Source organism: Nicotiana sylvestris, chromosome 8, assembly GCF_000393655.2.
Source record: "Nicotiana sylvestris chromosome 8, ASM39365v2, whole genome shotgun sequence".
NCBI classification, from domain to species: Eukaryota; Viridiplantae; Streptophyta; class Magnoliopsida; order Solanales; family Solanaceae; genus Nicotiana; species Nicotiana sylvestris.
In genome coordinates, this window is record NC_091064.1 from 62130187 (window position 1) to 62274365 (window position 144179).

General features: G+C 40.5%; 1 protein-coding gene across 1 annotated transcript; it reads right to left on the reverse strand.

Moving 5' to 3' along the window:
• Positions 1 to 44632: 44632 nt before the first annotated feature.
• LOC138875121 (uncharacterized) lies at positions 44633 to 46042 on the reverse strand. Its single transcript, XM_070153943.1, has 2 exons — positions 45842 to 46042; positions 44633 to 44995 (listed from the first exon to the last, which is right to left on the reverse strand). The coding sequence occupies exons 1-2, from the start codon at positions 46040 to 46042 to the stop codon at positions 44633 to 44635; spliced, it is 564 nt and encodes a 187-aa protein (XP_070010044.1).
• Between the last annotated feature and the right edge of the window lie 98137 nt (positions 46043 to 144179).

The following is a 144179-nucleotide window of genomic DNA, read 5'->3' on the forward strand; positions in this document are numbered from 1 at the left end:
ACATGAGAGTGGAGGGAGGGGGGTTGACGTGGGAGAGGGGAGATGGGAGAGGGAAGGGATGTATTAGTTACATCCTAGTTTTAAGAATGCTCTCTTTATTAAGGTTTTATATATAAATAGTAAATATAGATAGAGAATATAATTTTTAAGGAATCTAAAGAAAAGAAAAGTAGTAAATAAGCTTCTATTATAGTATAACTAGGTAAATTTTCCAATTAATTCAAATAGTTTCCACCTAATCTCTTAAACTAAAAATAAGCTACGAATATACATTATATGTATAACTTATGTATACAGCAAAAAAAAGTAAACAGTTTGTGTATTGGAGCTCTGGACGGGGCATTTACATCAATACCAACTTTTTGGGTCACGTTTTAACTCGTGCCCGCTTTGTAAAAAAATTGCAAGCGTACCCACCTTTTCGCGTAACTTCAGCATACGGGGCTGAAGTAGCAAAACCAATCACGCAAAACTTCGACATTTTAGTAGACGGGCCTGAAGTAGCAAATGCAATATGCTGAAGTTTTTTTTGTCCTGGATAAGTTTTTTCAAAAACTTCAGCAGAAGATGCTGATGTTATTTAGTTCATTTGTAAAAACTTCAACACTAAATAAGCTGAAGTTTTTTTTATCCTGGATTCATTAGTTTTGTCATAAAGCTTTTTCAAAAATTTCAGCAGAAGATGCTGAAGTTATTTTGTTCATTTGTAAAAACTTTAGCACTAAATAAGCTGAAGTTTTTTATCCTGGATAAGCTTTTTCAAAAACTTCAGCAGAAGATGCTGAAGTTATTTAGTTCATTTTTAAAAACTTCAGCACTAAATAAGCTTAAGTTTTTTTTTGTCATGGATAAGTTTTTTCAAAAATTTCAGCAGAAGATGCTGAAGCTACTTAGTTAATTTGTAAAAACTTCAGCACTATATAAGCTGAAGTTTTTGAAATAGCTTAAATAGTTTTTTGACCCATACAATCACTATATTGGATCTTCCTTTTTTCCTTCTCTCTGAACGTTTTTATGGAGCAGATCAGTAATTACATTAGAAAAAGGTGCCTTCAGTGGAAATAAATCACATAATCATAAAGTTTAAGTGATATAAAGTGAAACTATTACTTTAACCCCACAAATCAATTCATTTGATTCAAAGAAAAAAAGATTACATCAAAATGCGAAAAAAATAAAAAGAAATCGTGCAACTTATGTTAGTTGATTCATTGTTATTGATAAGTCGTAATCAATTTATTGGGACTTAAATTTAGTTGTCCCAACTCCCAATGAAGACCAGATGTTAACCTGTGTTATCGTACTGAAAATATCTTAAGAAAACGAAGGAGGAGAAGAAATGTGGCGGAAGTTATTTAAAAAGTGGGTACAAGTTAAAACTTAAAAAAAAATAGGTATAGGTTAAATGGGGGCGATCAAATATGATGACCAAGCTAATTCACGAAGAATTAAGTTTGGACTGTGTTACAAGTCAATTTGGGCTAGTGGCTGACTGGCTGTATAATCGGCCCAACCTAGTTTTTGGACGGTTTAGGTGGGCCAAGTTTTCTTAGCCCAATTTTGCTTCCCATATCTGCCAATAAAAGGAAGCATACCTATTCAGTTTCTTTAGACCAGGGCAAAGCTGTAAAGGAAAATGCCCCTTAAGAAGTTTGATGAGCGCCATTTTGTCTCAAGAAAAGAAAATAGAGGAAACGAGGAATGGGTCAAAAGTTTTATGCAAATGTCTGGAACCTACCTACATCTATCAAGTGAAAGGCATTCGCATAAAACTACCGCACCCATTCCTTTGTTCCCCTTTGTTGTGATATGACAGCTTACCCGAATAAGAAATATTTTTCAATTATTGAAGAAGCAAAAATGTGAATATGTTGTGATCTTTAGTTGCAATTTTTATTTATTCAAAAAGAAAAAAAGGGCTTTTACATGTCTTAATTAGTATAACTTCTTAATTTCTCTAGATCTCTTTCGAGCTTCAGTTCTTTTCCAGAATCGTAATATTTGAACCGTGTGTTTTATTATTAGTTTTTATTTTTATTATTATTATTGTGCTGATAGAAAAATATATATGATCCTCAACTGTTATTTGTGACCCTACTGAACGTACTTTTGAATATGTGTTTGTGTGTTAAGAGAGTTGTGAATAGTATGATAACTAGACTTAGCATGTATGCTCTGTTTTAGACTGCATTTTTTTTAGCACTGATTGATATCTGAACAAGAAACAAGTATTGGAGTAATTCCTGTTAACGTCAATATTAGTTGTGGAAGTGCTCTATTGATTGATTAGTGCTGGCGTTTGTGAGACATTGCTGAAGTTCAGGAGATGTTCTATTGCTGCATACTACCGGTTTGATACAAGTACAACTTACTGCATTATGGATTCAATGAGATATGCATGTGGTGTTGTCTGTAAAGCTTATTTTAGAATTATTTTCTTTTGGGGGAAATCAAGTTGTGTGAGAAGTGGCAATGACCAGATGGTTTCTTAGTCTGAAAGTCCTTCGTTGTTAATAGTCTCTTTTTAAAAATTATTGTCATATACTTTTTGTTTATTCCAAATATAGCACATTTTATTATAAATATAGCATTATGAAAAAAGATTGCAATCCCTTAATTACCGCTATAATTGGAATCCCATTTAAAAGCCAAAATAGCAGTATCAAATATTTAAGGAACCGTTTCCATCTTCACTAAATACCAAAAATCTCAAAGAATCTTTCCTTAATTCCTTGCTTTATGTCATCTTCTTCTAAAAGGATTAATGCACTATTCTAGAATATACTTTTGTTCTTCAATGACACTGTAGACGATAAATTTGCGTCGAGAAAATAAAATCAGGACCGAAAAATATCGCAACAATCGTAGTATTTTATTTCAAATAATATGAGTGTACATGTCACGACCCAAAAACCGATCCGGTCGTGATGGCGCCTATCGTGAAACTAGGTCAACCGACACAACTCCCGAATCAACCATTATTCAATAAAAGTTATTTATATACCATTTATTAATCAATAATCTCATGATGTAAGTTTAAATGAATAGTGCGGAATAAATACACAAACCCGACATCGGCGTGTCACTATTCATGAGTATTTACTACAGTGTCTAACAGCACTAAGACAGATATGGTCGGAAAAATTACAAGAATACATTAAGGAAGAATACGGAGGGAGAAAGCAGGGTTGCGATCGTCAGGCAGCTGCCTTGCTAACTCCGATGAATCTGCCACCGAGCTCAGAAATACCTGAATTTGTACACAAGGTGCAGGGAGTAATATGAGTACGCCAACTCAGTAAGTAATAAAAATAAATAAAGATTGAGTAGTAAGAAATCACGTAAACCATGTCATAGCACCACGAGAGGTATTGCATATTTCCAAAACAAGATACAAATCAAATCATTTCGTTAAATTTCCAACTTCAGTAAACATCCTTTAGAAAATATCTTTCCAGCCTTTTCAATAGATGTTTAATGAAATATATATATAAGTGATGAAAATCATAGTCGGCCCCTCGACCAAAACATAATTCGTATACAACCCCTCGGGCAAACATAAATTCATAACCATCTCGTAGCTTAAAAATCTCAGTGGAAGTAAAAAAGCCAAATCAGTGACTAAATTCCGAACACCTTGTAAAACTTGAGTTTAAAGGTAAGTTGTTTAAAAATATTTGTTTAACATTTTCAATAGAGGCTCGGTCTAAAGGTGAGTGAAAGCAGTAATTAATCAACATATTCAATAGAAAATCTCTTTAAGGAGGAGTGAAACCAGTAAGTTCATAAACAGGCCCCTCGGGCAAAACATCACTCGTATGCATATATATATATATATATATATATATATATATATATATATATATATATGTATTATATATTTATGGATCGGGCTGCACGCCGCAGCGATATATGGATCGAGTTGCACGCCGCAACGGTTATTATATGGTACTTATTGAGCGTGAGTGCTGAGTGTGAGCACTGGCTGATGCGAGTTGAGTCATGAGTAACTGTATATGCCCCTCGGGCAAGCCTCTCAGTTACTCATGACTCAACTCGCATCAGCCAGTGCTCACACTCAACACTCACGCTCAATAAGTACCATATAATAATCGCTGCGGCGTGCAACCCGATCCATATATCGCTGCGGCGTGCAGCCCGATCCATAAATATATAATCCTCACAACCAGGCCCTCGTCCTCTCTCAGTCATTAACCTCACAATCAGACTCTCGGTCTATCTCAGCCATCAGCCTCACAAGTCACTCGGACTATCGATAAAATAGGCGTTCAGCTCAAATAGTAAGGCTGAGGTAGGAAATTACTAAAATACAGCATGACTGAGTACAATTATTAAGTCAAAACATTGAGAAAAAGTAGTAAAAGTCCCATAAGGGTCCAAAATAGTTGGCACGAGACCCAAACATGACATTCCGCCCAAAACATAGCAATACTTTCCAAAACACGATGATATCAAACATTTTTCAATCAAATACGCGACTTAACAGTCATACGAGACGGACTAAGTCACAATCCCCAACGGTGCACGACTCCATGCTCTTCATCTAGCGTGTGCGTCACTTCAAAGTAGCACAACGATGTGAAATACAGGGTTTCATACCCTCAGGACAGCATTTACAATCATTACTTACCTCAATCCGGTCCAAACTCTAGCCTGTGATGCCTTTATCCCTTTAATTGGCCTTCAATTGCTCCAGATCTAACCAAAATGATTCATACCATCAAAATATGCTAAGGGAATAAAGCCCACTCGAAAATAACCAATTTACATCGAAAATCCCGAAATTGGCAAAACCCGGCCCCCCGGGCCCACGTCTCGGAATCCGATAAAAATCACATCAATAGAATCCTTACACTCTCAAGAGTCTATACATACCAAAAATTATCAAAATCCGACATCAAATGCCTATTCAAATCCCCAAAAGAATTCTCAATCTTTTCTTCAATTTTTCCCCAATTTCCACTGTAATTTCTCAAATTAAATGATGAAATTCAAGACTAAATCATGGATTTAAACCAAATATGAGTGAAGAATACTTAACCTAATAGTTCCACTGAAAAATCTCCTCAAAGTTCACCTTCTCCCGAGCTCTCTAATGAAATTTCGAAATTATGGACCAAACCCTCGATTTTAAAAATATAAACGGACTGCCTAGGTATTCTTCATCGCAAACACAGCATCACCCTCGCACTCGCGAAGCTCAAAGCTTCACTGACCAAATTCTCTCCTTCACGAATGCGAGGGTCACACGCGAACGGGATGACCACACAGCTCAACCCTACGCGAACGCGAAACACCAATCGCGAATGCGTAATGTTAACTCACACACCTTCGCGAACGCGGGACCTACATCACGAACGCGAAGAACAACTTGACTGCCCTGCTTATTAACCCTTCGCGAACGTGAGAACCTCTCGCAAACGCGAAGAAGGATTGCTCTGCAACAAAATACCAGAAAATCAGCCAAGTCCAAAGTCCAAAAATTGATCCGTTAACCTCTCGAAACTTACCCGAGGCCCCCGGGACCTCAACCAAACATACCAACATATCCCATAACCTTATTCAAACTTGTTCCAACCTTTGAAACGCTCAAAACAACATCAAAACACCAAAATCACATCGGATTCAAGCCTAAGAATTTTAAAAACTTCCAAATTCCGCTTTCGATCAAAACGTCTATCAAACCTTATCCGAATGACCTGAAATTTTGCACATACGTCACAAATGACACAACGGACCTACTCCAACTTCTGGAATTCCATTCCGACCCCTATGTCAAAATCTCACCTATCAACCGGAAAACGCCAAAATTCCCATTTCGCCAATTCAAGCCTAAACCTTCCACGGACCTCCAAAATACATTCCGATCACGCTCCTAAGTCCCAAATCATCTAACGGAGCTAACAAAATCATGAAAATTCTAATCCGAGATCGTATACTATCAAGTTTGATCTTGGTAAAACCTTTCAAATTTTAAGCTTCAAATTAAGAACCGTTCTTCCAAATGTATTCCGATTACCCTGAAAACCAAAGCCGACGATTTACATAAGTCATAATACATCACACGGGGCTAGTCATGCCCAAGAACTGGCGAGCTAAGTGCAAAAGCTCAAAACAACCAGTCGGGTCGATACATCCTCCCCCACTTAAACATGCGTTCGTCCTCGAACGTGCCCAGAGTTGTTCCGAAAAACCATCAATCCCTGAGTAACCTTACCATGTACATACCCGGGGGTGATCCCACGTCACGCTATCTCATATAGGTCCGATAATACAATGTAGCTAAAATTTCACAATCCAACCTAGCTCGTAAACCTTAGAACCACATTTCCACTTCTGAAATCATCTACAAGATCAAAACCTCATATCTATACTCTGAATAAGCCCGAACAAGCTGTAACAAACCATACATGCAGCATCAGATGCAATTACATGATATACCACATAGTTCAAACTCTCGTAGCGATAACTTCTGATCACAACAGTTGCTTAGAACAACCGAATATCGATAATAAACCTCTTATCAAATAAAGCCCCATTCCAACACTTCCGTATACTGCCAATGATGAATGAAACACGTAGAAAGTCATAACCATTCCTCAGATCAACCATTCATGAAGCTCCCTCTCCTTTGGCAAGAACCATAGTAAATTTTTAAGCCGAGCATCGATATTACCCTTCCAACATGCTGAAATCGAATCCATTTGTATTCATTCTAGATCCCAACGGTCTCATCTAAACCAATACAACTACTCTGTGACATGACACATCAATACCACCTAAAGCCACAACTCGTGCAATCCGCACACTAATAAGCAACAATCCGAACGTACTCAAATCATGAAAAATGGCTCAAATAAGAGAGTTGTACCACAAGCTCACCATTACCACCACAACACAATGCTGATAACCCATCATACGTTGTAGAACCAAAACACACAAATCTAACCCGAAGGATCATACCTCGAGATAACTTTGCCGCAATGCGCAACCCTATCCAAACACTGGTTCGCATGAGATGCCTTAAATCACCATGCTCAAAATCATCAACCAAGCGCAATTTGATGCCTAGCACCCAAAAGTGAATCACCATAACCATAGAGAAGCAAATGACAAAATGCCATATCAGCCCGAAAGAACAAACCCAATGCACAACAAATCATACAATGCCCATTTACCCGTCTCGCTCAAATTTCGCTATAATGCTCAAATGGAATCGCACCATATGCGGATATAACCAACAAATCACAAATCCTCGTAACACAGAAAATTAACTCATAGATCACTCCAGAACACGGATATGCTCAACAACAATCAAATGGCACATCTCTCAACAATAATAGTTCGGAGTCAACAATCCCGACCCAGTGCAGAACACACATCCATGTTGGGCCTAGCAAAGAACTACACATCAACTCGGGTCACCCACAACAGATAAATAACTCTCCGAAGGTTCATAATGACTGAATCATAGCACATACTATCATCTGACTAGCTTACCCACATCTTTACAGTCCACAACCGCGAAGTAACCTGTTTATGAGAACTCCCAGTCTCCAAATCCATAAAGCACACGAATCACCATATCGGATCCCAACTCCGCCGCCCGAATATCTAACACATCCCTATTACTCGACCATCCCACGAGGGGTACTTTTAAAAATTCTTCTGTACCACTAAGAAAACCTTGAATATCAATAGTCGATCAGACAAGATAGTGCCGCAATACCAATAAAGCATCCATAACTCAAACACACCGCTCTTTTTGAAATGTATACCCTCATCAAGCCACACCAATCAGTGACCTCATTTATCTGGTCATCTAAAGCTGTCCATGTTGCCTAAGAATTTATGACATTCCTTTCAAAACTGAACTGTGGCCTTACACATGCAAATCTCAACCCCAAACAACATACCACATATACCATACCATCCTATGATAAATATGAAAACTTTATAATCCACTCCGAGCTACAATCAACTACGTACTCAGCTAGCCAAGAACTTTTCCATTTGATCCCATCTAGGAGAAAATCATTATACATCCTATGCTCCTCATGACAGTAGAAAATATACATCTCTAACCGTGGTAGAAACCATCAAGAACTCTCCGAATTCCATTTGCACAAGACCAAACTGTTAGAACTAAATTCCTCTAACTCAACCAGCTACGTAGGCCATTAAAACCTAAGAGCATTGCCATGAAACGCCTGTAGAAACCCAGTGCATCATAAGCACCTGAGAACCGATCATATCTGCTACCCTGCCGATCCAACCTACTACCAAGCTGTCCTAATTCTCTGAGTTCCTTCCGAATTACCTTCAATTTGATACGTTTCCTTGCTAGTACACCACTATCCTTAACTAAAACTTACCCCACGAGCTTTAGCTAAAAATCACATCTCCCTAAGGCTTATAAACCCTCACATTCCTCTAAAGCACCCCAAAAGAACCACAACCAAGATACCCGCTCTGAAAAGACCTTCTGCAAATCTAAAGTCATTACCTTCAACTTCCTAATACTGATGTGTAGAATCCATAAATGATATAGAAATACCATGAGTCTTGACACCCTCCAATGCAAACCTCAGTTTCTAGCCAAATATATAACCTGAAAATCCCCAATTATCACATGGAAAATCTTGAACCCATTAGAACCATCATCGAGAGTCATCCACTCTACTCAAGCCGTAATTAGACCAATCAAACGGACCGGACGACCTGTGCTCCCTTAGCACTCCAACACTGCAGAATGTAACCTCACCTTTATACAACGAAGCAACTTCTTGCTCTATGCACCGTACATCCTTTGCCAATAACAACTCAAGTCATTCTATGATTCTCATACACCCATAAAGCATAACATAACCTTTATTGAAATTTCCTTCACTCGAGCCATCCTCGGCCTCAACCTCCATAAGTCATAACTGATTCACCCATACTCCTCAAACGGGAACCAACATAACACATAATCGTGTAATCAATTAATCAATAGCAGAGTCCCCCACTTGGCTCAAAGCCATAAATCAAAACACACAATAACTCATAACGTATATACTCTATTACTTCCATATTACCATAGGGTTATTAAACTCGATCCTTCATAAGCTCGTGAAACATAGACCATCTAGTACTTTAAATCTTCTGCAAATCTCGATTCACCCTCATAACAGTCAAGCCCACTCTCTTAGGCAACCCAAATTCAAATTGCAACACATATATTTCACTGGTAACATAGATCTTCCAATGAACAACGTAAAGGATCACACAATCTTCAAAACAATCCGCAGGAGATAGCCCACCTGCCTCGCCTCAAACTAACATCTCCTTACACCCTTCCACCATCATAAACATTAAACAATCACTTAATCTTCCTGAGTCTAAACTAGTCTCACAATGTGAAATCCACTCCACTTCCCAACTAGGCAACATGAGAAGGTCCTTCAACACGCCCACAACTTGGGCTAAACAACAAATCACGATGGAAACCAAGCACCAGATAGTTCTCACTACTCCCAAGAAGACCCTTCTTGTCTCGTTCAAATCATATGCACATATCTCGTAGTCACATCATACTCATCACGTAGCTATCCAACCATCACTCCCACCAATAGGGACACTATTGGACATACAATACAAAAGCACGTGCTCACACCATCAACGCCTTAGTGCTCAAGCTATAACCAAAACTTGGCCTCAAGTCCTCCAAACTGGCCCAACATCAACACACAGAAATCATATCTCGCCCCTTGATCGGGGAATCACAAGCCTTCAATGCACAACTAATACGAGCGCTCATGCGTGCATACGAACGTGTGTAAAGAATTTTAAGAGTTACATTTCAAGTTGAATCAAGGACACATGACAAGAATTCAAGAATGTGAAGTTTTTCCTAAAGGTTCGGCAGCCTCCCGAGGATTAGTACAGACGTCTCCGTACCGATCCGCGAGACTCTACCATACCTGCTCATGACTCGTGAGACCTATGTAACCTAGGCTCTGATACCAACTTGTCATGACCCAAAAACTGACCCAGTCATGATGGCGCCTATCGTGAAACTAGACCAGCCGACATAACTCCCGAATCAACCATTTGTCACACCCCTTTTTACTAACCTCACTAACCCTCTTAAATTAATAAAAAGATTCGTGAAGCTCAAAAGAGTTTTCAATTAGAAAGTGACAGAAATTTGTGTTCAAAAGGATTAACTCAGAGTCGCCACCTGATATTTGTTTCGGTATGCCAGGTCACCATTTTAAAAATGATTTTCCTTTAAAAACACTTTAGACTCCAAAACTAAGTCCACACCAGAGATTCGGGTAAGAGGGTTCATTTGGCTCAGGGAGAAGGTGTTAGGCACTCCTCAAGTCCCGTAACTAGTACGGTTGTATACTTGATCTAGTCGGATTTTAAAATATTCAATTGAGGTAGAAAACACAGAAAAAGGAAAATAAACACACAAGAGGCTCGAGGTCATCCCTACCTAAATAAAAGAAAAAGAAAAATGAAAATAAAATAAAAATACTACAAGTTTTTACTTTTGGCCTCTATTTACAAATACTTCGGGGCATACCCCGGATAAAAATATACACAAATCCTTCGGGGCATCCCCGGATAATAAACTAAAAGAAACGACCTCTCGCCTCGATACTAAGAAAATCCTTAGGCTTGCCTACCCAAGTGTGGTCGACCTAAGCATGTTACTACCCCATATTCAATGCACAACCCGAATCAATCTACTTATATATATGTATAATTAATCCTTTTGTCATCTGAATGGTAACTGAATCATGGAACATTAAATAAAGCAATATGACAAGGACAAAACCAAAAGGCTCATTTCAGCCATTAAAACACCTGAATATAAGTTACATGAAAGAAGCACAAAATAATAAACAACAGAACAAATAAACACACACAAATACTACTAAGGCATCACAAACGGAAAAAAATGAAACGTTAACTCAAAAGTTTGAGAAAACAGAAACATGTAATTAAGCCAAAATAGTAAAAGAAAGGAGAGGAATATACCTCGTTAAATTTGAAATTTGATTGTGTCACAATCTTGAATTCGGGAATATGACGAATCGCGGACGGAAGCTCGAATCGTCACTGTAAATCTCATCTGGACTCGCACTCGGACAGAATGTTTATTCAAACTCGACTTAAATCTGTTCTCACACTCAAAGACCAAAAATCACAAAAAAAAAATGAAGCAACAAAAATGTTCTCCTCGGATATAACCAGCTCGCCGACGAGACAGAACCTGACGGGTGAGAGATGAGGAAACGAAGAGGAGGCGATTTTCTAAAGTTTGTGCTGGTTTTCTTAGAATAGGGGTCGCTGAATCATTTGGGCGCGAGGTGGAGAAACAACAATTGGTGGTTCTCTTTTGTGTGAGAGATGAAGGGTCGTTCGTCATTCCTGGGCATGTGGGTGACTAGTTCTGGGCGGAGGAAAGCAGGCGGCGCCGCTGGTCTAAGCGGCTATTGAGAGGCAGAGATGAGTGGCAGATGGTTTTTCTTGCAGTAGTCTTGAGAGGTGAAGAAGGTTGGGTGTAGGGTGAGAGTTATAAGGATGGGTAGTTTTTGTGTGTTCGCTGGCAGAGAGAATGGTACCCGAGTTCGGTCGCTGATGGTACGAGAGCTGGCCGACGATGGCTGAAAGGCTGGTGCTCGGCGGCTTTCTTGTGTAGGTTCAGATGGCTGCTCCTATGGTCTTAAGGTTGAAGAATGTTTTTTTAGTTTGTTGTGGGTTGAAGGAGATGAAGCCATGGCTGAAGGGTTTTTATGTTCTAGGGTTTTTCATGGGTTTAAGGATATTGGGCCTTAAAATTGGGCCATCTCTTGGACCTCTTGAATTAAGACCAAATAAAACTAACCTCAAATTTCATACTCTATCTTCTAAAAGTGATATAAAATTTATAATGTAAAATATAAAACCAATTCTAATTAATTAAAATAAATATTATGTTGTGAAACTATTTTAGTATTTTTTCAAGATTATATAAAAATAAAAATTCTAGTAAAATAGTATGACTACAAACACTAATGAAACTATTTTTTTATTTTTTGTGATAAAATAATGTAAAAAAGTAAAAATTAGTTGAAACAACTATATTAGACCTAAATTAAGTATTTATATGCTAAACTATGTAAAATCTTAGAGAGGGTCAAAAATCACATGTCTACAGCTGCCCCTCTTTGACTAAAAATACAAAATATTTTCATACAAAGAACGACTAGACAGGTTTTTTGACCCGACCCTTATTTAGAGAGGCAAAAACTAAAAGAAAAGAAAATGTGACCGAGCCCTGGTATCTGAGCTGCCTACATATCCTTGGCTATAAAGGAATCAGGCCACGTGTAGTTCGGAGTGGGAAGAGAGATGAAGTATCGAGGTGGAGAGTCGAGTGAAGTGCCGTCGAGGTTCTGGTCCGCGGTTCCTGCCATTACATCAAAAATAGAAGGAAATATTATGGCAAAAGTAAAAGAAAAATATAAGATCCTATCTACTTCTTGTCTTGAATCTTCCTTGAATCTCTACTTGAGCCTTCAACATGACACTGAAAAATGGGCCCTGTTCTTCAGGTGGGCTCCTAATGCTTCTTGAATTTGGAAATTAAAAGTTGATCCTGTTATTCAGGAGGGGCTCCTGACGCATCTTGAATTTGAGAATTGAAAGTAACTCTGAAATGAATTCCCTCGTTTTCCAGGTGGGCACCTGCCACTGATTTAAAACTGAAATGAATTCCCTCATTCTCCAGGTGGGCGCCTGCCAGTGACTTAAAACATGAAATGAATTCCCTCATTCTCCAGGTGGGTGCCTGCCAGTGACTTGAACTCGAAATAAATTCCCTCATTCTCTAGGTGGGTGCCTGCCAATGACTTCAACTCGAAATAAATTCCATCATTCTCCAGGTAGGCGCCTGCCAGTGACTTAAAACTTGAAGTGAATTCCCTCATTCTCCAGGTGGGCGCCTGCCAGTGACTTTAAACTTGAAGTGAATTCCCTCATTCTCCAGGTGGGTGCCTGCCAGTGACATAAAACTTAAAATGAATTCCCTCATTCTCTAGGTGGGCGCCTGCCACTAACTTGAAACTTTAGATGACTTCCCTTATTCTCCAGCTGGGCGCCTGTTGCTTACTTGAAAATCACAATAATTCTGAAATGGATTCCCTCGTTCTCCAGGTGGGCGTCTGTTGTTAAAACTTGAAACTTGATATGGATTCCCACATTCTACAGGTGGGCGCCTGCGACTGACTTGAAAGTTGATATGGGTTCCCTCGTTCTCCATGTGGGCATCTGCTACTGACTTAGAACTTAAAATAAATTCTGAAATGAATGCCCTCGTTATCCAGGTGGGTGCCTGATTGCTAGAAACTTGAATTGTATTCCCTCGTAACCAGGTGGGTGGTTGATTACCAAAAACTTGAATTGTATTCCATCGTTATCCTGGTGGGTGCCTGATTACCAAAAACTTGAATTATACTCCATCGTTATCCAGGTGGGCGCTTGATTTCCAAAACATGAATTGTATTCCCTTGTTATCCAGGTGGGCGCCTGATTGCCAGAAACTTGAATTGTATTCCCTCGTTATCCAGGTGGGTGCCTGATTACCAAAACTTGAATTATATTCCCTTGTTGTTCAGGTGGGTGCCTGATTACCAAAACTTGAATTGTATTCCCTCGTTATTTAGGTGCGTGCCTGATTGCCAGAAACTTGAACTGTATTCCCTCGTTATCCAGGTGGGTGCCTGATCACCAAAAACTTGAATTGTATTCCCTCGTTATCCAGGTGGTCGCCTGATTACCAAAAACTTGAATTGTATTCCCTCGTTATCCAGGTGGGCGCCTGATTACAAAAACTTGAATTGTATTCCCTCGTTATCCAGGTGGGCGCCTGATTTCCAAAAACTTGAACTGTATTCCCTCGTTATCTAGGTGGGTACCTGATTTCCAAAACTTAAATTGTATTCCCTTGTTATCTAGGTGGGCGCCTTCCATTACAACAAAACAAACAAAACAAAAGAAATTTTCTGCCCCAGTTTGGAATCTAGGCACATCTGTGAGTGTTAATCAAATTATGTTACCTAAAGAGCTCTAAGAATTTAAAAGCTAAATCCCATTATCCAGGAGGGACCTGAAAACTTCAAATTAAATCTCATATTAAGAGTGACAACTTTAAAGATAAGTTATATTTGCTACAGGTAGAACTTACGTTAAATCTTGTTATCTATGAAGGTTTTGAAATCTAACTAGATCCCATTATCTAAGAGGGTCCTGAGAACTTTTAAAATTAAATCCCATTATCCAGGAGGGTCCTGAAAACTTAAAACTAAATCTCATTATCCAGGAGGGTCCTGAAAACTTGAGAACTAAATCCCATTATCCAGGAGGGTCCTGAAAACTTGAAACTAAATTCCATTATCCAGGAGGGTCCTGAAAACATGAAACCTAACTCCCATTATCCAGGAGGGTCCTGAAAGCTGAGAATGAACTTACCTGAGCCATGCACTCTTCTTCGAGGATTCTGAACAGAAATTCTTGCCACTGAGCCATGCCTTCTTCATGGAAGGTTCCTTGTGGATTAACAAATTTTCTTGCCCCTGTTTTAGACAAATAAAATATTGTTAGTTTGAAAACGTGGTGGTTAGTTTGTGGTATCATTGCTGAGTGTCTGTTTCTGCACTTGCCAAGATAACTTTGATTTCAACTTGGACGACCTTGATTGTTATCGACTACCCATGTTTTTTCAACCCTTATCACAGAAAACACCTCTGCTCCATTCGACCCCAATATCCTCTATCTGTTGCATTTTGCTCATGAATTGACATTTACCGAACCCTTGCATTTTATAAATCCCAAAACATGTTGATTGTTACCAACTCAATGCGCATACCACTTTTCCCTAACTCATGCCACTTTGATGGGCTAGCCAAATTCGTTTTGTGCAATTGGAAAGCTAGTAGCAAATTTTGAAGTCATTTCTCACTTGTTCTGACCAAACAGACTCAAGAAGGGACTCAAACAAAACAAGAGGAACAAAATAAGGGACAAGGGAAAGAGATGATACCTAACAAGAAAATTACGAAGTAGAAACTTATCAGATGTGGATACCAACTCTAATGACCATGACATACACCTTTGGATTAAGTGGCCTAATCTCTCAAGTAAGTCTAATATTCAACTCTTGCTGTACCTCTTCGCTGTGAAACTAGGCTTCAACGCTTCAATTTTCCCATTTGATCCACAATCCTCAGTCGACTTGTAGTGCCCTGAAGGTTTTCACCATCAAGCCTCTCTCATTTTGCTCTTTTCTCAACTCACCATCGCCTTACGGTGCCCCTGAGGGTTTTCACCGATAAGACTCTCTCATTTAATCATTTTCTCTCATTGTGCTGAGAACACAGGTATTACCCATGATGCAGGAAGATCATACTTTCAGCCCACACATGATTTGGCATCCTCAAAGATTGTCGGAAGGTCTTTCTTTGGACCGTAATGTAGGCTTTTGGACAGAGTTAGAAAGAAAGGGTGGCATGAAGGCTCAAAATAATTTAAGATAAAACGGTTCAAAATTACAACTTTTGGAATCATGTCTTTTGGCAAAATTAAAACCTCTGCCCCAGTTTCTTGGAGTTTGGGGATTTCTTTTTTACTTTTTGCTTTGATGGGATTTCTAAGAAAAAAATGCCCCACTCTTGACTTTGGGGATTATGAAATATTTTATTTGGTGTGACCAAACCGTAAGTCTGCCTACGTATCTTGTGGTGACAAGAATTAGGTCAAACGTAGTTCAAAAGACAACTTAAACTTCAGGTTATCTCAGAATGCGTGAATCTTTACTTGTTTCCTCATACGCATCCTTTTATCATATTCAAAACTGTGCCATTGCTTCATGATTAGACTAACTTTCAAGATCATGCTAAGGATTATGCGTGCATTCCATGTCACTATAGTCGGCATGAAAAGAAATATAAAAGAAAAAAATGACCTAAACAAAAACTGACTAGAACTAACAGAAAATAGGAGATTGCATTAAATAGATGATGAAAAGGGTTTGAACAAGACAAGAAAAATAGACATGGGTTACAACCCTGGAACAATCCTAAATAACACTAGACAAGTTACTACAACTAAACAAACTAGACAAAATGAGAAGAAAAAGAGTTTGAGCCACAAGACAATGTCCGGAGTACAACCCCGAAATAACCTGGACAAACAGAAATGACAACAAAAGAAGCCACCAAAACTCCTCCCTGGGTAGCTAAGAAAGGATTGTCTTTCCAATTACCAAGCTCGACATCTTAGCCACTGGGTTGCATATCAAAATTACTAGGACCTTCACTAATTTCAATATCATTTACTTCAGTCAGCAAGTTCCCTAGAGGATTCTCATACTCCTTGTCACCATGCATCTCTCCCATAAAGTGTGCATTATCATGTGCAGGTAAATGATTCTACGTGATGTTCTGGGTGTCACTGTCTTGGACCACAATTATCCCTTCTTGAATCATTCTTTCTATCTCCCTTTTCAAAGCATGACAATCTTCAATGTTATGCCCTTGGACATTAGAGTGGTACATGAACCGTATAGTAGGATCAAAACCTTTTGCATATGGGTCCGGAGTATAGCTGATGAGTGGCTCAATCAGGCTAGACTGTTTTAACTTTTCAAACAAGCTTGTGTAGGATTCTCCGATTGGAGTGAAAGACTTTTCTCTTTGCTGCTGCCTCCTCATTTTGAACTCCGGCCTTGGTTGGAACCTCTTTCGAATAGGGTGTAATATGCTTGTAGAGGTGGGTAAGACATTTGTGGAGGCGGTGCAAGCCGTTGCGAGTTTTGTGAGTGTGGAGCATATGGCGGTGCATTGCGGATAGAGTACTGGAGAGGTGAGGTATGACTTTGGGGATTTTGTGGAGGAAAGTATCATTGGTGAGGATTATCTGGAGTACGAGGATATTTATGGGGTCGATATTGAGGCTGAAAGCGCTTAGTAGGAATGCCCACTGGATCATGTCTTTGGCGGGGCTTAGCAATATCTTTTCTATCAATTGGAGAACTGACCCGTGCAACTTGTTCGTTCCATCTGAACCAAAACTCCCTAAAACATTCCTTGGGTCTCTTTACTTGGGCATCGGGGACTTTGAACATAATCTCGCTAGAGGATCGAGGAAGAGTAGCTGGTGGAGGAGCTACAAAAATATGAGCAGATGTCGGAGCAGGGTATGAGGTTGTTTTGGCTGGTGGAGCATGGAAAATTTGGGAGGAAGTACCAGAGTAATTGTGGTAAGGGGTAAAGCCCGGGGCATGTTAAGGGAAAAGGTCAACGGTAGTAGGAAACTGTGCTTGTGATAGTGGTGGGATACTTGCAGGGTTTTCAGTGTAGTTAGTGGGGAATGAAGGTGGAGGATGCCCCCTGATCCAAGACTGATACATTTCTGCCATCTGTTGTTTCAACCTTTGGACCTCCTCTTTCAATTCAGACTCCGACTCCATAACCTCCCTCGACGGGTCAACAACTCCTGTGTTCAAGTCTTTACTAGCCATGGGTACCTTGCTCTTTGACCTTGTGTTGTATGGACGAATCGCCAAAGTGACACAAACTAACCACCCTCTATTATGATAACAATTAAAGTAACAAAGGGGAGAAAAAGAAAGCCAACATGTTAACGTTAGGGTATTTATCAGATAGAAATATTACATTGCGTGCAATACCCCTAGTCACAGTTAACGATTTTAAAATGGCTTCGAGGGTACGAAGGTCATATGGCATCATCCCAATTTCACTCTTCTTGCCCCATTTCCCTCTTCATTTTCCTTTCTAACACCTCTTGGCTAACTCATTTTCCTTCCCCTCTATTCTTTTTAATTGCCACTCTTTTCTTTCCTCTCATTTCTCACGTCCCGCAACTTCATTCTCTCCTTTTCTTCTTTTTTTTTTCCTTTTCTTTTTTTAATGATGATCGAACCCTATGTAGGTTGCCTGCATATTATGTCCCTCATGAATTAGATCAAGCGTAGTTCTGAAAAAATAATGGACAAAATAAACTAAGAAACAAATTTTTTTTTGGATTTTTCATTTATAAAGTTTTTTGGTTTTTCAAATACAGAACAAGAAGTACTATAACAAAAAACTCGACAATCTTAGCTAGACTGACAGACTCAATACTACTGTACAAGACTAAAAATTAAAAGACAACATAAGATAGACTAAAAAATAAAAAGTTTCCTCAAGCAGCTCGTGCATGCAATGGTCTTGACTAGAATGGTCCTGGGGTATTTGTCATGCTCAAACTCTAGCAAATTGATACATACCTAAATGAAAAAAATAAGATTAAATAGATTTAGTGACTCAAGGCACATGTGACGCCACGGCACCTTCTATTGGACACATGCAAGGCATGATTAAGACTATTTTTGCAAAATAACCTACGTGGCCAAGGGTGGTTATTAGTGTAAACTCAACAAAGGTGACCTCAAAGACATGGAAATACCTCACTAAGGCTTATAGGGATTAAACTCCCAGTAATCATGGCCCAAAATCAATTTGCAGAATGACCCATTTTGAAAAAAACGGCCGATATGGCCAGAAGTGGCCAAAGATGCAAACTCAAAAAGGACGAACCTTAAAGTAATATGACACCTAGTTGTGGACTCAAGATCCTAAGACATGAGTTATTGAACCACTTTTGCGAAAATGACGCCATTTTGCAAGAATGGCCGATGTGGCCGAAGGTGGCTACACATGCAAGATATGGCTAAGACCCCGCAAAACCAAGAAGCTAAGACACTAGGAAGACCGGACCCTATGTGGGTTGCCTACGTATCTCGTCCCGAAAGATGAGAATCAGGTATGCATAGTTCGGGAAGATCGGACATGGAAGAAAGCTTTAAAATGAAATGCAACTAGTTTGGAATTTTTTTTTGTTTTTTTGAAAAATGATGGAAAATGTAAAATCTTTTTGGATTTTCTTTTTCTCTTTTTTTTTTGATTTTTGGAAAAATAAGTAAGAAAAATGTGAGTAGGCCCTACTTGCTTCATTTTATATTTCACCCTCAAATATTCTTGGTCTGCCAAATGACCCTTTTACCCCTAAAGAGATGGAGCATGTAGCACATAGGGATGATTAAATGTCTTTTTGGGCCATAAGCCCATTTTGACATAGTTTGGATAGGCCTCCTACAACGGGACACGGTGCCTGGGACCGAACCCTGCTAGGTTTAAATGATATGATGCACATAAGTATGACCTAAAGGCTGACCTACAGTTTGGGTTCACTAGACAAGGCAATTCGGGGTGGCACGTGGTCGATGGCGGCTGCTCTAGCTGTCCGCCCACTCCACGCTCCCACGCCACTCCCCTAAAGACACGGGTGACTAACAAAAGGGCCGTGTACGCTCAAACGTACTCCGGAAGACTTGTTGCAGAAAGAAGACTCGAGGTTATGCAAATGATGACAATTTATAAAGCAGTAACACATATGGGAAAAACTGTAAACAAATAAGCAACTAGCAAATAAAACGACATAAACAAAAATGAAAATCAAATAAAACAAACAAAACACATAAAAACCTCAACCAAAAATCCTAAAAAGCCAACAAGATCAAGTACTAGCTCGAACCTGCAACTCCCCAGCAGAGTCACCAGAGATATCACACCCCTTATTTACAAACCTCACTAACCCTCTTAAATTAATAAAAAGATTTGTGAAGCTCAAAAGGGTTTTCAATTAGAAAGTGACAAAAATTTATGTTCAAAAGGATTAACTCAGAGTCGCCACCTGACATTTGTTTCGGCATGCTAGGTCACCGTTTTTAAAATGATTTTCCTTTAAAAACGCTTTAGACTCAAAAACTAAGTCCGCACCAGAGATTCGGGTAAGGGGTTCATTTGACTCAGGGAGAAGGTGTTAGGCACTCCCCAAGTCCCGTAACTAGTACGGTTGCATACTTTATCTAGTCGGATTTTAAAATATTCAATTGAGGTAGAAAACACAGAAAAAGGAAAATAATTACACAAGAGGCTCGAGGTCTTCCCTACCTAAATAAAAGAAAAAGAAAAATGAAAATAAAATAAAAATACTAAAAGTTTCTACTTTTGGCCTCTATTTACAAATACTTCGGGGCATACCCCGGATAAAAATATACACAAATCCTTCGGGGCATCCCCGGATAATAACCTAAAAGAAACGACCTCTCGCCTCGATACTAAAAAAATCCTAAGGCTTGCCTACCCAAGTGTGGTCGGCCTAAGCATGTTACTAGCGATTTCAAGCAAACAAGATAAAACTATTAACGTGCTGAATTTAATTTCTCATTCTATATGTCCAAAACCCCATATTCAATGCAGAACTCCAATCAATCTACTTATATATATATGTATAATTAATCCTTTTGTCATCTGAATGGTAACTGAATCGTGGAACATTAAATAAGCAATATGACAAGGACAAAACCAAAAGGCTCATTTCAGCCATTAAAACACCTGAATATAAGTTACATGAAAGAAGCACAAAACAATAAACAACAGAACAAATAAACACACACAAATACTACTAAGGCATCACAAACTTAAAAAAATGAAACGTTAACTCAAAAGTTTGAGAAAACAGAAACATATAATTAAGCCAAAATAGTAAAAGAAAGGAGAGGAATATACCTTGTTAAATCTGAAATTTGATTGTGTCACAATCTTGAATTCGGGAATATGACGAATCGCGGACGGAAGCTCGAATCGGCACTGTAAATCTCATATGGACTCGCACTCGGATAGAATGTTCATTCAAACTCGACTTAAATCTGTTCTCACACTCAAAGACCAAAAATCACAATAAAAAAAATGAAGCAACAGAAATGTTCTCGTCGGATATAACCAACTCGCCGACGAGACAAAACCTGACGGGTGAGAGATGAGGAAATGAAGAGGAGGCGATTTTCTAAAGTTTGTGCTGGTTTTCTTAGAATAGGGGTCGTTGAATCGTTTGGGCGCGAGGTGAAGAAACAACAACTGGTGGTTCTCTTTTGTGTGAGAGATGAGGGGTCGTTCGTCATTCCTAGGCATGTGGGTGACTGGTTCTGGGCGGAGGAAAGCAGGCGGCGCCACTGGTCTAAGCGGCTATTGAGAGGTAGAGATGGGTGGCAGATGATTTTTCTTGCAGCAGTCTTGAGAGGTGAAGAAGGTTGGGTGTAGGGTGAGAATTATAAGGATGGGTAGTTTTTGTGTGTTCGCTGGCAGAGAGAATGGTACCCGAGTTCTGTCGCTGATGGTACGAGGGCTAGCTGACGATGGCTTAAAGGCTGGTGCTCGGCGACTTTCTTGTGTAGGTTCAGATGGCTGCTCCTATGGTCTTAAGGTTGAAGAAGGTTTTTTTAGTCTGTTGTGGGTTGAAGGAGATGAAGCCATGGCTGAAGGGTTTTTAGGTTCTAGGGTTTTTCATGGGTTTAAGGATATTGGGCCTTAAAATTGGGCCATCTCTTGGACCTCTTGAATTAAGACCAAATAAAACTAACCTCAAATTTCATACACTATCTTCTAAAAGTGATATAAAATTTATAATGTAAAATATAAAACCAATTCTAATTAATTAAAATAAATATTATGTTGTGAAACTATTTTGGTATTTTTCAAGATTATGTAAAAATAAAAATTCTAGTAAAATAGTATGACTACAAACATTAATGAAATTATTTTTTTATTTTTTTGATAAAATAATATAAAAGAGTCAAAATTAGTTGAAATAACTATATTAGACCTAAACTAAGTATTTAAATGCTAAACTATGTAAAATCTTGGAGAGGGTCAAAAATCACATGTCTACACCATTATTCAATAAAAGTTGTTTATATACTATTTATTAATCAATAATCTCATGATGTAAGTTTAAATGAGTAGTGCGGAATAAATACACAAGCCCGACATCAGGCTGTCACTAGTCATGAGCATCTACTACACTGTCTAACAACATCAAGACCAATATGGTCGGAAAAATTTCAAGAATACATTAAGGAAGAATAAGGAGGGAGAAAAGCAGGGCTGCGATCGCCAGGCAGCTGTCTTGCTAACTCCGATGAACCTGCCACCGAGCTAGAAAATACCTGAATCTGCACAGAAAGTACAGAGAGTAATGTGAGTACGCCAACTCAGTAAGTAATAAAAGTAAATGAAGACTGGATAGTAAGAAATCACGTACACCACGTCATAGCACCACAGCGGGTACCGCATGTTTCCAAAACAGATACAAATCAAATCATTTCGTTAAATTTACAACTTCAGTAAACATCCTTTAGAAAATTTCTTTCCAAACTTTTCAATAGAGGTTTAATAAAATATATATATAAGTGATGAAAGTCATAGTCACCCCTTGGCCAAAACATAATTCGTATACAGTCCCTCGGGCAAATATAAATTCATAACCATCTCGTAGCTTAAAAATCTCAATGGAAGTAACAAAGCCAAATCAGTGACTAAATTCCGAACACCTTGTAAAACTTGAGTTGAAAGGTAAGTTGTTTAAAAATATTTGTTTAACATTTTTAATAGAGGCTCGGTCTAAAGGTGAGTGAAAGCAGTAATTAATCAACATATTCAATAGAAACTCTCTTTAAGGAGGAGTGAAACCAGTAAGTTCATAAACAGGCCCCCTCGGGCAAAACATCATTCGTATATATATATACCCTCGGCAAACTTCTCAGTCACTAATGACTCAGCTCGTATCAGTCAGCGCTCACACTCAGCACTCACGCTCAATAGGTACCATATAAGAACCGTTGCGACGTGTAGCCCGATCCATATATCGCTGCAGTGTGTAGCCCGATCCATATATATAGTCGACTATGCTCACTGGGGGTGTGCAGACTCCAGAGGGGCTCCTACAGCCCAACCGCTATATCGCTACAGCGTTCAGCCCGACCTAACATATCGCTGCGGCGTGCAACCCGATCCATATATCGCTGCGGTGTGCAGCCCGATCCATATATATATATATATATATATATATATATATATATATATATATATATATTACTGAGGCGTGCAACCCGATCCATAAATATATAATCCTCACAACCAGGCTCTCGGCCTCTCTCAGTCATTAACCTAACAATCAGACCCTCGGTCTATCTCAGCCATCAACCTCACAAGTCACTCGGACTATTGGTAAAACAGGGCGTTCATCTCAAATATCATTTATAGTGTAAAAATTGAGTAAATAAGGTTGTGTTAGCAAATTACTAAAATACAACATGATTGAGTTCAATTATTTAGTCAAAACAGTGAGAAAAAATAGTAAAAGTCCCATAAGGGTCCAAAATAGTTGGCACGAGACCCAAACATGGCATTCCGCTCAAAACATAGCAATACTTTCCAAAACACGATGATATCAAACAATTTTCAATCAAATACGCGACTTAACAGTCGTACGGGACAGACCAAGTCATAATCCCCAACGGTGCACGACTCCACGCTCGTCATCTAGCGTGTGCGTCACCTCAAAGTAGCACAACGATATGAAATCCGGGGTTTCGTACCCTCAAAACATCATTTAAAATCATTACTTACCTCAATTCGGTCCAAACTCTAGCCCGCAATGCCTTTGCCCCTCAAATTGGCCTCCAATTGCTCCAGATCTAACCAAAATCAGATTCATACCATCAAAATATGCCAAGGGAACAAATCCCACTCGAAAATAACCAATTTATATCGAAAATCCCGAAATTGGCCAAACCCGACCCTTGAGCCCACATCTTGGAATCCGATAAAAATTACATCAATAGAATTCTTATACTCTCACGAGTCTATACAGGCAAAAAATCATCAAAATCCTACATCAAATGTCCATTTAAATCTCCAAAAGAATTCTCAAAATTTTCTTCAATTTTTCCCAAATTTCCACTCTAATTTCTCAAATTAAATGATGAAATTCAAGACTAAATCATGGATTTAAACCAAATATGAGTGAAGAATACTTACCCCAATAGCTCCACTGAAAATCTCCTCAAAGTTCACATTCTCCCAAGCTCTCTAATGAAATTTCGAAATTATGGACCAAACCCTCGATTTTAAAAATATAAACTGACTGCCCAGGTATTCTTCATCGCGAATGCGGCATCACCCTCGCGTTCGCGAAGCTCAAAGCTTCACTGACCAAATTCTCTCCTTCGCGAATGTGAGGGTCACACACGAATGCAATGACCACATAGCCCGACCCTACGCGAACGCGGAACACCAGTCGCGAATGTGTAGCCTTAACTCACACACCTTCGCGAACGCGGGACCTACATCACGAATGCGAACAATAACTTGACTGCCCCTCTCATTAACCCTTCGCGAACGTGAAGAAGGATTTCTCTTCAACAAAATACCAGAAAATCTGCCAAGTCCAAAGTCCAAAAATTGATCCGTTAAACACCCGAAACTCACCCGAGACCCTTGAGACCTCAACTAAACATTCCAAAATATCCCATAACCTCATTCAAACTTGTTCCAACCTTTGGAATGCTCAAAATAATATCGAAACACCAAAATCACATCAGATTCAAGCCTAAGAATTACAAAAACTTTCAAATTTCTCTTTCGATCAAAAAATCTATCAAACCTCGTCCAAATGACTGAAGTTTTGCACACACGTCACAAATGACACAATGGAACTACTCCAACTTCCGGAATTCCATTTTGACCCCTATGTCAAAATCTCACCTATCAACCGGAAAACGCCAAAATCCCAATTTCGCCAATTCAGGCCTAAACCTTCCACGGACCTCCAAAATATATTCTGATCATGCTCCTAAGTCCCAAATCATCTAACGGAGCTAACCAAATCATAAAAATTCCAGTCCGAGGTCATATACTATCAACTCAAAACTTGGTCAAACCTTTCAAATGTTAAGCTTCAAACTGAGAACTATTCTTCCAAATTCATTCCGATTATCCTGAATACCAAAACCGGCGATTTACATAAGTCATAATGTATCACAAGGGGCTAGTTATGCCCGAGAACTGGCGAGCAAAGTGCAAAAGTTCAAAACGAATGGTCGGGTCGTTACAGTACAATCTCTATGATTCTTCTTATCCTACTTTTCTAATATAAATTCAATGGCTTTTGAGCTTGATCTTGAAATTAAATTTGATTTATCCATCGCGAACACTTTGATTGTTGCCACGAATCATATCACGAATAAGTAGCCTTGATCTTGAAGCCTTGTATATAATTTGACTTCGTTCTTGAGCTTAAACTTGATTTCTTGAACTTGAAGCTTGAAACTTGTAGAGAAATTTGCGGTGTTTGATCCACGAGCTTTCTCTTGCTTCTTGTTATAACTTCTGGTGTCTTTTCTGAGTTATGAAGACCTCTATTTATAGTTGTGGAAGGGAAGAGTTATGATAAGAACAAACTTTTTCCGACCACTCAAATTGAAGTGTGACATGACCACATTTGATTGGCTAGAACATGTCACTTGCACACGTGGCGCGGTTTCATCGGCCTTCTAATGTGACTTGACATGCCTTGTCATTTTAACACGTGGCACGATCCTATTGGCTCTTCCGTTTGACTTGGCGTGCCACATCATTGACACTTGGCACCAAACTGGGTCTCTCGGAAGATGACTTCTTGGGCCTAATGAAGTGGGCTCATTATTTATAGCCCAATTAAATGGGCTAGCCCAGTAGATTTGGACTTATTTATTTAACACATATGTGTCTGACTAATATAATTAATCTAACTATATTAGCCCATAATATTTATTTGGACTAATATACCTTGAATTTAAAGTACAGTCCAAATAATTTTATGAATTTAAATCCAATAAAATTTAAATACCTATAAATGCCCCTACTTCAAAACTTGTTAAACTATCAACTTGTCAATGTTGAAAGACGAGGCTTGAAGTATCCATACTTACACGCTTGTGCAAATTGCAAGTTGCTTATCATATAGATGAAAGCTATCAATTCTCAAGCTTTCCATAATTTTCAAACTTATTTTATTTAAGTATTATGCAATTGCAAAGTTGGATAAACTTTCCAACTTGGTTAGTGCAGGATCCCACATGTCCATGTAAAATACAAAATCAATTGTGAATGTTACAATGAAAATAAAGACAATGCACTAAAGACGATGCACTTCATCTTCTTCAATGTCCTAATTCTCATGTGAAATATCAATAAAGTGATGCAAGCATACACCATCATTGTCTCCAATAAGGAAACACATAAACAATTTGCTGCACTTAACATATAGAGAAGAAACGCTTGGATATTCTTTCCAGTGATCACATTGAATTGAATCCTAATTGCTATTAACATCTTCATCCGAGATGTATTTTGAGACGTGTCTGTCATTCTTAGACTAGCATCGTCAAATTCCAAACCCAATATACACAGCTGGCATTTTCCTAGTTTGAGTAGGAATCAAATTATAGCATCCCAATTTGTGATGTAAACTAGTTGTTAGCCGCCTTTCTGTTGATCCCACACCGGAACTAAATTTTCAGCGTAGTTTTAAATCCTCTATATAAGGCTACATGCTCTTCCTTCATTGTACACCCATTTACAGTGTTTGTAAGTCATAAGAAGTACAATGGCAAGGTAACTTATTTTTTCCTTCCCTTTTGCGTTTTCTTTGCCTGCTTTTTTTTTTGTTCCCTTTTTCTGGTAGGTCAAGAAGAGAAAAGTCATTGAGTGCTAAGTTGACGGGCAATTCTATGACTTTTCATATAAGGATAAATTTATCACGGTATACAGATGATTAGATCTGCAACAACATATAGAAGGTCAAATTTCTTGCAATATATAGACGGACAAATCAACATCAACATATAGACGGATAAATCTGTACCAACATATAGACAGACAAATCCTCATCACCATATAGACGGATAAATCCACATCAACATATAGATGGACAAATCCTCATCAATATATAGACGGGTAGATCTATATCAACATATAGATGGACAAATCCCCATCACCATATAGACGGACAAATCCACATCAGCATATAGACGGACAAATTCTCATCACCATATAGACGAATAAATCCGTACCAACATATAGACGGACAAATCCATAACAACATATAGAAGATTAAACCCCACGACGACATATAGGAGAAAGAGGAAAAATACAAATCGCATATAGAAACTTGCCTAAAGCACAAAGGACTAGAATCTTCTCCTTTTATCAATTGTCGTTGGCTTAATATTTACTAATCTCCCTTTTATTCTTATGCAATTTTGAAAAGATGGTTCACTTCAGAGACTACACATCTCCATCCTCCAAGCGCAAGTATCTCATAATCGATGCCAAGAATGGAGCAGCTATAACCAAGCTGTTGACTTATCCTCCACTAGTTGGTCGATATGCAAATTCGTGGCCACTTCTGCAGAATTCCCTCCATATGGTAGATTGGACTTCAGAGCACAACCTAAAGACAACCAAAATATGGTCCCTTCAGACTCCTTACCAGCAAAAACTCAATATTGCGAGTACCCTTCCTTGCCTATGACGACGTATAATTTAAAGGGAGATGCGTTAGGGAGATACTTTAAGAATTGAAGGTGAATATCATCATATCCTGGGATATTGAGAATGGGTTGAGGACATACTTGGTAGAAGTCAACGGGCTTTGGAGACAGCAAGAATTTATGATGTCGTCTATGCTTCTTTATTTACATATGATCTAAATTCCAACATCTTGCGAGCGTTTCTTGAAGCTTGGTGTCCCACAACAAATACCCTACTTACATCAGCCGTAGAACTATCAATATCTCTTTGGCATTTACATACCATTGGCGGTTTACCTATTAGAGATTCTCCCTACGAAGAAGTTGTGCCCGAAGCTATCGAACTCACAGGTGTTAATGATAAGAATGAAAGATTTACTCCTCGATCTTGTCGATATCTATTAACCGCCTTTAACCATCTTCAATAAGGGGAGAGTCATGATCCAAAGGTCTTATTTAGCAAGTGGATTGAATTTTGATGCAAGAGAGACTTGAGATATAAACCTGCTCCAGCAAGGAGAGAGAAAAATCTACCAGTTTGAAGTCAATGCACAATCCCACTGGAGCTATACTAGAAGAGTTGCATGGTCTAGCGTGGATGGGATGATGTTTGCTAACTTTGAGGTTCGACAGGAAAAGAGAGAAGGCACGTATTTGGCGACATTCTTATCTTATTGGTTGTGTGCATTTGTATTTCCCTCTCAAGATGGTGATTTCATTCAACCCGAGACCTTTAAAATAGCAAGCATGATGGCATGTGGATAAAAATTCATCCTTGCAATCCCTATTCTAGCGAGCATCTACTATGGTTTGAACAAGATCTCCAAGTTCTCACAGCTCGAGAATAACAAAATCTATTTTTCCATTCATTATGTATACGGTTGGTTTGCTCACTACTTCAGTACACACTATGGGCTTCCAAAAAAACCATATGTTCCATTGATGGTGGCATGTTCTAGGGAAGGCACTGCAAGGTATTTGGATGATACAAATAAAAGAAAACACATCCATCAAGCGGATAATGCATCTTGGACTTCTACTATGCCGGAGGGGTCCGAACCTTACTATTTTGAGGATAATGATAAAGCATCGGAAACGAAAGTCAATTATTTTATGAGTATCCGTTTTAATTATCTTCCTTTGAGGTGTAGGAACTCTTCATTCTTGAACTATATAGTCCACATAGATTCAGTCATCAATTTGGATTTTATCAGCCCAGTCCTGCTATTTTGGAAAATGATCTTCATAGCGCTTCATTAGAAGAAAGACTCAGATTTTGGCAAATTTGTTTGTCACAATATTCCACCAACGCGAGGGCAACCTTTCCCCCAGCTATATCTACAGCGAAAAAGCTATATTCGTCAGAATACATATCCTGGTGGACAAGAGTACATGGGAACTTTCTTGAAGATCATTTAGAATCTTTGATGACTTTTGTTGGGACAATCACTATTGCGCCTTTAGAGATCACGCCTCAAGAGCATAACAAGGAGGACAAACCTCCTACTTTGAAATCCAAAGTGGTTGTACCACGAGACGTCAAGGGACCTCCATATAAAGAAGTTTGTAAAAAGAAGGGACCTTTTCAGGCTCACCAAGTCCTTGAGGGTTCCTCTCCATTAGGCACCGTTGTCCCTACCTCCAACAAACGTCCACCCCAAAATAAGAGTGATAGTAGTCATGGAGATCAAAACTTCAAGCAGGTGAAGCCATATTCAAACAAACATGGAGATGCTAATTTGGGTGTAGTCGAGATTACTGACAGCATCGGCGTGCTTCAAGGACTTTAATGGCTATCAAAGAGGTAACGATTAAAACTTTCATATTATTTTTATAATATCCAGGTAATTTTACTAACCATATATTCTTTTCTATTCAGCCAAATGGTGTTCATATTTCAATGGTGTCATACCAGAGCAAGCCACAAGGTAGTAGCGAATCCGTGGCGGAGCCAGATTCGAGGAAGTCACTTCCAATACCTAAGTCAGACCTAGAGGCGACTTCCATTCCTAGTCTTGGAGCAAAATTGGGGCCTAAGTTTCCCTAACAATCAACACCAAAAATGTCTATCTTTGATGGAAGAAAGGTTGTCTTGACTCTTCGCAAGGATTTCATTTTGAATGCATGGGCTAAATTTCAGACCAAACTCGAGAATGCTACTACAGACAATGCTTCTTCTCTTCAATCGCGATCAAAGTGATTCTCGAGGAGATGGACGGAAAAGGTGTGGATATTTTCCCTCTAAAAGACCTATTGATGTCTTTGTTCGAGCTTGCCACTTCGTATGACCTGGCACGATCAGCTCTTTTTGACAAGGTTGTGGATGTTGAAAAATGTGAGTCATTTTTAAACGCCAAGGCACATCTTGATCTTGTCTTGATTGAGAAAGGGGAGAAGGTCGAAAAATTGTCTTCCACCAGTCAATCTCTCAAAGAGGCCAAGGAGAAGGTGAAACAGTTAAGAGCTCTTCGAGTTATTTCCAAGAAAGAGGTTGAAGAGATTGAATCTATAGTCTCATCTGCTGAAGAGGAGTACCGTAGATGTTCTGATGTTTCCTTGGCGACTGCTGATGACTTGACCAATGTGAAGATGAAGAAACAACACTTAGAGGCTATCCTTAAGGACTTAGTCAATTACAAGTTGTGTTTAGATTAGCCTATATAGAGTATTTTATTTGCCTCTTTTTTTTCCCTTGCATTTAGTTAACTAGTGACTATCCTTGAAACTGAAAACTCCACATGTTTTACTTTACATTGCAAATTTTTATTGATGTTTCCCCCTCTTTTTTTCATCAGTACCAACAGTTGCTTGCTTAGAATGATGCGTTGACGTTTACGTAACAAAACTTGGCTTTCTTTGAAACAATATTTTGAAACTAACTTTATATTGCACCATACTGTAAATTTCAGATTTGTGCAGTCTCACTAAAAAATTCATATCTTAGTGTAGAGATGTCAAAATTACAAACCATTTAATTTCTTTAAACTAGGCTTCCAAATCTAGAACATATCCAAAATTCTCAATCAAACAACTTCAGAATCGTCCCATATAATATTTTGAAATCAATTTTATATTGCACCGTTGATACCCAATTTTTCCCTGTATATTTTTCATATATACAAAATACTTTCAAAATAACATATGTACGCATATATAAGCATGCCCAAGTGTTTTATTATTTTTTTCTAATTTTTTAAGATTTTTAAAATCAATTTATTGCTCATTTTAGCAGTATAAAAAACCAATAATTATTTCCAAAATTATCATTTTGGTGGATAAATTATTTTATTTCCCATATTTATACCAATATATAGTTAAGGTAATTTTTATATATTTTTACAAATTTATTTGGTATTTTTATAGCTAAATTGCATATAATTGCAATTCTAGCCTACTTTAAGATTTAATAGCATTTTTATAATTATAAAATTGTTTCCAATATTTTTAAACCAATATTTATATATTATTAACTGATCCAATACTCTTAATTTACTTTCAAAATTATTTTACTATTTTTTATAAAATAAAAAGGGAAAAACAAGCTATTTAAAATCTGGCCCATTTTTATTTCGATCATAGCCAAATTGACCCCCCTAATTGAACCAATTTTGAAACCCAATTGGACCGGCCCAATTCTAATCTGACCCGACCCCGACCCAACCGATTAACCCGCCTGGCCCTTTCTTTCAATCCATGCCGTTGATCATTTAGATCAACGACCACGATTGCCCTTACCTTTTTTAATTCACTAACCCTACCCTAATCCCCTCATTTACATCTCTCAGCCGCCTTTGAATACTCTCCCTCTCTCAAACTCTCTCGAAGGTTCCCGAAACCCTAGCCTCTCTTACCCCCTTTAACCGCAATATCACCGGAACCTATGGCTTCTCAGGCCAAGGATGGCCTGTACTCACCATCCTCCACCATTAAACCCTGGGTGTTCGAAGTTTCGAGGTCCAACCTCGATGGTGTCCTTTTATATCTCTACAGATCCAAGGTTCTATGGCCTCTCCTTCCTGGCTCCGGCATATTCAAGCATCAGAAGCCTATTTCTGACCTCTCCGACTCAAGATCGGACCTTCTTCCAAACCTTTCTTATTTCTAGGGTTTCTCTAAAACCCTAAGCTATTCGAGGTTTTTCTCTAGTTATTTTCTTATATCTATGCTATGTCTGTGCTCTACTTGAGTTCTTAAACGTTTTTCCTAATTTTCTTTCAAAAATTACTTCTCTTCGATTTAGGGTCTCTGAAAAGGTTTTGAAATGTTTTCTGACTCCTCTTCTTATTCTCTTTGTGTGAATCTGTCTATGCTATGTTTTTATGTTCTCTTTTCTACCTCGCATGTCCTTCTCCTGTGTTCTTATGTTTGCCTTATTTTGCATGTCCTTGTATTGTGCTCCATTCTTTCTTCTTCTGGTTTCTATATCATGCTTTCACATGTTTATCTTATGTGTTCGTTTACCCCTATGTTCCTACTGTATTTTCTACTAAGTTTTTAGGTCTTTAGTTACCTTCTTCTGGATTTTGTTTGAGTTCTTTGTTAAACATGTTTCCTCTACTGTTCTCTTAAGTTCTATACTATCTCGTTTCTCTTCTGAAACTTGTTTAAGTTCCAAGCTTTTTTAAAACGTGTTCTTTATGCTTCAAATCAGTTCTTCATTCTATTTGCCTTGAACCTGCTATTTTATTTGTTTGTTTTCACATGAATCCCTGAAAGAGACCTCTAAGCCTGTTTTAGTTATTTGTCTTCTCTTATCTGTATCTGACTCGAGTTGAAAACCCTGGGATTTGGGGGTTTTTTTGGCGAGTTTGATCTTGTGTTTTGGACTAGGGTTCTATTTGGGACCCTGGACACTTTCAAACTCATTCTGAGTCTATGTACTAGATTTGAGCCTCTCTGTTATGACCCAAAACTCTTTTATACTAGGCTTTTTCGCATGATAGTTCTTTCTTGTTCGATATGTCTGTATGCTTTATATATGAGGAATTTGCCTTCAAAAGGTTTTGTCAACTTGTGATTGATTCGGAATTCCTCTTAATAAGGTTTGATTGATTGTTACTGATTTTCCTTAAATAAAACCCTTTCCTCATTTTTCCTGACTTGGTTGATTCGAACAAAGCCTGCAATTTTGATTTCACTGGCTGTTGAGTGATCTCCTTTCCTTATTTGCACAAACCATGTAACACTGGACTTTTGCCTTAAATAACTTCTCTGTGTTTACCCTTCTTGGGATACTTTGGAAAAGATTTTGATCAAACTCTTTCCTTAATTATCTTGCCCATTTGAAATCAGAATCCCTTAATTGAAGGGAGACCTTCTGTGATTGATTTAGAAACTATTTTCTTACATTTTCTTACTTGCTTTCTGTACTATAAAGGGCACGACCCTTCTGTACTCTTACACACTTCCAATTCAATACTCTTTAAGACCTTGAGTTCAATACTCTGATAACACTTATTGAACACTTTCAATTTCAATACTCCTACATTCTCAATTCAACACTCTACTCTCTTCTGAAATCTTCTAGCTGTGTGTTTGCAGTTTGGCTTTACTACTGCTCTTCTCTTCTTATTTCCCTGAAACTGGTATGTTCTAATTTAACTTTCAACTTCATCCCTACGTGTTTGCTTTACAGTTTCAACGATCTTGTCTACTTTGTTGTTTATGTTATGTATTGAATATGCTGTCTCTTTGCATCTGTTGTTGTGTGAATTCCCCATACCCTTATTCCTTTCTATGTGTTTGAGTTAAAGTTCAAAGCATGGCAACATCCAAATTGTTGCTCATGTCTGGACTTGATCCTTTGATGGATCCTAACTCCCAAACAATGTGGCTAACAGGCTGGTTGGGGTATGCCAGCATTTCCAATTGCTGGGTGTGACCACCAGCCCGTCTTGGCTTTCCCCAAAATCCCCTCTATGCACTTGCACTCTCTCTTAGATTCTATGTTCTTCCCCCCTCCTATGAGCCTTGCTTTGGGACCTTGAGTTCCCTCTGAACTTGGACATTTGAGGGCTGGCCCTTCCACACTGCACTATAATCCAATTATGCAATATATTTGGGTGTAAGCACTGCCCGAAGTCCACTTGAGACTCTTAGGGAACTTTGACACATCCCGAAAAGGAGAAAGGCTTTGGAATTTGATCTTTGGAGTTGGTTTACTTCATGCTTCTGAGAAGTCTGATTCAGGCTCTCCTTGGTTGGGATTTTTAGCTTTCTGATGTAATTTTATTTTACTTTTCTTTATTCATTCTGGGCTGTAATAATTTGTAATAACTTATGGGGTCTTAGTTAAAACGGGAGAGTCACTCATGTATGCATAAGGGCAGATATCATATTCATAGGTATTTACTGCTGCAATCATGTCCTGTTTTCACTTCTGCATTTTTCATATAGAAATCATGTTTACAAGTACTGCACTTCTGCGTTTTCATATAGAAACCATGACTACAGGTTATGCATTTCATATAGAAATCATGTCTATAAGTTCTACATTTCATACGTAGATACCACGTCTCTAGCCTCTGCATTTCATACATAGATACCATATCTATTGCTTCTGTATTTCAGACCTAGAGACCATGTCTATAGGTTTCTGCGTTTCTGCTTATCACATAGAGAACATGTCTATAGAAGTTTCTTGAATTCTGCATATGCATCTATCACTAGGCAAACACATTTATAGGCTTAAATACTAAAAATCAGCGTTTTAAACACCATGCCTATAGGATTTCTGCATTTTCGTAAAGGTTAAACTCAATAACGCTTAGAAAGCATGTCTATAGGAGTAACCAACTGATCTGAATCATTTACAAGTCTAAAATCAATAGTAACGTTACTCAATGTCTGCAGAACTTATGTTTTCTATAAGCAACATGCCTTCTTCTTGTAAAAATCAGTACATTTCTGCATTATTAGATGTCATGCCTGTAGGTTTCACTTAGGCAAGCTATAGGGTAAAATTAGCTAATTGAATCAGACTCTGTTAATTCCAACCAGCAGGTAGGTATGATTCCGATTTCTTATCTAAAATGTGTAATAGACCAGTCTGCCTCCTTAATGTTTAAGTTTAATTCAGACCATAACCAGTATCTGCAAGACATGCTAAACAATCTGTCTTTAAGTGAGGAGGCCCATCTGAGCCTCTTAAATTGTTATGTGTTTCCCATATCTTCCTTATGTGTTTTTGTTTGTCGCTTCAGAATTTTATCCTTTTAAACCATACAAAGCCCAAATCTCCCTTCCCTTTAGGACTTGTAGTCCCATATGCCTCCGGGACTGATAGGATTGGGGCGGGTACTAGCATGCAATAAGTAACGAAATCATTCCGCGTTTAAATACCTCTACGGGGTGGGAAAGAGTAGATATGGATATGATGACCGGTGCGTTAATACCACGTGTAGCCCCTCTTCTGTGGAGTGATTACCGAGTATTGCATTGATGTGATCCATATTATTTATAAACCTAGGACCCCCCCTTCCCATTTACTTGTTTATTTTATTACTTTCAAAATTTCAAACTCCTTTTTCTCAAATTTCAACTTCCTTGTTTCTTCAAACTTTAACTTATTTGCAATCACAATGTCACAACCCCTCATATTTGAAACCCTTAATTGCTTATTTATTGTTTGTACTTAAGTCAAAATTGTAGCATGGCTGGGAACCACACTAGTGGATCTTGAGGGGTGCCTAACACCTTCCCCTCAATATAATTTCTAGCCCTTACCCAAACTTTGATTTTTCTAAACAAATTCTTCCCAGTGTCCTAATGCACTTAATCATTAGGTGACGACTCTTCAAATAAAAAAAATCAATTCCCAAAAGGGAACGAGTTGTCCTCCCAAATGTCATAAACCCGATTTCGCGAGAAAAAAGGGGCGCGACAGCGTGGCGACTCTGCTGGGGAATTCTTTAAGGCTTTTACCATTTCATGCTATTTGTGACTTTATGCTTCCTTGAATGTCTTTAATGCCTTTAAGTATTTATTTTGCTATCCTACTTCGAAAACTGACTTGGCCCTTCGTTTCTTCTCTTTATTTCTCTTAGTGCTTTCTTTTACCGCTTTCCTTTAACACTATTGTAATTTTGAGCAATTATTGTAATTATTACCTTATGAATGCGCAAATACATGACAATTTATTTAATTATTGCAACTGCATATTCAACATCATATTCCACTCGTGCCAAACAAAATATCATAGCAATACTTATAATGAGTGGTTGCGCCCTTCTGATATTATTACTCCCTAAATTTGGCAAAGGCGTATTTGCGGTAAAACCAGTTGATCAACGGTGTAGTCGACAGTTTCGTGCCTTTCCCTCTTGAGTTGTCCACTCAAGGGTACAGTCTAATACCCCATAGAAACCCTACTCTGTTTAATTGTGCATGCATCACTGTCAAAACCTAGCCGAGTCAGTTATGTTGTCCATATAATGACTCTTTAAGATAGCCTTGTCCAAAGTCTACTGGGTTTCCTTGGAACCCAAATGGACATTACCACGTTCTGTGCATTTATTTGGAGAACTAAATGCTGCTTATGCCAATTATTGATAGTTAAATAGTCGAGTTCGGCGGGGGTAAGGGCCTAACCCTTTTGTCTTGCAGAAACATGAGGCACGAGGTCCCCAACTTCGGTATGGTTAGAACACCCTCACTCTTGTTGGACTGGTCGAGGAGTTTTCCATCAAATGACCAAATCAACGAGTGGAAAGAGAGGGCCGCCAAATCTAGCAAAAAGTTGGAATATCTGGAGTACAGTCTGCTGGAATTGGAAGGGAAAGTGAGGAAGAGAGTCACCGACTGCCAGAACGCTGAAGGAAATGAAGGAGAACATATGGCAAAGGCATTTCTACTTGTTGGACTGAAAGAATTATTGAATTGTTCCCTTGCCGGGATGCTTGTTGTTTTGTTGATTATCTCCCTTGCCGGAATGTTGAGATTTATTGATATTGTTCCCTTGCCGGGACTTAGCTGTTTAATTGTATTCCCTTGTCGGGATTTCTATTATTATTATTTGTTTAATCTCTTGCCCCTTGTTTTTGATTGTTGTTTGGGTGAGGAAGAGCGATAAAGCACGAAGGGTGATGCAATGCATTGTTTGCTATTGTGAGGAAAAAGCGATAAAGTACAAAGGGTGATGCCGTGTCGTACGATGTACCATTCCGTACCGATATTCATTGACTATATTGTGAGGAAAGAGAGTAAAAGCATGAAGGGTGATGCCGTGCACATTATTAAGATACGATTGATTTGGTGAGGACGAGAGTAAAAGCACGATGGGTGATGTCGTGCATTTGTTGATTTCTGATTTCCTTGTTGATATTCGAGTTATGTTATTTCTTTCATTACTTGTTGTTATATTATTTACTTCGAGGTATTAGATTTCCTTCTCCTATTTGCCTTGTGATTGTTGTTTGGGTGAGGAAGAGCGTAAAACACGAAGGGTGATGCCGTGTATTGTTTTGGTGAGAATGAGAGTAAAAGCACGAAGGGTGATGCCGTGCAAATTGTTGATTTCTGCTTCCTTGTTGATATTCTAGTTATGTTGTTTCCTTCCTTACTTGATGCCTTTCTATTCGGAATTATATTCACCCCCACAATATGTTTCCCCTTCCCGCGTTGACTGGTTATTCCTGTACCTCTTTTCCGCTGTATATATATATATCTATATATATATATGAACTGCACAGGTTTATTTGGAGTTTGGTCCTAGCCTCGTCACTACTTCGCCGAGGTTAGGCTGGACATTTACCAGCACATGGGGTCGGTTGTGTTGATACTACACTCTGTGCTCTTTTGCACAGATCCAGGTATTGGACAACAACAGTAGCGCGGGAGCCATCCTTCAGTCCACCGAGACACCGAGGTAGCCTTGCAGGCGTCCGCAGGCTCGGCGTCTCCTCTATCTTATATTTCATTCTGTTATCTCATATATTCGAGACAAACAATGTTATATTTCTTTCAAACTGTTGTATTTAGTACTCTTAGTAGTTCGTGAGTGATGTGACACCAGTTTTTGGGTAGAGGCATATGTTGCCTTTCGCATTATTGTTCAGCTTATTTAATTTCGATCTTTTGTTTATTTATTTAATTTCGTTATTTTCATGCTATCACTGATAATTGTTAAAAGAAGTAATTTGTTAATGAAGTAGCAGTTAAGAATTGGCTTGCCTAGCTCACATTAGTAGGCGCCATCACGACTACCGAGGGTGGGATCCGGGTCATGATAAGTTGGTATCAGAGCTCTGGGTTACATAGGTCTCACAACTCATGGACAAGCTTAGTAGAGTCTGAGGGATCAGTACAGAGACATTTGTATCTATCCCCCATAGGCTACAGAGCTATTCTAGACCGGCAAGTTCGTCAGTTGAGATCCAAGAGTTTTCCTTCTGTTTGTGTTTAGTGGAGAGGTCAGCCTCCTAAGGCATCGACCTGGGAGTCCGAGTCCGATATGCGGAGCCGTTATCCTCATTTATTCCCCGACTCAGGTACTTCCTTCTTCTGTTCGTTCAAGGACGAACAATTATTTTAGAGGTGGAGAATGTGACGACCCAAAGGGTCATCACCAGTTTTCTTACCCATTATGTGCTTATGAGGCCTTGAAAACCTCATTTAGAGTCGCTTCGATTTGCTTGCGCAGTCCGGGTGCGTAGCTGGAAAGATTAAATATGAAATTTTGTGAAAATGCTAAGTTTTGATGTTAAAATGAATAAATTTTACTTCGGTCAACATTTTGGGTAAACGGACCCGGACCCGTGATTTGACGGTCCCGGAGGGTCCGTAGGAAAATATAGGACTCGGGTGTATGCCCAGAATCGGAATCCGAGGTCCCTAGCCCGAGAAGTAAATTTTTTTAAGGAAATTGTTTTTCTAAAAATGCCTAAGGAAATTAAAATGAAATTTGATTAGAATGAGTTGGTATGGGCATGTATTTTGGTTCCGGTTCCCGGTACAAGTCTTATATATGACTTGAGTAATTTTTGTGAAATTTGGTTAAAAACAAACGTCGTTTGACGCGATCCGGACCTTAATTGAGAAATGTGATGTTTAAAAGAGTTTTGAGAAATTTCATTGATCTCGAGGTTTAATTCGATGCTCGTGATGTTATTTTGGTAATTTGATTACACGAATATGTCTGTAGGATATTTTTGAGGTTGTGTGTATACTTGGGTTGGAGTTTCGAGGGCTCGGGTGAGTTCGAGTAGGTTCCGGGATGCCTTAGGCTTAGAAAGTCAGATGTTGCAGGTTCAGGAAGTTGCAGGTCTATGAACCCTTTAGTGCGGTTCGCGAGAAATCACGTGCGACCGCGGAGGGACCAGCGCGACCGTGGTCGCCTTTGTGCGGGGCACGGTGGAGGCTGTGAGGCCGCAGTCGCCTTAGTTCGGTCCACACAGGGTGCTAAACTGCAGGTCTTCAGGGAGGCCTGGGCGGCCGCAGTCCGTTTAATGCAGTCCGCGTGGAGCTCCGCGGCCGCGGTCCTTTTTAAGCGGTCCGCGGTGAGGGTCTCAGAGGGGTATAAATAGACGGGGTTTTCAGCTATTTTTCACTTTTCAAAAGAGGCGATTTTTCAAACAACTTTTCTTCTCCAAATCAATTGTAAGTCATTTTAAACTAGTTTTCTTCAATCATTAACACCTTTTAACATGGTTTTAACTTAAAATCAAAGATTTTCATGGGGGAAATTGGGTGTTTTGGGTATAACCTAGGTTTTCCAAAAATTGGGGATTTGGACCTGAATTTGAGGTCCGATTTCAAAACAAATTATACATTTGGGTTCATGGGGGAATGGGTAATCGGGTTTTGGTCTGAACCTCGAGTTTCGACCACGTGGGCCCGGGGGGTTATTTTGATTTTTTGGGTAAAACTTTGGGAAAACTCATTTTCATGCATTGGGGTTGATTCATTTAGCACTTATTGATGTAATTAAGTAACTTGTGACTAGATTCGAGCGGATTGGTGGTGGAATCAAGGCGGTAAAACTATAATTGAGGCTTGAGTGGTGTTCAAAGCTTCGAGGTAAGTGTTTGGTCTAACCTTAGCTTGAGGGATTAGGAGTTGAGTCTTATTTGCTACATGCTAATTGTCGAGTACGACGTATAGGCATGGTGACGAGTATCTATACGTTGGTGTCTAGCATGACCGTGAGGCTTTATATTGCGGATATTCTGATCTTGTTGTATCTTTCATGCCTTAATGATGATTTCTATATGTTGTAAAAAACATGTGAAAGAAATTGTGATCTTTGAACTTCGAGAAGCATTGGCTTAAGTGGTTATACGAATTGTGAAAGTATATGAGATAAATGGAACCCTTTGGAGCATTGGCTCAAGTGGTAAAGTGAGTTATAAAGTAAGAAGTGAAAGAAAGAGAAAGAGTTATTGAATTGTTCCCTTGTCGGGATGCTTGTTGCTTTGTTGATTATCTCCCTTGCCAGGATGTTGAGATTTATTGATATTGTTCCCTTGCCGGGACTTAGCTGTTTAATTGTATTCCCTTGCCGGGATTTTTATTATTATTATTTGTTTAATCCCTTGCCCCTTGTTTGTGATTGTTGTTTGGGTGAGGAAGAGCGATAAAGAACGAAGGGTGATGCCGTGCATTGTTTGCTATTGTGAGGAAAGAGCGATAAAGCACGAAGGGTGATGTCGTGCCGTACGACCATTCCGTACCGATATTTGTCACACCTCCTTTTTACCCGCCCGAGAGGGTGTAAGGGTATTTTTCCAATTAAAGTGACATTATTCGAAATGAGATTATTTAATTTAATTTTTTCAGAGTCGCCACTTGGAATATTTTAATTGGTGTCCCAAGTCACCGGTTTATTTTAAATCCCAAATCGAGGAAAAATCGACTTTCCTTTTGAAGTCTATGAACTAGAAATTCTGAGTAAGGAATTCTGTTAACCCGGGAGAATGTGTTAGACATTCCCGGATTCCGTGGTTCTAGATGAAGATCTTATTCAATACATATGGAGCAAAAAACCATCAAATTTAATGTGCAAACGAACCACAATCAGAGGCAACGAGCGGAAACCTTTCGAACCGAACTCGACTTCGACTTCTTCGGGCTAGTATTTTGGGCTATCTTTTAAATTGAGTTTGAAGCTCTTGGATTTGATTTTTGGTGTGATTTAGCTCCTTTTTTGAGGTATTTTTTTGTCTTAACAAGGTAATAAATGACTATATATTTTTTTAAAGAAATAGGTAGAAAAAATGAAACTAGTAGAAATTCTCTTTATCATAGAAGAAGAATTTTTTTTTCTCTCAATTTCCTCCCCCCTTCCCTCTTTCTTTTCTTCAAATATTTCTCTTCTATTTATAGGAGAATTTTCGAAAATTTTCATATTTTTTAAATTATTTTATTATTTTATTTATTTTATATTTATAAGAGATCCCACTTACATTTTGCTTTTCTTTTTTTTTTTTATAAAAAGAATTGCCACCTTTCTTTACTTTTATTTTTTAAATTGCAACTTTAATTACTTTTATCTTATTTAAAATCCCACTTTTTTTTTTACTTTTTTTAAAAGAGAATTCCACTTATTTTACTTTTCTTAAAAAAACAATCCATTTTCTTTTTAAAAAATTCTACTTTATTTTACTTTATATTTATTTTTTTAATTCCAACTTTCTTTTGCTTTTTTTTTTTTTAAATTTCCACAAAACTTTACTTTTATTTTTTAATTTTCCACTTTCTTTTACTTTTTAAAAGAGAATTCCTCCTACTTTTACTTTTATTTTTTTAATTTAATACTTCCCTTTTTGTTTTTTTTTAAATCTCTCCCAATTTTTTTTTAAATATTTAGTAATAATTCACCTTCTAAAATTTTGTATTTTTAACCTATAATAAAAAGTGTAACAAAGCTAAAAATTATAGGTTAAAACCCCCTAAAATATTTAAATTGAAGAAGTGACAAAAAAAATTGCGATAAAGTCCTCGCAATTTCCAAGACTGTTGGGCTCGTAATTGCGAAGCCTGACCTCACAATTGCGAGATCAGAGCCTATAACAAAACTGAATCTGCAACAGCCATTTCTCTAAGTCCAAACTCACCCCGTGGCCTATCTAAAAGTCACCCGAGTCCACGGGGCTCCAAACCAAACATGCACGAAAGTCTAAAAATATCATACGGACTTGCTCGTTCAATCAAATAATCAAAATAATATCAACAATTACAAATTTAACCTCAAATTCATGAAATTCATCAAGAACACCGAAATTTCTATTTTCTCAACTCAAGGCCCGATTTATACCAAATCAACTCCGATTCTTAATGAATTTTACATATTCGACTTAATTATTATTTTGAACCTGTATCGGGCTCCAGAACCAAAATACGGGCTCGATACCTTTCACGACCCAAACTGGAGGGCCATGACTAGCACCGGCCATACTTGCCGAGCACCAACGTATATTTTATCTAACCTTCTTTATTACTTTTTAGGGCTGACGAGATTAATATAAATGGTAGACATGGATCATGGACAACCGACAATGAAAGATGATGGCATGAACATACTTAACATGGGATGACTAGACAATCAAGAAACTATATATAAGGTAGGAGCTAACACACTACCATGAAAGATTATACAACAAAAATCAGCCGACAAGGCATACCCAACTATACATGAGTCGACACCTGTCTATGAGCCTTTAAAGGAACATAAGTGCTGAAACATTGCCGGAACAGGGCCTCGACATACCTATAATGTCTATAACAAAAATTCATACCAAGACCACGGCAAGTCCGGAGAAGGGATCTCGCTAATAACCGCTGAACTAGGTAGCCTACGGTGGTGGGGGAGCTACGTCTACCCGTCTATCAAGACCTGCAACATGATATGCAACATCCATAAATAAAAAGGACATCAGTACGAATAAAGTACTGAGTATGCAAGGCACGAAATCATAACTATGAACAGTAATGTGAATAAGGATAGAGATTATACAATCTGTAACATACAGGTACCTCTGTGGGCTACTAACATGAAATGCATGATACAAACATATATATACATAAACTTTTAAAACACACGCCTCTGTGGGCCTCATCATCATCATCATAACGTAACCGGCCTCAAAGAGGACTCGGTAAAAATGTACCCGCCCATCATAAGGCTCGGTAGAATCGTACCCGGCCACGTGGAACTCGGTAAAACCCAACTCATAAGTGGTTGCACAATAGGTACCATACCCGGCTGACTATAGTGCGGCTCGGTAGAGTAAAATATATACATATATATAATGCATGCTCGACTCATAGAATCACGTTCTAAACCTTTCGGAGTGACGTAAGGTCGGTATCCTCTATACACGTTATTAGGACTAACTCTTCACCATGAACCTTATAAGAATTAGGAAGTACCAACAACATTGATAATATAATAATAAGAGAAGCAACATCAGCGTCAATCGTTCCATAAGAGGGGAAGCAATGTAAGTAATGTTTGCTTCTAAGAGTAGAGTATTTTGGAAGCTTGTTTATTACATTATGTACAATTGGATTCGTGCAAAAGAAGGAAATGAATAGCCTCACATACCATGTATATACTGCCCAACCTCAAGCTATGCAAATGTCATGACTCCTTAGTCTACAATAGGAGAAATGACACTATCGTTAATGTTTAAGCGTCGTAACTATTATGTACCGACCACAACCTATTTTACGATGAAACGGACAACACCTCCCCTATTTTTATGACTTCCCACAAGTAAAAACAATCACCAAACAGCCCGAACAACATCAATGTTAATCATATCGAGCCTCCCAAAATAGTTCACCAACCGATAACATTACTACCAAGCCTTTTGATATATATTTCACAAGTTCTAGCTTCAATGACTTAGCCGCAACTTGGATAATCTTAAATACATGCAAAGTAAGAGGATCCTAACCTTTAGACAGAAATAACAACTCCAATTAGACCTTAATTTTCCACTAAATATCCCTCCAATGCTTCCACAACAACAAGAAAGCGAAACTAGCAATCAATTAGGGTTTTTCGGTATTAGAATCACTTTAGAAGGCTTGAAATCAGCTAGGGTAGATATTAAGAACTTGAGGGAGTATTTACAAAATATAAACCCTTTTAAACAACCTCCCACATAAGCTGGAACAACACAAAAATGAGCAACAACAAGAAGAACAAGAAACATACTAGCGCCACGGATTTCCGACACTTGATTTGTGTTATTTGCCCTTTGTTTGGGTCTTGAATCTTGAGAGAACCTTGAGAGGGTGTTTCTAGGGTTCTAAGGTCTGAATATACTGAAAAAGATGACTTAAAACAGGTTGGATCCTATATATATATATATATATATCCAAATGTCTTAAACTACCTAAGTGGGCCCTATAGAGAGGTGTTTGGCACAGTCTCGCGAAAACGCGAATATCTCTCTACTCCAAAATCGTATAGACGAACAGTTTAGTGTGTTGGATACTAGACTCATAGATATTCAATTTGGTAGGTAGATCACCTCGTAATTAGAAGTAAATTGGGAGAAAATATTAGTAACATTTAACCTAATGTTTAAGTAAAATTATGAACCTAAGTTGCGACAACTTTTGTCGACTTTTGTTTCATAACTCGTTTGACTTCACGACTTATGATACGGATATTATATGATTCAAATACCTTAAAACACAACCTCTTGAGTGTATTAAGCACCTCTAGGTTTACCCTAAAATACGGCTGACAACATCCTTGATTCGTTTAACTTCTAGTACTTGTTAACCACCCGTATACACCTTTGTATAATTTAAGACCAATAGGATTAACTTCTTATCATCTTAAAGATAATATATTCATGGATTTATATCGACTACCTTATGGCGTGAAATAACGTACGCGAATATGGGTTGTAACTCCCCCCTAGAAACATTCATCCTCGAATGTAAGGGTTTATGGGAGTCCAAATCGTCGCGGATTCCAACAGAAATTTCTGGTAAATTTTCCCCTATAAAATGTTCCCTAGCAACACTTGCAAGTAGTTAAGCCCAATGTATGGCCTCACAAGTTTATATAAAGCATAATGGATATGTACATTATCTGCATATCACCATTTTGTATTAAGAAAGAGTATTCTCAAACTATTGCTTACCTCATAGGGCTGTTTGGCCTTCTAATGCGTCCTGCGTTCCCTTGGAATCCGCGTTATCTTCCTTCTGGAACAGGTAAGGATATTTAGACTTCATCTCCTCTTCTGCTTCCCATGTCATTTCTTCCATATTCCTGTTCCTCCACAATACTTTGACGGAAGCTACATCTTTTGTTCTTAGCTTGCGGACTTGTCGATCTAATATAGCCACTGGCACTTCTTCTTCATAGGATAGATCCTCTATAACTTGAACATCTTTGAAAGGGACGACTCGAGAAGGGTCTCCAATACATTTCCTCAACATGGATACATGGAATACTGGATGGACAAATTCTAATTCTGATGGCAATTCTAACTCATAAGCAACCTATAAAATTCATCGAAGAATTTTATACGGACCGATATACCTTGGACTCATCTTACCTTTGTTCCCGAAATGCATAACACCCTTTATTGGTGAGATCCTCAGGAAAACCCAATCACCAACCTCAAACTCCAGATCACGACGTCGGACATTGGAATAAGACTTTTTCCTTCTTTATGTCGTCCTCAATCGCTCTGGTATCACTTTCACCTTCTCAATGGCTTGGTGAATCAAATCTGACCCATATAATTTTGTTTTACCGACTTCGAACCATCCAACTGGTAATCTACATCTCCTCTCATATAGTACCTCGTATGGGGCCATTTTAATACTGGAATGGTAAATATTATTGCAGGCGAATTCTATGAGTGGAAGATGCTCATACCAATTCCCCTTGAAATCTAGAACACATGCTCGTAGCATATCTTCAAGTGTCTGAATGGTACGTTCAGCCTGTCCGTCAGTCTGCGGATGAAATGTTGTCCTGAGATTCACTTGTGTGCCTAAACCCTCATGAAAAGACCTCCAAAAGTTAACCATAAATTGAGCTCCTCGGTCTGATATAATAGATACCGGCACACCATGAAGCTTAACAATCTCCTTGATATATAACTTCACATAATCTTCAGCCATGTAAGTTGTCTTAACAGACAGAAAATGGGCACATTTTGTAAGTTGATCAACTATCACCCAGATGGAGTCAAACTTATGATAAGAGAGAGGTAATCCAATAATGAAGTCCATATTAATCACCTTCCATTTCCAGGTCGGAATCTCTATATTCTGAAGCAATCCATGGGGTTTCTGATGTTCTATCTTTACTTATTGACAATTGGGACACTGGGCTACAAATTCTGCAATAGACTTCTTCATGTTATCCCACCAATACTTCTCTTTGACATCATGATACATCTTTGTCGAGTCGGGATGGATGAAATATCCGGATTGATGAATCTCATTCATAATCTTCTCTCTCAACCCTACCACATTAGGCATACATAATCGACCCTGGTATCTCAATGCCCCATCTCCTCCGATCTTAAAAGCCATAATTTTACACTTTTGAATGCTCTCTCTCAATCGTACTAATATAGGATCTTCATATTGCCGTGCTTTTACCTCGGCTACCAAAGATGATTCTGATGTATTCTGTACAGTAACACCTCCATCATCAGAGTCTAACAATCTGATTCTCATATTGGCTAGCTGATGAAGCTCTTTAGTCAACCCCCATTTACCTGCCTCAATATGTACTAAGCTTCCCGTTGACTTACGGCTGAGAGCATCTGCCACAACATTGGCTTTACTAGGATGATACAATATCTCGACATCATAGTCTTTCAATAATTCAAGCCACCTACGCTGCCTCAAATTCAACTCTTTCTGCTTGAAGATGTATTGTAAACTCTTGTGATCTGTGTAGATGTCAACATGGACGCCGTATAAGTAGTGCCGCCATATCTTCAAAGCATATATTACTGCAGCCAATTCCAAATCATGGGTTGGATAATTCTTTTCATGCTTCTTCAATTGTCTTGATGCATAAGCAATCACCTTCCCACACTGCATTAATACGCACCCCAAACCTATACCCGAGGCATCACAACATACCACATAACCTTATATTCCTTCATGGAGAGTGAGCACTGGTGCGGATGTCAATCGATTCTTCAGCTCCTGAAAACTACGTTCACAAGCATCAAACCACTGGAACTTGGTAGCTTTCTGTGTTAACTTAGTCAATGGTGCTGATATAGAGGAAACCCCTTCTACAAACTGCCTATTATATCCTCCTAGCCCCAGGAAGCTGTGGACTTCTAACGATGTTGTAGGTCTCGGCCAATTCTTTACTACATCGATCTTCTAATACCCTCGTCAGATATCACATGACCAAAGAATGCTACAGAGTTCAGCCATAATTCACATTTGGAGAGCTTAGCATATAACTTACGATCCTGAAGCATCTGTAATACTATCCGCAAGTGGCCCACATGTTTCGCCTCTGAACGAGAATACACTAGAATGTCATCAATGAATACAATCACGAACACATCAAGATAGGGCCTGAACACAGTATTCATGAGATCCATAATAGCTGTTGGGGCATTTGTTAGCCCGAACGACATCACCAAGAACTTAAAGTGCCCATATCTTGTCTGGAAGGCCGTATTTGGAACATCCTTCTCCTTAACCCTCACCTGATGATATCCTGAACATAAGTCAATCTTGGAGAAATACTTGGCACCCTAGAGTTTGTCAAAAAGGTCATCAATCCTTGGAAGTGGATACTTGTTCTTAATAGTAAACTTATTCAACTATCAATAATCGATACACATCCTTAACAACCCGTCTTTCTTCAGCAAGAACAAAACTGGTGCACCCCAAGGTGAAGTGCTAGGCCTAATGAATCCCTTATCCAGCAAGTCCTTCAACCGCACTTTCAACTCTTGCAACTCTGTTGGGGCCATTCTGTATGGAGAGATAGAGATCGGTTGAGTGTCAGGAAACACATCAATGCTAAACTTAATCTCCTTTTCAGGAGGAAGGCCTGGGAGTTCATCTGGAAATTCATTGATCACGGGGATTGATTGTAGAGTAGGCGGTTTCGCCTACACATCCCTAACGTGAACGAGATGCTAAATGTAACCTTTGAGATCATTTTCCTTGCCTAAAGGTAGGAAATAAACCTACCTTTCGGTGTAGCAATGTTCCCCTTCCATTCAATGATGGGTTCACCAGGAAACTGAAACCTAACCATCTTTGTACGACAGTCAACATTTACATAGCATGAGGCCAACCAGTCTATTCCCATTATCACATCGAAATCAACCATTTCTAACTCAAATAAATTGGCCGAGGTTTGACGACTACAAATCATCACAGTGCAACCTCTATATACCCTTCTAGCAATCACAAAATCTCTTATCGGAGTAGATACTGCAAAGGGTTTACTTATCAATTCAGGTTTAACGCCAAACTTATTAGCCACAAAGGGTGTAACGTATGATAATGTAGATCCCGGATCAATCAGCGCATATACATCATAAGAAAACACAAACAATATACCTGTAACAACATCTGGAGACGACTCGAGATCCTATCGACCTACTAGAGCAGAGGTTCAATTTTGAGCACCACTGAAACTCGGCACTGCACCCTACCTCTACCACGACCTGTCGACTGTAGAAAACCCCGTCCTGGAGGTTGAACTGATGAGGAAGAACCAGACACAGATCCAGTCGGTTGAACCATACCACCACCTCCTCTGTTAGGATAATCCTGCATCATATGGCCAAGCTGCAAGAATAGCAGGCATCAGAACCTCGACAACACAGTCCAAAGTGGGACTTGCCGCACTAATCATAACATGGTGTTGGTGGTCTCGTCTGACTAGTATCCCTATGTTGTTGTGAGCCTGATGCCCGCGAACTCTGACTAGGACCAGAATAGGTAAATCGATCATATCGAGGCCTCTAAAACTGTGAAGGAGCACTAGATACAGGTAACGCCGAACTCCTCGAAGACTGGGGTTTGACGCTGCCTCTGAAGTCATCAGAATACCCTGCAAATATTGCTCTTATGTTGGTCCATATTCTGCTCCCTATCTGCCATCTGCTGGCGCTTACAATCCTCTATGGTCTGGGCATAAGCTTGAATACGGGAAATATCCATGCCCTCCACCAAGGAGGCTGTCGTGCACTCATTTATCAGATGTGGTCCCAATCTATTCACGAACAGATGCACCTATCACTCATCTCGGCCACTATATGGGGAGCATACGTTGCTAAAGAATCAAACTGCATAATATACTCTTGCACACTCATATTACCTTATCGAACATTCAGGAACTTATCAGCTCTAGCTCGTCGTAACTCAAATGGCAAGTAGTGACAAAGAAAAGCTTCAAAAAATTCCTTCCACATAGCTGGTGTGAGCACGTGATTTTTGTTTCGCGAGACAATCGCTCCAAGAGAAAAAAAAATAACAACAATTGATCCCGTTGTACAATTTTGAGATTTTACATGGCACTTCGTTAATTGTTTATGACTTTGGCCCATTTTTTACTTTATTAAAACAAAATACAAAAAATGTACGTGTCATGCATGATCTGAACTGTAACATGATTGTTAAAAAGAAAAGCATGAACGGGCATCTTTGCCTTTAATTTTGTTCTGTTTAATTTTTACCTGTTTTGAGTCATTTTAATGTGTGTGCAAATAATTGTGTTAGGTGTTTATTTTAATTTGATTTTACTTAGTTTTGTATTTTTATAATAAAAGAAAAAAAAAGAAAAGAAAAGAAAAGACCCCTTCCGGACTTGGGCCAATTTGTTAAATTGGCCCAACAAACTCAGCCCAAAACCTAGGCCTGCCCGGTCCAGTCCAGATGATGCCCAGAGAGAGTCCAAACGACGTCGTATGGATACAGTTTGATCTGGGCCGTTGATCTCAGATTGATCAACGGCCAAGATCACATTTCCTATACCCACGAACAGAACCCGACCCGTTTCCACCCGGACCGACCCAAACCCCTTCAGGTTGGAACGACACTGTTACCCATCAGCATAAAAATCCTGGCCCTTCATCGCAGCTCATCCAACGGCCAAGAATCGACCCCTCACTAACTATATAAGCCTAGGCCTTTACCCTGCTCCCCCTATCCTAACCCCCAGGCCTTAGTCGTCCCCTCCACAGACCTCATTCCTCCAAACCCTAGCCGCCCCTGTATACTTTCGCCATTAAAGCCGACGACATGGATGTCGGTGACCTTCCCCTGAACACCATAGAACCCCCATGCCATCCTGAACCTAAATCTACCAACCACACACTTCGAATCACCCCCTAGGTCCTCGAATCTTCATTTGAAGATTCGAGTCAAGACTCGATCTACACCAACCAACCCCAGCTTCATACCAGACACTCCCCAGACCCCCCTCGTGACCAAACCATACTTGGTTTGGTCCGAATCTGATCAGGGAAGCCTGAATCCCAGATCTAAGTTTGAAAGTTTTGTGTCCTTCATCACTGGCCCATGCCAGTCCGAGCCAAAGAGATTAAGGTCTAATGGACCTTAATCGAAGTGTTTCTCATCTGAGAAACACTTCGATTAAAGTCCGTTCAGCCTTAAGAGAGGTCTGTCCAAATCCGAGTTCAAATTTTTAACTTTGCAAGCTTTAAGGTGAGTTTGTTTTCTTTCCTTTATTTGTTTTAGTCCGTGTGATTTGTTTTAAATATCTGGTCATGTTTTGTTTCAATTTGTGTCTTTAAATTTTACCACCTTCTGATTGACCACTTTGCCTGAACCACTGTGTTTTGTTTGAACCCCTCCTATTCTGATAAGACATGTGTATTGGTTGTATCCCAAATTTGTACTGACTTACTGATTCCTCAAAGTATAATCCTGCTTAATCAGTATAAGTCGAGTCATGTGTCCCATGCTTTTGAATGTCTGATTTGGCTACGTTTGTGTATGTTAATGCTAATATAGTCGAGTCGACATGTGTCGTCAATTAGTTTCAACTGTCTGAACAAAGTTAAATCGATTTGCTTCTATTGAACATTTGCCTGAATCAATTAAGAGCCAGTTTAGTTCACTTATAGCTGTTGGATTGTTTGTGCTTAGATTCTGAATTGGAAGGCATGTGCACTCGTGCACAGCATGTGCATTGGTGCATCTCATGTGCTTTGTGCACAGCCTGTGGCCTGCATAAAGGTCCTTTGTTTAATTTTAAAAATGGTTTGACAACATATGCTGTCAACATATTCTACTGCCCATACCCTGCTTTAAGTTTAAAAAGTATTAAACCCTTTAAAAGTAAGTCTGCCAGGTAATGTTGATGGGAGTTATATACTTAAATAACTAATTGGGATCTGAAAAGGAAAAAGACACATGGGAGGGGTACGGTGACATTTTCAAAAACAGGCTGTTAAAAGAGATGGTGTTGAGGCTATAAAAGAAGGAGGACCAGACAAAAAAAGAGAGAATGAGAGAAAGGGAAGAGAAAAACAGATAGACTGTGAGGAATTCTTTGAAAAAGAGAGTTGGAATACACACTAATTAGAGACACAGATAGAGCACACAGAGATAGGGAGAGATACTAAGAGGGAATATCTTGAAGTTCAAATTTTTGAATCCAGAAAACTGGAAAAGAATCTGTCTGATAACTCAGACAAACAAAACCAGAAATTGCTTCCTTTCCTTTTGTTTCTGACTTCAACTAAATCCGGACCTATTCTGTGCAATACTGAGTTCTCACAAAAACTGAGTCTGCTTGTTTATTGTTTGTTCTACTCGAAAGTTTAGTTTAGTTGAGGTTGATCTCACTCCAATTGTTTGAGAGTTGTAGTTGCTACTCTACTGTTTCTTGTTGCTGTTGCTATACTGCCCTGCTGCTACTGTTGGTGCTGTTACTGCTGCTGCATTTGTTCATTGTTACTCTACTAATTGCCCCTTTCTTCAATTGCAAATATTCCCAGGTACACAATCTTTGAACCTTGTATTGTTGAAAGTTTGAAGTTGAAGCAGAAATAAAGAAATGAATACCAGTTTATGTTATAGCATTGGTGTAAAAAGATAGTTCGAATGTTAGTTGGGCCTGTATTTTTACTGCGAACTGCAAATATTCTGTATAAACTAGCATACATTCTGTTTAAGATGAACTGTTAGATAGCATGGCTCAACAGTAATGATAGTATGACATAGACAGCATGTTTTGATTTAGTATACATTCAGTTCAGTATAACACTTGTTTGATTTAGTATGACTGTATAGCATAGAGTCATGGTAGCACTTGTATGCATTTTGCCTAGACCACTGAATTGACAAAACTGTGGTACTGGGTCCGGAATAAATGTATCCCAAACAAACTCCCATACAGTCACATTAAGAGTCTGGCTATGAATGCCAGTTCTCCTGTCAGTTTATTCGTTCCAATGCAGGTTCGATACTGGGTTTCGGTATAGATTCTTTTGATGATTGTTGAGAAAAACTAATAATCCTTTTTGAGTTCAATTAGTAGTAATTTTCATAATAAAACAGCCGATTTCTTTTATCAATTTCAAATAGTTTAGAGTGTTAAGAATAGAACTTGGAGGTCGTTAAACATAACTCAATATATGTTGTTAGTTTGTTTGCAATCTCACTTAGCGAATTAATAAGCATATTCACTTGTTGAAGACAAAGCATGCGGTAACCCTCACCTCATGAACAATCAATCAGGTAATCAAACAAGTTTAGGTTCGGCAAACATAATAAGGATTCAGTCCGTATTTGTCCAAACCAGCAAAATTCGGCATCATCCTTTTCTTTAAAGATAAATGTAGTAAAGACGTAGTCATTGTAGGGTACCCTTCTAAAATAATGAGACGAGCCTCGCCGAATAAAAAGGCAAATTGCGGGGCCCTCAATAATTGGTCATAATAAATACTTAGAATTTGGGATGGACTGTTTAGTGAATTCCACTGCCTTCCCCAAAGATAATAACGCGTTAGACTTTTTAGGCGCGACTTAATTAAATTACATTCTTAAATTCGGGTGCGCATTTATGTGACCCAAATTCAAATCTCAACGGAGTCGAAATGTGTTAACAACTACGGGTGCATTGATTGTGACGTGGTTCGAGATGCATTTTCACGACGTTGCAATTCTATAAAAAATAAATGATAATGATAAAAGCGGTTTAAACTTAATAAAAGCACGTAAGTCATAACATGTATTTAAATCAGATATTTAGCCATTATAACAATTTAAGCGACCGTGCTAGAACCACGGGATTCGAGGGTGCCTAACACCTTCCCTCGAGTCAACAGAATTCCTTACTTAGAATTTCTGGTTCGCAGACTTCATTTGGAAAAGTCGAAAATTTCCTCGATTTGGGATTCAAGATAAACCGGTGACTTGGGACACCAAAAGCTAAACCTTTCCCAAGTGGCGACTCTGAATTAAATAAATAATCCTATTTCGAATATTGTCACTTAAATTGGAAAAACTCCCTCGCGCATTTAACCCTTCGGGGCGGGCGCGTAAAAAGGAGGTGTGACAGCTGGAGGAGCGCTCGGACCCCTGGATCTCTCCTAACTATCATACCAAAAAACCGCTAAATCCCGTAACCGATAAGAAGCCAACTCTACTGCCTCTGTATCACTAGCATGCATAACCCGCAGTGTACGATGAACTTGATATATAAAAGTCTGTGGGTCCTCCTTAGGTTTGATCCGGTAAACACTGGAGGGTCTAGATTAATAAAATCACGAATTTTCGTACTAGCCGGTTTATCAACAACACCAGTATTCTGCCTCATAGCGTGAGCAATTACCAAGCTAGTCAACAATCGCACTGCACTCCGCATATCTTGGTCTATAGTGCCAGACGACAAAACTGGTGGTGCTGGGTGCTTCCTAATGTACTCCAGAGGAGACGAAGTAGATGAGGTATGAGACGACATCTCACTTTGAGCCTCATTTTGGCCTGCTTTGGCTTGAGGCACCTAACTGGTACCCTCTCCTGCAGCTATATCAAGCCGTCTACTAATCGCTTGCTTCCTAGTTGAAGGAATCACTGAAAGAAAACAAGGTGAATATTAGAGACGAACACTTACAACTCAACTCTACGCACGATCTAGATTCAGGAAGAAGGTAACAACCCTAGATGTCATGTAGTCTCCTGATTATAAATGTAGTGCGCTACACATCCATAATCATCTCTCTACTAGACACGGCTCATAGACAATCCCTAGGACAGACTTACTCTGATACCAAGTGTGTCACGACCCAAACTAGAGGGCCATGACTAGCACCCGGCCATACTTGCCGAGCACCAACGTATATTTTATCTAACCTTCTTTATTATCTTTTAGGGCTGACGAGATCAATATAAATGGTAGACATGGATCATGGACAACCGACAATGAAAGATGATGGCATTGTACGCAGCGAAATCGGAAGACTCAATTTCTCGCTGTTAAGACATTTTGGAAGCAAATCCCGGGGTTTTGAGAGCAGGAGGTCGCGAACGAACTCTCAACCTCGGGGCTCGTCGAAGCCTAATTCGGAGGAAACAAAGGAAGACGCCCTCTAGGCACATGCTACGCCTGACAAACGCGGCCTACCCAGAGCCTACGCTGAAGCATCACGTCAAGCCATCCCATCAACACGTATTTTTAGAATCCCAATTACAAATTTAATTGTTGTTACCATTTTCACGGTAAACAGTTTGGCATCTACTGTGGGGCTAAATATAATAGTGATTATTTTGTTGTTGGTTTTGTCACCCGAACGCACATAATATTTCACACTTTTCTTGTCCAAGATCTTTTGATCTTAGGTTAATGTCTGGCTCGGTAAGCAAAATCGGGAACGACTACCCCGAGAACCAAGAAGGAAGCAGTATGGTTGTTCCAACGGCTGACGCGACACCACAGGACCCTGATAATGCATCAGGGTCGATTTAAGCGGACGCGGGCTTGCGAGGTGTACAACAAGTCGACGAAGCCTCGCTCACCAATGATAGCATATAGCTCGCTGACCAACAAAAAGCTCAAAAAACCCCGGCTCGGGAAGAACCGGAAGTTAATCTCCACAATATTTTTGAAATGTTGCAGGCACGACAGTCAGCTATCGCTCAGCTGCAAAGTCACCAGGGGACTCCTATCACAATAGCAATGGAGACACCTCCTAACGATGAGCCAATGCCCGAGAGGTCAAGTGACGATGAGTCAGTAACTGACCCAGCCACGGTGAGGATGCTTGGGAACCCCTTCGAAGGGATCAAATCAGGTTCGTGGAAGCTCCTACAACAACCGACTCCCGGGGGAACAACCCCGGAACCCGCTCCGCAGAGACCCGGAATGCCAGAACTCCCTAAGTGCGATAGGACTTCGGATCCCTACGGGCACACCACCACCCATGCGTGCTCATTGGAAGGAAGCGACCCCCGAAATGATAAGTTCGAGCCCATCTCTCTAAGGAATCTCGAAAAAACTCTCCCGAAAGAAACCATGATGCAGCACCACCGCCTAACACCTGGCCTAACAAACTCACTCGCCATGCCAGCATGGTCTTCTGCGGAAGCACGTGCCCATACCGTCAAAGTAGTACCGAGAAGGCTCGACACACCTAAGGCCGAATAAGGAAGAAATGAAATGCCGCGAAAAATCGAACCTCGTTCCCCGATAGGACGAATGAGACCGCTCCTACTTTTGAGGGGTTGGACAGCACAGGCCTTCGCCCGAAGCCTAAACGAAGAATGTCCCATGACTCCAGGACAATTCAAGCAAATCTAGATTAGGTTCCCAGCCGAGGACTGGGTGGATGACTGCACCCGGTGTCAGCCATGAATTAGAGTCGTGGGGAACCGTCCGGGAACCTCCTCGGGCTCGGTATATCCAAGCAGACTCCCGACAAAGAAGTTGATGCGAAGCAGATGGAGGTATCACCCATGCACAATGAATGAAAGGAACGACCTGAGGTGCAACCTACCTCGCAAAAATAGGGAGATGGCCCGAGGGCATCATCCTCGAGGAACCTCCAATGGAACCAGATTCAACGAGGCACAGCTGGTAATGAAACCCCACCTAGCCGGGTGCGATTTTAGCATCACTACACAAAACATAGCGATCCCCATAAGCAAAGCCAGGGACGCTGCATGGCCCAGACCCACTCGACCAAGACCCTTGCAAAAGAAATATGGCTTGGCGCAGGGACCGCATGGCGCACGAGGTCGCCAGCTCGAAAGAGTGACGATCGTGCTATTCGATGGAGATCGCCACCAAGTATCGTCAAGCGGTCAGAGAGGAAGGAGTCTAGGAAAATAAAGCCGACAAGCTACAGCGTATTGCCACGACGGTAAAAGGGCAGCGACACCCTTCAAAGGTCCGCAAAATGTAGAAAAAAGTATTCACCGCCAGGGAAAGACGGATCCGGGGAATATACCCAAAGAATACCCCTACATCCAAAGGAAGGGACACCGAGACTTCGCCTCAGCCTCGCATTAACGCATTGGTAACTCCCCTTTTTCTCATTTATCTTATTAAAAATGAAGCATGTTCGTGAGTGCAGATGGTTCGACCAATTAGGATTCCAGACACTAGACGCCACAACAATTAGGAAGGACGATCCCTCTGTACAGCCCGCTTGAGCTCGGACTAAAGTGTCGAGCCTGCAAAGTGCGGACGTTTTATTCAAATGACAATGGGCACGCTACCTGGAGGCAATTTCAACCACAATCTGCCAAAATGATGGAATTCCCCAGCAAAGGTAGGACTAAAGCATTCGACAAAAAGCTGCAGGCAATGGGAGGAAGTCCTTCACCATATGACCGGCCGCCGGCATCGACTTCTCTGCCCTCTAAGGGATCAAAGGGTAAGCAGAACCGCATATTCGTCTAAGCCTAGTTGAACGCGGCGGAAGGCTGCATTGAAACTCGTGCCTCGGAACGGCAGGAAAGGACCAAGCCTCGAAAACATTGCCTACACACCTCGCGGTAGGAGGAGGATTACTTTTCTCCTTTATTATTCCTTTCCTTTTTACTAACCTACATGCAGGCGGACGACCAAGGTATTCAGAAATTCTAAACTCCATTCGGAAATCCGAGGTCTCTACGGGACCCGCCAAGCTCTCTATCCTCAATCAGGTTTCTAGCCCAAAAGTGGGTCCCACTAGCAAGGTTATTAGCAGAGCAGCATACCCTCTAGAATAGGACCCGACGAGATCAGTGGCCTTCCATCTATAGTCAGGTGACGTATGATGGTTTTCTCTTAAAGGGCAGCGTCCCCTCGGAAGGGCCAATAAATAACAGGCTGGATCTCAAAATGGAACCATATAAGCAGAACCAGATGATCGGAGGGGCAGAGCCCGTGCGAGCCGAGATCGCAACAACGAGACAATATGTATTTACAGCATATACTTGCGCCAAGCAATAAAGAATACCCCATTTCGGCATTTCTTATTTCGGGAAAGGTGCTTTCAAATATGCTCGCAGCAAATATTTCTCCATCAAATATGTCCTGATATGTACTCGGGGACTTAGCATCAGCAACTCGACAACTTGCATGACCCTAGGGTCGGAGCTCTGGGATCATTAAGCCCCTGGAAGGCAACTCCGAGCTCACGAGAAGCTATATTCAAGCTTAAACAAACTCAATGACTCAGAGACTGCTATCAATCATCATACAACTGGATAAATCTGAAACTGTAAGACCCTTACGGGCAGCCTCGACATAACAAGATATATTCTACAAATTGCAAGACCTCAACAAGCATGACAAAACTGTAAGACCTCAACATGCATGACAAAACTGTAAGACCTCAACAGGCATGACAAAATTGTAAGACCTCAATAGGCATGACAAACTGTAAGACCTCAACAGGCATGAAAATCCCGATATTTAGGCTATACGTTGCATTTGTAAGAATCCCTAAAGGGCATACCCTGGATGTAGATGCCTAAACTATCGCTAGGGATCAAAAATGGCTGCGGCCAAATGCATATGACTACGGTCAAAATGGCTAATACAGCCAAAATAACGTGACTCGGGGACGCGCGACTGTTGCTAAAAAAATCGCAGGCCACTACTCCGAATATACTTCGGAAAGAACCAGTTAAAACAGGCTTCCCTCCATAGGCAAAAATGAGCTCAAACAATGTCGGCTCCAAAATGCAAGAGCGTCAATCTACTCGACCTACGAGCTATAAACCTTACGAGGTGCTCGAAACACTACCGACAACGACTTGAAATCGAGGTTCCTCTGGAACCTACGATGGGTCGGGCAAAAATATTACAAAAAGACCTTAATGAGTGGATACAAAGCCTACACAAAGTCCACAGGCAAAAAACAGTGTAAGAGCCATTGTCGCCCGCTAAGCAAGCCTACGGGCCACATATTGAAAGGTCTCTACAACCAAACAGTGTAAGAGCCATTGTCGCCGGCTAAAATATCTTGACAACTTGAGGATTAAAGTGAGCTCGAATCGTAACCCAATTCGGAGATCGGATCCAAAATAGTTAACTATGCAAGCCTACGTGCCACATATTAAAAGGTCTCTACAACCAAACGGCATAAGTGCCACCATCGCCAGAAACCCTATGAAATTTAACGGTCGATTACAGCTCAAATCGCAATGCAACTCGGAGACTGGACCAGAAAAAGTGCAACATGCCTAAGGGCACGACATAAGCACCAATTGTCACCGTCCGGAAACTCGATGAAATTTAAGGGTCGATTACAGCTCGAATCGCAACGCGACTCGGAGACTGGACCAGAAAAAGTGCGATATGCCTAAGGGCGCGGCATAAGCACCAATTGTCAGCGCCTGGAAACTCGATGAAATTTAAGGGTCAATTACAGCTCGAATCGCAATGCGACTCGGAGACTAGACCCGAAAAAAGTGCAACATGCCTAAGGGCGTGACATAAGTGCCAATTGTCACCGCCTGGAAACTCGATGAAATTTAAGGGTCGATTGCAGCTCGAGCCGCAAAGCGACTCGAAGACTGGATGCAAAAATTGCAATACGCCTAAGGGCATGGCTTAGATGATACCGTCATCAGCCGATTAAAATCTCCAGGCCACGCGCCCACAAAATCACTTCAACCCAAAGCACAAGGGCCATCATCATCCGCCCATGCAGACAAGAAAAATCCTAATGGTTAATTGAAGCTCGAGTCACAGTGTGACCCGGAGACTGGACCCAAAGCAGTTGGAACAGCAAAATGCCCAAGGGTACAAGATAAAAGCAACTACCACCCGCCCGCACGGGCACAAAAAATCCAAAGGCAGGAAGGCTTGAGCCGGAGCCCGACTCGGAAACTAAGGATCACACTTAAGAGTCCCCGGGCTGTCTGATCAATTCTGGACCAAGAAGAACCTCGCCAAATGCCAAGACCAGCCTGTGAGCACGTGATTTTTGCTTTTACGCGACAATCACTCCAAAAGAAACAAAATAATAGCAATTGGTCTTGCTGTACATTTGCTGGATTTTTACGTGGCATTTTTTGCTGGTTATTTGTGATTTTGCCCATGTTTGTTTTATTCAAAAAATATATAAATATATATGTGTATATGTCGTGTGAACCGTAGTCTGTTTATTAAAATAAAAATAAAATATGTGCGTCCTTCATTGTATTTTGTCATTAAGTGTTTAGTATAATTAATTGTGTGATAATTGTTGTCCAATGTTTACATGGTATTATTTGGCAAATTATTTTAAGGAATTAAAAAAAAAAAAAAAAAGAAAGAAAGAAGGAGTTCGGACTTGGGCCAGTCCGATTTCAAAACAAACAAGCCCAAACAAACTCAGCCCAAACCCCATGTTAAACCCGGTCCAGACCAGTTGGCCTCAGGGGGCATTCCAAACGACACCGTTTTACTGCAGTCCGATCTGGGCCGTTGATCTCAGAGTGATCAACGGCCAAGATCAATTCCCCACAACCCACGAACAAAACCCGACCCATTCCACCCGGACCAACCCAAACCCCCATTAGTTGAAACGACACCGTTTCCCCTAAGCCCTTAGATCCAAGCCATTGATCTCAGTTGATCCAACGGCTGAGATCAACTCACCTATTCCATATATAAACCCTTTGATCCTACCCTGCCCCCCTATCCAAACCCCAGCCTTCGTCGTCCTCACCACAACCCCCAAACCCTAGAGCCGCCCTAGTATCCCCCACCATGAAAACCGGCGGCATGAACGCCGGTGATCTTCCCTTTAACACCATAGAACCCCCTTGACGTCCTGAACCCAAATCTACCAACCACACGCCTCGAATCCGATCCCACCTTCTCGAATCTTCATTTGAAGATTCGAGTCGGAACCTAATCTACACCGATCTGCCTTGAAATCATACCAGACACTCCCCAGACCCCCCTCGTGACCAAACCATACTTGGTTTGGTCCGAATCTGACCAGGGAAGCGTGAATCCCGGATCTGGTTTTTGAACTTTAAAGGTTTTCGTCGATGGTCCGTGTTTTGTTCAAACCAAAGGATTAAGGTCTAATAGACTTTAATCGAAGTGTTTCTCATCTGAGAAACACTTCGATTAAAGTCCGTTCAGCCTTAAGAAAGGCCTGACCGAGTCCGAGTTAAGGTTTTGATTTTTCGGGATTTGAGGTGAGTTCTGTTCTCTTTTCTTTGTTCTTTAGTCCATGTTTGTTTGAAAGGCTGTTATTGTTGTTGTGTAATGGTTGTCCCCGAATTTTATCAACTATGCCCTGTCCACTTTGCCTGAACCTTTGTTGTTTTGATTGAGTATCTTCTTCTACTTGTTCTGATAAGCGTGTATGTATGTATTTGTTGTGCAATAATTGAGCTTCAAATGTTGACTGAGCAATTGGTTCCTCGAGTACCACTTTGCTCAGTCAGTATAATTAGAACCGTGTGTCGATACTGTTAAATGTCTGATTTTTGGTTACGACTATATGAGTCATAACTAATATAGTCGAGTCGACATGTGTCGTCAATTAGTTTCAACCGTCTGAGCAAAGTTAAATCGATTTGCTTCTATTGAACATTTGCCTGAATCAATTAAGAGCCAGTTTAGTTCACTTATAGCTGTTGAATTGTTTGTGTTTAGATTCTGAATTGGAAGGCATGTGCACTCGTGCACAGCATGTGCACTGGTGCATCTCATGTGCTTTGTGCACAGCCTGTAGCCTGCATAAAGGTCCTTTGTTTGATTTTAAAATGGTTTGACAGCATATGCTGTCAACATATTCCGCTGCCCATATCTGCTTTTAGTTAATAAAATGGGAAAGTTAAGCCTGCCAAGGGAATGATGGGGTTTAATAATTAAATAGCTAAAAGTAGAACTGAAAAGAAGATGGGCACATGGGAGGGGTTTCTTTTGATCTATCAGGCTGTAAAAGGAGTAAGATCGAGGCTTATAAAGGGGGGAGCTGAAATACATTAGAAAAAAAAGGGGGAGGAGAGAAAAAGAGGATACCATCTGATAATAGACATACAGAAAGAGGGAGGATAGAGAGAGCTGTAAAAGAAAATACACAGACTGTGAGGAATTTCTGAAAGAGAGAGCTGAAATACACACTGAGAAGTATACACACACAGACATACATAGAGAGACACAGGGGAGCCTAAACTGAAATTTTGAGAATTGAAGTTCTGGGGGAAAACAGTAAGAAACTGGAGAATGTCTCTTTCTGATAACTTAAGTATAAGTTCAAAACTGCAGACTGATATTGGATTCTTGAAAAGAAAGAAGATAGGGAAAGGGATAAACAGAAAATCAGCAATTACTTCTGTCTTGTTTGTCTGATTCCCAGTCTTGTTCAACCTGTTCAATCAACTCTGTTTTCTTCCAAGTATCAGCTGAGTTCATTAGTTGATTCATATTGTTCGTTTCCCCTGGATTGGTCTGTCTTGGAGTATTATTCCTACTGCATTGTTTGCTGCTACCTGTCTACCATTTCTTGTCGGTTCTAACTGTATCTTGCACTGGGAGTTGTTCTATTGGTACCTGCTGTTACTGCTGCTGTTTGGTATCGCTTCTATTGTCCTACTGACCCCTTGCTCCTTCTGTTGTATCCAATATCCAGGTACATACTAAGACTCGCATTTGATGTAACAATGAAAGCATGAATCAAAAGATTTGAAGGAGTTAGAAGCACCTGTTGTATTGCTTATGAATTGCCTTTTAATGTTGTTAAGATATGTAGTTTCTTGGTCTGTTAGCCTAATAGAGACACATTAGTAAGGTTGTACTTAATTAAAGTTTATGCCAATCTGAAACTGTGACATTTTATTCGTCTAGTAGTACATAAGATGTAAATACAATCCATGAAATGTGCAGCCATTTTAATACAATTGTTAACTCAAACTCGCTATTTAAGCATATTTCGAATATGTAAGGGCAAATGATTGTTTAGATCTTCAAACTCTTGAGTTTCAGTTTGCGTGAAGCAGTTTACAGGATGAGTTTCAAATACCACTAGTCGCATTTCCTAAACAAGCAATTTTAATTAATCTTGTCTGAATAAGTTAAAGTTAGGGAGCTCTTGTAACAGTCGTAGCATTTCATCAATCCCATATACATTTCTTTTATCAAGTTCAAAGCATGTTTTCATGAGGTACAATGTTTCTTCAGTCCGTAAATAATTAATCGGACGATTAGCTAAAATCCGGATTTGGGCCAAACACGTAGTTAAAAATAGCACGCATATTTTCTTCTATTTTTAAGAGATAAACACATCAAAAATGTAACCGTTTTAGGATGTTCCTTATAAAATAATGAGACGAGCCTCGCCAAATGAGATGTAAATCGCGGGGCCCTCAATAAATAACCTTGATAATTATCTAGAATTCAGGATGGGCCATTTAATAAATTTCATGGCCTTCTACAAATAATAACGCGCTAGACCCCTTAGGCATCCTTAATGAATTACACTCTTAAACTTGGGTGCACATTGATGTGACCCGAATCCAAATCTCAACGGAGTCGAAATGTGTTAACAACTACGGGTGCATTGATTGCGACGTGGTTCAAGATGCATTTTCACGACGTTGCAATTCTATAAAAATAAATGATAATAATAAAAGCGGTTTAAACTTAATAAAAGCACATAAGTCACAACCTGTATTTAAATCAGATATTTAGCCATTATAACAATTTAAGCGACCGTGCTAGAACCACGGGATTCGAGGGTGCCTAACACCTTCCCTCGGGTCAACAGAATTCCTTACTTAGAATTTCTGGTTCGCAGACTTCATTTGAAAAAGTCGAATATTTTCCTCGATTTGGGATTCAAGATAAACCGGTGACTTGGGACACCAAAAGCCAAACCTTTCCCAAGTGGCGACTCTGAATTAAATAAATAATCCCATTTCGAATATTGTCACTTAAATTGGAAAAACTCCCCTCGCGCATTTAACCCTTCGGGGCGGGCGCGCAAAAAGGAGGTGTGACAGCTCTGGCGACTCCGCTGGGGACTAACCCAGAACCACTGGTTCAGGGTTCAAGAATTCGAGCTTAGAATAATTGTTATATTTGGCTTTATTATCTGATCTTTATTACATGTTTTTGCATAACGTGCTAAATGTTGTCTTTTACCGCTTTGATATTATCTGAACTGTATATAAACTGTGCCGAAACCCTTCTCTTCTTACCTCCGGGGAGAAGCTCGCTGGTCGAGACTCCCTATTCTGTTAATGTCAATACCTAAAATAAGAAAGAGGACGGACAAGTTACAAAGCCGGACGATCTCGCGGGTCCCCGGTACGTAGCTCCCTCCTCGACTCGAGTTGTCCGCTCGGGTACATAGTCTAGAACAAATACCCAGGTTACGAACCTAGAATAACTTGACTTCATGCCGGATCCCTAGTAGGAACGCTTATTTGCATCATGTTGCATTTGACTTAGGGGGCTCAACACAGGGGTTGGGTCCGTCTAGGACTAGCAACCTGAAATGAAAAGACCATCTTGTTGCATCCTATTTGTTTCCGCGCATTTATTCGTCTCGGACATGCATGCTGCCTGACTTTGGAGTATTCGAAAAATAAAAAAAATATAATAAAAAATAACAGTGTATAGGACTAATTTTCTACTTTGAAAAATAGCAATGCCCAATTACTGTCAAAACTCTGCCGAAATTTTGCGATAATAAAAAAAAAGGGAAAATGTTTTTCTTCAATAATTTGCTTTACTAAGAAAAAGAAAAAAAAAACAAAAGATGAAAAAAAAGAATAGTCTTGTATTTTTTTTGGAGAATTGTTTGTTGAAAAGGAAAGAATTTTGTTCCAAAATAATTCGGTTAATTTGACCGAACTACGCGGGTCTGATTCTCACCGGATGTGAGATACGTAGGCAAACCTCATCGGTTCCGACCCCAATTTTCAAAAATCAAAAGAAAATATATATTTCCCTTTAGTTCTTTCTTTATAAATTTTTCCTTAGAAAATAATAAAAAAGAAACAAAAAAATAATATAGAAGTTTTCTTAAACTCCAAATAAAAATAGTCTCTTTCTTTCTAAAGTCTTTCATGTGAAATAATAAGAATTAAAAACCAGCAATAAAAATCCAAAAAAAAAAGATACCCTTTGCTTTTAGTCTCTCTTTTGTAAAATGTTTTTTTTTAAAATTTTAAAAAAATAAAAAAAAATATATTTGAAAATTTGAATTTCGAAATATTAGGATTTTTCTTTAGAAGTGATTTTGTAAATAAATAAAACTCAGAATTTCACATCATTTTCTTAAAAGTCCCTTTTTCAAAATTTAAGGGGCAACATCATATACATTCTTTCTTCCGTGGAAAAGGTAAAAAAAAAAAAAAAAAAAAAAAAAAAACAACCAAACATATTTTCTTTTCTTAATTTCCAGAATTCAAGCCAAAAGCAAATAAATTGTAGAAGTCTTTCTTTAAAAAAAAATCAAAATAAACAAAATTTTCTTTATTCTTTTAAAGTATTTCTTTCAAAATTTCCAAGAAAAAAAAAAAGAATTTTGGATAAGTAAATAAACAAAGAATAATCAAACCTTTTTAGCCCTAGGCTAAATGAGCATTTGCTTCTTTATTTTTGTTAGTTTCGAACTACGTAATGATCTGATTCACGTAGGCATCGTGATACGTAGGCAATCCTCATCGGATCCGGTCGCGGTCGCATTTCTTTTACTGCAAAATAAAAAAATAAAAAAAAATAATAATAATAATAAAAAGGGGGAAGAACTAATAAGAGGAAAAATGCCAGAATGACGCATGCTCTCGTAGCAAACATATAGTAGTCCATTTAACTGTATAGGTGCGTCATGCCCAATGTGAGATTAACTATCTGTTGTTTGCTGCGAATTAACCGTGCGCTTGTCGATGAGTATATCCAGGGTTTTTGGAAAGACGGTTGGTTTGGTGAAAGTCTGGCCTCGCACTCATACTTCACGAGGTCAAGGAGAGGTGTTCAACTACCTGTTGCTAGGACCAGAAGCAGTACTCACACTTACTTCACCAGGTCAAAAGGAAGTGTGGAAATGTCTTCGGAAATTCCATTGCAAACAATCCCCGTCTCTGAGGAGAGCTCAATCTCAGCCGTCCTCACACCTGAATCCGCAACTGCGGAAGAAAATAGAATCCTACGGCTCCGCATGTTGGAAATGCTGGACGACTGGAACAATGGGAAAGAGCCGCCAAGTGTCGTCCCCGGATTCCCTGAATTATTCTCCAGGTCAGGTGGGACTTCTAATGTCCCCATAAATTACCCTGCTACCCCATTCGGGTACCCAGCCAACTCCGCCTTCTCCGCAGGATCACCTTCTGAGCCTCATCCCCGAATGTCGGCCACTGATGCAAGCATGAACATCTTTACTGCATCGCCTTGCCCAGCTACGGCACAGCCTGCCACGTACAAGCCAAGCTTTGACTCATCCTCTTTTACATTCCAAGCACCATCATTCTCAATGGAACCAACTAGATTCGCTACCAGCACTAATCCTCTACCGCCTCAGTGCGAGCTTGCACCCAGGCAGGATCAGAGCCCCAGAATTGCAGAACAAAATGAGATTGCCAAGAGAATGAGAAGCCTCGAACAAAGTTTGAAAAATATGCAAGGATTGAGCGGACAGAAGAGCGTCTCTTACGCCGACCTATGCATGTTCCCTCACGTGCACCTGCCAGCAGGTTTCAAGACCCCAAAGTTCGAGAAATACGATGGGCACGGTGACCCCATTGCACACCTTAAAAAATACTGCAATCAATTGCGGGGAGCTGGCGGAAAAGAAGAACTGCTAATGGCATATTTTGGAGAAAGTTTGGTTGGAGTCGCTTCAGAATGGTATATGGACCAGGACATATCTCGCTGGCATATATGGGATGATCTTGCCAGAGACTTCGTAGGGCAGTTTCAATATAATATTGACATCGCACCAGACAGAAATGCTTTGTCAAACTTAAAGAAGAAACCCTCGGAAAGTTTCAGAGAATACGCCATCAAATGGCGTGAGCAAGCGTCAAGGGTAAAACCTTCCATGGACGAGATAGAGATGGTCACTACTTTTCTCCAGGCTCAAGAGTCCGACTACTTCCAAAACATGATGTCAGCAATGGGAAAGCCTTTCGCAGAAGCGATTAAGATTGGAGAGATGGTGGAGAACGGTCTGAAAACGGGAAGAATTTTGAGTCAGGCAGCCATAAGGGCAACCTCCCAAGCCGTCCAAAGCGGGTCTGGAGGAATGGCAAGAGGGAAGAAAAAAGAGGAAACATCCATGGCAGTGTCAGAGGTGGGAGAATATCATAATCTCGGGCTTTGTCCTTCGGAACGAACCTCGCCACATTATTTCCCCCAACAAAATGCGACCTACGCTCCTCAGCCCTACATGGTCATGAGCACCCAGCCTTATATCCAGCGGACACAACCAGTCAATCGGGGGCAGGCCCCACATCCTAGGAATCAGCCTCCTCACCGAAACCACTACAATCCTCGACCTCCTCAAAATAATTTCCGTCCTCGGGAACCACCCAGGAGACCCAACTACACACCAATCGGTGAACCCTATTCTACCCTATTCCCTAAGCTTGTCCAAATGAATTTGTTGCAGCCCATACCACCGAACGGGCAGAACCCGGGATCACCATCATATCGGTGGGGTGTCAGATGTGCATACCATTCAGGGGTAGAAGGGCACGACACCAACGACTGTTGGACATTGAAACAAGCTGTGGAGAATCTGTTAGACCAAGGGAAGATTGTGTTGAGGGATGAGGATATCCCAAATGTGACCAATAATCCATTGCCCGCCCACGACAACGGGCCGATAGTTGGGATGATTGGTGAAGACGAGGAAGTTGATCCAGCACTAAAAGCCATAATCGCCATTGCTGATGCAGAAAAAGGACCCAGGTTAACTCCGGAGCCAGAAAAAGGAATAAGTGATGTATTCAAGCAGGCCTCCATGGTATGGGGGACGATCAAACAACCTCGGCCGAACGAGCCAGTGTTTGTCGGACGCATACCACAGGAACCAAAATGCAACAAAGAAGGAGATGATAAGGTGTCCCCGCTTGGCGAGAGCGAGGAAATATGTGAGGCGACAAGGGAAGAGCTATGCGAAATACACATGGTCCAGCCAGGAGAGGGCACTAGCATTGTTGAAGTATCGTACATGGGACTAAGCACCTAGTTTCAAAAATAGAAGGCTACGCCATTCTTGATCAAACGGAAGTCCTAATGAACTTGTCTTGCCACTTTCTCTGCATCACGAGTAACCCCAGAGGGTGACTCAGATGTTTTTCTTCAGTTTCATGTTTTTTAATTTCCTGAATGTCAACCTTTTTCCTTATCTTCCCCAAAATGCCAAAAAATGAAATCATGCTTGATTACTCACTTTCTTCTTCTATGTTTTCTTTTGTGTTCTCTTCAATTCTGATGAATGCAGCTTTAAATAACATGACATGTTTGCGGACTTCATGCCCGGATCACGAGAACTCCGATCAGACTTCAAATAATGAGTCAAAATTTGAGATATAAAGAATTTGGAAAGTAGGAACAACTAAAGAAAATTGGTTCATGGTTTAGAAAATGTCCGTCACTAAAGCAGAGTTTGAAAGCAGTAAATGGGTTTAGACCCGTACAGAATGATAACCTTAATAACTGCGGTTTGTCACGAGCAATTGTACTGAAAGAGAGGGATCCATACGTCATTGAAAAACATTACCAAGTGGAGCATTTGTATCTGGGCGACGTCGGAAGAAACGACGTCAGCCTCGCTTGGAAAGCAGGTGCGGTGATGTGTCTAAATCACTCTAGCGATATCTTTGCACAGTTTGAGATGACGAAGGCTTTCATTCTCGCTACCCAAACACTATCAACCCTTTGCAAACCCATTTGAGCTGATTACTCTTCTTTGATTACCCTCTTTGGAACCTGAAAAATAATTGAAAAAAAATTGAAAAAAAAAAAACAAAAAACAGAAACAAAAACAAAAAAAAAACAACAAAAACAAAAACAAAAATCCAAAAAAAAAAATAAAAATAAAAGTAGGCCTGAACTACGTTTGACTTGATTCCGAAAGGATACGTAGGCAACCTCTCCTTGGGGTTCAGTCGCACCAACAATAAAATCCAGGAATTCCCCCGAAAGTAAAACTGGGGCAGAAGTTATAACGATTCAGCAAATAATCCCACCCAAAAGGCTCCAAAGTTGTAGTTCAATCCAAATTCTTTTCACCCCAAACCTTTTTCAAGTCCTTCTGATCAATCAACGAAGCATTCCAAAATAGGAAGATGGAATTATTTGGGTCCGATACAACAAATGAGGGGAATAAAGATAAGAGAGTCTTGTCGGTGAAAACCTTTGGGCACCGTGAGGCGATGCGAGAAGAGAAATTGAAATGAGAGAGCTTGTTTAGTAAAAAACTCGCAAAGAGTACTAGCAGGCGACAGTAAGAAGAGAAATGAGAGAGGTCGACTAGCGAAAACCCACAAAGGGCGTTGTCGGCCGAAAAGATGATTCCACCTCAGAAAGTCCTGGCAAGGTTCTCAGGTTTTGAAAAATATAGATCTGTTTTGATTCATGAGGAAATGCAAGTTCTCGGAGGTCGGGCATCCAGTCCAAAAGGCATGTCATGTCAGTTTGAAACTGGCATACACTCCAGATAAGTCCTTCTTTTCTCCCCGAAAGGGGCGTTTCTCTTTAAACTCATATGTTCTCCTTTACATAGTTTTCTTTGAGTTCTTTTGATCTAACTCTTAATTCCGTAATAATCGCAAAGAAAGGTGGCGGGACCGGTTTTACAGGGCTCCATTTGGCAAGAGTCAAATAAAATGTACGACCTCAGTGGCGCGTCAGTCCCATCCCGACTGGCCATGGTAGTTGATTTGTTTCCAAAACCGACAAATCCCCACAGGGTATCCCTTATTACAAATCCCCCATGGAATCTCCCCTTGTACAATTCCCCAAGGAAGTCCCCCCAGCACATCTCCAACAAGTTAGAAAAAAAAAAAAAAAAAAAAAAACTCACAGAGTTTGCATTGGACAAATCCATACGGAGTTTCCCTTGTACAAATCCCCACAGAGTCTCCCTGATAAAATCCCCACCAAAATCCCCAAGCAGAACGGGACGGGAAAAAACCAAAGCCTTATAAGACAAATCATCACAAATCTGGGAACGTAAGTCTGAGTAGTCCAAAGGGTTTCACATCAATGGCAGAGTTGGTCAACAGGAATCAGGTTAAGACAAAACAATTGGAACGATCAAGGCCCCCAAAACCAACCGTCATTTCCAAACTGACAATGTTTTCTTTGTATAGGAAATTGAGACAGGTATGACCCAAAGCAGCCATGCATGAAGCTGGTGTAGCCCAAAAGAAATGGAGCACACAAGCATGGAAACAGCCTTGCAGCGGAAAACGACCAATGGTAAGTTTCCCCTTAATTCTGTCGTGCATTTCTGATAAATAAAAATAGAGAAAGGGGAGAACCAAAGGAAAGAAAGAAGACAAGGAATAAACATCTCAAAAGAAAAACAAATCATGGTAGCATAGGACCTCGTTCCTCAACTATCCCGGCATAACCCGATGAATCCTCCCGGCATAACCCGATGAATCCTCCCGGCATAACCCGATGAATCTTCCCGGCATAACCCGATGAATCTTCCCGGCATAACCCGATGAATCCTTCCGGCATAACCCGATGAATCTTCCCGGCATAACCCGATGAATCTTTTCGGCATAACCCGATGAATCTTTTCGGCATAACCCGATAAACCTTCCCGGCATAACCCGATGAATCTTCCCGGCATAACCCGATGAATCTTCTCGGCATAACCCGATGAATCTTTTCGGCATAACCCGATAAACCTTTCCGGCATAGCCCGATGAATCTTTTCGGCATAACCCGATAAACCTTCCCGGCATAACCCGATGAATCTTCCCGGCATAACCCGATGAATCTTCCCGGCATAACCCGATGAATCCTCCCGGCATAACCCGATGAGTCTTCTCGGCATAACCCGATGAATCTTTTCGGCATAACCCGATAAACCTTCCCGGCATAGCCCGATGAATCTTTTCGGCATAACCCGATAAACCTTCCCGGCATAACCCGATGAATCCTCCCGGCATAACCCGATAAATCTTCCCGGCATAACCCGATGAATTTTTCGGCATAACCCGATAAACCTTCCCGGCACGATCCGATGAATCCTCCCGGCATAACCCGATGAATCTTTTCGGCATAACCCGATAAATCTTTTCGGCATAATCCGATAAATCTTCCCGGCATAACCCGATGAATTTTCCGGCATAACCCGATGAATCCTCCCAGCATGACTCGATTGAATCTTTTCAGCATAACCCGAGAACTCTTTTCCACGCAATCAGCATTAGGGTTTTAAACCCTAAACTGAATTTTCCTTTTAGTCAGCATTAGGGTTTTAAACCCTAAACTGGACTTTTTCCCTTCAGCCAGCATTAGAGTTTTAAACTCTAAACTGAGCTCTTCCATGCAATCAGCATTAGGGTTTTAAACCCTAAACTGAATTCTTCCTTTGTTCGGCGTTAGGGTTTTAAACCCTAAACTGAACTTTTTCCTTTCAGCCAGCATTAGAGTTTTAAACTCTAAACTGAGCTTTTCCATGCAATCAGCATTAGGGTTTTAAACCCTAAACTGAATTCTTCCTTTGTTCGGCGTTAGGGTTTTAAACCCCAAACCGAACCTCTCCCCAGCTAGCCGGTGTTGGGGCTCCAACCCTGAACTGAGCATGCATATCCTCTGAACTTCCTGGTGAATAATTAACGAAATTTTCCTAGTGAAACTGGGGCAGAAAATTTCGTTCGTTTGTTTGTTTTTTTCCCGCAGGTCTGACCTCGAGCCACACGGATCGAAATGACCCACGAGATGAGTCTCAACTCAGAATCAAAGAAGAAAAAGACAAAAGAAGACATCCCGAGATATCAGAGTGAATGGAGAGCAGATCGACTCCAACATTTGACTAAGGCCCTGAACCCTACCAATCGCGTCTCACTCAGTATCCCGGAGATTAAACAAGTCGCCGCAACTCGCAAGCATCAAGATTCAGATCGAAGTCTACAAGCAAAATCAGCTAAGACCCAAGATCAAGTTGTAAAAGAATTATAGATAGGAATCTTGTAACTAGCAGTTGACATGCATATAAGTAGTTAGTTCAGTTTCCAATTATCGTTTGGTTGTAATAAGGCGGTCAGTGACGCAGCAGTGACAACAACAGCAGCAGTAGCAGCAAGCATTGCAATCCCATGGTAGTCCCAGCTACCAAAATTTTCTCGAACTACATTGACCTGATTCCTGTTTAGCCCAGGATATGTAGGAAATCTTTGAAGCAAGATTCGGTCAGATCTTTCAAAAACATGCTTCATACGGAGTGGTCCATAGGTAAAAATCGCTCATGCACGCTCACTTTGTCTTTGCACGAAAACTCTTCGTGTTTCCGAACAAAGAGGGGCAGCTGTGAGCACGTGATTTTTGCTTTTACGCGACAATCACTCCAAAAGAAACAAAATAATAGCAATTGGTCTTGCTGTACATTTGCTGGATTTTTACGTGGCATTTTTTGCTGGTTATTTGTGATTTTGCCCATGTTTGTTTTATTCAAAAATATATAAATATATATGTGTATATGTCGTGTGAACCGTAGTCTGTTTATTAAAATAAAAATAAAATATGTGCGTCCTTCATTGTATTTTGTCATTAAGTGTTTAGTATAATTAATTGTGTGATAATTGTTGTCCAATGTTTACATGGTATTATTTGGCAAATTATTTTAAGGAATTAAAAAAAAAGAAAAAAAAAGAAAGAAAGAAGGAGTTCGGACTTGGGCCAGTCCGATTTCAAAACAAACAAGCCCAAACAAACTCAGCCCAAACCCCATGTTAAACCCGGTCCAGACCAGTTGGCCTCAGGGGGCATTCCAAACGACACCGTTTTACTGCAGTCCGATCTGGGCCGTTGATCTCAGAGTGATCAACGGCCAAGATCAATTCCCCACAACCCACGAACAAAACCCGACCCATTCCACCCGGACCAACCCAAACCCCCATTAGTTGAAACGACACCGTTTCCCCTAAGCCCTTAGATCCAAGCCATTGATCTCAGTTGATCCAACGGCTGAGATCAACTCACCTATTCCATATATAAACCCTTTGATCCTACCCTGCCCCCCTATCCAAACCCCAGCCTTCGTCGTCCTCACCACAACCCCCAAACCCTAGAGCCGCCCTAGTATCCCCCACCATGAAAACCGGCGGCATGAACGCCGGTGATCTTCCCTTTAACACCATAGAACCCCCTTGACGTCCTGAACCCAAATCTACCAACCACACGCCTCGAATCCGATCCCACCTTCTCGAATCTTCATTTGAAGATTCGAGTCGGAACCTAATCTACACCGATCTGCCTTGAAATCATACCAGACACTCCCCAGACCCCCCTCGTGACCAAACCATACTTGGTTTGGTCCGAATCTGACCAGGGAAGCGTGAATCCCGGATCTGGTTTTTGAACTTTAAAGGTTTTCGTCGATGGTCCGTGTTTTGTTCAAACCAAAGGATTAAGGTCTAATAGACTTTAATCGAAGTGTTTCTCATCTGAGAAACACTTCGATTAAAGTCCGTTCAGCCTTAAGAAAGGCCTGACCGAGTCCGAGTTAAGGTTTTGATTTTTCGGGATTTGAGGTGAGTTCTGTTCTCTTTTCTTTGTTCTTTAGTCCATGTTTGTTTGAAAGGCTGTTATTGTTGTTGTGTAATGGTTGTCCCCGAATTTTATCAACTATGCCCTGTCCACTTTGCCTGAACCTTTGTTGTTTTGATTGAGTATCTTCTTCTACTTGTTCTGATAAGCGTGTATGTATGTATTTGTTGTGCAATAATTGAGCTTCAAATGTTGACTGAGCAATTGGTTCCTCGAGTACCACTTTGCTCAGTCAGTATAATTAGAACCGTGTGTCGATACTGTTAAATGTCTGATTTTTGGTTACGACTATATGAGTCATAACTAATATAGTCGAGTCGACATGTGTCGTCAATTAGTTTCAACCGTCTGAGCAAAGTTAAATCGATTTGCTTCTATTGAACATTTGCCTGAATCAATTAAGAGCCAGTTTAGTTCACTTATAGCTGTTGAATTGTTTGTGTTTAGATTCTGAATTGGAAGGCATGTGCACTCGTGCACAGCATGTGCACTGGTGCATCTCATGTGCTTTGTGCACAGCCTGTAGCCTGCATAAAGGTCCTTTGTTTGATTTTAAAATGGTTTGACAGCATATGCTGTCAACATATTCCGCTGCCCATATCTGCTTTTAGTTAATAAAATGGGAAAGTTAAGCCTGCCAAGGGAATGATGGGGTTTAATAATTAAATAGCTAAAAGTAGAACTGAAAAGAAGATGGGCACATGGGAGGGGTTTCTTTTGATCTATCAGGCTGTAAAAGGAGTAAGATCGAGGCTTATAAAGGGGGGAGCTGAAATACATTAGAAAAAAAAGGGGGAGGAGAGAAAAAGAGGATACCATCTGATAATAGACATACAAAAAGAGGGAGGATAGAGAGAGCTGTAAAAGAAAATACACAGACTGTGAGGAATTTCTGAAAGAGAGAGCTGAAATACACACTGAGAAGTATACACACACAGACATACATAGAGAGACACAGGGGGAGCCTAAACTGAAATTTTGAGAATTGAAGTTCTGGGGGAAAACAGTAAAAAAACTGGAGAAGGTCTCTTTCTGATAACTTAAGTATAAGTTCAAAACTGCAGACTGATATTGGATTCTTGAAAAGAAAGAAGATAGGGAAAGGGATAAACAGAAAATCAGCAATTACTTCTGTCTTGTTTGTCTGATTCCCAGTCTTGTTCAACCTGTTCAATCAACTCTGTTTTCTTCCAAGTATCAGCTGAGTTCATTAGTTGATTCATATTGTTCGTTTCCCCTGGATTGGTCTGTCTTGGAGTATTATTCCTACTGCATTGTTTGCTGCTACCTGTCTACCATTTCTTGTCGGTTCTAACTGTATCTTGCACTGGGAGTTGTTCTATTGGTACCTGCTGTTACTGCTGCTGTTTGGTATCGCTTCTATTGTCCTACTGACCCCTTGCTCCTTCTGTTGTATCCAATATCCAGGTACATACTAAGACTCGCATTTGATGTAACAATGAAAGCATGAATCAAAAGATTTGAAGGAGTTAGAAGCACCTGTTGTATTGCTTATGAATTGCCTTTTAATGTTGTTAAGATATGTAGTTTCTTGGTCTGTTAGCCTAATAGAGACACATTAGTAAGGTTGTACTTAATTAAAGTTTATGCCAATCTGAAACTGTGACATTTTATTCGTCTAGTAGTACATAAGATGTAAATACAATCCATGAAATGTGCAGCCATTTTAATACAATTGTTAACTCAAACTCGCTATTTAAGCATATTTCGAATATGTAAGGGCAAATGATTGTTTAGATCTTCAAACTCTTGAGTTTCAGTTTGCGTGAAGCAGTTTACAGGATGAGTTTCAAATACCACTAGTCGCATTTCCTAAACAAGCAATTTTAATTAATCTTGTCTGAATAAGTTAAAGTTAGGGAGCTCTTGTAACAGTCGTAGCATTTCATCAATCCCATATACATTTCTTTTATCAAGTTCAAAGCATGTTTTCATGAGGTACAATGTTTCTTCAGTCCGTAAATAATTAATCGGACGATTAGCTAAAATCCGGATTTGGGCCAAACACGTAGTTAAAAATAGCACGCATATTTTCTTCTATTTTTAAGAGATAAACACATCAGAAATGTAACCGTTTTAGGATGTTCCTTCTAAAATAATGAGACGAGCCTCGCCAAATGAGATGTAAATCGCGGGGCCCTCAATAAATAACCTTGATAATTATCTAGAATTCAGGATGGGCCATTTAATAAATTTCATGGCCTTCTACAAATAATAACGCGCTAGACCCCTTAGGCATCCTTAATGAATTACACTCTTAAACTTGGGTGCACATTGATGTGACCCGAATCCAAATCTCAACGGAGTCGAAATGTGTTAACAACTACGGGTGCATTGATTGCGACGTGGTTCAAGATGCATTTTCACGACGTTGCAATTCTATAAAAATAAATGATAATAATAAAAGCGGTTTAAACTTAATAAAAGCACATAAGTCACAACCTGTATTTAAATCAGATATTTAGCCATTATAACAATTTAAGCGACCGTGCTAGAACCACGGGATTCGAGGGTGCCTAACACCTTCCCTCGGGTCAACAGAATTCCTTACTTAGAATTTCTGGTTCGCAGACTTCATTTGAAAAAGTCGAATATTTTCCTCGATTTGGGATTCAAGATAAACCGGTGACTTGGGACACCAAAAGCCAAACCTTTCCCAAGTGGCGACTCTGAATTAAATAAATAATCCCATTTCGAATATTGTCACTTAAATTGGAAAAACTCCCACCCGCGCATTTAACCCTTCGGGGCGGGCGCGCAAAAAGGAGGTGTGACACAGCCTGCCTGATCGAAAGCAATAACAAAAAAAGGTACAGAAGAAATAAAACTTCAAAACTTCTCCTTATATATATCATATGCGCAAGAAAAAAACGTACTCTCTATCTACATGCACTCCCTACATATATCCAGAGCAAAGCAACAAAACGGCAAAATCTACACTTTACACTAAAAGAACTACAGATTGCCAAAATTGCCCTCTGCAACATCGACAAAAAGCGACCGAGCATTGCGCTCATCCGCCCGTGCTCGAGCCAATTCCTCCGAGATAACAAAACCCCTTGCACCGAACTCTTCGAACACCTCTCTCCGGGATTTATAGTGAACATATTCCTTGCTCCTCCGCTCCCGGTCAAGGGTTTGCTTCAACTCAGCTTGGGCATCAGCAGCATCCTTCACACAAATTGCTATCTCACGATCGGCCTTAGCTCGATTTAGTGCCATCTCCGTCCGAGCGTCAATTATCTCGGCTCTAACCTTCGAGAGATCAGATTCAAGTTTCCCAATCATATCCGCTTGAACTTTGGCGTTGCATGAGTCAAGCGTAGTTGGACCTCAAGGGCAGGGACTTTGGCCGAGGCACCCATCTCCTCCAAAGCTCGAGCCTGTGCTTGAGCCTTTAGCTCCCCGCAAGCAATTCTGACGCGGTTGACATCGCCTTTAAGGTACTCCAGAGCATCCGACTTTTTCCGCAACTGATACAGCAAAAAGGAATCGGACTCAAGGATAGAAAGGAGTGAAGCACACACCACAGGAAATTACCTGGTCCGCCAAATAGCTTTAATATTTTGAGCTCCGGTGTGCCTCATATCGCCAATGCTGCAGCTCTACTTCCGTCTCCTTGTTAAGGAGCCTAAGGGACTCGCCCTCATCCTAAGTTTTCTGTAGCTTGGACCCTCGACGGAGCAGCTCAGACCTAATCCTATCGCAAGCCTGCACGAGGGAGGTTCAATAGAAGAAAGAGGATATGGGACATAGGGAAACTGTACGAAAAACTCACCACGAAGTGAAGACGACGGACATCCTCGAAGTCGGAACACACTCCTGTTGATCCTGCCCTTGAGGCCCTAGAAGAACTGGCCCCCGTAGCAGCGTGTTCGCTGAAAGGAACCGCCGGCTAGGAATCAGGCACTCCGAGAGTGGCAGACTTGGGCGACGCCCCCTCTCCGGAAATATGAACCCGACCGGCACCACTGAAAGCTCCATCACATTGCAAGTTCTGATCTCTCTCGTTGCCATCATCCCCCGGACCAGAGGCCAACGGCTCCTACCCCTTTTCAGAGAAATATTGCTTCATCTTGAGGAACCGCCCGATGTCTACAAACGGCGAATCCAACACAGATGGAAGGGGGAGGCATTATCTCGGGTATACAAAGGCGAAACAAAGGCAACATATGCACATACCTCGGTGTTGCGTTCCCCATCCGGTGCGAAGCACGGCTCGCCACCTGCGTTCGTCATAGCATGAATGGGTCACCAGCTTCTGGACCCAGCCAGGCAGATCATGAACTTCACCCGACGCCCATGAAGTTGCTTTAATAGAAGAAACAACATTATTACTCAGCCAATTTGTGCTATAGATGAGATTCGAAAAAGAGCCAAATGCCTTACTCACGAGCGTGATTCCACCCTTCAGGAAATGGCAAGAACTCTGTAGGGATAATGTCAGTCGTCCGAACCTGGACAAATCAACTGGCCCACTCTCATTCCCCGCCTTCCTCGTCGTCAACTATAAAGGGCATGGACGAGCGGCACCTCAGAGTTAGCAGGTCTTGATGATGAAAGGGTCGATACAGCCTGACAAGATGATCAGGCATGAATTCAAGCCCGACCTTCTCCACGAAGAGCCTCATCATCAACACCGTTTACCAAAACGAAGGATGAATCTGTGCCAGAGTGACCCGATACTTCATACAAAATTCAAGCACAATCCTATCAGGAGGGCCAAATGCGAAAGGATATAAATACACATTCAGGAATCCATCAGCAGAGTCTGCAATACCCTCGTCGGGGGAAAGCGCCTGCAGGACTATCCCTTCGCTCCACCCACAATATCTCCTCGCAATCCAGATGTTTTCCACTTAGCAAAGATGCAATCTCCAAAGAAAGCTCCCTTGATTCCTGAGCACTAGGAGCAGCACCCCCGCCCCTTGTCGGATCGGCCCCAAAGCAGTTTCCATGGCTATGGTGAAACTGACAGGCCAAAGCAAGAGTGCGCACCAATACCCATTGCGCCCAAAGAGATGCAGTGCCCTATGCCAAAGCAGAAAGGCAACTATTTTTAAAAAAATAGTGAAGTATGACAAAGAAGTCGAAACCGTCCCACATATACGCAGGAAGCAACAATGATTCACCTACCCGAGGTAAGCCCCGAGAAGCCAACAGCCTCGATGCAGATCGACGAGGCGATGTTCGATCCCGGAAGCATACTCCAATGAGGAATCATAACTCGAAGAGTCGTTCATAGTATCTCCATGCTCGAGGCAGCATTCTACGTCAAGAAACCCTAACCCAAAGAAGTCGGGCCTCGATGAGCTCTCAACGGCGGCACTCAACGCAAGGCAAGCAACTGATCTCACAATTCACTCTTTCTAAAAAAGAGTAAACGCATGAAGCTCCGATCGTGAAAGCTACACAAAGATCCGAGGAAGCGCCCAAATACATGCGAGCTCCTCAGCAGAAGTCTATCTTATACATCCTAAATGGGGCATTTACATCAAGACTAATAGGGACCCTCGGGTACCCGAAGATGACATACATCCGGAGTAGCGCCCCTGGAGGCCCCGGAACTCAATGCATGATCTCCGTACAACTCGGGGGACTTCGATAGTCCCGGCCCATCAGATCGATCTAGAGTTGTTCCGAAGTACGATGATGGGATCGAAAACAACCCATGTCAATCGGCAAAAGATCGGGACAAACATTTACGTCCAAGCTAGATATCAGCGATCAACAACACAAAAGGAGATATGTGAAGAGCCTCGAAAGGCATGAAAGCATACAGAAACGAAGCAAATTCCAAAGCAGAAATCAACGAAGTTCATTCCTTATTCATGAAAGTTTGTGTACAAGCAGCCCTCGAGGGGTCGTTACATACAATTGCAAAGCCTACAGGAGTCTACACCTAAAGCGGAGGAACAGAAGGATGTACATGTGATGAAACCCGGACGCCCAGTCCTCCTTCGAGAGTTCATCTCCAGTATCAGCATCCTTGGGCGCCATGCCCTCGAGGGCATGTTCTCAAGGGTGACTCCTTCGATCTCCACCTCCCATAGGTTCCTAGCTTAACCCCCCGAGGGATCCCCGCCAGAGAAGATGAAGAAGAGGAAAAGGAGGGGACGCATAAGAGGCAGAGAAAAAAGACATGGCCCTCCGAAGTCGAAGGTAAAAACTCGGCGGGCCCCAGCCTTAACGGCTGGTAGTTCCACTTTATCCCTTGGGAAAGGAAAAACCCTAGGGATGAAGTGCCACACCAGGCCCGGGTAAAAGAGTGAGCAGCGATGCATAGTCCGAGCAACTATCTACATAATGGAGGAACCGACTCTCCATCCACCATCATCTCGGCCCAGCAACAGCAACAAGGGCCAGCATACCAACGGCCGCGGCAATAGGAAGATGGCACATATATGATTAACGAAGGGAGGCCCCGACGTAAGGCCACAAGACAGTCCAAGGAAGCTCATCCAAACGACTTTAAAATCATAAGCCCTAGGCATGATGTTCAGGGGCGAAAGAAGAAGATAAGAACAAGAAAAGCAAGCAAGCCAACAAAAACTTTGAGATGGTGAAAGCCAAACCAAGGCACCCCCATTTATAGGAGATTACGACACGGTCATCTAAGCTGTGGAAGAATGACCAAGGGGCAAGTTATACATCCGTGGAAAAATGGAATGGCGGCATTACCTTTACCTCGAAGAACGAGAATCATGAGCGCAATGAATGATATTAAAAAGCATGATCCAGAGGCCGCATCGTCGACATGGCGTCGCCGAAAGAAGCTCAAGGAGTCAAGTGTCAAAATCATTTCCCATCTCTCCGATATGTGAAATGCGGAGACTATCTGTACGCGGCAAAATCAGAAGACTCAATTTCTCGCTGTTAAGACATTTCGGAAGAATATCCCGGGGTTTCGAGAGTAGGAGGTCGCGACCGAACTCTCAACCTCGAGGCTAGGCGAAGCCCGATTTGGAGGAAACAGAGGAAGACGCCCTCTAGGCACATGGCTACGCCTGACAAACGCGGCCTATGCTGAAGCATCACGTCAAGCCATCCCATCACTGTACTTTGTAGCTAACCCCCACATACATGTAGCCGAGTCTCCCCCTCTATATAAAGGGGGCTCACTCCATCATGTAAGTGGTTGATGTTGCTCTATTTCTCCACAAGTGCAATAATATCTCTCTCTCCCTTTTCTTCTAAGTCATTCGTTCTCATTGGTCCGAGGCCATTTCGCATTTATTTTTTTCTTACTTGTTCTTCACCGTCTAGCTATACATTGGCCATAAAGAGCCTTATTCAATCATATTACTGATTGTTATCCCCTTCCCGACTGTCCCCGATAGTTCGAACTCGGCCTGAGTTTTGGCCCCGAGGCCTCCATCGACCTACTCTGATCCGGCTAACAGGCCCCTTCAGTTTGCCTACTTCCTCGATTTAGTTCGTATTTTATCGTTATACCGCGTATTCTTAACACAAACTGCCTTAACAGCTAGCTAGAGAATAGATCACGTATATTTAGAATCCCATTTACAAATTTAATTGTTGTTACCATTTTCACGGTAAACAGGCATGAACATACATAACATGGGGTGACCAGACAATCAAGAAACTATATATAAGGTAGGAGCTACCATGCTACCATGAAAGACTATACAACAAAAATCAACCAACAAGGCATACCCAACTATACATCAGTCGACACCTGTCTATGAGCCTTTAAAGGAACATAAGTGCTGCAACATTGCCAGAACAGGGCCCCGACATACCCATAATGTCTATAACAAAAATGCATACCAAGACCACGGCAAGTCCGGAGAAGAGATCTCGCCAATAACCGTTGAACTGGGCAGCCTACTATGGTGGGGCAGTTTCGTCTACCCGTCTATCAGGACCTGCAACATGAGAAATGATATTATCGTTAATGTTTAAGCGTCGTAACTATTATGTACCGACCACAACCTATTTTACGATGAAACAGACAGAACCTCCCCTATATTTATGACTTCCCACAAGTGAAAACAATCACCAAACAGCCCAAATAACATCAATGTTAATCATATTGAGTCTCCCAAAATTGTCCACCAACCGATAACGTTACTACCAAGCCTTTCGATATATGTTTCACAAGTTCTAGCTTCAATGACTTAGCCGCAACTTGGATAATCTTAAATACATGTAGAGTAAGAAGTTCCTTACCTTTAGATAGAAAGAACAACTCCAATTTGACCTTAATTGTCCAAGAAATATTCCTCCAATGCTGCCACAACAACAACGAAGCAAAACTAGCAATCAATTAGGGTTTTTCGGTACTAGAATCACTTTAGAATGCTTGATATCACCTAGGGAAGATATTAAGAATTTGAGGGAGTATTTACAGAACATAAACCCCTTATAACAACCTCCCACATGATCTGGAACAATACAAAAATGAGCAACAACAAGAAGAACAAGAAACTTAAAAGCGCCACGGGGTTCCCGACACTTGATTTGTGTTGTTTGCCCTTTGTTTGGGTCTTGAATCTTGAGAGAACCTTAAGAGGGTGTTTCTAGGGTTCTAAAGTATGAATATACTGAAAATATGACTTAAAACGGGTTGGAGGCTATATATATATATATATATATATATATATATGTATATGTCTTAAACCGCCTATGTGGGCCCAATAGAGAGGTGCTTGGCGCAGTCTCGCGAAAATGCGAATATCTCTCTACTCCAAGATCATATCGATGAACGGTTTAATGCGTTGGAAACTAGACTCATAGTTATTCAATTTGGTGGGTATATCACCCCATAATTAGAAGTAAATTGGAAGAAAAGCTTAGTAATATTTAACATAATGTTTAAGTAAAATTATGAACCTAAGTTGCGACAACTTTTGTTGAATTTTGTTTCATAACTCGTTTGACTTCAAGACTTATGATACGGATATTATATGATTAAAATACCTTAAAACACGACCTCTTGAGTGTATTAAGCACCTCTAGGTTTACTCGAAAATACGGCTGATAACATCCTTGATTCGTTTAACTTCTAATATTTGTTAACCACCCTTATACACCTTTGTGACATTTAAGACCAATATGATTAACTTCTTATCATCATAAAGATAATCTCTTCATGGATTTATGTCGACTACCCTATGGCGTGAACTAACATATGTAAATATGGGTTGTAACAATACCATCTAGAAAACACATCATATCACTTCTAAAAGTCTTTATATTTTCCAGCAAACAGGTTTCTTTAAAAATTCTTTTCTCGGGCTAGGGACCTCGGAATACGATTCCACGCATGCGCCCGAGTCCCATATTTTACTACCGACCCTACGAGACCGTCGAATTACGGGTCTGGGTCCGTTTACCAGGAATATTTACCAAAGTCAATTTTAATTAATTTTAAGGGCCAAATTCATTATTTTTCTTAAATTTCACATAAAAGCTTTCCGAAAACGCACCCGGACTGTTCGCACAAATCGAGGTGAAACAAAAAGAGGATTTTAAGGTGTCGGGCCACAATTTTAACTTCTAAAATAAGAGATGACCTTTAGGGTCATCACATTAATCCTCGACCTTCACACCTTCCTATCGCTAGTCATGTCCTCGGTTAGGTGACACGCCGACATGTCCTGCCTAATCACCTCTCCCCTATACTTCTTTGGCCTACCTCTACCCTTCCTCAAGCCCGCCATGGTCAATCTCTCATACCTCCTGACCGGGACATCTATTTCTCTCCCCTTCACATGCCCAAATCATCGCAGCCTCGATTCCCGCAACATAGCTTCCACGGATGACACTCCCACCTTGTCCCTAATAACTTCATTTCTGATCTTGTCTTTCCTGGTATGTATTCTCTTGTCACTCCCACCTTGTCATAGTTTTAAGATAATAGTTATGTGTCATTTTTATACATAAAAAATTAAATGTTAATCAACTATCGAAAACTTACTTGCTCTTATTGCTCACATTTCATAATCTCTTTGTTCCCATTTACAAAAAAATAAAACTAATAAATCTGGAATTTAACATGTATAATAATATACATACGGAAATATAACTACACAATTACATTAATATATATTGTATAAATCATATATAAATTATAATAAATTATGTACAAATTATAATAGATAATTATACACTATGTAAATCATGTATAATTACACCAAATAATATACCAAGTAAAAAACATGCACATACTGATGTTATATTTTATTTCAGCCATATGTATATATTGATTGTATATTAATGTTAATAACAATGGATAATAAATATATACGTGTAATACATATATCGACATTATTACAATAGTATATAGTTATGTATAATATATATAAACAATATAACGATAATATTTAATAGTATATAAAGTACAATAATATTATAGTATATTAGTATATATCATACAATGATGATATGAGTGGTGTATAAATCACAATGCTATTATAGGTATATCGAATGTTATATTTTATCATCTCTTGTTAGTTCCTCTTTATTGTGTCTATAGATATTTAAATTTTATTGGATTAAATCCATAAAATTATTTGGACTGTACTTTAAATTCAAGGTATAGTTAGATTAATTATGGTATAGTTAGATTAATTATATTAGTCAGACACATATGTATTAAATAAATAAGTCCAAATCTACTGGGCTAGCCCATTTAGTTGGGCTACAAATGATGAACCTAGTTCATTAGGCCCAAGAAGTCATCTTCCTAGAGACCCAGTTTGGTGTCACGTGTCAAAACACGTGGCACGCCAAGTCAAATGGAAGAGCCAATAGGATCGTGCCACGTGTCAAAATGATAAGGCATGTCAAGTCACATTAGAAGGCCAATGAAACCACGCCGCGTGTGCAAGTGATATGTTCTGGCCAATCAAATGCAGCCATGTCACACTTCAATTTAATTGGTCAGAAAGAATTTGTTCTTATCATAACTCTTCCCTTCCACAACTATAAATAGGAGTCTTCATAACTCAGAAAAGACACCAGAAGTTATAACAAGAAGCAAGAGAGAGCTCGTGGATTAAACACCACAAATTTCATTACAAGTTTCAAGCTTCAAGCAATCAAGTTCATGTTCAAGAAATCAAGTTTAAGCTCAAGAACAAAGAACAATTCAAGTATTCAACATCAAGAATGAAGTCAAATTAAATACAAGGCGTTCAACATCAAGGCTACTTATTCGTGGCAACAATCAAAGTGTTCGCGACAGATAAATCAAATTCAAATTTAAGATCAAGCTCAAAGGTCCTTGAATTTATATTAGAAAAGTAGAATCAGAGGAATCATAGAGATTGTACACTCATATTATTTGAAATAAAATACTACGATTGTTGTGATATTTTTCGGTCCTGATTTTATTTTCTCGATGCAAATTATTGTCTACAAATTCTGGCACGCCCAATGGGACAATCTCTACCTGTAATCTCAACAATGATCCATATTATTCTTCATCCTCTATGGAGATCATGCAAGCAATGGTTATTGAAGCTTCTACTGTAGAAGAACAACTTGCAAATTTGACGAAAGCAATTGAAAGCTTATCAAAGCACATGCAAGATCAAGATACTAAACTTTTGAAGTTAACAAATATATTGGATAGCATAGTAGAGGGAGAATCGACACAAACACATTTAAATCTTCAAAGATCACAAGAGAAAGAAGATTCCTCCGAAAAGCAAGCAACGACAACCAAGGAGATTCAAGTCTCCACTGAAGGTCTGATTCCCGGTGAGAAATTAAAGGACTTCATCATGGAGTCTATCAAAGATAAACCTGAGTCATCCAAATTATCACTCACATATGCAAAGCTGTATACGCAAATAATTGATAACCTGAAGATACATGTTGGTTATCAACCTCCTAAGTTGCAACAATTCGATGGCAAGAGAAATCCGAGACAACATGTAGCACACTTTGTTGAAACTTGCAACAATGCTGGAATGTATGGCAATTATCTTGTCAAACAATTTGTTCGATCTCTCAAAGGTAATTTATTCGATTGGTACTCAGATCTCAAATCTGGTTCCATTGATAGTTGGGAGCAGTTGGAGCAAGAGTTTCTCAATCATTTCTATAGCACAAGACGCATCGTAAGCATGACCGAACTTACAAACTCTTATCAACGAAAGGATAAGCTAGTTATTGACTCCAACAACTGCTGGAGGAGCTTAAGCCTCAACTGCAAGGATTGCCTTAGTGAAACTTCTAGCATCGAAATGTGCATTCAAGGCATGCATTGGGGTCTTCACTGTATCTTACAAGGCATAAAGCCTAAAATATTTGAAGAACTAGCAACTCGTGCTCATGATATGGAACTAAATATGGATACAAATGGAGATAGGGCTACCTATATTTTAGCCTTACGACGAAGAAGAAGAAAAACAAGAAGACGAGTTTGGGGCAAGTTTTCATCCGAAAACGAAAATGAAGAATCTATTCATGTTGCAACACTCCTCAATGCACGAGCCTAACTGCAAGTTATAATGCTCCTCAATGCACGAGCCTAACTTGCAAGTTGTAATGCTTATTGGCATATGGGTCTACATTATATGTCATGAAACTCCCCAACTTTGAACTAAATCTTTAAGATGTAAAGCTCTTCAAATTCGAGCAAAGTCTTCAAGTTGCAAAGCTCCTCAAATGTCACGACACCAAATACCCCGGTCGTGATGGCGCCTATCACAGTACTAGACAAGCCAATCGAACACTTACCACATCATATTTCTTTTATAAATCATTTTCTAAAACCAATTAAGTCTCAAAGCTTTCATAAGTAATATATAAATTAACAGAATTATGTGGAAAAACAGTATGAAATACACAAATACAACCCAAATCCGGTGTCACTAGTCATGAGCGTTTAAATACAACCCAAAACTTTGTCTGAATAATACAAAATAGTCCAAAATAACAATATTCTAAGATGTGAAGGAGGAAAGTGAAGAGGCAATTCAGAGAGCGACCGGGCTAGGAATATTTTACAAGCAAAGTCTGGGATACAAACGAGCACTTAGTCAAGGAGTTCTACACGAATGCCGCCTATATAAAAAAGGTCACTAAAGTGACTAAGGTGTGGAATTTGACAGTGAAGTTTGATGGGAAGACAATTAATGACTACTTGGGCTTTCCCGAGGAAGATGAATCACTATACTTGGAAAATGTAGCATTGGATGAGGCAGCCCGTCCGTGGTTAGCATAATACCCGGCACTCCCAGGAAGCACCCCAGCATGGTTGACATAAGGAGTTCAAATTTTGAGGAAAACTTTAAATTTTGAGGCGAAGGGGTGGGAGACTTTTATATGCAACAGGCTGGACCCCACTATCCATGAGAACTCTTTATCGGTCTCCCGGGAAATATTGGTGGCTTCTATTATTGCGGGGTTCCCGAACAATATCAGGAATGTTATGTCTAGGGTGATCACTAGGGTGGTCAATGAAGGTGATAGATTGTACCCTTTCCCAAATTTCCTTACAATGTATTTTGAGGAATAGGACGTGGAGAAAAGGAAGTTTGACATGAAGATGAAACCAAAGATGCCCTTTTCACGGTACAGCCTCAAGGCTGATGACAACCCCAAAGCCAAAGATCCTAAAGGCAAAGCCACTACTTCTACTGGCTAGTCTGAAGAACTAGTAGTAGTAGTAGTCCCTTCTTCTCAGCCTCCCACAGCCGTACCAAATATTGCCTCAGGACCCTCTACTTCCACTGCTCCAGATATCCCCTCATCCTCAGCCTACCCATTGACTGCCCACTGTTTCAGCCAAACACTTGCTAGTATCAACAACTGGATGCAAGCAGCTACTTCTAAGTTGGCTGTGCTTTCTAGCTCGGTGGTGGCCCAGTCCGTACCCCCACAACCACAAGTTCCAGCTTCAGTATAGGAGACTCTCAAGGAGCTTCTGGACAACCAGAAGAAGCTCCTGGAGAACCAAAAGTTGATTATGGAGGCTATAAATGCTCATGGAAAGTCACTAAAGGAGCTGACCAAGCAGACAAAGAAGTTGAAGCATACTCGGGCCTCAAAGGAGTCTGTGAAGGAGTTGAGGGTAGAAGTGGAGAAAATGAAGGTTGTTGATCCTCTATCATTAGAGCTACTGTTAGCCTCCAGCAGCTCGGACTGAGCTGGAGCAGGAGCAGGAATTAGAGAGGGAACTAAACAGAAGGAGAGTGATCCCCCGGGCAGATGATGCAGTGATTGAGTTGGAGGACCCGCAGGGAGGTTCCTCTAGTCAGCCTCAAGTCCCAGAGCAGCCTCAGGTCCCAGAGCAGGCATAGGTTACAAGGATCCAGTTACAGGTTCCCGAGCAGTCACAGGACCCAGGGACTCAGGATCATGATCCCAATGCAGACGGAGGACCAATAGGGAGTTTTCTTTACTCTCTACCTTTTTCTTGAGCTTATTTTTGGCTAGTTAGCATTGAGGACAATGCTAGCTTTCATTTGAGAGGGTAGCCCTATTTTGATGATGTTAGACTATAATTATGATACTATTTTCCTTTTTGTTACGCTTTTTTTCTTTTCACTTTTGGTATGTACATAATTTTACCAGTTTATTTCACTTTTCGTATTTTGCAATCTTGGTTTGTATATAAAGTTACTCTCTTATGTATATATCCATCCCCTCTTATGTATATTCGTTTAAATCCCCTATTGTACATATTTAGTTTACCTTCCATATTTTCTTTCATAGCTTCTTACTTCATTTTAGTAGCTTCTTTTTCAGTTCGTAGTTTCTTATTTTGAGTTTTGTGTTTAATAAGCCTTTGGTTTTCTTAATGTCACGGTTCTTTCCAAAGGTGGAGTTTGTGTGAACGGGGTGGCTCTTCCCGATTTGACATGACAACCTTCTTAAGGGTTTGGGTCTGTTTTCTTTTCGTTTTTGGTGTAAATAGTAGCTAGTGAGTAATAGTGTCTCAAGCACAACTTCACTTGGGCCTAGCACATTTGCCTTTGATCTTATGGTCAAAAAAATTGGTATGTATAGGATGGTGACAGTTGTGACCTTGAGACTCTTGTGTTGGCTAATAATTATCAAGTGGTTTTTCGGGACCATTTGCGCTACTCAAATCTTAGCTAAGTTTTGTTGTGGGCCCCTGACTGTCTCTTTAGCAATCATATAGTTTGTGTGGTGAGAATTTGATTTGCAAGTCCAAGTCCCGTGCCATTGAGTCTAGAACTTTCCCTGAATGTTTGTCTAGGCGAAATCTTAAGTATAGTTTGACTTGAAAAGTGATTATAGGCTTTCCTTGAGCTGAATGGTATCTTGAAAACATCCATAGCCTACCAATGATAATATCCCTAGTCAACCCCTTTGAGCCATAGCCCTTTTTCTTTCAAAGACCATGATACAAGCCTTTACCCATTCTAAAAAGACCCACTTTTGGCACTCGATCTTTCTTTAGCACAAAGAAAAAGCATAAGTTTGGGGGAGAGACGAGGAATGCAAAAAGTGGTAAAAGGTACAAAATGAAGAAAAGGAAAGGCAAAAAGAAAAAAGATAGAAAAACAAAAAAGTCAAAAAGAATGAACAATGTAGAAGAAATGAAGGGATTCAATAAAAGTAAAAAGATGAAAGGCGTGGAAAGATTAGAGAGGAAAAAGAGGTTTCGAAATGAACAAGAAAGAGTGACGGTGTGTCTCTCTAATCCCTAAGAAAGAAGTAAATGACTCAAAGAGTCAAGAGAATGTGTGCCAAAATGAAGAAAAGAGCTTAAGAGAAGATGAAACCTACTTAGACCAAATATTTCCTACCCTGAACCAAAAGCCTTCATTGTATCCCCACAAAAGCCCTATATGATCTTGAGTTGAGTGAAGCTTACATTAGTGGTGACTCACATAAGCGGCAAGCTTATGGTACTTAGAGCCGGAATTCTGACCTTTCTTTGAGAGAGATGAGTGTGTTTCTCACAATCCTCGTTCTGAGTGCTACAATCTAAAAGTGAGGTTTTGCTTAAGGAAGATTGAGGAGTATGAGTTTGGGTTCCACAATGACCAAATTAGTAGAAAGAGTTTCCTTGAGTAGTTGAGTCAACTCTTGATGCTTTAGTGTCGTACTAAAACCATGGTGCTTAAAAGTTTGAATGTTGTTAATGATTCATTTGAATTGAGGGAAATTGTTAGTTTCAATTGATGCTAGATGAGGTCACTTTAGGTCAGCTAAATTTTCTTGGTTTTATTCTTAAGGAGGTGGGACTTTGTTTGCTTGACGACAAGCAAAAGCTTAAGTTTGGGGGAGTTAATAACTAGGGATTCTAGTCTATTTTATACTCCTTTTTGCTTGAGTTTTGGATTAAAAATGTATAAAAGTAATCCCGAAAGCTTACATATTGTGCTTGTTTGCACTGTTATGTCAAAAAGTGACAAGGAAGTCAAAAGCAGCTCAAAAAGGAGTGAAACCTGCACAAGTGCCAAGAACAAGTCAAAGCACCGCTACAGCAGTAAATCCACCACGGCTGCAAAGGACCCACCACGACCGTAGTGTAATTATTGCGGTCCGCGGTGGCAAAGTTCAGAGAGGATGCATTTTTTGACCTTCAAGCAACGCGGCCCGCGATTGATTTTCCGCGGTCCGCGGTAGCCTCATCGCGGCCGCAGTCCATTTTTTGCGGTCCGCGGAGAAGGGATTCAGAAAACATGAAGTTTGGAAGTTTCAAGACATAGCTGTCCGCGGTCCTTTTGTTGTAATCCACGGTGAAGCCATCACGTCCGCGGTCCATTTGTTGCGGTCCGCGGTGGCCAAATTCAGAAAATAAGATTTGAAGCCAACAAGCCTCACCGCGGCCGCAATCCATTTTCCGTGGTCCGCGGTACCTTCTTCAGGGGCATTTTTGTCCAAACAATTCGGCCTTGTATAAATACTTTTTTTCAGATTTTTAGGGTATCTTATCTGTAGGTGAGCATGTGAACGGCACGTTTTAGCTATTTTAAGTAATTGTGTAGCTAGTTTAACATTGAATCTTCGAATCTTAGCTTGTAATTATATTTTATGGGTTATTCTTCATCTCAATATCTGATTTCTTCTATTATTATGAGTAGCTAGACCCATTACCTAGGGTTGTGGCTCAACCCTGGTGTGGGTATTTGATGTGTCTCTTATTTTAAGGCTTAAATGTTTATGGGTGGTTGATATTTGGCCTGATTTGTGTTTTTCATGTTGAATTAGTGGTTGAAAACACTAATTTGTGCGTTTTTGACTTGAGCTCTTCTTGAGAAAGAGAGCTTGGGTCTAGGAAAATCAGTCCAACAAGGAATTGGGGCATATTCAAGAGATTGATATCCCCAATTCAAGGGTTAAACCTAGAGATAGTAATACCCGACTTGAGCCTATATTTCTCGTACAATTTTGACACCCAATTGGTCTTGAGAAAGTCAATTAGGGCAAAGTCACTCAAGCTACCGAGAGGTATAGAGTTAGCAGTTTCGTGCATTGGCTATATCGCAATCCCAAACATAACAACTTTGCCTTAGGCTTTAGAACCCGTCAAGTATTCACCTAGGGGAAAGTCACTTCCCTAGTGCCTCTTTACCCATTTAGAAAACCTTACAAACATTTATACTTAGCTTAGTTTCGCACATCATTATTATAAAATTAAAAGTAACAAACAAACAAATATAATTGGAAGTGCAATCAGGAGCACTACGCACTACTAGATTAGATAGAAATCTAACTCCAAACATTGTTGTAGCTCCTTGTGGATTCGATCCCGACCTTGACGGGTAAAATCTGCATCGACCTCTCTCGCAACTCTGTAGTGGTGTAGGATTGGACCCGATTAGAGTTATAAGGTAGAAGGTCCCTCTCAATGAATTTTTTCTCAAGAATCAATTTCCTCTAGGGCCACCACTCTCGGAACTTGTAGTATGCAATCTCACTAACAAATCTCTTTTGCCAAGCCTCCGGGTTTCTAGTTCTTTCCACACCCCCTGTTTGGGGTTCTCCCCCTTGTTCTTCATCAATGGGATCCTCATCGAGTGTTGAAGTTGTAGGTGAAGAAGATGTTGCACTATCACTGCTCTTTGCTGAGCCCTCAGACGACTCACAAGAAACTGGAACTGAAGCTTGAGCAGTAGGAGAGGCCGGAGGTATAGGTACATCTCTCAACCTAAATCTCTCCGGGAAGTCAGGTATATACTTCGGCACTGAATCAGACTTAGATACTTCCCAGGAGGGCAAATACTCACTTCCCTCTGAATGGGAAGCAACTCTATCAGTAGCCTTGATTTGTTTTCTGGTTTCCTCAATTGCTTTCCGAACTTGTGGGGTCAATTTTATCATTCCTCGTCCACTACCCCGGGAGGACTCCCCTCTTCTTTTCTGTTTGTCACCACCTCCTTTTGATTTAACCATTGGTTGTAAGGAGAATTCAGTTGATGTTTGTTAGTATCAATACCAGAAGAAGCAGTGAAGAGTATGATTGGAAATAGGTGGCCGCGGACTGCATAAATTGCATCGCGGCCGCAAAGGTACCACCGCGGACCATGAAACATAGCACCGTGAACCGCATGGGGTGGGATTCAGACTAACCGCCCTCTGATTTAGGTTCATCGCAGTCCGCGAAAAATGATGTGCGGCCGCATTAAAGCACCGCAGACCGCAAAAAATGCCACTGCGGACCGCGGTTATCAAGGCCTAAAAATCTCTCACAAGATAGTTTACCGCGGAAAAACAACCGCAGATCACGACTGTCAAATTTCTAGGCTCAGCACCTAGGGTTTCAAAGTTTCATGCATTTTAGCATTAATCAACAAATTATCAACCCACTAGGTAGTTAATGACCATTTATGACTAACTAAAACCTAATCTAATTAACATTATAGAACCCTAGGTTAAAAATTGAAAGAAAAAGGAAGAAGAAGAAGTAAGAACTATCAAATTAAAAGAAAATAAAAACCAAATTAAAGATTAAGTATAGATTTGAAGTACTAGAAGTGAGATGCAATAAAGATGAAGCTCAGTTCTTGTGTTGTGCAAATTAGTGAATGAGTGAGCAGTGCTCAGTATTGTGTGAGAGTGTAAGGAGCAAAAAGTGTAAAAGGGGGCATGGGGTCCTATTTATAGAAAAAGACCTGGGACCCACACTACTTACCCACCGCGGACCGCGAAAAATCCACCGTGGACCGTGGTTATTAAACCCATAAGGGCACTGGCATGGACTTTATCGCGGATCGCAGAGAATGCACCGCGGCCGCAATAAGGCATTGCGGACCGCAAAAAATGCATTGCTGCCGCGATTGAAACTTCAGAGAACCTCCACTTTTGACCATTTAGAACTGTGGACCGCAATCAAATTTTGCCCCCAGGATAAGGCCATTGCGGCCGCGAAAAATACAATGTGGCAGCGGTCCAAACTTCAGAGAGTGCAATATTTTTCCAATTTGGTCCTGCACGGCATAAAAATATCCCTACACACATCTCACAACCAGTTAGTCCAAAAGCAAATCCTACACTAAGAACAAAATCAAATAAAGACACATGGTTTCCTCCCAAGAAGAGCCTGATTTAAAGTCGCGACATGACGCAGTTTACCATCAAATCACTTTAGATGGATCATCGCTACCACGTGGCTGTTATCAATCTTGCCAAGATAGTGCTTGACTATGTGCCCATTAACTCTAAATATCTCTCCATTTTTGTTTTTCAAGTCAAGTTCACCAAACGGAGTCACAAACGCCACTTCAAAAGGTCCACTCCATTTCGACTTAAGCTTTCCCGGAAACAGACGTAACCGAGAATTGAACAAGAGAACCAAATCACCCACTTTGAACTCCTTGCCACGAGCATACTTGTCATGAAGGTACTTCATCTTGTCCTTATACAAGGACGAACTGGAGTAGGCATGAAATAGGAATTCATCGAGTTCATTAAGCTGCTCCACATGAAGATTTGCTGCAACATCCCATTCAAGATTTAGCTTCCTCAAAGCCCACATGGCCTTGTGCTCTAACTCGACCGGTAGATGGCAAGCTTTTCCAAACACCAACCAGCACGGAGACATACCAATCGGAGTCTTGTAAGCATTCCTATAAGCCCATAGAGAATCATCCAATTTCTTTTACCAATCGGTCCTATTTGCATTAACCGTCTTTGATAATATACTCTTGATTTCCCTGTTTGAGACTTCAACTTGACCACTCGCCTGAGGATGATAAGGTGTAGAAACTTTGTGATTGATACCATACTTTGTAAGCAAAGTGTCAAAAGCTCTATTGCAAAAATAAGACTACCCATCACTTATGATTGCTCCAGGAGTTCCAAACCTAGTAAAAATACTCTTCTTGAGAAATGCAACAACACTCCAGGCCTCATTATTGGGTAAAGTCATGGCCTCAACCCACTTTGAAACATATTCAACTACCACTAGAATGTATGTGTTGCCACATGAACTAACAAATGGGCCCATGAAATCAATACCCCACACATCAAAGATATCAACTTCGAGAATAGTGGTGAGAGGCATCTCATCCTTCTTTGAAATTCCACCCGCTCTTTGACATTCGTCGCATCTATTCACAAGTTCACTTTCATCCTTATACAATGTTGGCTAGTAAAAACCACAACTAAGAACCTTTGAAGCTGTCCTTGCCCCACCATGATGACCACCATAGGGAGAGGAATAACAAGACTCTAGAATACTCAATTGCTCCTCCTTCGGGACACATCTTCGGATCACACTGTCAGTGCATATCTTGAACAAGTAAGGCTCATCCCAATAGTAGTCCAAACTATCCAGTTTAAGCTTCTTCCTTTGGTTAGAAGAGAGCTCACACGGTACAATACTAGTCACAAGAAAGTTAGCAACATCCGCAAACCATGGCATGCTATTTACTAATACGGAGAGGAGCTGCTCATCAGGAAAAGAATCATTAATTTCAAGGCCATCGCAGGGCCTCTCCTCCTCCTCCAAGCAGGACAAGTGGTCCGCCACTTGGTTTTCACACCCTTTCCGGTCCATAATATCCAAATCGAACTCTTGAAGCAATAAGACCCATCTCATCAACCGATCTTTGGAATCCTTTTTCTTCATCAAGTATCGGAGTGCGACATGGTCGGTATGAACTATCACTTTAGCCTTCATGAGATAAGGCCTAAATTTCTCCATTGTGAACACAATAGCCAACAACTCTTTTTCTGTCACCGCGTAATTCAGTTGAGCATCATTCATTGTTTTTCTTGCATAATACACCAAGTGAAACATTTTATTCACTCTTTGACCCAAGACCGCTCCAACCACAACATCACTCGCGTCACACATGAGCTCAAAAGGCAAGCTCCAATTGGGTGCGGTAATAATAGGAGTGGTGGTCAACTTGTACTTGAGGAGTTCAAAAGCTATCATGCATTACTCATTGAACATGAACTTTGCATCTTTCTCTAATAACTTGCACAAGGGATTCACTACCTTAGAAAAATCTTTAATGAATATTCGGTAGAACCCCGCATGCCCAAGAAAACTTATAACCCCCTTGACTGAGGTAGGAGGAGGAAGCTGTGAGATTACTTCAATTTTAGCCTTGTCCACCTCTGCCGTGCTTTAAGATCTTATGGCCGAGAACAATGCCCTCCTTGATCATAAAGTGGCATTTCTCCCAATTAAGCACAATATTGGTTTCTTCACACTGGGCCAACACCCTATCAAGATTCTTCAAACATTCATCAAACGAGTCACCCACAACACTAAAGTTGTCCATGAACACCTCCACAATGTCAGTCAATATGCCCATCATACATTGCTGGAATGTAGCCAGTGCATTACATAACCCAAATGGCATCCTAGAAAAAGCAAAGATACCATACAGTCACGTGAAGGTGGTTTTCTCCTGATCTTCCGGAGTAATCAAAATTTGGTTGTACCCAGAATACCCATCCAAGAAACAGTAGAAGGCACGCCCAGCAAGTCTATCTAGCATTTGATCCAGAAAAGGCAATGGAAAGTGATCCTTGTGGGTCACTTTATTTAACTTGCGATAATCCATGCACACCCTCCATCCGGTAATAGTCCTGGTAGGAATCAACTTATTTTGCACATTGGTAACCACGGTCATACCACCCTTCTTCGGCACACATTCTACCGGCAAAGTCCAAGAACTGTCCGAGATGGGGTACACAACCCATGCATTAAGCCACTTGATCACCTCCTTTTTAACAACCTCTTGCATTGCCTCGTTCAACCTCCTTTGATGTTCCACAGAGGGCTTGGCATAATCTTCAATAATAATCTTATGCATACAAAAGGCGGGGCTTATCCCCCGAATATCAGCTAGAGTCAATCCAATTGCCTTCTTCCATTTTTGGAGAACCGCCAATGTGGCATCTACCTGCATGTTAGTAATAAAAGAGGAAAGAATAACTGGCAAATTTGAACTAGGGCCTAAGAATTCATACATGAGGTGTGGAGGCAACGACTTCGACTCCAACATGGGAGTTTCTTCGATTGAGGGCTTTGTTGGTGGAGTTTTCCTATTCTCAAGATCCAAAGAGAGCTTCCGAGGCTCATAAGAGTAAGAGCCTATTCCATGTAAAGCATTAACACACTCTACCCGACCTCATCCTCATTTACATCAAGATTCAACAATACCTCTTCTAGAGTGTCCTCCAAATTGATCATTGCACTAGTATCATCAACTATCACTACCGTGACAAGATCCATGAAAGAGCACACTTCAGTATTGTTGGGCTGCTTCATTGACTTGCACATATGAAAGACCACTTTTTCATCACCCACCCGGAAAGTGAGTTCCCATACTTCCACATCAACTAAGGCCTTCCCAGTTGCAAGGAAAGGTCTTCCCAATATGATCGGAACCTCATAACTTGGTGGGTCGTCTTGATGGTCTCACAATCCATGAATATTTTCTTTGTCACCAAGTCTTTTATGAACTTGGCGTACCCCGACATTTGTTCTAGAGCCTCCACCAAAGGTACATTAATTGATAAGCACTTTATTATGTCAATAAACTTCTTAAACTGGTTCTTATTTTTCTGCTTCGCAAGCCTTTGAGGATAAGATAGAGGTGGCATTGGCAAATGAGCCTTGGCTTTAGGCACAACCGTTTCCAGCTTATCTATTACGTGTTCCCTAGATAGGTTCACATCATTCTAAATTTCCACCTCGTTATCTTGGATATCAATTCTCACTTCCTCATTCATGTTCTCATCAGTCACATTCTCAACCACCAAAGGGATAGTATCCTCTTGAAACTCAACTTCATCACTCAAAATTTCTTTTGTTTAGAGGAATTCACATCACCGCCTCGTCCACTTCTTGTAGTTACTGCCATTACATGACCGACATTGTTCCCACCCTTCGGGTTGACTACCGTATCACTAGGTAGAGCCCCCTTCGTGTGAGTATTCAAGGATTGTGAGATTTGGCCTAATTGAACCTCCAAGTTTCTTATTGAAGTATTGTGAGATGCCAACTGGCATCAGAGTCAGCATTCTTTTTCATCATCTATTCAAACATCATTTCAATTCTCCCCATTTTATTGTTAGAAGAACTAGTACCTTGGGATGGAAATGGGGGTGGATTGTTCGGTTGTTGATATATCGGGGGCCTTTGAAAGCTTTGCCCTCGATTTCCTTGATTGTCATTGTTCCAACCACCCTAATTGTTGTTTCCACCTCAGTTGTTGTTGTTTTCACTCCAATTACCCTGATTGTTATGGTTATTGTTCTGGTTACCCCAATTTGAATTTTGGTTGTTGTTCCCCTAATTACTATTCCCTTGTTGTTGTGGACTTCTCCAATTGCCTTGGGATCTCCATTGTTGTTGTTGGTTAGAAGAATTGCCCCTTTGGCCCTGATAGTTGTTCACATATTGCACTTATTTATTTTGCTTATCATACCCATCATCTTGGAGCCCACCACTATCTTGGTCATATTGATCCGAACTCCCTTGGTTCTGTTGACCTCTTTGTCTTCTTTTGTTCACTAACATGTTGACACCCTCCATAGCATTTACTTGTCGTGGAGTTTGACCCTGCTGTAATTGTGTTTTTGCTAGCTGGTTCATTGTTGTTGTCAGTTCTGCTATTTCCTACCCATGATCATGGAGCTCTTTGTGCAAGTGAATGAGCGTGGGGTCACCTTGTGGCACATTGCCTCTACTTTGCCAAGCAGAGGACGTGTCAGCCAACTCATCCAATATTGCATTAGCCTCATCATACAGTGTTTCATGAAATTGCCCCAGCAAGTTGGTTCACTATGTACTGATTTGTTATGTTAATGCCTCGGTAGAATGTCTGTTGTATCATTGCCTCAGTCATATCATTATTTGGGCATTCATTTACCATAGTTTGATATCTCTCCCATATCTCATGCAGTGGTTTGTTGGGCTCCTATTTGAAAGCTAAGATTTTATCCCTCAAGGTTGCCATGTGGCCCGGCGAGAAAAACTTTACAATGAATTTATCCGCCAACTCATCCCAAGTAGTGATGGAATGGTTGGGAAGCCTTTCAATTCGGTCCAAAGCTTTCCCTCTAAGTGAAAAAGGGAATAGTCTCAACTGAAGTACATCCTCTGACACATTTGTTTGCTTGCTCCCCTAATAGGTATCCACGAAGCCCTTAAGATGTTTATAAGCATTCTGATGGGGAGCACTTGTGAAATACCCTCGCTGCTCCAACAAAGTCAACATCACATTTGTAATTTGGAAATTGCCCGCCCGGATCCAGGGTGGGAAAAATGCACTAGCATATCCTTGGTTTGGAAGCACCCAAGGAGCCATTCTTGGAGGTGGCGAGGGAGGGTTTGGAACATTACCATTGGCCTGGTGGCCTCTTCTTTGTCCTTGAGGCACTAGAGGTACCTCATCTTCACCATTATCATCAACCTCCTCCCTTGAGATCACATTTCAAAGAGGGTCATTGTTGTTGTTTGCCGCCATTTTGTACCTAAATTGGCAACACACACAAATTAGTATCATAGAAGGAAAGAAAAATAACACACAAAACTATTCAGATAGATAGCCAAAACTACTTAGATCCCGGGCAACGGTCCAAAAAAGTGATCAAGTCCAACCTTACACCACTATAGAGTGGTGAGAGCGGTCGATCCAGCTTTTACCCGAGAAGGTCTGGATCGAATTCACTAGGAGCTACAACAATGTTTGGAGTTGGATTTATATCTAATCTAGCAGTGCGAAGTGCTCTTGATTACACTTCCAATCATATTTATTTATTTGTTACTTCTAATTTTATACTAATGATGTGCGAAATTAAGCTAAGTATAAATATTTGTAAGGTTTTCTAAATGGGTAAAGAGGAACTAGGGAAGTGACTTTTCCCTAGGTGAATACTTGACGGTTTCTAAAGCCTAAGGCAAAGTTGTTATGTTTGGGATCACGATATAGCCAATGCATGAAACTACTCACTCTATACCTCTCGGTAGCTTGAGTGACTTTGCCCTAATTGACTTTCTCAAGACCAATTGGGTGTCAAAATTGTGCAAGCAATATAGGCTCAAGTCGGGTATTACTATCTCTAGGTTTAATCCTTTAATTAGGGCTATCAATCTCTTGAATACGCTCCAAGTCCTTGTTAGACTGATTTTCATAGACTCAACTTCTCTTTCTCAAGAAGAGGTTAAGTCAAAAAAGCACAAATTAGTGTTTGCAACCACTAATTCAATATGGAAAATACAAATCAGGCCAAATATCAACCACCCATAAATATCTAAGCCTTAAAACAAGAGACTCATCAAATAGCCACACTAGGGTTCAGCCACAACCCTAGCTAATGGGTCTAGCTACTCATAATAATGGAAGAAATCAGATATTGAGATCAAGAATAACCCATAAAATATAATTACAAGCTAAGATTCAAAGATTCAATGTTAAACTATCTACACAATTACTCAAAATAGCTAAAAAGTGGCGTTCACGTGCTCAGCTACAGAAAAGATACCCTAAAAATCTGAAAAAGAAGTATTTATACAAGGCCGAATTTTCTGGACAAAAATGCCCCAAAAGGAGGTACCGGGGACCACGGAAAATGGACTGCGGCGAGGCTTGTTGGCTTCAAATTTTGTTCTCTGAATCTGGCCAACGGGGACTACAACAAATGGACCGCGGCCCCGATGGCTTCACCACGGACCGCAACAAAAGGACCGCGGACCGCGGTGTCTTGAAACTTCCAAACTTCATGTTCTCTGAATCCCTTCTCCGCGGACCGCAATAAATGGACTGCGACCGCGATGAGGCTACTGCGGACCACGGAAAATCAACCACGAACCGCGTTGCTTGAAGGTCCAGAAATGCATCCTCTCTGAACTTTGCCACCGCAGACCGCAATAAAAGCATTGTGGTCGCGTGGGTCCTTTGCAGCCGCGACAGATTTATTATTGTAGCGGTGCTTTGACTTGTTCTTGGCACTTGTGTAGGTTTCACTCCTTTTTGAGCTGGTTTTGACTTTCTTGTAATTTTTTGACCAAACACTGCAAACAAACACAACATGTAAGCTTTTGGGATTACTTGTATACATTTTTAATCCAAAACTCAAGCAAAAAGGAGTACTTACCTGAAATACCGGGGTTTCATACCCTCAGGTCCATATTTACAATGGTTACTTACCTCATACCAGATGAAATACTACTCTGCGATGACCTTGCCTTTCGACTCGGCATCAACTCGCGTCGAATCTATCCAAAATCAGAATCATAACATCAATATATGGGGAATGAAGCCCATGCGAAAATAAATAAATTATATTAAAAATCCTGAAATTGGTCCAACCCGACCCCTGGGCCCACATCTTGAAATCCAATAAAAATCACATCAATAGAATCCTTATCCTCCCACGAGTCTATTCATACCAAAAGCATCAAAATCGGACCTCAAATGGCCCCTCAAATCCTCACTCAAAGCTCTCCAATATTAAGCCCTAATCCCTCAATTTTCTTCCTTAATTTCCAATAAACCTCGACTTCCCCTTGAAAATTAATGCCCTAGCTCACTTCCCGTCTTAAAAATGGAGAACATAACAAAAATTCGCGAAAGAAACCTTATGTACTTTCTGACCCAGGGATTTCGCACATGCGGTCCTCTTTTCTGCTTCTGCGCTACCACTTCTGCGGTCAAACTACCGCTTCTGTGGTTTTCACTTAAATTCCTGGAATCATACATGTGCCTTACCTTCCGCACCTGCCGTCTCGCAGGTGCACTCAAGATTTCGCACCTGTGACTTCTGGTTCTCTAGCCCCTGGCCGCTTTTATAGCTTCCCCAACACTTCTGCGATCATGCACCTGCGGTCCCCAATCCGCAGGTGCGGTTATGACAGGGGCAGCAACTTCAGTTGCTCATTTCCAATTCCAAACTTTCCAAAAATCTTCCGAATTCATCCCGAGGCCCCTGAGACCTCAAAAAAAGTACGAACAAGTCATATACTACTATTCAAACTCATATCAATCTTCGAAACACTTAAAACAACATCAAATCATCAAAACACCCTCGATTCAAGCCTAAGGTTTTCAAAACTTCCAAATTCCTCTTTTGATCAAAAAGTCTATCAAACTTGTCCGAATGACCTGAAATTTCGCATACACATCACAAATGGCACAACAGACCTACTCCAATTTTCAGAATTTCATTCCGACCCCTATATCAAAATTTCCACTACCAACCGGAAAGCACCACAATTCCAATTTCGCCAATTCAAGCCTAAATCTTCTCCGGACCTCCAAAACATATTCCGATCATGCTCCTTAGTCCCAAATCACCTAACAAAGCTATATGAATCATAAAAACCAAATTCCAAAGTCATTTACTCATATGTCAACTTCTAGCTGACTTTTTCCAACAAAAGGCGAACTTAAGAGACTAAGTGTCTCATAACACTTCAAAACTACTCCAAACCCGAACCAACCAACATGATACAATAAAATGAAGCTGAACAACACATAAAGAAGCAAAAATGGTGGAAATGGAGCGGTAACTCATGAAACGACCGGCCGGGTCGTTACATCAAAATACGAGCTTAAATTGCAAATCGCTACGCTCCTCGAGGTACGAGCCTAAACTGCAAGTCAGGATGCTCCTTGATGCATGAGCCTAAACTACATGTTGCTACACTCCTGGCCCGTATGAGTCTAAACTGTGTATGGCCCCCACAAAACAAAGTCCGCTAGGTTGAAAACTTTGAAACAGGCGGCCTAGGAATAAGTTAGGACATAAAAAAAATTTCATCACCCATTCTGAACTACGGTATGACTTGATCCTCTTCACCGAGGTACACAGGTAGCTTAGAGTTTCATTCTATGTTCAGTCGCATAAGTTCAAACGATACATATTACCCCAATTGTTGTTCGAATGAAGTATGAAGGAATGTAAGATCAAGCTGAAATGCCATCCTCCTATTGAACTTTGATCTCATTTGATTTAAAGTGGAAACCCTCCATGATAAATTGATATCTTCAATGGGCCGATTGTAGGTGGATGTCAAGTATTTGCATTGAAGTTCAGGGATTCTCTATGTCTTCAGGTTTGCCAAACCTTCAAGTTTGTTGGCATCCAAGTCCGCCCACAGCCTTAAAAAAAGGGAAGAGAAGAGAGGCGTCAAAAGGAAACACAAGTATAAGGAAAAGATTGCTTGGTACAACGTTTCAAATTCAATGAGACTTGAACCCAAAATATTTGTGAGAATAGAGCTCTTAAATTTAGATTGATGTTAAGTAAGACATCTTTCGATCTCAAGGATTCCATACCAAGATACAAAGGTTTTCGTGAAGCCGCGCAATCTGAAATCGTCAGCGTGTCAGAATTTTATGTTGACTTTGGAATATTATCTGAAACTATCCTTAAGGTATTAAATTTTGCATTTTGGATATGATTTAAATTTCTAAGTTTAATTTCCAAAAAATCAAATGATTCATAATTTCGACTTTTCTACACCAAGATACGAATTTTTTGGTGAGACTATGCAAATCTGGAATTGATAAAGTGGTGCAATATAAAGTTGATTTCAAAATATATCTAGGATGGTTCTGAAGTTGTTTGATTGAGAATTTTAGATATGTTCTAGATCTTGAAGTCTAGTTTTCAAGAAATCAAATGGTTCGTAATTTCGACATTCCTACCCCAAGATATGAATTTTTTGGTAAGACTGCGTAAAACTGGAATTGATAGCGTGGTGCATGTCGCGCCCTCTTTTTCTCGCGAAAATGGGTTTATGACATTTGGGAGGAGAACTCGTTCCCTTTTGGGAATTGTTTTTTTTATTTGAAGAGTTTCCACCTAATGATTAAGTGCATTAGGACACTAGGAACAATTTGTTTAGAAAAATCAGAGTTTGGGTAAGGGCTAGAAATTATCTCGAGGGGAAGATGTTAGGCACCCCTCAAGATCCACAAGTGTGGTTCCCGGCTATGCTACAATTGTGACTTAAGTACAAACAATAAATAAGCAATTAAGGGTTTCAAATATGAGGGGTTGTCACATTGTGATTGCAAATAAGTTAAAGTTTGAAGAAACAAGGAAGTTGAAATTTGAGAAAAAAGAGTTTGAAATTTTGAAAGTAATAAAATAAACAAGTAAAGGGAAGGGGAGTCCTAGGTTTATAAATAATATGGATCACATCAATGCAATACCCGGTAATCACTCCTCAGAAGAGGGGCTACACGTGGTATTAGCACACCGGTCATTATATCCATATCTACCCTTTCCCACCCCGTTGAGGTATTTAAACGCGGAATGGTTTCGTTACTTATTGCATGCTAGCACCCTCCCCAATCCTATCAGTCCTGAAGGCATTTGGGACTATTATTCCTAAAGGGAAGGGAGATTTGGGCTTTGTACGGTTTAAAAGGATAAAATTCTAAAGCGACAAACAAAAACACATAAGGCAGATATGGGAAACACATAACAATTTAAGAGGCTCAGACGGGCCTCCCCACTTAAAGACAGATTGTTTAGCATGTCTTGCAGATACTGGTTATGGTCTAAATTAAACTTAAACGTTAAGGAGGAAGACTGGTCTATTACACATTTCAGATAAAAAACCAGAATCAGACCTGCCTATTGGTTGGAATTAACAGAGTCTGATTCAATTAGCTAATTTTACCCTATAGCTTGCCTAAGTAAAACCTACAGGCATGACATCTAATAATGCAGAAGTGTACTGATTTTTACAAGAAGAAGGCCTATTGATTATAGAAAACATAAGTTCTGCAGACATTAAGTAACGTTACTATTGATTTTAGACTTGTAAATGATTCCGATCAGTTGGTTACTCTTGTAGACATGCTTTCTAAGCATTATTGAGTTTAACCTTTACGAAAATGCAGAAATCCTATAGGCATGGTGTTTAAAACACTGATTTTTATTATTTAAGCCTATAAATGTGTTTGCCTAGTGATAGATGCATATGCAGAATTCAGGAAACTTCTATAGACATGTTCTTTATATGATAGGCAGAAACGCAGAAACCTATAGACATGGTATCTATGTATGAAATGCAGAGGCTATAGACATGGTATCTATGTATGAAATGCAGAGGCTATAGACATGGTATCTACGTATGAAATGTAGAACCTATAGACAGGATTTCTGTATGAAATGTAGAACCTGTAGGCATGGTTTCTATATGAAAACGCAGAAGTGCATGACTTGTAAACATGATTTCTATATGAAAAATGCAGAAGTAAAAACAGGACATGATTGCAGCAGTAAATACCTATGAACATGATATCTACCCTTATGCATACATGAGTGACCCTCCCCTTTCACTAAGACCCCATAAGTTATTACAAATTATTACAACCCAAAATGAATAAAGAAAAGTAAAATAAAATTACATCAGAAATCTAAAAATCCCAACCAAGGAGAGCCTGATTCAAACTTCTGTCTGAAGCATGAAGTAAACCAACTCCAAAGATAAAATTCCAAATCCTTTCTCCTATTCGGGATGTGTCAGAGTTCCCTAAAAGTCTTAAGTGGACTCCGGGCAGTGCTTACACCCAAATATATTGCAGAATTAGATTATAGTGCAGTGTGGAAGGGCAGCCCTCAAATGTCCAAGTTCAGAGGGAGCTCAAGGTCCCAAAACAAGGCTCATAGGAGGGGGCATAACTTAGAATCTAAGAGAGAGTGAAAGTGCATGGAGGGGATTTTGGGGAAATCCAAGACAGGCTGGTGGTCACACCCAGCAATTGGAAGTGCTGGCACACCCCAACCAGCCTGTTAGCCACATTGTTTGGGAGTTAGGATTCATTAAAGGATCAAGTCCAGACATGAGCAACAATTTGGATGTTGTCATGCTTTGAACTTTAACTCAAACACATAGAAGGGAATAAGGGTATGAGAATTCACATAGCAACAGATGCAAAGAGACAACATATTCAATACAGAACATAAACAGCAAAGTAGATAAGATCGTTGAAATTGTAAAGCAAACACATAGGGATGAAGCTGAAAGTTAAATTAGAACATACCAGTTTCAGGGAAATAAGAAGAGAAGAGCAGTAGTAAAGCCAAATTGCAAACACACAGCCAGAAGATTTCAGAAGAGAGTAGAGTGTTGAATTGAGAATGTAGGAGTATTGAAATTGAAAGTGTTCAATAAGTGTTGTCAGAGTATTGAACTCAAGGTCTTAAAGAGTATTGAATTGGAAGTGTATAAGAGTGAAGAAAGGTCGTGCCCTTTATAGTGCATAAAGCAAATAAGAAAAGGTAAGAAAATAGTTTCGAAATCAATCACATAAGGTCTCCCTTCAATTAAGGGATTCTGATTTCAAACGGGCAAGATAATTAAGGAAAGAGTTTGATCAAAATCTTTTTGAAAGTAGCCCAAGAAGGTTAAATACACAGAAGTTATTTAAGGCAAAAGTCCAGTGTTACATGGTTTGGGCAAATAAGGAAAGGCGATCACTCAACAGCCAGTGAAATCAAAATTGCAGGCTTTGTTCGAATGAACCAAGTCAGGAAAAATGAGGAAAGGGTTTTATTTATGGAAAATCAGTAACAATCAATCAAACCTTATTAAGAAGAATTCTGAATCAATCACAAGTTGACAAAACCTTTTGAAGGCAAAGTTCCTCATATATAAAGCATACAGACATATCGAACAAGAAAGAACTATAATGCGAAAAAGCCTATTATAGAAGAGTTCCGGGTCATAACAGAGAGGCTCAAATCCAGTACATAGACTCAGAATGAGTTTGAAAGTGTCCAGGGTCCCAAATAGAACCCTAGTCCAAAACACAAGATCAAACTCGCCAAAAAACCCTCAAATCCCAGGGTTTTCAACTCGAGTCAGATACAGAGAAGAGAAGACAAATAACTGAAACATGCTCAGAGGTCTCTTTCAGGGATTCATGTGAAAACAAACAAATAAAATAGCAGGTTCAAGGCAAATAGAATGAAGAACTGATTTGAAGCATAAAGAACACGTTTTAAGAAAGCTTGGAACTTAAACAAGTTTCAGAAGAGAAACGAGATAGTATAGCACTTAAGAGAACAGTAGAGGAAACATGTTTAACAAAGAACTCAAACAAAATCCAGAAGAAGGCAACTAAAAACCTAAAAGCTTAGTAGAAAATACAGTAGGAACATAGGGGTAAACGAACACATAAGATAAACATGTGAAAGCATGATATAGAAACCAGAAGAAGAAAGAATGGAGCACAATAGAAGGACATGCAAAATAAGGCAAACATAAGAACACAGGAGAAGGACATGCGAGGTAGAAAAGAAAACATAAAAACATAGCATAGACAGATTCACACAAAGAGAAGAAGAAGAGGAGTCAGAAAACATTTTAAAACCTTTTCAGAGACCCTAAATCGAAGAGAAGTAATTTTTGAAAGAAAATTAGGGAAAATGTTTAAGAGCTCAAGTAGAGCACAGACATAGCATAGATATAAGAAAACAACCATGGAAAAATCTCGAATAGCTTAGGGTTTCAAAGAAACCCTGGAAATGAGAAAGGCTTGGAAGAAGGTCCGATCTTGAGTCGGAGAGGTCAGAAATAGGCTTCAGATGCTTGAATACGCCGGAGCCAGGCCGGAGAGGCCATAGAACCTTGGATCTGTAGAGATCTGAAAAGACACCATCGAGGTCGGACCTCGAAACTTCGAACACCCAGGGTTTAATGGTGGAGGAGGGTGAGTATAGGCCATCCCTGGCCTGAGAAGCCATAGGTTCTGATGAGATTGCGGTTGAAGGGGGGTGAGAGAGGCTAGGGTTTCAGCAACTTTCAAGAGAGTTTGAGAGAGGGAGAGTATTCAAGGGCGGCTAAGAGATGAAAATGTGGGGATTACGGTAGGGTTAGTGAATTAAAAAAGGTAAGGGGTAATCGTGGTCGTTGATCTAAATAGTCAACGGCCTGGATTGAAAGAAAGGGTCAGGCAAGTTAATTGGTTGGGTCGGGGTCGGGTAAGATTAGAATTGGGCCAGTCCAATTGGGTTTCAAAATTGGGTCAATTAGGGGGGGTCAATTTGGCTATGATCAAAATAAAAATGGGCCAGATTTTAAATAGCCAGATTTTTCCTTTTTATTTTATAAAAAAATAGTAAAATGATTTTGAAAGTAAATTAAGAGTACTGGATCAGTTAATAATATATAAATATTGATTTAAAAATGTTGGAACCAATTTTATAATTATAAAAATGATATTAAATCTTAAAGTAGGCTAGAATTGAATTTATATGCAATTTAGCTTTAAAAATACCAAATAAATTTGTAAAAATATATAAAAATTACCTTAAATATATTTTGGTATAAATATGGGGAAAAAATTATCCACCAAAATGATAATTTTGGGAATAATTATTGGTTTTTTATACTGCTGAAATGAGGAATAAATTGATTTTGAAAATCTTTAAAATTGGGAAAGAATACTAAAACACTTGGGCATGCTTATATATGCGTATATATGTTATTTTGAAAGTATTTTGTATATATAAAAAATATACAGGGAAAAATTGGGTATCAACAGCTGCCCCTCTTTACCCGAGAAGGATGAAAGAGTTGTCAGGTAAAGATATGATGGTCAATTTTAACCGAACGAGATGGTTTGAAGAATTTGACCATGCTCTGGTTCCTGAACTGCCTACATATCCCTAGTCTTACAGGAATCAGGTCATATGTAGTTCAGGATCCATCGGTGGAATATGTTGACGGAGGTTTTACAAGAACGGACGCGGTATTCAGGTCAGGAAGGATAGTTAAGGTCTAATTCGGGCTGCGAGAACTAGAGCGGGATCGCTCCTGCTGAGACGGTCGTTGATAACTAGTTTACCTACGAATGAACAATACAAATGTATATGGTGCAAGATTTAAATGCGATGCAAGTTCCCATTGGACCATGAATGCTGTGTTTGGACGGTTAAGATGACGTCCTCAGATGATGAAGCGTATAATAAAGGATTCACAGGCCATGAAATGATGCTCTCGGGCTATGAAGATGATGTTTCCGAGCTTTGATGCCTTTGAAAAATGATATGCAAAAGATAAAATGGGGTCCTCAGGCCATGGCATGGCGTTCTCGGGCTATGAAAATGGTGCCTCCGAACAATGATGCCTTCGGACAATTTGGCGATCTTTCAGCCCAAGAGATGCAGAAGGAGGCGATCTTTCAGCCAATACAAAAAATGTAAATACGGTGGCGGTATTTTAGCCGATGCAAGATGTAAATAGAAAGTGGAGATATTTCAGCCCTGCAAGAAAAAATAAAAGTGGTGATATTTTAGTCGTGCAAGATGTAGATGAAGGTGGCATTCTTTTAGCCATGCGAGACATAAATAAAGTGGCGATATTTTAGCCATGCAGGTGGAGACAGGGCTTAGTCTTGAAAGGCAGAATGGTAGCCTTATGCGATGCAGCGAAATGCAGATGGAGGTAGAGCTTAACCTCGGAAGGTAGAATGGTAGCCTTATGCAATGCGGAGAATGTAGATGGAGACAGAGCTTAGTCTCGGAAGGCAGAATGGTAGCCTTATGTAATGCAGCAAAATGCAGATGAAGGTAGAGCTTAACCTCGGAACAGAATGGTAGCCTTATGCAATGCGGCGAAATGCAGATGGAGGTAGAGCTTAACCTCGAAAGGCAGAATGGTAGCCTTATGCAATGCAAAAAATGCAGATGGAGACAGAGCTTAGTCTCGGAAGGCAGAATGGTAGCCTTATGCAATGCAAAGAATGCAGATGGAGACAGAGCTTAGTCTCGGAAAGCAGAATGGTAGCCTTATGCAATGAAAAGAATGAAGATGGAGGTAGAGCTTAACCTCGGAAGGCAGAATGGTAGCCTTATGCAATGCAAAGAATGCAGATGGAGACAGAGCTTAATCTCGGAAGGCAAAATGGTAGCTTATGCAATGCAAAGAATGCAGACGGAGACAACGCTTAGTCTCGGAAGGCAGAATGGTAGCCTTATGTAAGAAATAAAAGGCAGGTGGCAGTAGAGTTTTCTTAGCTAATATCTGATTTCGATATTGTGGCTGCTAGGGATATTGTGTGCGTATAGTAACTGTGAGTAGGTGATGGTTCTGAGAGTTTTATTCTTGATCAGTATAAGTGTATAGTATATTCGATGATTTTCCAACTCAGGTGCCTGCATCCAAAGAAAAATCATGAGTTTTCTAAAGGGGAAAGGTTAGTTCATATCCCCGTTGACTTTGCTTGACCTGCTCAGTTCTGTTTCGGTGATACTATGTGTATCATTGGGGTAGTGTTGCTATACAAAGCAATTTTGGTAACAAATATGCATGATTTAGTAAAAGCATAATATAAGTGCATAATTAAGAATATTTTTCTTTAGATGAACCGATGACTACGATGTGGTTCAAAACATTGCAACTTCTATTGCTCCGGAATTTTGAGGGTCCTCCTCAAAATTCTGCCCCAGTTTACTGGGTTGCTGCTCCTGACGGCTGTTAATGATAAATGGCTGGAATCGACTTCGGAATTTTGAGGGTCCTCCTCAAAATTCTGACCCAGTTTCCAATAGCGGGGAAAATGGAAATTTTATTGAATTTTGACTGAACCCATAGGGCTGCCTACGTATCCCCTCTTAAATGGGAATCAGGTCGGGCGTAGTTCAAATTACATCATAAAAGAAAGCATAAAGGTTACACATTGTATCACTTGACTGCGTCTGAATTGATCGGCTTTGGCCAAACTTCTCCGTCCCTTTCTGCAAGTATGAGGGTTCCTCCTGTCAGAACCCGGTGAACCGTGTACGGACCCTGCCAGTTGGGAGAGAATTTCCCTTTGGCTTCTTCTTGATGCGGAAAAATTTTCTTTAACACTAGTTGCCCTGATGCGAATTGTCTCGGCTTGACTCTTTTGTTGAAGGCTCTGGACATTCTGTTCTGATAGAGCTGACCATGGAAAACTGCATTCATTCTCTTTCCGTTTATAAGAGCTAGTTGCTCGTAACGAATCTTCACCCATTCTGCATTGTCGAGCTCTGCTTCCTGTATAATCCTTAAGGAAAGAATTTCTACCTCAGCGGGTATGACTGCTTCTGTACCACATACCAACATGTAGGGAGTTTGCCCAGTTGATGTGCGAACTGTGGTGCGGTATCCCAATAAAGAAAATGAGAGCTTCTCGTGCCACTGCTTATGCTTCTCTATCATTTTCCTTAGTATCTTCTTGATATTCTTGTTGGCAGCTTCTACGGCTCCGTTCATCTGAGGTTTGTAAGTTGTAGAATTCTTGTGTTTGATCTTGAAGGTTTCACCCATGGCATTCATCAAGTCACTATTGAGATTGAACCATTATCAGTAATGATTGATTCTGGGATTCCGAATCGACAAATGATGCGGTCACGGACAAAGTCTGCCACAACTTTCTTAGTCACTGCTTTGTATGATGCTGCTTCAACCCATTTGGTGAAATAATCAATTTCCACTAGAATGAACCTGTGCCCGTTTGATGAGGTGGGCTCGATAGGTCCAATGACATCCATTCCCCAAGCGGCGAACGGCCACGACGAGCTTGTTGCATTAAGATTATTTGGGGGCACATTTATCATGTCTGCTTGTATCTGACAGTGATGACACTTTTGGACATACTGGACACAGTCCGTTTCCATAGTCATCCAAAAATAACCAGCCCGGAGTATCTTCTTGACAAAACCGTTCATATGTGGACCGCAGGTCCCAGTATGGATTTCCTCTAGTAACCTGGATGCTTCCATTGCGTCGACACACCTTAATAATCCCAAATCAGGAGTCCTTCTATACAGGACTCCTCCGCTGTGGAAGAAATTGTTAGATAACCTCTGAAGTGTGCGCTTCTGAGTGGTATTGGCAAGCTCTGGGTATTCTCCATTTGCCAGGTATTCTTTGATATCATGAAACCAAAGCTTTCCGTCCGCTTCTTCCTCGACATGAGCACAGTAGGCTGACTGATCATGAATCTTCACCGGAATAGGATCAATGAAGTTCTTATCTGGATGTTGTATCATAGAGGACAGGGTAGCCAATGGATCGACAAACTCAGTCTAGACTCTGGGAACATGCTGGAATTCTGTCTTTGTGAATCTCTTTCTCAACTCCTATAGATGATACAGATAAGGGAGTATCTTGGAGTTCTTGGTTGCCCATTCTTCTCGGACCTGATGTATAAGCAAGTCTGAATCCCCGATTACTAGCAACTCTTGGATGTTCATGTCAATGGCCATCTTGAGTCCCAAGATGCAGGCTTCATACTCGGCCATATTGTTGGTGCACGGGAACCTGAGTTTGGCGAACACTGGATAATGCTGACCGGTTTCTGATACTAGAACTGCTCCTATGCCAACTCCTTTGAAATTTGTTGCTCCATCGAAAAACATTCTCCAACCATCATAGGATTATGCAATGTCTTCTCCTATGAAGGATACCTCCTCGTCAGGAAAACATGTCTTTAAGGATTCGTATTCTCCGTCCACGCGATTCTCGACAAGATGATCTGCCAAAGCTTATCCCTTGATCATTTTCTGAGTTACGTAGACAATGTCGAATTCACTCAGCATGATTTGCCACTTGGCTAGCTTGCTAGTGGGCATGGGCTTCTTAAAGATGTACTTTAACGGATCCATCCTTGATATGAGATACGTAGTATAGGCACAGAAATAGTGCCTTAACTTCTGAGCTACCCAAGTCAGAGCACAACAGGTGCATTCTAACAGAGAATACAGGGCCTCGTATGGGGTGAGCTTCTTGCTGAGATAATAGATGGCCTGCTCCTTCCTTCCCATTTCATCATGTTGTCCCAGAACACAACCAAATGCTCCATCCAATACTGCAAGGTAGAGAAATAGAGGTCTGTCGGGCTCGAGCGGGACCAAGACTGGCAGTGTGGATAGGTACTCCTTAATTCTATTGAAGGCTTTTTGATAGTCATCAGTCCATTTGGCAGCGGCGTCCTTCTTCAACATCTTAAAGATTGGTTCACAGATGATAGTAGATTGAGCTATGAATCGGTTGATGTAGTTAAGTCTTCCCAAAAAACTCATTACGTCCTTCTTGTTCTTTGGCGGTAGCAACTCTTGAATGGCTTTGACCTTTGACGGATCCAGTTCTATTCTTTGGTGACTCACATTGAACCCAAGTTTTCCGGCAGGAACCCCGAAGGAACATTTTGTGGGATTCAGCTTCAAATTGTACCTTCTTAGTCTATTGAAGAACTTCCTCAAATCTTCGATGTGATCAGTGGCTTTCTTGGACTTGATGATGATGTCATCTACATATACTTCGATTTCCTTGTGTATCATATCATGGAAAATGGTAGTCATGGCCCTCATGTAGGTGGCCCCAGCATTCTTTAATCCAAACGGCATCATCTTATAACAATACATTCCCCACATCGTAATGAAGGCCGTTTTCTTAGCATCTTCTTCATCCATCCAGATCTGATGATACCTAGCAAAACAATCAACAAACGACTGCAGCTCGTGCTTGGCGCAGTTGTCAATTAGAATGTGTATGTTTGGCAATGGGAATTCATCTATAAGACTGGCCCGGTTGAGATCCCGGTAGTCAACACAGACTCTGACCTTCCCGTCCTTCTTTGGTACTTGCACGATGTTGGCTAACCATGTTGGATACTCTACTACTCTGAGAACCTTATCTTTGACTTGCTTGGCGACTTATTCCTTGATTTTCAAACTCATGTCAGGCTTGAACTTCCTGAGCTTCTGCTTTACCGGTGGGCATGTCGGATCAGTTGGCAGCTTGTGCACCATAATAGATGTACTCAAACCAGTCATGTCTTCATACGACCAGGTGAATATGTCCTCATATTACTTCAAAAATTCTGTGTGTTTTTTCTTTTCTGCTGGTGACAAATGAACGCTGATCCGAGTATCTTTGACATTTTTTGCATCTCCTAGGTTAACAATCTCGGTCTCGTCCAGGTTGGACTTAGGTCTATTCTCAAAATCCTCAACCTTTTTAACAACCTCTTTTGGTATATCATCTTCCTCTGAGTCCGTTTGTCACGTTGTCTCGTTACATGTCACAGTCGTTGGTTCATCAAGATAAGTAATAGTAATACTGTAAATAAAGTAAATGAGAGAAAGTAATAAGAGTAAGATTCATAAGAAAAATCAAAATGCTTTGAAAAATTCCATAACTGTTTTGAACATTGAAGATCTTATTACGAAATTAAAAGGCAAAAGGGAAGTCAAAATGAAAAAAATAGTGCATGATACTTGTTCAGCCTTGCTACCCCGAGGCTTTCCGGACTCTGGTGGTTCTGATGGACCAATTGTTGAGGCGTGCTCCTCGGCTCACGGCTTGTATGGAAGGGCCTTCCTCCCCCTCCTCCTAGAAAATTACACAGCAATCCATGTCGTCCTCTTCCAAAAACAAATCCATCATCGCTGCCAGTGCTTCCTCTTCTTTTGACCCATATATAACATCAGTTGGCTGAAATATTTGCTCTAAGCGAGGTATCAGGTGCTCTAGTGGATAATAAGGCCCACTCCATGACGGCGACCATTCATTGAACTCTTTCCAGGTGTACTCGTATCCCAGACCGAAGGTGGTACCATGTTTCTTCAGCTTGACAGGCTTAGCGATCCCTTATAGGTTCTTGCCAAGTCCCTTGCCTGGCTCATATCCGCACCAGTTCAATATGTTTTCGATTTTGTTGTCCCACCATTTATCTTTGTCAACGGCGTTGACTCACTCGATGTGGTGATAGGTTTCTCCGCCTATCTTCCTTTTTCCTCCGATCACTGGGATGGTCTGGCGACTGTATATGGGATTGCTACCGTCGCCGTGGATGATCACCTCTTGGTGATTCCACTCAAATTTCACTGTCTGATGTAGGGTTGATGCTACAGCTCCAGCGGCATGAATCCATGGTCGTCCCAAGAGCAAGTTGTAAGATGCCGGCGCGTCTATTACTTGAAAGTCGACATCAAACCAAGTAGGCCCCATCTGTAAACACAGGTTGATTTCCCCAATAGTGGACCTTTGGGAACCGTCGAATGCTTCGACGTTAATGGCCCCGTCTTTGATCTCATGCAGCCCTTTTCCTAATGTTCTGAGTTTTACCAGCGGACAAATGTTGAGGCTGGACCTCCATCGATCAGGACCCTGGTGATAAAATAATCCTCGCATTGCACGGTGATGTGTAATGCCTTGTTGTGGCTCAGCTCTTCTGGTGGCAACTCATCTTCATGAAAAGTGATTTTGTGATTCTCCAATACTTGTACCACCATATTTGCCATTTCTCCTCCGGTGATGTTGCTTGGTACATACGCCTCACTCAGCACCTTCAATAAGGCATTCTTATGTGCTTCAGAGCTTTGTAGCAGAGCTAAAATAGAGATCTGGGCTGACGTTTTGTTCAACTGATCAATGACTGAATACTCTTTGGCCTGTATCTTCCTCCAGAGGTCGTCGGGCCTAGCTTCAGTGATGGTTGGCTGTCCAGATGCCTGCTTACTCGACTCAGCCAAGTGTTCTGGAGTATAAACCCTGCCGGTCCTTATCATACCCTGTGCCACAACTGCTTCTCCGAACTTGGTTTACCCTTTCCTTCTTGCCTCGGCTATGTAATCCCACAGTATGGCTTTTGTGTGGAATGGTGTTATGGTTGTCATTGCTACCGAAATGGGCACCCTTGCTTTAGAAGGTAATATAACAACCTCAAATGGTACAGGTGCCTTTGGGGACCCAAACTCGACCTCAATTGGTATTGGCGTCTTTGCAGGGGGTGGTGCTTCAAACTCAAGTGGTACAGACATATTCACCTCGGCGTCCCCAGAAGGCTGAATCTGGACCACAATCGGGTTAAGGGTGATTGTTGATTTCTTTGGCTAGTCACCTTCTACGATTAATCCGATCGATCCTTTGAGGTCCCAATCATCCTCTATCTCAATCATGTGAATGCCTCCACCCTTATGGTCTGGTAGAGGGTTGCTGCGGACGTTCGGGGTAGGCTCTTTTTCCACGATGATTTTGTTGTCAATCAAAGCTTGAATCTTATCCTTCAGTCACTTCTTACTTTATAACTCACTTTACCACTTGAGTCAATGCTCCAAATGGTTCCATTTATCTCATATACTTTCACAATTCGTATTACCACTCGAGCCAATGCTTCTCAAAGTTCAAAGATCACAATTTCTTTCACATGCTTTTTACAACATATAGAAATCATCATTAAGGCATGAAAGATACAATAAGATCAGAATATCCGCAATATAAAGACTCACGGTCATGCTAGACACCAACATATAGATACTCGTCACCATGCCTATACGTCGTACTCGACAATTAGTGTAAGCACGTGATTTTTGCTCCACGAACAATCACTCCAAAAGAAATCAAAAATAATAAATGGCATCGCGGTACAATTTTCACGTGACATGTGCTGGTAGTCGTTTGTGTTTCTGTCCATTTTTTCATTGAATCTTAACAAACAAAATACAAAATATGTATGTCATGGTAATTAAACCATAATTCGGTCATTAAAAGAAAATTCACAAAATATGCATCTTTTATTCTAGGATGTGATTTAACCTATTTAAATATTTTAATATGTGTGTGATAAATGTGTTAAGTGTTAATTAATGGGTGTTTTAAATTTCGTTTATTTTTAATTGTGTTTAAAATTAGAAAACAAAAGAATTAGTGCAAATTGTTTAGAAATCGGAGTGGGACTATTTTTATTCTGAATTTTGAGGCCCAAAATCAATTGCATCTGACCTAGTCCAAACCAGGCCTCAGGCAAATCCCCCCAAACGATGTCGTATAAAGGCGTTTGATCTGAGCCGTCCGTCCAGGCCAATCCAACAGCCCAGGACCCCCTTCAGCAACCCGTTTCCAAACCCGACCCAGTAACCGGTTCAACCCAACCCAGTAACCGGTTCAACCCAACCCCTCACTTAAACCAAACGACCCCGTTTCTATACCAAACGACCCCGTCTCGTCCATCACCAGTAGATCCAAGCCGTTGAGATCACTTGATCTAACGACCCTGATCTATCTCCCCCTTCCGTATATAAACCCTCCATCACACCCCACGCCCCCTATCCAAACACCCCCCGGTTCCATCGTCCCCAAGAGCCCAACCCTAATGTCCCAAACCCTAGCCGCCCCCCTTCACCTTCCCCGCAAAGCCGGCGGCAAGGACGCCGGTGACCACCCCCTTAACACCCCTGATGCATCTCACCACCCCAAACCCAAATCTACTACCCCCTAGCCTCGAATCACCCTCCATCATCTCGAATCTTGATTTGAAGATTCGAGACCAAACCCCGATCTACACCAAACCAACCCAAACTCACACTGGACAACCCCCTGACCTCCCTCGTGACCAAACCAAGCTTGGTTTGGTCCGAATCTGCCCACAAATCCTAAAATCCCAAATCTGAAGATTCAAATTCTGGAATACAAGAACCTGGGGAATCCGGTCAGTTTCATGGGGATTTTGGGACCTAATAGGCTTTAATCAAGGTGTTCTTGGTCGAGAACACCCCGATTAAGGTTTGTTCGGCCTCAAATGGTCAAAACTGGTTCAGGTCTGGTCTGTTCTTGGTTAAGCTCCCACAGTAAGTTTTCCTTTTCCTTTTAGTTGGTTTGAGTATTGTCTGAATTTGTTAGCATGTTTTGTTGTAGTTGTTTGTTATTTCTGATATTTTCCTTTCAATTTCTTCCGTCTTTGTAAAGACCATTTATTTGGTCGCTTGTTCTTCGGTGTATATGTTGAACACGTCTTGTGATATACATGTTCGTTAATTAGATTAGTCGTCGAGTAGATAATTCATATAGATTCTCTGTGTCGTGCAAAGTTGTTGAAGGCAGTCGATTGCCCTGTTCGTATTGTTTGATTGATCGACTGATTATTTCCTGTTATAATTAGTATAGTCGACCTGATAAACGTCATCGATTAATTTTCTATGACTAAATGATCAAATGGTCTAACAACTTCACATGACTGATCGAACCCTGTGATTAATTGGATGCTTGACATTGCCTGAAATTAGCTTATAACTGCATTGCAAAACAACTGAAAGATTCAGTCTAGGGCAGCTTTCAATTTGAACTTTCAGAAATTCAAAATGCCCTGATACTGCAATGGGTTAGTACAGTAATAATCAGGTTTTAACAAGGGTAGTCTGGGGTTTGAAAAGAACAGAAAAAGCTTAGTTTAAGTGAGCTGACAAATAGGGTACTGAATTAAGATTAAACTAATGTATTTGTGGGGACAAAACATAAGAGCATGGGAGTTTTAATACTTAAATGAACCCATGACCCTTGAATAGAGGAATAGGTCAGGCGTGGGGAACAAAAATGACCTGCATCAAGAAGATGCTTAGGCATGGGAAATGAAGGGGATGGGCAGTCACTGAGGCTGTGAAGTTCTAGGCAGCCCTTAGGGGTTCCCATTCAGTTATAAATAGAGTTGTTTTTAGTTAAGAAAGGGCTGGATATTTTTTCTTCAGAGAGGTTTTGTGAGTTAGAAAAACTGAAGAGAAAGAAAGAAACAAAAAGAAATTTTCAGAATATTGTAACCAAACACTGTCTGAAAACTGCTTAGGAGTTCAAGTTGGCCAAGCTGTCTTTGCTAATTGTTGTTGGTTATTTGCCGAGCTGTTTGTGATTGTTGAACTGCTGGTGCTGTTATATTGAATACTCTGGTTTTCTGTTGGTTCATCATTCTGTTTCTGGGACTGCTTGTTTGTTGCTCGACCACTTGTGAGCTTCATCATTGTGGCTGGTTGTTGTTGCTGTGTTGTTGATGTTTATCTGCTGTTGCTGTATTTGCTGCATACTACTCAGCTGACCATTCTCCTTCTTCTTTTGCTTTGCTATACCAGGTACACGATTAATAGTGTCAATGTAACTTGAAAGTTGAGCATGAACATAAAAGAGAAGAGCTGAAGATGTTTATTTCATACATAGACTGTTATATTGAACCCCATGAATGTATAATAGTTTACATTCTTGTTTAGATACTGAAGGTAGCCTGCATTCCTAGTAGATATCAATGTATGGTGATTGAATGATAGTTTGTATATGTAGGCTGATAGATAAAAGTATTCCCAATGCAGTAGGTTGTATCTTAGACTTTATCTAATTACGTTTAGCATGTCCTTAAATGCATAAAACTATCCATGTTAGTTAATTTCATTTCCTTTTGATAAATTGCCTCCTTATAATTGGCAAACCACTGCTTTAAAACAAACGGCGCAAGTCTGCACTTCTCAACCTCACGAAGGTCGAGCCCGAATCAAACGAACCCAGCAGGCTTTCATCAGAAAGGCAGTGGCCTAGGCCCAGCCGATACTGTGTGGGATGGGTTTGGGCCCATAATGTTCGATTAGCTGCCCACGTGCATGGCCATATTTTCTTATTCTGCAAAGGCATTCAAAATCCTGCTATAAATAACCTGCAAGCATGTAATTAATTAGGGTTATTTCTGTTTTTTATTTTAGAGACGAACTTAATAGAAAATATAGTCATTGTAGGTTTATCCTTTAAAAATAAAAATGAGACGAGCCTCGCCAAATAAAACGTATAGATTGCGGGGCCCTCACAAAATGTATGGTTTAATTAGAATTCGGAAGGACCGTTTAGCGAATTTCACGGTCTTCCCCAAAATAATAACGCGATAGTCTCTTTAGGCGCGTGTTTAATATTTTACTTTCTTAAGCCTGGGTGTGCATTTCATGCGACCCGAATCCAAATCCCAAAACATCAAATAAAACGTGTTCCGGATTGTGGGTGCATTTCATGTAACGCAGTCCAAAGACGTGTTTTAAGCGATGTTCATATTTCTTTTAAAAACAATAATAATAAAGCGGTTAAAAGATAAAATTTGCACATAAGTTCATATTTGTATAAAATCAGATAATCAAGCCGAATATAACAGTTGAGCGACCGTGCTAGAACCACGGAACTCGGGAATGCCTAACACCTTCTCCCGGGTTAACAGAATTCCTTATCCGGATTTCTGGTACGCAGACTGTAATATGGAGTCATTCTTTTCCTCGATTCGGGATTAAAATTGGTGACTTGGGACACCCTAAATCTCCCAAGTGGCGACTCTGAAATAAACAAACCAATCCCGTTTCGATTGTCCTTTAATTGGAAAAAACTCCCTTGTACCCCCGCGGGTACGGAAAAAGGAGGTGTGACAGCTCTGGCGACTCCGCTGGGGACCCGACCGACCCAGAACCACTAGTTCAGGGTTAGAAATTCGAGCTTAGATAAATTGTTATATTTGGTTTTATCTGATTTTTGTTACATGTTTGGGCTCCATTTGCTAAATGATATTTTTACCGCTTTGATATTATTTGAACTGTATATGAACTGTGTCGAAACCCATCTTCTCTCTGAGTCTTCTTGATCATGAAGAAGGACGTACTTCATACGACTTCTTTTCTGTATAGTGTCAATTCCCAATTTAGAACGAGGTTCGGACAAGTTGCTAAGCCGGTGAAGCTTCTGTATTCCCGGTACGCTGCCCCCTCGGCTCGAGCTGTCCGCTCGGGTAAGCCAGAACAAACACCCAGGTTTTGAACCTAGAATAACTCAACTCCATGCCGGATCCCTAGTAGGAACGTTTATTTGCATCATGTGCATTTTTGACTTAGGGGACTCAACATAGGGGTTGGGTCCGTCTAGGAATAGCAACCTGAAACAGAAAAGGCCATCCTGACGCATCCTGCTCACTGCTTGTGCATTTATTTGCTTCGAACATGCATGATGACCGGTTTTGAATGTTGGAAATTTTTACAAAAAAAAATCACAAAGTTCAAATAGAAGAGAAAATGGGTATATTCTATTTTAATAGTTTGTTTTACTAAAAACAAAGGAAAAGAGAAAAGAGAAAATAGCAAGCTGAGAAGAGGAATGAGTTTTTATTTTAATTTACTTTATTTTCAAAAAAAAATGACATACAACAAAGTATATATGTATATATATATATATATATATATACACATGTATATATATGCATATATTGTTTTTTCTTTTTCTCTCTCTCAAAGATTTTTGTTTGGAACCAAAATAAAGATTTTTTCTGCCGCCTAAAAACACCTTAATAAATGTGCAGGATGAGCACAGAGCGAAATGAACCGTTCTCGGCCCTCAGCGAGGTCCCTCTACAACTCCACATGTGGTGGAATGACTTGGAAGCCGATGGCAAAGAGATAGCGGAAAGAGTATTGGGAGGTTTTGTCGATTTGCTGAGTGTTAGGCCAAGGACAGATATTCTTGAAGCTCTCATACCATTTTGGGATCCAACCCGCAATGTATTCCGTTTCGCTGACTTTGAACTTTCACCAACACTGGAGGAAGTCGCCGGATATGCAGGATTGAGTGGGAGGTTAAGAGGGCAATACCTACTTTTGCCAAAGCCGGTATCTCCGCATGCGTTTCTGGATCTGCTAAGCATCAGTCGAAAGATACAACATGATGATTTATCGAGAGGATGTTGTGATCTCCATTTTTTGTATCAGCGGTACGGAACTCCGCAAGGTTTCGAGGAACCAAACCTTGGACTAACTCATGGCGGGAACAGAAACAAATGGGAAGCAAGACGTACTTTGGCTTTCATCACAGCATTCTTGGGAGTCATGGTCTGTCCAAGGAAGGATAAAAAGATAGAGATAGGCCTTGTAGGGATGGCCGACGTTGCAATCAAAAGAACCGACAACACTGTGGTTCCTTTGATTTTGTCCAAAGTCTACCGAGCTTTGACTATATGACGAGAAGGAGGCAAGTTCTTTCAAGGTTGCAATCTGTTACTTCAGCTATGGATGCAAGAACACCTCCATCACCGAGTAGGATACATGAACCACGGGTTGACAGAGAGGAATTGTATCAGCGGCTTCGAGAAGCGCATGACAGGCGCCAGATTTCCTGAAGGTGTCGAAGCATGGTTTACACGGTTAAGGTCAACAACAGCTGACCAAATTGAATGGGCATTCGGTTGGTTGATTGATACTAAGGTGATCTACATGTCGGCTGAAGAATGTCATGTTCTCTTAATAGGACTTCGCAACATCCAGCCATATGCTCCTCATCGGGTATTACGACAGCTGGGCAGGTTTCAAGTAATCCCTACTGATGAAGATCTGAGCAAGCATGCCTTGGAGCTGAGCCCGAGAGTCATATTTCCCGAGGGGAAGATTAGAAAGCTGTGGCACGAATGTAGATTCTTGGAACCCAAGACCATGGTGCGAGAACTAGCTAAAGGTGAGGTAGACCCAAAGTACGATGCTTGGTTCGAAAGAAGGTTTCAGATTCGGCAAAGACCTGCTAAAAGAGCCCACGTTCAACAATTCACAGATGATTCGCAGGAGCAATGGGGATGGTTAAAAAGGGAGGAAGGTTACCGGGTTGAAATCGGGAAACTAAAGCAACAAGTTGAAAGGCTTGTGTTTGAGAACAACGTGCAAGTCGCCTCGGAGCAGGTTGAAAGAAACAAGCTAGCCCAAGAGAACCAGACCTTGAAGGCCCGCCTTCGCCAAGCCAGTAAGAGTAACATTGACCGACAGAAGCGTCGCTCCGACGAAAGATTGATAGCAAGTTTGAGAAACCAGGTCATCCAAAGCCAAGAAGAATTAGAACAATCAGAAGTTTGCATAGCAAGGATGAAGGTCAAATGGGCAAAAGGTACAGTAGCCCGGAGGCAGCGTCTGCAACAGGTCATAAGGGATTAGGAGATGAGCATCGGGATATTAAGGAAGACGAACTCCACTCTTCATGATCAAATCATCAAACAAGCACGAGATGCCCAGGCCGACAGAAGACATTGTTACGATGCAATGGCCTGCATGGAAAGACAAATGGAGTTGTTCCAGGATCGACTTGCCGACAATGCTCAGGCACTGGGATTGAAGAATCGACAAATCAGGCAATTGTTCATTGAAAGGAACAACATTCGAGGAAGGATCGACGAAATTGGGCATTACATCTACATGAAATGCCTAGCATGTGAGCAAATACCTCGGAAGACCCTCCTTGTTTCCATCATGGGCTGTTTCCACCGGATTATGAACGAGTTGAAGAGCTTGCAGAGGGACCTCACACCAAGGACCGCGGAAGGGCCGAATGATGCCTCGTGGGCCCCTAAGTTGGAAATTTAATCTTTGGTCGAGTCCTGTTTATTTGGCTTTGCTGCTTTCCCATATGTTGTTTTCTTTTTTTAGTCAAACCGGGTTAAGGATTGTGGAGTCTGTACTATTGCTGTTCCTTGTTTGAAGTAATTTGTAATAGCAAAATTTTGAGAATGAGTTTAATGATTCCAAAAGAATTTTGTGTTTCTTTACTTTATGGCAGAACTACACCTGGTCTGATTCGCGCGGGGACGTGATACGTAGGCAATCTCCATAAGATTCGACCGCTTTTAATAAAGAAAGAAAGGAAAAAAAAGAGAAAAGAAAATACAAAAAAATAAAATAAAATACAGGGTTTCCCAAAGTACTTTAAAAAAGGGACAACTGAGCAAGCCGGGATGACGCATGTTGTTTGAAGCAAAGCATGTAGAAACGGTTAACTGCCTAAGAGCATTGCATCCTCTATGTGTTGTGATCAAATCTGTTAAACTCTAACGCTAACAAAGTTTGTTGTTGTCTGATCCAGACAGTTAGTTGTTAAAGAATTCTGGCAACACACCCTTACCAAACCAGATCCAAAGGACCGGTAGCAATAAACATGACTACTTCAGAGAATAGTAATGAGGAAGAAAGGCCGATGAGCCAGTTGTTAAAAGAAGCGATGGAAAAGATTGAAAGGATGGGACTAGAGATGAATGCAATGCAGCTAGCTTTAGCCAAAGCGCAAAAAAGCCCTGAGCCACTGGGGCACATACTGGAATACCCTCATTCCTGCCCTTCAACAAGCCTCCTGAATCCCCGTTATCATCAGGAAAGAAGCCCCCATGATTCCCAAGCTCCACCACCCCACCAACCTCTCCCAACACCAAATATTCCCACTTTTGTGGGACCCACATCAGCCACCTTGCAAAGAACGACCAGTGAGCCATTGTTTCAGGCTCACGATACGCAATACTATCCCCCTGAGCCTACATTCCATGCCCCCGAACCACAGGCCTACAATCCGCACTTGGAGGTACCGGCAGAGATTGAAAAGCCGGTTAAAGCCCCTGAACAGGATGAGGTATTGAGGAAGTTCAAAAGCCTAGAGCAGTCCTTCAGGAACCTGCACGGATTGGGCAACCAAGTCAGCGTGGCTTACAAAGATCTATGCCCTTTCCCGGAAGTCCAACTCCCGGCTGGGTTCAAGATGCCTAAGTTTGATTTATATGAAGGGCACGGTGATCCCATGGAACATTTGCGGGGATTCTGTAGCAAAATGAGAGGGGCAGGCGGCAAAGATGAGCTGTTGATAGCTTATTTTGGCCAAAGTCTGAGCGGATCTGAACTAGAATGGTATACCAGGCAGGATTCCAGTAGATGGTACACTTGGGATGATCTGGCGCAGGCTTTCGCGGGTCATTTCCAATACAATCTCGAGATAGTCCCCGACCGTCTCACGTTGTTGAGGACCAGGAAGAAGCCCGGGGAAAGTTTTCGCGAGTACGGGTTCCGTTGGAGAGAGCAAGCAGCCAGAGTCGATCCTCCCATGAGAGAGGGAGAGATGGTGGACTACTTCTTGCAAACATTGGATCCAACCTACTTTGGTCACTTGGTGACGACAGTTGGAAAATCCTTCAACGAGGTAGTGAAGATAGGGGTCATGATAGAAGAAGGTCTGAGGTCTGACAAAATCTTGAATTATTCGGCACTCAAGGCCATGACCCAGGCTATTCAGAGCGGCACGGGAGGCGCGCTGGGAAGAAGAAAGAAAGAAGAAATTGCCACGATCGAGGCAGGCAGTTGGTCCAGGGCGGGCAAGCCACACTACAACCAACCCAGACCTCACAGGCCAAACTACCCATACAACCCACCACAACATTGCTATCTGCCTCAAGAACCACATTGCGCCGTGCACCAGGCCCAAGCATACACTCAGCCTCTGGTTCGCCCGCAATGGCGCGCGCCGGCTCCCCAGAACACATACGCACCACCACAAAAAACCTATCCTCCACCAAGGGCGTATAGAAACCCTCCAGGGGCAGGCTTTCGGGGAAATCCAGATGCTAGGAATGACAGGCTGCGGAAATACAGAACTTTCATGGAGTTGGGAGAAACCTACACCGCTTTGTTCCACAAATTGAGGCAACTGGGTTTGGTTAGTCCTGTCTAGACTCGAGAACCAAATCCCCCACCCCAGAATTTGGATCGATCAATAAGTTGTGAATACTGCTCAAGGATGCTGGGGCACGATACCGAAAAGTGTTGGAAATTGAGGCATGCCATACAGGATCTTATTGACACTAATAAGATCGAGGTCTAGACACCGGAGGCTCCCAACATCAACCAGAACCCACTGCCAGCACACCACTAGACTCACATGATCGAGTTGGTGTATGAGGGAGGAGAGTTGAGAAAACCCTCACAGACAGTGATGATGATCCAGGCCGCCCCGAAAGAAGGATCAACCAGTGGGGGAACGAGGGTACAGTCGCAGGGAGAAGGCGTCAAGCCAGTAGTGATATTGGGAAAGAGCCTGTCCACCGTAACAAGCAAACCCGAGCCAAACAAGTTGGTAATATCAGGGACTCCACCTACCCCTGCAGTTGTGTTAAAAGGGGTATACAGGGAAATGGTCACCATAAAGCCTGTAATTCAGTTGCCGATGATTGATAGTAAGGCTGTGCCTTGGAAATACGAGAAGGCAGTGGTGATGTACAAAGGAGAACAAGTGGAAGAGGTTAGTTGTGAAGCGTAAGGGCTGACTCGATCAGGACGGTGTTTCGCTCCGGTAGAGCTGAGAAGAACCAACCCAGCTACGACCAAGAAACCTGTATCCGAAGAACAGGCTGAGGAGTTCCTGAGAAAGAGGAAAGTGCAGGACTACTTCGTGGTCGAACAGCTGAGGAAAACACCGGCTCAGATCTCGCTGCTTTCATTACTAATCCATTCTGAGGAACATCGTCGGGCCTTGATGAAGATATTGAACGAGGCTCACGTGCCCAACAAGATTTCTGTAAACCACCTAGAAACCATTGCCAACAAGATTTTCGAGGTGAACAGGGTAACATTCTCCGATGATTATTTGCCGATAGAAGGTACGGAGCATAATAAAGCTCTCTACCTAACTATCAAATGTAAAAACTCGGCAGTCACTCGGGTGTTGGTGGACAACGGTTCAAGTGCCAATATTTGTCCATTATCCACCCTAAACCAGTTAAGGATCGACCACGGAAGAATCCGCAAGAATAGCATCTGCGTCCGAGGGTTTGACGGAAACGGAACAGCCACTATGGGGGATGTTGTGCTTGAATTGACCATCGGTCCAGTCCTGTTCACCATGGAGTTCCAGGTGTTGGATGCCACAGTATCTTATAACCTTCTGTTAGGACGACCATGGATTCATGCAGCCAAAGCAGTGCCCTCCACCATACATCAGATGGTGAAGTTCGAGTGGGATAGGCAGGAGGTCGTACTACACGGCGAGGACACGGCGTGCGCCATGGGTGGCGCCATTGTATCTTTCATAGAGACCGATGATGACAAAGGTCCTTGGGTCTACCAGATTTTCGATACAGGGTCGGCAAACAAAATTGCTGAAGGAGAAATCATCCCGCACCCTAGGGTAGCTGCCGCGACAGTCATGATGGTCTCGGAAATGCTGGGTAATGGATTTGTGCCGGGAAAGGGCCTGGGAGTCGAGCTTCAGGGGATTGTCCAACCTGTCTCCCTGCCTAAAAATCTGGAAACTTTCAGATTAGGGTTCAAACCAACCGCAGCAGATGTAAAACAAGCACGGAAAATAAAGAAGAAAGTCTGGTATCTTCCCAAACCCGTGCCACGTCTTTCAAGATATTTTGTCAGAGCAAATGCCAAGGGGCCGCCAGTCCCAAAGATTCTAGGACCATTGATTGGAATGGATGGGGACCTGAATTAGAGTTTCGAGAGGCTATTCGCTGATGTCAGTATGGTAGAAGCTGGAGAAGGTTCCAGCAGAGCAGAGATACAGTTTGTGGGGCCTGAGGCCAAAACCAACAATTGGACAGTTACTCCTCTTCCTGTCCGAGGGGAGTCTTGGTAGTAGGCTTTGATTTATGTTTTGTTTGTTTTGTTTTGTTCGGATTATTCCAGGGTGTAATCCAAATTTTACTTTTGTTTTGTAAAAGTGTGAACCCTTTTATCCCGCAAGTTTAATAAAGTTCTCTTCTTTTGTCTCATTTTAATTTTGTCTTGTTCTTTTTCTTTCTGAACAGTTCTCTTTTTACTGGTTCTAATGACATGGCATGCACAGCGGATCTTCGACCTAGTCTAATAAATCAATCTGAATCTGACTCAATGATACAAGAGGTCGTTTGTGACGATGAATCTGAATATGACGAAGACAAAGCCTTCGAAGAGATAAACCGAGAACTGTGCCAATTTGAAGAAAAACCCAAACCTAACCTAAATGACACTGAGGCTGTAAATCTAGGAGACGCTGATAACATCCGAGAAACCAAAATTAGCATCCATGTTGAGCCGAATGTCAGGGAAGAATTGATCAAAACCCTCGTGGAATTCAAAGATGTTTTTGCATGGTCATATGATGATATGCCGGGATTAAGCACCAATTTAGTGGTTCACAAATTGCCCACTGACCCGACATACCCTCCGGTCAAGCAAAAGCTAAGGAAATTTAAAACAGAAATGAGTGTAAAGATCAAAGAAGAGGTGATTAAGCAGTTGCAGGCGAAGGTCATTCGGGTCACTCGATATCCCGAGTGGTTGGCCAATGTGGTACCAGTTCCAAAGAAGGATGGGAAAATCCGGGTGTGCGTCGACTACCGCAACCTCAACAAAGCAAGTCCCAAGGAAAATTTTCCATTGCCCAACATCCATATCTTGATCGATAATTGCGGTGGGCGCGAGATCGGATCATTTGTGGATTGCTATGCGGGTTATCATCAGATCCTAATGGACGAGGAAGATGCGGAAAAGACAGCATTTATCACGCCATGGGGAACTTACTGCTATCGGGTAATGCCGTTCGGACTGAAGAATGCCGGGGCAACGTACATGCGAGCAATGACTGCTGTGTTTCACGACATGATACACAAAGAAATTGAGGTGTACGTAGATGATGTGATCATAAAATCTTGGCGGCAGGAAGACCATGTAGCAGACCTAAGGAGATTCTTCCAAAGACTCCGAAGGTATGATATCAAGCTTAACCCGGCCAAATGCGCATTCGGGGTTCCATCAGGAAAGCTGTTAGGATTCATCGTCAGTCGACGGGGGATTGAGTTAGACCCATCCAAGATCGAATCCATCTGAGATTTGCCACCGCCAAAGAACAAAACAGAGGTAATGAGTCTGTTGGGTAGACTCAATTACATCAGCAGGTTCATCGCTCAACTCACGGCGACTTGTGAGCCCATATTTCGGTTGCTAAAAAAGGATGTTGCGGTAAGTTGGATGGCAGAGTGTCAAGAGGCTTTCGACCAAATCAAAGTGTATCTGTCTAATCCACCCGTGTTGGTCCCGCCTAAGTCAGGGAAGCCCTTAATTCTTTATCTGACGGTCCTGGAAAATTCATTTGGTTGTGTACTGGGGCAACATGATGACACAGGAAGGAATGAGCAGGTCATCTACTATCTTAGCAAGAAATTCACAGTATATGAGGTCAAGTACACTCAACTCGAGAAAACATGATGCGCCCTAACTTGGGTAGCTCAGAAGTTGAAACACTACCTGTCCTCGTATACTACTTATCTCATATCCCGTTTGGACCCATTGAAGTATATCTTTCAGAAACCTATGCCCACAGGGAGGTTGGCAAAATGGCAAATTCTGCTCACAGAGTTCGATATCGTCTATGTGACGAGGACAACCATGAAATCCCAAGCGCTGGCCGACCATTTGGCAGAGAATCCCGTTAATGAAAAATACGAGCCTTTAAGAACGTATTTTCCCGACGAAGAAGTGATGCATACAAATGAACTGGAGTTACCCGAGGAAACGGGTTGGAAGCTTTTCTTCGATGGAGCTGCAAATGCGAAAGGGGTTGGAATAGGAGCAGTACTCATTTCTGAAACAGGACACCATTATCCGGTTACAGCTCAACTGCGCTTCTATTGCACCAATAATATGGCCGAGTATGAAGCTTGCATTTTGGGTCTGCGATTAGCTGCGAACATGGATGTCCGAGACGTTTTGGTCATAGGAGACTCGGACCTCTTGGTTCATCAGATTCAGGGAGAATGGGAAACACGGGATCTGAAACTCATACCGTATCGACAATGCTTGCACGATCTGAGGAAGAAATTTCGATCGGTGAAATTCAAACATATCCCGAGAGTTCATAACGAGGTTGCGGATGCATTGGCCACCTTAGCATAAATGTTGCACCACCCTGACAAAATGTATGTTGACCCTCTGCACATCCAGGTTCGTGATCAGCACGCTTATTGCAACGCGGTGGAAGATGAAGCAGATGGCGAGCCTTGGTTTCATGATATCAAGGAGTACCTCAGAATGGGGATATATTCGGAACAGGCCACTGGAGACCAAAAAAGAGCCCTTCGGCGTCTGTCGAATGGTTTCTTCCTCAGCGGAGGAGTTTTGTACAAAAGAACCCCGGATTTGGGATTGTTAAGATGTATAGACGCCGGTCAAGCCACGACGGTCATGGCAGAGGTACATGCTGGAGTTTGTGGGCCACATATGAGCGGATACGTATTGGCAAGGAGGATCCTTCGAGCAGGGTATTATTGGCTCACCATGGAACATGACTGTATCACTTTCGTGAGGAAATGCCATCAGTGTCAGATACATGGAGATCTGATTCACTCTCCGCCAACAGAGTTACATACGATGTCAGCACCCTGGCCGTTTGTGGCATGGGGCATGGATGTCATTGGACCTATCGAGCCGGCAGCATCCAACGGTCATAGGTTCATTCTAGTAACCATTGACTACTTCACCAAATGGGTTGAGGCTAAAACCTTCAAGTCGGTAACTAAAAAGGCAGTGGTGGATTTTTGTGCACTCCCATATCATCTGCAGATTTGGGATCCCAAAAGTGATCATTACGGACAACGGTGCGAACCTTAACAGCAGTCTGATGAGAGAGGTATGCCAACAATTCAAGATTACACACCGCAATTCCACCCCATATTGCCCCAAGGCGAATGGAGCGGTCGAAGCAGCCAATAAAAACATCAAGAAGATACTGCGAAAGATGGTGGAAGGATCTAGACAATGGCACGAGAGATTACCCTTTGCTTTGTTGGGTTATCGCACTACCGTCCAGACTTCCATAGGTGAAACTCCTTATTTGTTGGTATACGGAACTGAGGCCGTAATTCCGGCGGAGGTCGAAATTCCGTCCCTCCGGATTGTCGCTGAAGCCGAGATTGATGATAATGAATGGGTCAAAGCTCGATTGGAACAGTTGAGCTTGATAGACGAGAAAAGATTGGCAGTAGTGTGCCATGGTCAGCTGTATCAGAAGAGAATGGCAAGAACATATAATAAGAAGGTACGCCCCAGGAAGTTTGAAGTAAGGCAGCAGTTATTAAAGAGGATCCTCCTGCATCAGGTCGAAGCAAAAGGCAAGTTCGCCCCAAATTGGCAAGGGCCTTATATCGTGACCAGAGTGTTGTCCAATGGTGCTTTGTGTTTGACGGATATCGAGGGGAGATGTGTTGACATGGCTATAAATTCAGATGCAGTCAAGAGATATTATGCGTAATTTCTTTGATTATGGCAATTATTGGTTCGTTTGTTTGTACTTGGTACTTATTGGATAATGAAATGACGGAGGCAGTTCTTTCTTCTATCCAAACACTTTACCCTTGTTTCCCCCTTTTTGAGCCTTAAGTTATTCTTTTATACCCCTCTTTTGGAATCACTAATGGGAAAGATATGAAAAAGAGAAAGAAAAGAAAAGAAATTTTTTAAGAGAAAATGAAAAAAAAAAGAGAAAAAAGAGAGAGATAAAAATCACAAGAAATACAAAACCGTGGGAACTACGTTTGACCTGATTCCTCAAAGAGGATACGTAGGCGCCTCACGGCTCGGTAATAGTGTGCATAATGTCCATAAGTGTGCATAATAGGCACAGTGTGCGTAATGCACATAGCTCAACATAGAGTAAAAAATAAAATCCCCCAAGCAAGAAAACTGGGGCAGATGTTATGTTTTAAAATTCCAACAAAAGTTTGATTCCAAAAGTTGTAGCGGATCACCCATCAAAGTTATTTCATTTAGCCTTTCTTTTAGCCCCACACCAAAACCAACATCGATGTCCAAAAAAGACCTCCCGATCAACCTCCAAAAGGTGCCAAGTCAGGCAAACAAAGCCAAGAATAATAAACTGATCCCCGGCAAAGAGGAGGATCATAAAACTGGAAATGAATTAATAGTCCAAAGGAATCTCCAAAAGAGAGGATCATATCGCCAGCACTCCAATTCTCCGGTGAAGAAATAAATGAGAGAGTCTCGGCGGTGAAAACCTTCGCAGGCACCACAAGGCGACGAAAGATGAGAGATATAAACGAGAGAGTCTTATCGGTGAAAACCTTCACAGGCACCATAAGGCGCCGGGAGCCGAGAGAAAAGAGAGAGTCTCATTAGTGAAAACCCCTCGAAGGGCACTATGAGGCGACAAGACAGATCAACGAAAGGGTCCGCATTCGCAAAGAAATGGACACCCATTTATCCCAAGCAAGTAAGGTCATCAGGCAAGTTGATTGATACAAATAGACTGGGTCAGGAATCTACGGTGCACGTCTTGATCATAAGGACCAGTCATGTCATCCAGATAAGTTTTGGTTCAGAAAGATTTTTCTCCTTTCCTACCATTTTCGTTTTCTTTCTAAAAATTTGTTTTGAAAAGGATCTTTCAAAGTTTACTACCAGAGACTGAAGGGGTCCAAAAGCAAAGTACGAAAGGGATAGGCCAAAAACCGAGAATAAGACAAAAGGCGTCGGTCGCAAAACCAAAGGACGAGTTGCATCAAAAGAAGGGTGACGTGAAGAAAGCGGAAAATGACAAGTGAGGGACTCGTGGACCAAGTTCCGAGAAGGTCTCCCCGCAGAACGACGATAAATCACGGACCCAAGTCCAAAGTGGTCGGACTCCACAATAAAGGGAAATTGATCCGATGCAAGATAACCCTAACAGTCCCTAAAGGTTATAAAGTTCTATGCCTTGCAATTCCGGGAGGAAGTAAACTCTTAAGGGAGTGGTTTCGGGAGGGAAGCAGACTCCCACAGTTGGTTCTGTAAAGAGGAAAGTAAAAAGGGGGATAAATGGAAGACCATCCCCATCAGACGGGTCACCCCCAGCAAGCAACTTTATCCACCAACCAGTTGTGGGGGGGCACAAAGCCAGAAAGGAGAAAGAGAGAAAAATCATCTCCCAGCGGAAAGACTTTCTGTTCTAGGTCGCCCACCAGTAAAATGCGGGAATACTTTATGTTCTAGGTCGCCCACCAGTAAAATGCGGGAATACTTTCTGTTCTAGGTCGCCCATCAGTAAAATGCGGGAATACTTCCTGTTCTAGGTCGCCCACCAGTAAAATGCGGGAATACTTTCTGTTCTAGGTCGCCCACCAGTAAAATGCGGGAATACTTTCTGTTCTAGGTCACCCACCAGTAAAATGCGGGAATACTTTCATGTTCTAGGTCGCCCACCAGTAAAATGCGGGAATACTTCATGTTCTAGGTCGCCCACCAGTAAAATGCGGGAATACTTCATGTTCTAGGTCGCCCACCAGTAAAATGCGGGAATACTTCATGTTCTAGGTCGCCCACCAGTAAAATGCGGGAATACTTTCTGTTCTAGGTCGCCCACCAGTAAAATGCGGGAATACTTCATGTTCTAGGTCGCCCACCAGTATAATGCGGGCATACATTTCATAATTTTGCATTCAGGCGCCCACCTGTATAACAAGAGGAATACTTTTTAGTCTTATACTGCAGATTTTGGAATCAGTAACCCTATCAGAAGGCGGAAGGTTACAGCAGGAATGCCCAGCAGGAAACAATAAAAAACCCCAGCACCGGGAAGCAGAAGGGTGCAAACTCAAGTGCATGCGTCAAAAGGAAGAAAGGACGCGTTTTGAAAGAAGCAGCTTGTGAACATTAGACCATGCCCAGCATAACAAATCTGATGAAGAGAGCCGTGCCACCAGAGGAACCATTGAAAAGCTTATTGAAGAAGGCCATATCCCCAGCGGACCAAGTAAAATGATGAAAACTGGTACTCAGAAGAGCAAAGGGCCAGTACCATCCCTCAAGTTCACAAAATAAAAGCATCGGAGGAAAACGCAAGCCGACAAGAAAGCAAGGCGACAAGAACAAGTTGAAGATAGATGAGATCTTATGATCCGTAGTCTAGCCTAGCTTCTTGCTTTCTTTTCATCCCAATGTAACAAGGAGATCGGTAAGCGATGACAGCATACAGCAGCATGTAACAGCACAACCACAGCAAACATGACAGTCACACGGTAGTCCCGGCTACCAAAACTTCCCGAACTACATTGACCTGATTCCTGTTCAGCCCAGGATATGTAGGAAACCTCTAAAGCGAAGGTTCGGTCAAATCTTTTTCGAAAAATGCTTCATACGGAGTACTCGGACGAGCAAAAATCGCCCGCTTTGTCTTTGCGCGAAAACCCTTCGTGTCTTCGGGCAAAGAGGGGCAGCTGTAAGCACGTGATTTTTGCTCCACGAACAATCACTCCAAAAGAAATCAAAAATAATAAATGGCATCGCGGTACAATTTTCACGTGACATGTGCTGGTAGTCGTTTGTGTTTCTGTCCATTTTTTCATTGAATCTTAACAAACAAAATACAAAATATGTATGTCATGGTAATTAAACCATAATTCGATCATTAAAAGAAAATTCACAAAATATGCATCTTTTATTCTAGGATGTGATTTAACCTATTTAAATATTTTAATATGTATGTGATAAATGTGTTAAGTGTTAATTAATGGGTGTTTAAATTTCGTTTTATTTTTAATTGTGTTTAAAATTAGAAAACAAAAGAATTAGTGCAAATTGTTTAGAAATCGGAGTGGGCCTATTTTTATTCTGAATTTTGAGGCCCAAAATCAATTGCATCTGACCCAGTCCAAACCAGGCCTCAGGCAAACCCCCCAAACGACGCCGTATAAAGGCGTTTGATCTGAGTCGTCCGTCCAGGCCAATCCAACGGCCCAGGACCCCCTTCAGCAACCCGTTTCCAAACCCGACCCAGTAACCGGTTCAACCCAACCCCTCACTTAAACCAAACGACCCCGTTTCTATACCAAACGACCCCGTCTCGTCCATCACCAGTAGATCCAAGCCGTTGAGATCACTTGATCTAACGGCCCTGATCTATCTCCCCCTTCCGTATATAAACCCTACATCACACCCCACGCCCCCCTATCCAAACACCCCCGTTTCCATCGTCCCCAAGAGCCCAACCCTAATGTCTCAAACCCTAGCCGCCCCCCCTTCACCTTCCCCGCAAAGCCGGCGGCAAGGACGCCGGTGACCACCCCCTTAACACCCCTGATGCATCTCACCACCCCAAACCCAAATCTACTACCCCCTAGCCTCGAATCACCCTCCATCATCTCGAATCTTGATTTGAATATTCGAGACCAAACCCCGATCTACACCAAACCAACCCAAACTCACACTGGACAACCCCCTGACCTCCCTCGTGACCAAACCAAGCTTGGTTTGGTCCGAATCTACCCACAAATCCTAAAATCCCAAATCTGAAGATTCAAATTCTGGAATACAAGAACCTGGGGAATCCGGTCGGTTTCATGGGGATTTTGGGACCTAATAGGCTTTAATCAAGGTGTTCTCGGTCGAGAACACCCCGATTAAGGTTTGTTCGGCCTCAAATGGTCAAAACTGGTTCAGGTCTGGTCCGTTCTTGGTTAAGCTTCCACAGTAAGTTTTCCTTTTCCTTTTAGTTGGTTTGAGTATTGTCTGAATTTGTTAGCATGTTTTGTTGTAGTTGTTTGTTATTTCTGATATTTTCCTTTCAATTTCTTCTGTCTTTGTAAAGACCATTTATTTGGTCGCTTGTTCTTCGGTGTATATGTTGAACACGTCTTGTGATATACATGTTCGTTAATTATATTAGTCGTCGAGTAGATAATTCATATAGATTCTCTATGTCGTGCAAAGTTGTTGAAGGCAGTCGATTGCCCTGTTCGTATTGTTTGATTGATCGACTGATTATTTCCTGTTATAATTAGTATAGTCGACCTGATAAACGTCATCGATTAATTTTCTATGACTAAATGATCAAATGGTCTAACAACTTCACATGACTGATCGAACCCTGTGATTAATTGGATGCTTGACATTGCCTGAAATTAGCTTGTAACTGCATTGCAAAACAACTAAAAGATTCAGTCTAGGGCAGCTTTGAATTTGAACTTTCAGAAATTCAAAATGCCCTGATACTGCAATGGGTTAGTACAGTAATAATCAGGTTTTAACAAGGGTAGTCTGTGGTTTGAAAAGAACAGAAAAAGCTTAGTTTAAGTGAGCTGACAAATAGGGTACTGAATTAAGATTAAACTAATGTATTTGTGGGGACAAAACATAAGAGCATGGGAGTTTTAATACTTAAATGAACCCATGACCCTTGAATAGAGGAATAGGTCAGGCGTGGGGAACAAAAATGACCTGCATCAAGAAGATGCTTAGGCATGGGAAATGAAGGGGATGGGCAGTCACTGAGGCTGTGAAGTTCTAGGCAGCCCTTAGGGGTTCCCATTCAGTTATAAATAAGGTTGTTTTTAGTTAAGAAAGGGCTGGATATTTTTTCTTCAGAGAGGTTTTGTGAGTTAGAAAAACTGAAGAGAAAGAAAGAAACAAAAAGAAATTTTCAGAATATTGTAACCAAACACTGTCTGAAAACTGCTTAGGAGTTCAAGTTGGCCAAGCTGTCTTTGCTAATTGTTGTTGGTTATTTGCCGAGCTGTTTGTGATTGTTGAACTGCTGGTGCTGTTATATTGAATACTCTGGTTTTCTGTTGGTTCATCATTCTGTTTCTGGGACTGCTTGTTTGTTGCTCGACCACTTGTGAGCTTCATCATTGTGGCTGGTTGTTGTTGCTGTGTTGTTGATGTTTATCTGTTGTTGCTGTATTTGCTGCATACTACTCAGCTGACCATTCTCCTTCTTCTTTTGCTTTGCTATACCAGGTACACGATTAATAGTGTCAATGTAACTTGAAAGTTGAGCATGAACATAAAAGAGAAGAGCTGAAGATGTTTATTTCATACATAGACTGTTATATTGAACCCCATGAATGTATAATAGTTTACATTCTTGTTTAGATACTGAAGGTAGCCTGCATGCCTAGTAGATATCAATGTATGGTGATTGAATGATAGTTTGTATATGTAGGCTGATAGATAAAAGTATTCCCAATGCAGTAGGTTGTATCTTAGACTTTATCTAATTACGTTTAGCATATCCTTAAATGCATAAAACTATCCATGTTAGTTAATTTCATTTCCTTTTGATAAATTGCCTCCTTATAATTGGCAAACCACTGATTTAAAACAAACGGCGCAAGTCTGCACTTCTCAACCTCACGAAGGTCGAGCCCGAATCAAACGAACCTAGCAGGCTTTCATCAGAAAGGCAGTGGCCCAGGCCCAGTCGATACTGTGTGGGCTGGGTTTGGGCCCATAATGTTTGATTAGCTGCCCATGTGCATGGCCATATTTTCTTATTCTGCAAAGGCATTCGAAATCCTGCTATAAATAACCTGCAAGCATGTAAATAATTAAGAGATTTTCTTTTATTTTAGAGACGAACTTAATAGGAAATATAGTCATTATAGGTTTATCCTTTAAAATAAAAATGAGACGAGCCTCGACAAACAAAAATGTAGAAGCTGCGGGGCCCTCTAAATGTATATATTAAATACTTAGATTCCGGGACGGGCCGTTTAGCAAATTTCACGGCCCTTCCCAAAATAATAACACGATAGTCTCTTTAGGTGCGTGTTTAATAATCTACTTTCTTAAAACTTGGGGTGTGCATTTCATGCGACCCAGATCCAAATCCCAAAACATCAAATAAAATATGTTCCAGATTGTGGGTGCATTTCATGTGACGCAGTCCAAAGACATGTTTTAAGCGATGTTCACATCCTTTTGAAATAATAACAATAAAGCGGTAAAAAGTTAAAATTGGCACATTGGTTCATAATGGTATTTAAAATCAGATAAATAAGCCGAATATGACAGTTGAGCGACCGTGCTAGAACCACGGAACTCGGGAATGCCTAACACCTTCTCCCGGGTTAACAGAATTCCTTATCCGGATTTCTGGTACGCAGACTGTAATATGGAGTCATTCTTTTCCTCGATTCGGGATTAAAATTGGTGACTTGGGACACCCTAAATCTCCCAAGTGGCGACTCTGAAATAAATAAACCAATCCCGTCTCGATTGTCCTTTAATTGGAAAAACTCCCTTGCACCCTCGCGGGTGCGGAAAAAGGAGGTGTGACAGCTCTGGCGACTCTGCTGGGGACTTGGCCCAGAACCACTGGTTAGACCAAACACTTACCTCGAAGCTTTGAACACCACTCAAGCCTCAATTATAGTTTTACCCCCTTGATTCCACCACCAATCCGCTCGAATCTAGTCACAAGTTACTTAATTACATCAATAAGTGCTAAATGAATCAACCTCAATTCATGAAAATGAGTTTTCCCAAAGTTTACCCAAAAAGTCAAAATCATCCCCCGGGCCCACGTGGTCGAAACCCGAGGTTCGGACCAAAACCCGATTACCCATTCCCCTACGAATCCAAATGTATAATTTGTTTTGAAATAGGACCTCAAATTGAGGTCCAAATCCCCAATTTTTGGAAAACCTAGGTTCTACCCAAAATACCCAATTTCCCCCATAAAAATCTTTGATTTTAAGTTGAAATCATGTTAAAAGATGTTAATGATTGAAGAAAACTAGTTAAAAATGACTTACAATTGATTTGGAGAAGAAAGGTTGTTTGAAAAATCGCCTCTTATGTTTTTGGGTTTTTGAAAAGTGAAAAAATAACTGAAAATCCCGTCTATTTATACACCTCTCAGACCCTCACCGCAGACCGCTTAAAAAGGACCGCGGACACGGAGCTCCACCGTGGACCGCATTAAACGGACTGCGGCCGCACAAGCCTCCCTGAAGACCTGCAGTTCAGCACCTTGTGCGGACCGCACAAAACCTACTGCGGCCGCACAACCTCCACCACGCCCTGCACAAAGGCGATCGCGGCCGTGCTGGCCCCTCCGCGGTCGCACGCGATTTCTCGCGGACCGTACTAAAGGATTCAGAGGCCTGCAACTTCCTGAACCTGCAACATCTGACTTTCTAAGCCTAAGGCATCCCAGAACCTACTCGAACTCACCCAAGCCCTCGAAACTCCAACCCAAGTATATACACAACCTCAAAAATATCCTACGGACATATTCGTGTAATCAAATTACAAAAATAACATCACGAGCATCGAATTAAATCTCGAGATTAATGAAATTTCTCAAAACGCTTTTAAACATCACATTTCTCAATTAAGGTCCGGATCGCGTCAAACGACGTCTGTTTTTAACCAAATTTCACAAGAATGACTCAAGTCATATATAAGACCTGTACCGGGTGCCGGAACCAAAATACGGGCCCGATACCAACTCGTTCTAATCAAATTTTATTTCAATTTCCTTAGACATTTTCAGAAAAACAATTTCCTTAAAAAAATTTACTTCTCGGGCTAGGGACCTCGGATTCCGATTCCGGGCATACGCCCGAGTCCCATATTTTTTTACGGACCCTCCGGGACCGTCAATTCATGTGTACGGGTCCGTTTACCCAAAATGTTGACCGAAGTCAAATTTATTCATTTTAACATCAAAACTTAGCATTTTCACAAAATTTCATATTTAAGCTTTCCGGCTACGCGCCCGGATTGCGCACGCAAATTGAAGCGACTCTAAATGAGGTTTTCAAGGCCTCAGAAGCACATAATGGGCAAGAAAATAGGTGATGACCCTTTGGGTCATCACAGTCTTGCTGTTTAGCCTTTATGGGTGAAGTTCTTAGTGATTACCCATTATACGAGTTGAAGTGTAGAAATGTGGAAATTGAGTTGACTTGTGATATTCTTGGTATTTTCTCTTTGTGATCGGTGTTGATATATACATATGTTAGGATCGGGTTGCACGCCGAAACAGGAAGAATAAGGGAGGAAAGTGATTGTATGGTGGGATCGGGTTGCATACCGTAACAAGGATTAATAAGGGATGACAGGTGGGATCGGGTTGTGCACCGCAACAAGGAGGAATAAAGGAAAATGTTGATACTGATATTGTTGAATATTTATACTGTTATTGTTAGATTATTGATACTGATGTTGTTTATATGGTGGGATCGGGATGCGCGCCGCATTAGTTATGTTTCTGGGCATGTATTTCTGTTGAAAGTCTATTATTGAAATACTAAAAATGCTCTTAAGGATTGGTTATAGCTGAAGAGTAGTAGTAGTACAGTTGGATTCCGAATTTATTTAATGTCAGTTATTATTTATGTACATTTTGTATTTCCTTTCTGTTTAGTATAAATTGTTGCAGGTTGTATATGTTGTATGCCCCGCCGTAGCCTCGTCACTACTTCGTCGAGGTTAGGCTCGGCACTTACCAGTACATGGGGTCGGTTGTACTGATGCTGCATTCTACACTTCTTGTGTAAATTTCGGAGCTAGTGGCTGATTAGTGTTCGAGGGTGCTACCTTCAGTTCAGGAGACCCAAGGTAGCCCTACAGGCATCCATAGGCCCTAGCGTCCCCTTCTATCTTTACTGTATTCTGTTTTTACTTTTCCTTTGAAACAGATGTATATTTTTCTTTTAGACCATTATTTGTAGTAATCGTAGACAGTTCGTGAATTGTGACTCCAGTTATGGGTAGATGTTATTTCGGATTTCGATAATGTTCAAGTTAAGCTTTTAAATTATTTCTTCCGCATTTATTTGTGTTGATTCATTTTGCTAAGTCGTTTATATCTGAAAGATAAAGGGAAAAGGTGTAATAAACCATGACGTTGGCTTGCCTAGCGAGTTCAATGTTAGGCGTCATCACGGACTCGAAGGTGGGAAATTCGGCTCGTGACAATTAAGGTGGTGGGCTAACAGGTAGTTGTGAGTTTCTCATAGATTTAACAATAGTACTAGTAATATTTTTGCTGCGGGTTGAAAGTCACTTCCTTCTAGTTTGTTATTGTATTTGGTACTGAAACAGCTTCTCTATCTCTCCAGGTAGGAATAAGGTCTGCATACACACTACCCTCCCAGATCCCATCCGTAGAATTATACTGGGTATGTTGTTGTTGTTTGTAACTAATCTCTTGAAAATATTACCTAGCAAAGAAATAGGAAGCAAACGTTAGGATTGTTTATTTGGTGAATCTCGCCAGCTTGATTTTTTTTAGGAATTGAATCGATTTGGATTTCCTTGAACGTGATTTTCGGTCCAGATTTATAGGCTTTATTAAGGAATGTAATTGTTTAGCGGCCATATTATGTTAATTACCTAATTATGTTTCTTGGACGGTTTGGGTGGGCCAAGTTTTCTCAGCCGAATTTTGCCACCCCTGTGTGCCAATAAAAGGAAGCAATCCTATTCGATTTCTGAAGACTAAGGCAAAGCTATAGAGGAAAATGAAGTTTGATCTGAAGAAAAGAAAAAGAGGAAATGATGAATGGGTGGAGGGTTCTCTGCAAATGCTTTGGAACTACATCTATCAAGTGCAGGGCGCTAGCATAGATCTCTCTACCCATTCCTTTGCTCCCCTTTTGTTGTGATCTGACTGAAGCTTACCCAGTCCTTTTGGTTTGATGGTACGGATCCGAACTGAGGAATATTTTCCAATTATTGAAGAAGAAAAAATGTGGTCTTCTTGTGATATTTAGTTGCTTTTTATTTTTTACTTGTCTTAATTAGGAAGAAAAGGATAAATAAGTTATTGGAATAATTGATTAAATATGGTATAGGCCAATACTCCTGAATTGAGAAACCATGATCGCCAATTCGCCATCACAAATGTCGGCATTCACGTAAAAAATGGCTAAGCTTCACCTGGGTCTTGATGCACCAACGAAAAAACAGTGTAATATTTATTTGCTTTCTTAGAATAAGAATCTATATTATATTAAAAGGTGTGTTGGTTCCCTATATTATGGAGATTAGGGACATGTATGATGGGGCCAAGACTCGGGTTAGGACAGTAGGAGGCGATTCTGAGCATTTTTCGGTTGAAATGGGGTTACACCAAGGCTCTGCGCTCAGTCCGTTCTTATTCGCCCTAATGATGAATGCATTAACAAACCATATTCAAGGGGAAGTGTCATGATGCATGCTATTTGCCGATGACATAGTTCTGATTGATGAGTCACGAGCCGGGGTTAACGAGAGACTAGAAGTTTGGAGACAGACTCTTGAGTCTAAAGGTTTCAAGCTGAGCAGAACAAAGACGGAATACCTGGAGTGTAAGTTCAGCACTGAGCCGGGGGAAGTGGGGGTGGATATGAGGCTTGAATCACAGGTTATCCCAAGTAGAGGCAGCTTCAAGTACCTTGGTTCGGTTATCCACGGGGGAGGGGAGATCGATGAGGATGTCGCACACCGTATTGGGGTAGGATGGATGAACTGAAGGTTAGCATCCGGAGTTTTGTGTGACAAGAGAGTGCCAACGATACTCAAAGGTAAGTTCTATAAAGCGGTGGTTAGACCGCCGATGATGTATGGGGCTGAATGTTGGCCTGTTAAGAACTCACATATCCAAGATTAGATGCTGAGATGGATGTGCAGCACACTAGGATAGACAAGATTAGAAATGATGATATTCGGGAGAAGGTGCATGTGGCTCCCAGTGATGACAAGATGCGGGAAGCGAGGCTCAGATGATTCGGACATGTACAGAGGAGAAGCCCAGATGCTCCAGTAAGGAGGTGTGAGAGACTGGTTATGGAGGGCACGAGAAGAGGTAGAGGGCGGCCTAAGAAGTATTGGGGAGAAGTGATCAGGCAGGATATGGTGAGACTTCAGATTTCCGAGGACATGATACTTGATAGGAAGTTATGGAGGTCGAGTATTACGGTTGTAGGCTAGAAGGTAGTTGAGTCTTGCGTTATCTTGTAGTGTTGTGAGCCTAGTCTGGTAGGGTTTTTGTCTGAAATAGCTAGGGGCGTTGCCGTGTCTTACTATTTTCTCTTTTCGGTGCAGGACCTATTTACTAGCCATCATTTTTGTTTTGCATTTTTCCTTCTGCATTTTATGTTCCTATTTTTCCTATGATCTCTGTGGTAAAACTAATATTCTCTTCTTTTTGTTTTTCTTATTATCTTGAGCCGAGGGTCTTCCGGAAATAGCATCTTTACTCTGGGTAAGGTCTGCGTACATACTACCCTCCCCAGACCCCACCTGTGGAATTTTACTGTGTTGTTGTTGTTGTTGTTGTTGTTGTTGTTGTTGTTGTTGTTGTTGTTGTTGTATTATATTAAAAGGAGAGTAGTATGCATTGTGGTTAAGCCAAGTGGCAAGCTAAAATGAAGCCATTTGGCAATTTTAAGACAATATCTATAATTACAAAATATAAATGGAAACACAATTAATGGAAGTAGTTGAATGAATCTTATACATAATTTAGATAGATCTTAGACAAATTTAATCTATTATCTATATTTATATTTATATGTATATTTATATCCATATCTACTATATTTAGATCATATAATGATCTACTCATAGATTTTCTTTTATATTAGCTAGAAATACGGAGGTAAAAAGTTAATTTAAAAACTATAGTAGAAAAAAATAAAAAATATAGAAAGACGTAAACTGAGATAACATAGAACTATCTATACTTTGGAGTAAGTTAAAATATAAAATAAAACAAAAATTTACTTAAGATATTAAAGATTTATTGACTTCAAAAATTTAAAAAATCAAGCAACAAAATATGATCTTACATAAAATATACAAATTATATACAATGTAAAAAAAGCAAATAATCAGTAAAATATATTTTAATAATAAGAATAATAAAGTCATATTAATATTGACACATATTTTATACATAAATAAATATTTCTTATATGATTAAATAAATTTAACTTAAGAAGACCAAATCTTAACCTCTCGGACAAAATTTAAAAATACCTACAAAATCTAATAAGAATTAAGGCAAAATAAATTTGATCAAATTTAACTTAAATGTTTAAATCAACTAATATGACTTCTATTTTCATTGTAAATAGATTCCAAAACTTTCTAAAAATAAGAATTTTATTTTAGAATTACTAACCACATGATCCCTTTTCTTCCATTTCATATATATATATATATATATATATATATATATATATATTATGTAGAAATAAATGATAGAGGAACCATTGTTATAAACATTTGAGATAAGATTTTGTTTATAAAGAAATATGATAAGAAATTGAGCCACATGACAATATAATAATATTAAGTATATAATAATATAATAAAAATCTAATAAGAATTAAGGCAAAACAAATTTGATCAAATTTAACTTAAAGGTATGAATCAACTAATATTGACTTCTATTTTCATTCTAAGTAGATTCCAAAACTTTCTAAAAATAAGAATTTCTATTTTAGAATTACTAACCACATGATCCCTTTTCTTCCATTTCATATATATTTTCTTTTTAGAAATATTATGTAGAAATAAATGATAGTGGAACCATTGTTGTAAACAGTTGAGATAAGTTTTTTTATAAAGAAATATGATAAGAAATTGAGCCACATGACAATATAATAATATTAAGTATTAAATAATATAATAGAAAAATTGAGGAACAAATAGAGAGAAAAAAATCAAAAATTTCATCATACAAAAGAAAAAGGATAAAACTTATTTAAATTTGAGATGGTAAAATTTTGCTTAGGTATAATAAGAATAGTATGCATGTGCATAAAGCCACATAATTAAAGTCTATACATAAAAAAATTTAAATAATAAATAATATAAATAAATTAGAGATCATGTGAGGATATTTATACTAAGAATTACTTTAAAAAATAAAACAATGCAAGTATACAAACTCAAAAATATTATTAATAAATTTAAATAAGTTAAAAATTTCAAACAATAGTTTAAAAATAAGATAAATATTTAATTTAATATAAAAATTATATATATATATATCTATATTATATTAAAAAATAGCAGTGGATAAGAATATTAAATAAAGTGTAAAGTTAATAAAATAATGTGATAATATTACATATTAGATGACATTATATCATAAATAAGAAAACCAATTAAAATTTAAAAAAATTATATTAAAAATAAAAAGAAAAAACTATTTAAACTTGAGATTAGAAAGTTCATAAAGTTATGATAAGAACACTTAAATTTTGGATATGACCACAAAATTGAAGTCTTGCTAGATAAAGAAAAACAAAAATTTGATACCAAATTAAATATTTAAACATATTAAATAAATATCTCATGTAGGTAATTTTATTAATAAAATTAAAAGTTAAATTTGTATCTTGAAACTAAAGGAGAAAGAAAAATTAATTGTACATAATACAAAAATAATTATAAGAAAATTCAAATAGGTTTGAAACATTATAAAGGAACTTATGTATTAATTTTTAGACTAATTCAAAGTAATATTTTAAAATAAGACGTGATATTATTTTGAGTTTGGGCCAAATATTTTTGTAAAAGCTAATTAAAAAATTTTAGTAGGGAAGAGAATATATAAAGAGGAAACTAGAGATAGTGCAATGATACTTATATTGTAAATTTTTTAAAATATATATAAATTAAATTATTAAATAATAGTAAAAAAAATTATTGATAGATTTGAATGATGAAAGAGTTCTGAGTAAAAGGATGATAGTATAAATACATTAAATTTTAAGAATAAAAATTTACATTTACTGATGATTATTAATAGGGTAATAAGTAAGACATTAAGTTAATTTATAAGCTAATAAATGTTCGCATTACAGTATAACAATATTAAGTAATAAATACTGCAATAACTATAAGCAAAGAACAAAAAAAGAGAAAAATTATGTCTAAAAATGTAGAAGGATAAGACTATTTGAATTTGAGATGAAAATAAAGTAGTAGTAAGAATTTTCCCAAAATAATATTATTTAATATGCTCAAACAAGACATATCACAATGTTATATGTTAAGTATTATTAAATATTGACTGTAAAATAAAATACAAGTGCCAACATCAAGGGGTTGGGTTATTACAGTATAAAAAAAGAAAACAAGTTATCCACTATGAGATTTGAGAAATGATTTCATGTCCTGCTTCTTAATTAATATCTAATAATTATTTATAATTTTCATATATAAGGTTTAATTTTAAGATTATTTGCATATAATTCAAATAATCCAAATCATAATTTGATATGGTTTATACCGCGCATCACGCGGGTACTAAAACTAGTAGATTGATATATGTATATACTGATTTTAGTAGTGTATAGTATCTATCAATTAAAAATATATACATTGACGTTAAAATAAAATGCAATATTTGCTTAGATAATAAAAATAATTTTCTCATAATAATTGTACTAAATATCTTCTAAATATCCACAGATGAATTGGGTTAAATTAGTTTTATATTATTTTTTAATTATACATATCTTATAATATGACTTACAAATATGTTAAACTGTATCTCACTGACATCTCTTTATGAATATATTTTGGTTGTTACTATTTCATCCTTATTTCTTAAAGTTTGCATTTAACCAATTTAGTTCTTAATGTGATGACCCAAAAGGTCATCTCTTGTTTTAGAAGTCAAATTTGCGTTTTGAGGCCTTAAAATCTTCCTTTTTGTCTCAACTCAATTTGCGTGCGTAGTCCGGGCGCATTTTCGGAAAGCTTTTATGTGAAATTTAAGAGAAATATTGAATTAGCCTTTAAAATTTATTAAAGTTG

Bases quoted from the DNA above. Each gene is read 5' to 3' on its own strand.
- LOC138875121 (XM_070153943.1), bottom strand. From the start codon at position 46,042: ATGGCTTTTAAGATCGGAGGAGATGGGGCATTGAGATACCAGGGTCGA. The intron at 44,996-45,841 runs GTAGCCCAGTGT...TGAATTTTATAG, and splicing joins AGAAGTCTATTGCAGAATTT to GTTGCTTATGAGTTAGAATT.